Source organism: Xyrauchen texanus, chromosome 13, assembly GCF_025860055.1.
Source record: "Xyrauchen texanus isolate HMW12.3.18 chromosome 13, RBS_HiC_50CHRs, whole genome shotgun sequence".
NCBI lineage: Eukaryota > Metazoa > Chordata > Actinopteri > Cypriniformes > Catostomidae > Xyrauchen > Xyrauchen texanus.
Genome location: NC_068288.1, coordinates 38,769,598 through 38,913,776, shown reverse-complemented (window position 1 = coordinate 38,913,776; position 144,179 = coordinate 38,769,598). Strand labels below are relative to the sequence as shown.

At 37.8% G+C, this 144,179-nt stretch overlaps 5 protein-coding genes and 1 pseudogene across 8 annotated transcripts; 3 read left to right on the top strand and 3 right to left on the bottom strand.

Annotated features, from left to right (window-relative positions):
* Positions 1–26,962: 26,962 nt before the first annotated feature.
* On the top strand, positions 26,963–36,913 carry LOC127654217 (prostacyclin synthase-like). Its single transcript, XM_052141311.1, has 10 exons — positions 26,963–27,074; positions 27,381–27,504; positions 27,813–27,988; positions 28,409–28,549; positions 29,045–29,169; positions 30,851–31,032; positions 33,177–33,315; positions 33,630–33,811; positions 35,318–35,469; positions 35,746–36,913. The coding sequence occupies exons 1-10, from the start codon at positions 27,001–27,003 to the stop codon at positions 35,897–35,899; spliced, it is 1,449 nt and encodes a 482-aa protein (XP_051997271.1). The 5' UTR covers positions 26,963–27,000; the 3' UTR covers positions 35,900–36,913.
* Positions 36,914–39,679: 2,766 nt separating this feature from the next.
* Positions 39,680–77,152, top strand: LOC127654117 (potassium voltage-gated channel subfamily B member 1-like). Its single transcript, XM_052141126.1, has 5 exons — positions 39,680–39,778; positions 40,409–40,458; positions 40,704–40,822; positions 41,884–42,555; positions 72,778–77,152. The coding sequence occupies exons 4-5, from the start codon at positions 41,980–41,982 to the stop codon at positions 74,704–74,706; spliced, it is 2,505 nt and encodes an 834-aa protein (XP_051997086.1). The 5' UTR covers positions 39,680–39,778; positions 40,409–40,458; positions 40,704–40,822; positions 41,884–41,979; the 3' UTR covers positions 74,707–77,152.
* A 2,990-nt stretch (positions 77,153–80,142) lies between these two features.
* On the bottom strand, positions 80,143–88,357 carry LOC127654455 (somatomedin-B and thrombospondin type-1 domain-containing protein-like). The gene is made up of 5 exons (XM_052141661.1): positions 88,075–88,357; positions 85,037–85,228; positions 84,219–84,297; positions 83,741–83,923; positions 80,143–80,361 (listed from the first exon to the last, which is right to left on the bottom strand). Exons 1-5 carry the CDS (start codon positions 88,355–88,357, stop codon positions 80,244–80,246), a joined length of 855 nt encoding a protein of 284 aa, XP_051997621.1. The 3' UTR covers positions 80,143–80,243.
* A 2,530-nt stretch (positions 88,358–90,887) lies between these two features.
* On the top strand, positions 90,888–93,137 carry LOC127653777 (retinol dehydrogenase 10-like; annotated as a pseudogene).
* Positions 93,138–95,800: 2,663 nt separating this feature from the next.
* LOC127654266 (double-stranded RNA-binding protein Staufen homolog 1-like) lies at positions 95,801–110,895 on the bottom strand. 2 transcript variants are annotated; one of them, XM_052141383.1, is made up of 15 exons: positions 110,719–110,895; positions 108,376–108,722; positions 108,136–108,257; positions 107,905–108,061; positions 107,568–107,718; positions 104,876–105,047; positions 104,615–104,710; positions 104,161–104,373; positions 101,239–101,382; positions 100,855–101,001; positions 100,334–100,409; positions 99,891–100,213; positions 97,529–97,651; positions 96,651–96,730; positions 95,801–96,498 (listed from the first exon to the last, which is right to left on the bottom strand). In XM_052141383.1, exons 2-15 carry the CDS (start codon positions 108,563–108,565, stop codon positions 96,411–96,413), a joined length of 2,082 nt encoding a protein of 693 aa, XP_051997343.1. In that variant the 5' UTR covers positions 108,566–108,722; positions 110,719–110,895; the 3' UTR covers positions 95,801–96,410. The 2 variants fall into 2 exon arrangements, with proteins under 2 accessions (XP_051997343.1, XP_051997342.1); XM_052141382.1 differs by having other exon boundaries at positions 95,804–96,498; positions 107,881–108,061.
* A 277-nt stretch (positions 110,896–111,172) lies between these two features.
* On the bottom strand, positions 111,173–141,637 carry LOC127654358 (protein polybromo-1-like). 3 transcript variants are annotated; one of them, XM_052141495.1, is made up of 30 exons: positions 141,509–141,637; positions 140,663–140,859; positions 139,076–139,173; positions 138,782–138,929; positions 138,548–138,700; positions 138,321–138,437; positions 138,081–138,149; positions 132,660–132,758; positions 131,782–131,867; positions 131,499–131,590; positions 130,904–131,111; positions 130,194–130,335; positions 126,436–126,515; positions 126,038–126,317; positions 125,398–125,503; positions 124,648–125,311; positions 123,926–124,137; positions 123,580–123,750; positions 123,316–123,473; positions 122,885–123,133; positions 122,640–122,785; positions 122,393–122,550; positions 121,254–121,437; positions 120,540–120,741; positions 120,052–120,250; positions 118,406–118,486; positions 117,377–117,538; positions 112,470–112,537; positions 112,179–112,386; positions 111,173–112,035 (listed from the first exon to the last, which is right to left on the bottom strand). In XM_052141495.1, the coding sequence occupies exons 2-30, from the start codon at positions 140,846–140,848 to the stop codon at positions 111,872–111,874; spliced, it is 4,890 nt and encodes a 1,629-aa protein (XP_051997455.1). In that variant the 5' UTR covers positions 140,849–140,859; positions 141,509–141,637; the 3' UTR covers positions 111,173–111,871. The 3 variants fall into 3 exon arrangements, with proteins under 3 accessions (XP_051997455.1, XP_051997456.1, XP_051997457.1); XM_052141496.1 differs by having other exon boundaries at positions 140,717–140,859; XM_052141497.1 differs by lacking the exon at positions 117,377–117,538.
* Positions 141,638–144,179: the final 2,542 nt, after the last annotated feature.

The window sequence follows — 144,179 nt, the reverse complement described above, 5'->3', positions numbered from 1 at the left end:
GTCTCTTGTGTGAGAAGATGACCCATTGATCTGGGAATCTGTCTATATCTTCCATGCTTCTTTGTGTAATTCATTTGAATGAGATTGCATCACTTTAACATCCTTTTCAAAACGTAGCACATGGAATTGGAAAACTAGATAAATTAAGCCAGAAAATATGCATCACTCAAAATGAATCCCATTCAATTTCTATAAAGATGGTATTTTAGATGCATTTTATTTATCTGGTTGGTTAATGAACAACTAAGAGGCGAAGTCACGAGAAGTGTACTAAGTGCATATTTCACTCAGTACAAGTCAACTTAGTTGACTTACTTCACATATGCCTGAACATCTGTTGCAGATTTTACGGAGTTTAACCCTACTGGGGGGTTGATTTTGATGACAATAAAACTGAAATCTGTTAGGTGGTGGTTTTCTCATGAAAGATGATAGAGAGTTGTTTTTATCTATCTAGGGAAGAATGAGTATAACATTTGGCAGAGTTTGCTTACTCGTTGTCAAACTTATGAAATCTGAATCTTATTGTTTTAGGTTTCGCAAACAAAACAATTATGATTTCAAAACAACTTTATTTGAATATTTTCAAAAAAAATGTTTTAAGTATTAGTGGTGCTTGTAGTTTTAGACAAACATCACTATTACTATTGCTGCTAACATACTTAGGGATAGGGTTTTGAACAAATCCCTAACCCAAAGTATTAAACTTTAGCATAATTTGTCACGTACCATTTGCACACAGATCTAATGCATCGAGAAAGCTTGAGAAAAACTCAAGATAACTTGATTTTTCGAGATAGCTTTAGTTAACATTGTGATCTCTAGAAAGCAAATAATATAGAATGTCCATTGTGGTCTGGTGGGACAATACCAAGAAGGGTAGGAGGGATTCCATAGACGTATGCCGAGTTCACACTACATGATTTTAGGGCCGATATTCACTCGCTGATATTTTTCTGGAGATCGCCGACAAAAGCCCAAAATCATAGGCAAATCGGAGCTCACTCCCATGTGCGACAAACGCAATGTATGAATTATCAAAAACGTGATCTGAGAAAAGCGCCGGCGCACCACTGATGTAAGCGAGATATCTAGAATGTTAAATATCTGGACATGTCTGCGATTCCAAATCACGCATTGTGAAATATGTTTTTACTGAATTCAACTGCAGCGTTGACCTACTGCCAATGAAAGAGCAAGAAATGGAGCATGGGAAGTTTCAGTGGGAGGAGTCCTCTAAGAACATATGATCATGCATTTGTTTTTGTATCTTGTATAACTTCTCGCATGTACTCTGTTTTGAAACGTCATTTGGAATCCAGGCAGAGTCGTCGGGGATTCGTCAATTGTGAAATGTTTTCTAATGTGTTTACCCCTTTCGCCGATTCCTTGTGTAATTTCAAGTCAATGTCAAGACAGACAGTTGTGTAACATGAAAGGTACCACAATCCGACATCTTTGAAAGTTATGTAGTGTGTAGGAGGCATAACACTGAACGAGGGACCCAAAACAAATGTAGTTACCAGTATATCATAGGTGGTATTGACACTTAGTCACTTTGTGCATTTTTATTGCTAAAAGATAGCTTTACAATCATGAAAAGACCAAATGTAAATGCCCTCTAAGACAGATTTGAGACAAAGTGACTTGAAATCACATAAGAAATCACATATTTTAAGTTGCTGCCCGGTATTAGCATAATCACGGAAGTAACCTTTGTATTTATTTCCATATAGCATGAGAATTGAAATCGGAGACACATATATGTGGCTTTTTGGAACGTGCATATTCAGTCCGATCTGATCAGAAAAAAGCATGAAGTGACCAGGTGTAAATACCCACACAGAGACGTTGAGGGGTGTGCTCTTTTGACTTATGCTGGTCTGGTTTGATGGTTTTAGAGGGGATTTGAGCTCTTGCCTAGACATTTGGAGACCCTAGGCAAAATGTATTTTGGAGGGACCCCCGCCATGCCCTCCTCCCCTCCACCTTTCAGAATTCACGAGTTCACACTTACATCAAATTAAATAGAGTAAAGATTATGCGTATTTGGCTGTCCAGGGGAGGGCTCCAGGCTCTGAATTTTGGCCAGATTTACACCGTATTACATTGGATTGCATTGTATTTTGGATTGTGTTGTTTACATCCAATAAGAGATTATTAAAAATCAAAGTGAGGAGATGGGGGCAGTGGAGGGATGCTGATAAACTGTCAATGAACAGAGGTAAGTCTGCAGTATATATACCTCTTATCTCGTTGATTATCTGAATGTGCTCCTCCCGAACTTTGTTAATAAAACATCATTTAATAAAAAAGACTTGAAAACAAATATGATTCCTAACCATTTTATTTATACAAAACCTGTTATCAGTATTTTTATATTTTTACTTAAATGTGCATATTAATGTAGCTTTAATTAAGGTAAACAAAAAAAAAAAAATCATCTGAAAAGTCATCTTTTTTTTTTTAGAAGTCAGGAAGTTTTTTGCAGTAATTTGTTCAGTAATTTATTTATGGTAACACACTAACCCACTATTTGGGATAATGAACAGTTTTGTTTTTGATAGACTAAATATAGTCATATTAGGTATGTATTGTAGAGAAATACCTTATGATACACAAATCAGCTGCTAGTGGAAGTGAAAAGACAAGTTAATTTCGTCAACTGTAATTGTGTGCTCATTATGCTTAAGATTGCATACTTATTTTCAATAAATATTGCAACAGTATTTATGATTGGGAAACGAAAAAAATGAAGTCTATTATGGTCTATAGTCTATTATGATAGACTAGAGCAGTTAATGTAGGCTAAAAATCTGCGTTTTAGAAGATACAGACTGTTTTAAAACATAATAAACAATGCTTTAGTATAGCGCGTTTGCTCTTTGACTGACAAACTTTACTTTTTCTGTAGTATTTGCGTGTCAGCTCCTGACTAGGGCTGGAAACGGTTCATTTAGAACGTATTTCTTTTTTCTAACAAAAGTCTGCATTACATACGCTCGGATTCAAAGTGTCAGAAGCGAATTCAGTCCATCAACGGTGCTCGCGCTCTTTTGAACTGGAAATAACCGTCAAATGATCTATCTCAAAATGACGCTGATCGTTAGAATCAGTTTATTTTTTACAATAAATTACAATCACTCAAAAATAGATGATACCTGAATCACGAGCTGCACTTTCTTTGCGTGCCTGCTTAGCCTTACGCTTACGCTTACGCTTACAGCCCCTGAAGGATGAGTTCGTTTCGGCGCCATCAGATACATTTGAAGAAAAGTTGGATTTTATTCATCTACAATCTCTTCATTCATAAATTCAGAGGTTGGGAGTGACTCGCATGTAAACGGTGATATTAATTGGTTTAACTACAGGTGAATGACAATTGTTATATCCAATGGACAAACAGCATAGTATTTTGCTGCTCTTGATTGGTGGATAAGCATGTGAATGTTTTGGAGGCCCCGCCTCCAAGGCCGAGGCCCTAGGCAACAGCCTAGTTCGCCTATAGGTAGCGCCGGCCCTGTACTGCCGCAATACATTTTGAAAAGATCAGAGCTGGAAATTCACAGTAGAATCGTTTTGAGTTAATGGGTTATCAATGATGCTGTGACGAGGCAGACAAAGAATGAGGATCCAAGTGCAGCTTTAATGAAACAAAAGATAAACAAGGTAACTCAGAATATAATAAAATGCAGGAAACCAGACACAGAACATGACAACACATGTGAGAAGGGCTTAAATATACAAGGGAACAAACAAGGGAACGAGGAAAACCTGTGGAAACAATCAGGAGAAAACAATCACAAAAAATTTTCCATTTGCAAATCAGTAAACAACACAGGTTATTAATTCTGTCAGGAAAGTGAAAATAAAACTCATAGAAAAAAATATTGTAACTGTTGTAAGTTTTGATTGGGGACTTGCTATTGGCTGTTTTTGTGTTTGCATAATTAATTAGGTAGTTTTGTGTAGGTTTTGGTGACTATTTGGGGATGTAATTAATTAACATTTAAATGTAATTGGGGGTTATAGTTATGTTTCAAGTTCCATTTAATGTTAATAGTCATTTTTATTTTCGTGATTTTTGTTTTGTTACCATGTGTGAGAATTGTGTTCCCATGAACTAGTTGTGATCCTGTGCAAAGTAGTATAATTTATGAGATAACTTAATTTAGTGCTTGCATATTAAATGCTCTATTAAAATTTGGGAAAGGTGACATCACTTATTTTCTTTTAGGTCTGATATCTAGTACATCTAGGAAAGTATTGCAGATACAAATTTCAATATCTTTTATATATTTAATATTTATGAAATCTTTGGTTAAAATTAGTAACTTAAATTATTACTTAATTTTGTATATATATTTATAGGCCTAAGCATAAAATAATTAAGCTGCTTTGTTTACCTTATAAAACAACAAAATGAACAATAGATATAATTATATGGCTACCATTACTAAAACCCTAAGTTACAATATGGATACAACAGTACTGCTATTAAAAAAAAAAAAAAACCATGGTTAATTGTATCAAAACTTTGGTTACTGCCAATAATAATAATAATAACTAAAAGAAAGAAAAAAAACATGGTTACTACAGTTGTGGTTATTATTCATGATTAACGTGCGCTGTGACTGAAAGGGTGAGCGCTGTCTGCTGGTGTATTTTAGCAATTCTGTGTGTCAAGATAAGCGGAAGAAAAAATAGTTCTGGTGCTATGCAACAATTCACTCATATAATTATTATTTTCTACTTCGAAGCTTATGAGATTCATTAATATTAATGTTATATAAATAATAAGATCACTAGTTAAAAAAAAAAAATCATTATTCTTGATACCACATCAGTATCTGAAGTATCAGTACTTTAGTATCAATCCGCCAATCCCTAATACAAGGTTGCAGTAATGTACAGGCTTAACTGTTTAGAATCTTCAAAGGAATATATCACCCAAAAAGGAAAGTTTGCTCAAAAGGAAATTTTACTCACCCTCAGGCCATCCAAGATGTATATAACATTTCTTCATCAGAACAGGATTTAAGATTTTTAGGAAAGTATTCCAGGTTTATAGCCCAAAAAGCACATTAGTCAGCATCAAAGTAATCCACACGACTCCTGCCAATCAAGTAATGCCTTGTGAAGTGAATCGATACATTTGTGTAAAAAACTAATCGCTAATTAAAAATATTATCATTTTAAAAATCGCTTCCTGTAAACACTGAATGCCTCATTTAGCTGTCGTGTGACGTCATCATGTCATTTACCACAGAGGAATGTGCTTCATGCGAGAGTTAGGTCAATTCAAACAGTTACAGATAGCTGGCAGAAGCGCTGATATAAAATTTTAAACTTTTTAATTACCTTTTTTTTTTTTACATAAACCTATTTCTTAACTTCAGAAGACATTACTTCCACTGGAGTTGTGTGGATTACTTTGATGCTGCCTAAATATGCTTTTTGGACCATATAAAATTGGTGTCCATTCACCTGCATTGGATGAAGCTAAAAACCTTTCCTAAAAATCTTAAATCCTGTTCTGATGAAGAAAGGTCATATACATCCTGGATGGCCTGAGGGTGAGTAAATTAACAGCAAATTTCATTTTTGGAAGAACTATTCCTTTAAACACCTGACTATGGAGGGTCCATCTGCAACTTTATTCACTACTAAAAATTTGTGAGAGAGTGTGCGGGTACTCACGTACACAAGGAATTATTTGTATTTGTTTTGTATTTTTTGGGTGATAGGAGAAACAAGCAAGTGCACACATAACATTACAGTGAGACACATAATATAAAACAAGGTAAGAGTATAAATAGATATAAAAAAAAATAGGACATGTATCATAGAATGGCATATGTACATGTGCAAGTTTTTAAATGTGATTTAAAAATTAGTGAATTTACATAAGTACATGGTATATTTATACATCATTGCACTATGGGTGTTACGCATGCAGATGAAGGCAGATGTGGAGACAGGATCTAATCGCAGTGTAACTTTATTTGGAACGGAGGAAATAAACAGACAAAACTAGAACAAAGGAAATACCCGCAATGGGGAAAATAAACCAAAAACACGGAAGACAAACGAGGAGTTTAGCAGGCAGGATAAACATACAAAGACCACGGAAACAGGCATCCACAAACATCAACAATAGACAAGGGAATGGAGAACAAACAGGGTTTATATACAAAGACACACTAATGACTAAACGACATACAGGTGAGAACAATGAAGTGCAGTGATGAAGGCAGGGAACTATGGGAAATGTAGTGTATGACAATAGACAAGTGAAACATGGGGCGGACAACAAGGAAAACGTGACATGGAATGTGATCAGTGAAACAGAAAACACGGGACAGACAACAAGGGATCGTGACATAACCCCCCCTCAAAAGGACCGGATTCCAGACGGTCCTAAGAAACAAAAAAATAGCAAAAATAAACAAATGTTCAAGGAGAGAGGGGCTAGAAAAGGGGAAAACAGACAGACCAAAGGGGCCACAAGGGACACAGAGACAGACCAAGGAGGCAAAAGGGACACAGAGACAGACCAAGGAGGCACAAGGAGCAATTAGGCAGTCCATGGGAGCACAAGGAGCAATTAGGCAGTCCACGGGGGCACAAGGAGCGGACAGGGAGGCCGAGAGGGCCGACAGGCAGTCCATGGGGGTATGAGTCGGGGAATGGGTCAGGTGGCCTAGGGGCGTCCATCGGGTAGGGATAGGTTTAGGAGGCCAGGGAGGTGTCGACCGGGCAGGGACAGGTTTAGGTGGTCTGGGAGGCGTTGACCGGGCAGGGACAGGTTTAGGAGGCCAGGGAGGTGTCGACCTTCAGGGACAGGTTTAGGGAGCCTGGGAGGAGGAGTGGCCACTGGGGGAGCTGGAGGAGCCACGTGAGGCAGAGCCAAGGAGGACTTCTGAGGCGGAGCAGTCGAAGACTTGGGCGGCGGCGCCGAAGGAGGCGCAGGCAGGGCCGCAGGAGACCCTGGGGGCGGAGCAGAGGCAGGCAGAGCCGTGGGGTACACTGTGGGTGGAGCCGTAGAAGGCTTGGGAGGCGGCGCCATGGAAGGCGTAGGTGGAGCCGAGGGAGGCGGAGCAGGCTCAGAAGGCGGAGCTGAGGGAGCCACTGGAGGTGGAGCCGAGAGAGGCTCAGGAGGCGGAGCCGAGGGAGCCGATGGCGTAGAAGGCTCAGAAGGCAGAGCTGAGGGAGCCATTGGAGGAGGAGCCGAGGAAGGCTCAGGAAGTGGAGATGAAGGAGGCTCTGGAGGCGGAGCTGAGGGAGGCTCAGGAGGCGGAGCCGAGGAAGGCGGAGCTGGGGAAGGCTCGGGAGGCTCAGGAGGCGGAGCCGTGGGAGGTTCAGGAGGCAGAGCAGAGGGAGGCTCGGGAGGCGGAGCCGTAGGAGGCTCAGGAGGCAGAGCTGAGGGAGGCTCGGGAGGCGGAGCCGTAGGAGGCTCGGGGGGCAGAGCCCTGGAAAGCTCAGGAGGCAGAGCCCTGGGTGGCTCGAGAGACTTGAGAGGCGGAGCCCTGGGTGGCTCGAGAGGCTCGAGAGGTGGAGCCCTGAGTGGCTCGAGAGGCGGAGCCCTGGAAGGCTCTGGGTGGCTCGAGAGGCGGAGCCCTGGAAGGCTAGGGAGGCAGAGCCCTGGGAGGCTCGGGAGGCGGAGCCCAGGGAGGCTCGGGAGGCGGAGCCCTGGGAGGCCCGAGAGACTTGGGAGGCGGAGCCCTGGGAGGCTCGGGAGGAGGAACCCTGGAAGACATGAGAGACTTGAGAGGCGGAGCCCTGGGAGGCCCGAGAGGAGCCCTGGGAGGCTCGAGGGGCGGAGCCCTAGAAGGCTCGGGAGGCTCGAGAGGAGGAGCCCTGGGAGGCTCGAGAGACTTGAGAGCCCTGGGAGGCTTGAGAGACTTGAGAGGCGGAGCCCTGGGAGGCTCGAGAGACTTGAGAGGCGGAGCCCTGGGAGGCTCGGGAGGAGGAGCCCTGGAAGGCTCGAGGGGCGCTGGCTCTTGGACGGTCATGGCTACTGGCGCTGGCTCTTGGACGGTCCTGGCTACTGGCGCTGGCTCAGGGACGGTCGAGGCTACTGGCGCTGGCTCAGGGACGGTCGAGGCTACTGGCGCTGGCTCAGGGACGGTCGAGGCTACTGGCGCTGGCTCAGGGACGGTCGAGGCTACTGGCGCTGGCTCAGGGACGGTCGAGGCTACAGGCGCTGGCTCAGGGACGGTCGAGGCTACAGGCGCTGGCTCAGGGACGGTCGAGGCTACAGGTGCTGGCTCATTGACCTTTGAGGCTTCAGGCTCTGGCTGGTTAGCCGTGGTATGCGGGAGCTTGGGTCCGCTGGACACTGAGGGCCGAGCCGCGGGGGGTTCCGGGGACGGAGCTGCGGGAGGCGGAGGCCGGATGGCTGGCTCGCAGGCCCTGGCTCGCAGGCCGGGGCTGGCGTGGGCTCTGGCTCGCTGGCCGTGGCAGGCGTGGGCTCTGGCTCGCTGGCCGGGGCAGGCGTGGGCTCTGGCTCGCTGGCCGGGACAGGCGTGGGCTCTGGCTCGCTGGCCGGGGCAGGCGCGGCTCTGGCTCGCTGGCCGGGGCAGGCGTGGGATGGGAGGCGGAAGCCCGTCTTCTCTTCCTCCTCCGGGCGGACGAAGTTGACCGCACTGGCTCAAGGGAATTGACTGGCGTGGGGGTGAGCTCGCTGACAGATGGGGCTGGCGTGACAGGAAGTACCATGGGCGACTGGAGAGTCACCACTGAGGAAGGAGAGGTAGGGTCCTCCTCAGCGACGCCGACGGTGAACGGTGAGCCACAGACCAGTAAAGTTGCCTCCAAGAAGTCGCGGAGCTTCCAGTGGCGTGTTGCTGGTGGCAACTGCTCCTTTAGCCAGTCACACAGGTTGCCCCTAAAGAAGACCACAATGGAGGAGTCAGGGAATTCCGAAATGCTCGCCAGAACGAGGAAGTCGCGGATGTTGTCTTCTACTGGTCGGGTCCCTTGTTTCAGGCAGAGCAGTTGGTAATTGGCGTGTTGCACCGCTAGATCCATTGTTTTGGTCTATCGTTCTGTTACGCATGCAGATGAAGGCAGACGTGGAGACAGGATCTAATCACAGTGTAACTTTATTTGGAACGGAGGAAATAAACAGACAAAACTAGAACAAAGGAAATAAATAAACCAAAAACACGGAAGACAAACGAGGAGTTTAGCAGGCAGGATAAACATACAAAGACCACGGAAACAGGCATCCACAAACATCAACGATAGACAAGGGAATGGAGAACAAACAGGGTTTATATACACAGACACACTAATGACTAAACGACATACAGGTGAGAACCATGAAGTGCATGGGCAGTGATGAAGGCAGGGAACTATGGGAAATGTAGTGTATGACAATAGACAAGTGAAACATTGGGCGGACAACAAGGAAAACGTGACATGGAACGTGATCAGTGAAACAGAAAACACGGGACAGACAACAAGGGATCGTGACAATGGGAGTCCTGAAGGCAGTTTAATTGTTCATATGGAAAATGGTTTGAGGGCAAAAACTATTTTTGTGCCTGGATGTCCTGGCGCTGGGTGCTACCAGACAACCAGCTGTTCAACCTCTCGTCTGTATGCAGACTCATCAAAAAAACGTGCCAAACAAACAAAAGTAACAAAAATGCAAGAGAGCTCTACACTGAAGCAGCCATCTGCGGCGCCATCTTAACTTGAATAACATTACCCGCGGTCCGACACCTCTAGTTTAGGGACAAACATTGTGGATTAGAGTGAACTACAGTCAAGTGTAATAGCAGTGTTTGCTCACTTTGGCCAGGGTCAAGCAGACTTCTGTGTAATTGGGATAAATTATATGCAGTGGCTGGGAGCTCATCCATCATCCTCACTGTGCTACTTATACTGAAAGGATTTCAATATCAGGCCCCGTCTAAATCGTGCCACAGGGACGAAGTGGATTTAATCTCCAGAACTACAGCCTCAAGGTTTCTCATTGAAGGACAGAGAGAAGATGTGACAGAGCCACCCACACTAGCTGCATGTTTTTTAAATGTATTTACACTGTATCTTCTTTGACTTAAAATAAAATAATTATATAATGTCATAAATGATGTATAATCCAGGGTCAGAAATTAAAGTGGACTCTGGGGATATATGCGGCCAACAATTACAAAAATGCTCGCAAAATTCAAAATGATGTGACAAAAAGTTCCCTCGTGGCTGAATTCTTCAGGGTTTTTTGTTTTATTATTGTTAATATTATTTGTAACAGTAGACGTAGTTCTTAATATTCTAGTGAAGTCCTAATTATACATATTATAGCATAAAATATGAGCTGATGTTGATTATTATTCATGGTAAGAGTTAATAATATTCTTAAACTTTCTTGAAAAACACAGTTTATTTAAAATTGTTAGAAGAACAAATGCCCTCTTAAAGGTAAAAATGCCACTTAAAATCAAATACATTGTAAAATATTGTCCCCTTAATAAATAATAATAATAATTTTTACACTGATCTCATAAGGTGTTTGTAAAAATTGTTCAACTTAAAAAATCAATGCAACATGATTGCTGCATGTTAACTGCATTATTTGCCTCTGCTCTGAGGAGAGGTATGGTTTGCAAGGCAAGGAAGTATGTAAAATTATTTGACATATAGACACACAATAGACCTCAATCTTGAACACACAAGCCTAAATACAACAAACAAACCTTGTTAATTTAAAAGATGAGCTCCGAACATCACCACACAACAATTGACTAACAGTGGCAGAAAATAAATAAATAAATGAAAAACAAAATAAAAAAAAATAACATAAAATCAGCAAACAGCAAAAATTAAGCCTTTAACAATAGTCATATAGTTTATTCGTGCTGCAGTTCAAGCTGGGAACCCACAAATCAGTATCATTGTTTAATACTAAATTGTTCAGATGAATTTAGTTAGTTCTGGTTGAGCCAACATTTGGGGCAATATTGTTGGCCTAACATTTGTTTTTAGGTAGATGCAAAGTTATTTACATTTTCTTATATCTCAAACCCCATAAGCAGGATAAGATGCAATACATTTTTTTAAAGTGAGATGATGTTTTGGATTTGCTTCTGATTATTTTGTTTTTTGTTCCAAACACATAAGACTCACTTTCCTTTGTGGTGCAATGAAAGTGAATGGTTACTGAAAGTCAAACGAGTTTGGAACAACATGAGGGTGAGTAAATTATATCTGAATTTTAATTTTGGGTGAACTTAAGAACTAAAGATGTTTTCAGTAAAACTATATTCCCACCTCAGAAATTTGGATTATGAATTATACATTCAAAACAGATTGTGAAAGTGACTGAAGATCTGATTTTAAACTAATGCAGGAGCAGCCACCAAATTTATTCAAAGCTCTATTATTCAATGGAATATAACTATCCAGTTTTGAAATACAAGTTGCTGTAGTATAGACTCACTTCCTGACACTTCATTAGAGTAAATAACCATGCACTTTCAGTTTTAGAACCAAGTTTTACTGTCAGAGGTTTCTTTACAGTGCTGTAAGTACATTGATCTTCAAAAAAGTTGGTGGTGGTGATCAAAAAAAGGTTTAGCCATCAATAAGTGGCACCATTCAAAACAGTGTCTGGTGCATTAAGCTGTTTGCTTTGCTTTTTGTTTACATGTTTACATATTAGGCTTTTTATTATTATTATTTTTTTCACATACAGTAAATCAATGGCATTCTCTGCTGGACAATTACTTTTCCACTGCTGAGAATGACTCACACTTTTTTAGTATTCAGATCATATCTTGGGCCAGGAATACACAGTGACCTGGCACAAAACACCACTACACAACCTCTCCCTTATGCATAGGTGTTATTTGTTATTGTGTGACATCAGGAAGCTTAATAAAATCCTTTTTTTTAAAACATTGTAATAAATCATCTCAAGTCTTATCCTAAGGGAGCATAAGGGTTTGTATGCAATTGAATGGCTTTGACACCTCATTAATTAGCCTATGTATAAATGGGGGTGGGTGGTGGGTGGTGGGGTGGAGGTCATTGGATAATGATCTCCATGGGAGTAAAACCAATCAAGGGAATCTGCCTTTTGCAGAAATACTCCAGGTTAACCCCTGTTTAGAATGCAAAACACCTTGGATGAGCCTCTGAGCAGCCAATAACACAGATATTACAATCTACACCATACCTATGCCCACATCAATGAAAAACAATCTCCACTGGTACTTTACACCATGAGGCTTTTATTTGCAGGAAATTAAAAAGAAATGAGAGAGTGTTAAACAATGTGAATCATTCATGTCTCCTTTCCCCCCTTTCCATCATCAATTCATAATTCCACAAGACAAACAATAGAAGACATGCATAATGTTGTTGTCAATAGGAGAATTGGTTGTAATATGCCTGTGTTTGTGCGCACGTGTGTGTGTTTCCTTTTTTTTTTTTTCTTTAGTTTACGTTGTGTCTGTGCCTGGAAGAGCTCAAGCATGTCAGATCTGCACATATACAGTATTTAAAATACTGGGAACTGTTGCATTTTTATCTAAAATCTCTCTTGCCTGGCCTTTAAACCATAATTTAAACCAGTGGTTCAATGGTTTAAACCAGCTGGTGGGCTACAACCCAAAACTGAGTAGCAGGTCTGTTCTGATAGGGTCACATACTAAAGGGAAATACGACACTAAATTAAAAATATACATTGCTTCAAGTAATGCTCACCTCAAATAAGCATGAAAAGTATGTCAACCGGTTATGGTGTGAGTGTATATGTCAACAGTTGAATCTTTTAATGGCAAAGAAACATTTGTTTGTATCATTATGGTCTGGCCAAGCCAACCTTACGTTTTTTTTTCCCTGTTTCATAATTGTTTTGGAGGCCATGCAAGAATCTAGTTAAGAAAAAATACATCTTTATTGAATTATGCCATTTCAAATTCTGTTCAATCCAATCCAGTGCAAACATTTCTCGCTGTTCCACTTATCAATCTAAGATTTTGGAAAAATTGTTCCTTGAATTGTTCCTTCGACAGTCTTTCTTCTGAGATGCATTTGTCTCGCTGGTTTCTGAAGGCAGAATAGATGTATCCCTTTCTGCTTTTATAAGTGTAATAGGGCCCTATTTTAAAAGCGCAGCACTAAATGCCATAAATCATAATCGCAAAGTCAATAGGCATGGGTCTGTCTGCATCCTATTATATAGTCTATTCTCTCAAGCACACACAATAAAAACAAATACAGCACATTCAGAAGAAGTTGGTAGTGTAAATGGACTGTATCCAATGAATTAGAAGAATAGAAATATGGACATGCTCCTTTTATATGCTGAAAATGTTTTATTCTCATCAAGATTTGGATGAACGCTGTTAAACAATAGGGAATTTAAGTATTATTAATAATTTTTATCTACAGACACACAAATTATGGCTATATCAGGGGCAGACTAGGAAGAAAAATATCCCGTTTCACAGCCACCCCACCGGGAAAAGTCCCGGTTCTCCTCGTGGCCAGTCCGCCCCTGGCTAGTATGAATGGTGATCGTATTGGCACACACTTCACTTCTAACAGGTGATTTTGAACAATTAAATTAGTTTATTGAAACACGAAAAAAATGTAACCAAAAATATTTCTAAATTCAACTAACATTTCAAATTAAACAAAAAAATAAACAAAATAATGAAATGGTCACAGTAAATCATATACCAAATCCAAACATTATGCCCAATTTCTTACACTGGTATCTTTAGCAGTGACTTAAAATTCACTCGGCTCATACACCCACAGTTAGAGCAAACACTCTCACCCACGACCACTTGCGCTCTCACGAAAATTGGATAAGTCATAAGGCCTTGTGACAGGGCGGAGGGCGGGGCCGGGTCGTGATTATACACACCCGGTCCCTTATCAGGATAATTAAGGGGTCTTCAACCATTTTCAACCATTTTCAGGTCAAGGACCCCTTTGTGGGTACAGAGATGGAGCCGGGACACCCGTTACATATTGTAGAAACTTGAGTAGTGCATTTTATGCCTATAAAAACATGGATGGTAGGCTACCATATCATTGTACTGTAGGTACATACTTCTTATGTTTACATTGCAAAGCCATTGAAATAATCATTAAATGCTGCCCTGCTGAAAAGACTGGTTTTAGCTGGTCATGCTGATCTTAGCTTGTCAGGGTGGTCTTAGTTGGTCAGGCTGGTCTTAGCTGGTCAGGATGGTCTTAGCTGGTCTCCCAACCTGACCAACTAAAAAGTGTCCAAACCCCTTCTGAAACCTGCTAACTGACCAGCCTGGCTCGGCTGGGTGATCAGCTAAAGCCAGCCAACCAGCTTAAGCTGGTTTTAGCAGGTCTTTTCAGCAGGGATGTACAGCAGGGGTCTGCAACATTTTTAACATGAAGTGACATTTTTAAATATGCCTGTAAATCCCTGTGCAAAACCTCCTCTAAAAAGAAAGAAAAAGACAGACAGATAGATAGACAGACAGAAAAAACAAAGAGACCCTGTCCATGCAGAATAAAACCACTTTTATAAGGTTACTATAATGGAGAATTCATCTTGTGTGAGTGATCAACTTTATACATATATTTAAATATTGAATTATGTTGATTTGAGTCACCATCTTGTGTGTTTGGAACATTAAGAACCATGTATGCTAGCTTGATAATCTCAGCAGTAATTATTTATTTACACCAGGCAAGTACACCATTGTTCTAAAAGCAGGCTGTTCTCTGCTCAACCGCACAGCGTGACCAACACAAAGCAGATGAGTTTACTCATGCGACCCTGCACTGCAGAGTTGCTGAACCTAATGTGTGCAGAGTTGCTGAACCTGCGCTCTTCTGCTGACTAGAGCTGTTTAGTCACACTTCAAGATTTGGTATGCAGCTGTCAATAATTCATACTCCTGTCTCTCGATGTCGCTCACGTGCGATTGAGTGATTATTATACAATAATTTGCGGACCCCCTGCAGTACCACCACGACCCCCTGGTGTTCATGGACCTCCTGTTTAAGACCTTTGGAGTAAAGTTTACATATGTGGCTTGAACAATCAAATGCATTTACACATGGCCAAGGACACATATTCAAAAATAACTTGTGTTCAACAAGGCTGAATGGCTGATATTGACATCTGTGTTTGTAAGCACTTTACTGAGAAGGGTTAATGGGAATGCTACTCTGCATTCAGGTCTCAAGCAATAGATTAACAATACACAGCATATTTTACTAAAATCATCTATAATCAGAAACATAAGGCAATTGGATGTGCATTGTTGTAAAATGATGTTTGAATGAAAACAGTTATCTGATATGGTTCCAGTTGTTTCCATATTTGTTATGTTCTCATTTAGGGAAATAATTGTGCCATTTGTCCCTGCATCGATGAGTGCAACTATCTACTATATGCTGCAATTATCATGTAACAAGTGAGCTCTTGAGCACTCTGTGAGACAAACAGATACACTTTCAGATGGTAGGCAATCAGCAGTGTTTGTTCAATTGATTTGCTTTTGTTTTGGACAGATTGTTGCATTTTCACTTATTGTCTGTGGAATGTCTGTGGAATCACAACAACACGAACTTATTCTTATTAGTGTATTTTCTGGCTCTCGAAAATCTTTCAAGATTTACATTCTGTACTACTGTTTTATACATAGATAGTCAAGATTTTGTTCTTTTTGTATATAAATAAAAGGTACATTTCTTGTTTAAACATTATTTGTACTACAGACCTTTGTTGTTTTGGACAAGAAATGTTATCCATATACTGTACCATGTGACCCACATTTGTATTTTTTTTTACTTAAATATAACAACTTAAAAATGTGTTAAATTGAACAACTTGCTGATGGAGCCACATGGAGAGCTGCATATATCTGGGATTTAACCATATAGGGCCTTGTTAAGAATCTTAAAATATATTACTTCTGGAGCAGGCTGCACTCCAACTTCATATAAACAACAACAAAAAAAATGACACTGCCACTTTTCTAAGGTTATTGTTTTGACCTAAAGTTTTGCCCCTGGTTTAATTGACATGGAATGACCCAATAGTATTCCATCGTTTTCACAGATGAGTTACTCAGCAAGTGGAACATTCAGTGGAATTCAGAAGAAAATAACCATCCCATGACTATAAGCTTAACTTCCAGATGCCTACTCAGATCTAACCTTTAAATGAGATCGCTTTGATTTGAGGTTTTCACAAGGAACATGCTTAAAATAAGACTTTATCATTACAAAGCCTTATAATTATGCCGAGGAGGTCAGTTAGGGGTATTTGATAAGCTAAAAAGTGTGTAATTGTGTAAAAGTGTGTCCAGTCCTATCCCAGCTAATTATACAGAGAATATAAGTAACTATATCTATAATACAGAATGTTGTGCAGTATGGAATCAGTGCATGGTACAGTAGTCTCTCAGTTCAACTAAAGCTCGACTGGTTAGACTGTTACATATGTATTCAAAAATTGTGGGTCAAACGCTTGAGTCAAGTTTTCAAGATGCGTATATTGAAAGAATGCTGTCTCTGGCAGTCAGAATTACGTCTGTTTCTTAGAAAGAAATTCTGATGTAAAGTGAAATCAAATCAAAGGTAATTGCTGAAAATTTTAAGCAGCAACACTGGCTAAAAACTAATGGTGTCAGTTTGCGGAGGGACTATTCTTTTGTCCAACCAATAAGGGGAGTGTTCTGGAAATCTGTTTGAAAATAATAGTCATTTTTGTAGTTCCGTTTGTGGATGATAGTGGTGCAACAAATATGCACTTCAGCTTTAGGGGTAAGATTGGTGCATTTCCAACAACATGTTAGAAAACTAAAAATGTCCTTTTTTGTTATTAGTTTGTGAGATGTGCCAAAACATCACTGCAGTTTAGAATGAACGATAAGCTTAAATATGTCTGAACAAATACCCTAAAGACAAATAGATTGTGTGTATACATATACATCCCTCCATGTTTTCATTTGTGTTTTTCTGTGTATAAATGTGTAAATTTGCATGCAAGTGTGTGCTTCTGTGATTACTTAAACACACAAACTAAACCATCCAGTTTCCTTCTTCAAAGCCATGGGACTAGTTTATCATCATTCTCCCCAGGCATGACAACACAGGACAAAGGGGACTCTGCGACAACAAGACAAACAAATAAATGATTCTGCAACCCAATTGAATTCCCAGTCTGGCGTGGGAAAGCATAATGATCATCTGCATTTGATAACATAAAGATAATTATGACCACAAAATTGTGTAGGGGTCAAGGGCAGTGCATCCTATTAGTTTAAATCTCTATCCATTTGCCATTTGCTTTCAAGCATCCATACAAAATGCAACTGACATTGTGAATTATATATGATCCATGATTCACAATTTAAATGTGTGGCAACATTTGACCTCTGTTAATCAATTTACATTAGCACCAGGCAGGGCTGGACTGGGAAGAGAAATCGGCCCAGGATTTTACATAGCAACTGGCACAATAGGGGGGATGTCGCTGTCATTTTCTGCTTATTGCGGCACCGTTTTGTGGTCCTTTACGCATAACGTGGTGGCTCATTTTAGCTTATTGCGTCCCATTCGGCCCATTTCGCAGCCGACCCACCAGCCCGCTCGGTTCTCCCAATGGCCAGTCCATTCCTGATTGGCCCCAAAGTACGTCGGTCCACCGGAAAAATGCCCGGTATGGCAGATTACCAGTCCAGCCCTGGCACCAGGGATTTTTTCCCATGAAACCAAATTAGTTCCAGGATTTCCAGTCTGATCTCACAGAAACACATTAATCATTTTACATGCCTCTTTCTATAAATAGTGACTCTTTCCTGGTAAAATAAAAACTAAAGGCACTAAAACAACAATTATATTTATTCCATGACCAGGATATGAGTCCTGACCAGCACATAAATTAACACATGAGGTGAAAGATTTGAAATACCACAACAACAAAAAACAAACAAAACAAATAATGTGGTTGATTCAGCAGAAGCGTTTTTTATGTCACATTTGCTGATCAGTTAGGTTTAGGTTTAAGGTTTGGGATTAAGGGTAGGGAGTTTGGTTTTGTTGATTTGAAACCTGATCATTTACCCACCCTCATGCCATCCCAGGTGTGTATGAATTTCTTTTGCAGAACACAAATGTAGATTTTATGAAGAATATCTCAGCTATGTAGGTCCATATAATGCAAGTGAATGGTGTCCAGAACTTTTAAGCTTCAAAAAAATCATATAAAGGCAGCATAAAAGTAATCCATATGGTTAGGACTCCAGTGATGAAAGTCATGTCTTTAGAAAAAATTTGATCAATATGTAAGTCCTTTTTACTTACCAGCCCCAACCAGTAGGTGGTGATATGCATGAAGAATGCAAATAGCCAAAAAACAAAAGAAGAATATGAAAGTGAAAGTGAAGATTTATAGCAAAAAGAACTTAAATATTTCACACCAGCACCTATCGTATTTCTTCAGAAGACATGGATTAAACCACTGTTGAATGGATTGCCTTTATGCTGCCTTTATATACTTTTTGGATCTTAAAAGTTCTAGACAATTTCACATGCATCGTTTGGACCTACAGATTTGAGAATTTATTTTTTTTTGTTCTGCAGAAGAAGAAAGTCATTCACAGCTGCGATGGACTGAGGGTGAGTAAATGATGAGAGAATCTTCATTTTTGGGTGAATTATTCCTTTAAAAACGCATGTGTGCAACATTAAAATCTGTCTGGGAGAACATTTAACTCGCTTTTAGTGCCATTACAGTTTACCTGTAATGCCTCCTAAACACTACACGACTTTCAAAGACGTTGGATTGTGGTACCGTTCATATTACACAACTGTCTGTCTTGCAATGAAGTCGTAGAGTTTCAAATTACACAAGGAATCTCCAACAGGGGTGAACACATTACAAAACATTTCATTATTGATGAATCCCCGACGACTCTGCCTTGACTCCAAATTATGTTTCACACGTTACACGTGAGAAGTTTTCTTACCTGACCGTCAAAGAGAATTGGCAATTTCTCTCCAACTCTTTCTCCACCCGGTTGTGGTACAGTTCAGAGGAAACATCAAATAGACACTGGTGCTCCTAATTTTTCCTCCAATTCTTCGGTCCAATGTGACTTTCTTGATTCCGCAGCCATGCTAGCTGATGCTCTGTTGCAGGTACATCAGGACACCTCCCACTGAAACTTCCCGTGCCCCGTTTCTTGCTCTCTCATTGGCTGTAGGTCAACGCTGCAGTTGTATTCACTCAAAACATATTTCACATTGCACGATTTGGAATCGCAGACCAATCGCATTGGACCATATATTTAACTTCTCTCAGATCATGTCTTTGATAATTCATACATTGTGTTCATCACTCACGGGAGCAAGCTCCGGTTTGCCTTTGATTTCGGGCTTTTGTCTGCGATCTCCACAAAACTGTCAGCGAGTGAGAGTCGGGCCTAATTTCGTGTAGTGTAAACTCGGCATAAAGAACCATGCAATATTATTTTGCAAAAATGACGCCACAGTCAAGTAATTTTTCAGAGCCAAGTCTCAGGATTATATAGGCCATTTTATGCTCAAGTACAATAAAATAATCACTATGTAAAATCTATAGTGTACATTTGAATTAGAGAAGAAACTCTGAGCATTCTCAACATTACTCAATGGCATAATTCAGCCAAAAATGAAAATTCTGTTAATGTTTACTCACCTTCAATATTTTTCTAAAATTGTATGACTTCATTTCTTCAGTGGAACACAAAATGAGATGTTAGGCAGAATGACAGCCCCACTCACCATTTACTTTCATTGTATGGAAAAAGATGCAATAAAAGTAAAAAAAATTACTGAGACTAAAATACTCGCTTATATTTCCTTTTGTGTTCCAACAGCTGACATTTCTAACGTCTCTATTTAGACTCATTTTATATCGGGTTGCCAAAAATGAAGAAATGTTTTTTGGATTCAAAATGCAATATTTTCAAAATGATAACTGGACAACACTCGCTGACTTAAACATGCAATATGATGAGGTCAGTTGACAACAAAGTGCTGTTTGAAATGTTTATAGTAGCATAATGCATTCTTTTTCACATTCTGTTTTTAAAGAATAGTATGCACAAAACAATTTATACTGCACAGTATTCATTAAGTACAGTAGTTAGGTAGTATTTCATTTCCAAAATATTCCTTGTGTTTTAGCAGATTCAAATATTTTTGTTGTTTGTTTTTGCCCTTAGCAGTCCATTAATAAAACTGAGTTGATCCCAATGTGTGTTGATCTACTTCTAAGGAAAAATCTTTCTGTTTTCTATTTGAAGTCATTAACCTACCTGACCTGAGAAGATAAAAGTAGCATACAAGAGTGTGAGAGATAGAGATAAATAAAGAGAGGAGAGAAGTTACTTTTGGGAAAATAAATATGAATGAAGAGATGGTGATTATTGATGACAGGTCAGTAGAATATTAAATTAAATGTTGTAACATCCTCACAAAAATGGCACCTGCTCATTAAGATGACTGTGAAGTAGAAATGTTCATGTACCATCCTGTCTTGAAAATGTCATGGGGTTTGTCCTAACACCCTTAACAAGGGCCAGGTGGAATCTGCATATTTCTACACTGACTTTGGGGGAAAATCTGTGGAATGCATTTAAATGTGGTAAAATGTGTTCAACAAATCTAAGAGTATACCACACTCTCATTGAGGCTGAAAGCATTATCAGATTAGCCACAAGGATTTAGCGTGCATTGGGAATTGGGCAAGCGAAATTGGGGAGAAAAGGGGAGAAAAAAGTTATAGAAATCTGTTTCTCACCCACACTTCTGAAGATATAGATATAACCACTGGTGTGTTATGGATTACATTTATGCTGACTGATTGGTGCTTTTTGGAGCTTAAAAATGTTGGTACCATTCACTTGAATTGTGAGGACCTACAGCATTGAAACAGTCTTCTAAAATGTGTTCTGTAGAATATCATGCATTTCTGGGATGGCAAGAGGGTGATTAAATGATGAGAGTTTTCTTCTTTTTTTGGGGGGTGAACTATTCCTTTAAATTTCAGGGGGGTTTCTGAGACCTCAGATAGTAAATATGAAATGAATAAATGCTATTAATTTTCACATACTAAGATTTTCTGATTGTTATGTATACTATAGCAATATACAATACACACATATATATATATATAATTATTTTTATTTATTTTTTCTTCCCAGATACAGTATTAGGGTCTCTGGGAAAAATGTCTGTCTACAGGATATTTGTTGAAGGGATTAACTGTTTGCCTATTCCCAGTTTTTGCCCGTTCATCTGCATCTTTTGGCACTGAGGTCAGCTATCTCCAGCCCTCAAGGGGCCATCCGGTCCACTTGCAGAACATGTCAGATCAGACTTTCTGCCCCATTTCTTTTGTCCACTGATTCAATTAGCAGGATTACAAGACCAGCTATCCCTATTCTTTTATCCTCAGGGAAGCTTCACGTAGCTGCACCTAATGAGGAAATGTTATTTCATTTCCATTGTAGTCTAGGTGTTCAAGTGTGAATATGTTGTGTGTGATGTGCTCTTATAATGTGTTTGTCTTGTATGCACATCATTGGTTTTATAAGTAAATAATTGTGTGATTGCAGTCTTGTCTGTGTGCTGATTTCAGTTAGAAATGTGATGAAACTAATGAGGCGATGGCTAATTTTTTCTTAATCAGGCTTAATTATAATAGCGCATGAGCTGCTAAAGCCAAATAAACTGTCTGACAGTAAGACACCCAAAATGAGTTGTTGTGGTAGTTACCGGGGTTGGGAATCAAGAACTGGTTCCTTATTAAGAAAAAAAGATAAATATATAAAAATATACTGGAACCAAACGATTTACATTATATGTGGCTCTGTTAAAGGTTTGATGCAGTTGGTACACCATGCTACAATACATGGCAAAACCATTTTAAAGGACCAATTTAGGTCCTTTTTTTACTATAAATGTCAATTTTTTACAGCCCTCCAAAGCACATTCTTTGTGCATATCCCCACCAACTGGGCAGGAAGGATAATTCTTTGTAAAAAAAAAAATAAAAAAAAAAATAAAAGGTTGTAAATATTGATCTGTTTCTCACCACACCTATCATATCATTTCTGAAGACATGGATTTAACCACTGGAGTCATATGATTAAATTTTATGCTGTCTGTATGTGCTTTTTGGAGCTTCAAAATTCTGTCCACTATTCACTAACATTGAATAGAACAACAGATCTGATATATTCTTATAAAATCTTAATTTGTGTTCAGCAGAAGACAAAAAGTCATGCCCATTTGGGATGGCATGAGGGTGAGTAAATAATTAGAGAATTCTTTTTGGGTGTAAAGTGGCAGGAAGGACACTGATGAACTACTTCACACTTTCTACAGCCTTTGCTCTAGAAAAAGTTTTGCGAACAGAATGACCTTTAAATTATGCGTTTATGTTTTGTTTTAATCAAATAAATGTTTTAAATCAAATTAAAAAAGTATTCATATAAAACTAAATATTACAAATAAATTAAATATATATATTAAATAACATTTGTTGTTTTATTCTTCAGGATAAATGCACTTTTATTTATTACATATACTGTATATGAGGCAAATTTAATAAATAGGGACAGACTTTACTGAACACAAGTGTTTATTGTACGGTGTATTTACCTAAGTAATTTCTGAATAATACTAATGAACTGCATGTACTTACTGTGTAATTGTTTTACAATGCTGCTTGTACATGCATATTGTAATCAGTAATGTAATTGCTATAGTAATCAATAATAGTAGCATATTATATACGTAATATGGACACTGTAAAAGTAAGTGTCACCCCAAAGTGTTATCTCCATAAATATTTTCATGGAATAATATATATATATATATATATATGTACATGCCATGTCACAGCAATGCCTCAGCAGGCTCTATGCCATTTCAAAGCAACGCCTGAGCCTGTCTCAATAGCGCCTCAGTCTTATTCACAACATGTCACAGCCGAACCTAAGTCTGCTCCAAATCAACGTAACATGTCAAGTCGCCACGGCCGCCACCACCAGCTCCCTCACAGTGAACTTTGTGTTTATGTTTTGGGGTGTCAGGAGCCGCCCCTAGTGGGGGTGTGGGGGAATACATATCACGTCTAGATGCGTTTTTGTTCATGTTTTGTGTTAATGTCTTTTAATTTGAAAAGTGTTTACATGTCATGTTATTTCCTGTTTTCCTTTCATGTCATGTGATTCCCTGTTTCCATGTCAAGTCATGTGATTATCCTGTTTCCCTCATGTTCACGTGTCCTGTTCCCATTGCTTATAGTCTTGTTATTAGTTCTGTTATGTCATTGGTTCGTGGTCATTGCTCTGTTATCTTGTTTATTAGTTCAGTTTTGTGATCGGTTGTCTTTTTTACTTGTTACCCATGTCTGTGTATTTAAGCCCTCGTGTTTGCCATTGTCTCTGGTCAGATATTGTGTTAATGTAACATTGTTGGGTTTTGTCATGTCATGTCAAATCATATTAAGTCAAATCAAATCAAGTCAAGCCAAGTTTAGTCAAGTCAAGTTCATGTTATGTATTCTTCACGTTTGAATTTACGGTTTTTGGATTTCACGTTTGTAATAAACTGCACTTGGGTTCTTGACATCATCTTGTTTTCGTCTGCCTGTCATTGCCAGCCCATCCTTACACTGTGAACCAGACATGTTAGCTGTAGACAATAACAGATTATTTGATATTCTTATCAGTGATGTACTGTTTGACTGTTTCTGGGCCTGGAAATTAATAATGTATTTACCTATCTGTTTTTTGGATCTGAACACCTTAGCTTTTAAAGTTGCCGTCATGACAGATATAAATGAACATCCTGTCTGTGAGATTAATGTCTGGTAATTATCTTATTTGTTGCTTTTTTGCAGTAGCCTTACTGCTTATTGAGGCAGTGGATATTTTAGAGTGTATAAGGACACTTGAATGACTGAAAAACTGGAATTTCCTGTGTACGCAGCATACAAAGTCTATCATCATTTTAATGGGAGAATGTTTGCAGAGGATATGTTTGACTTTTGATTTAAAGGCATTGGTGTTAGGTTCAATTTGTCAGTAGCCTATTTGAATTCCCTACCACAGCTGGGCATCAATACAAATTCCTCATCCAAAGTGGCCCAAGGTCTATTAAAATACCTTGGCAGTTCTGTCAAACTCTTGAAACCTGTCTCATAATTCAGAAAAGGACCTGCTGTGACAAGTGTACCAAATGGCACATCTGAGAGCAATACTAATTACTGATGTTGTTTAGTTTGTTTAATGATTTAGACAGAAAAAGTGGCCCCAAAAAGAAAAAAATCTGAACACCAATACTATAAAATTTTATGATTTTCATAGATTTCCAAAAATCAAATCAACTAACATCAGCAAACAAATGATGCCAGAGCTTTGCAGAATTACCTTCAATATTCCAGCCATTTATAACTGCTTTTTAATAACTGCTCCCAACGTCATTTTAGTGTACATTTAGTATACAAGTCAGTTCCCAAAATGTTTACATACGTGCCCTAACAAAGTAACTATAGGTGTAGTTCATCACATCAACAATAGAGATGTTTTTCAAGTTTGACAACCAGAAAGTATTCAAAATGTTTAGTCTTAATTTCGAACAGCCACCACTGAGATGGTTAATATTATGAGTGGTGCCGTGATTTCAGCTCTCTTCTGCTTATTCAAAGTGAAATATTAGTTTTTTGTTTTAAGAGAGAGCAAGGCAGTTCAACGATGCCTTTGTCACATCGATGTGCACCACCATGCATAATGCCTCGTTAGCTTGGATAGCCTTTGAACTGCTGAGGCCAGGAGATATCGTAACCCATTGTTGCATGGGGTGGTCTTAATCATTTAGAGCAACTCAAAGTTATGAAGCTTATCAGAACATTTTGGTTGGCATGTTGAGAAAAGGCATAGAATCAAGTGTGAAATATTGAGCAATACTCAGTCAACACCCCTCCATTGGTGGAAATCCATTTTATAAGCGTACATTTGCAATTAAAGTAGTATTGTAAATGTGAATGAAGATTTATTTGTTATGTTACCTACTTTGTTTTCAGGGCTAGGAATTTTGAATATTTTTAATAACAAATGATGTGGCTTTTAAAAAAACCTGCCAACATAAACAGAGGTAATACAAGTTGAGGAATGGCCACACATTTCTTTTATTTTTTCTTTATGCTACATAACAATTTGATACCAATAGACTCAAATTTGCATAGGGAAAGTACACCTTTTTAAACATTACAAAATAAAACTGCACAGCAATTTAAATACATTGCATTTAAATAAAAAATTCACAAATGTACAATTTTTTTTAAACAATGTTTATTTTTAGAAATAAATAAGCAGCAACATTTGCATATGTAATGTGAGAAGCTCAATATCAGTGTGACTATGTCTCCACCTTGTGGACTGTTTCATGCCTTTGAACAGGTCATCAACTAACTCTAGTCAGCCTTTCCACTGTTTTGAGGCATAGAAAACCAACCTTCATGCATTTCAGTGCACAGCTAGCTTGCATACAAATGTATTTCTTCAGCTGTCTTTTCTGACATTGAGTTTTGCCAGAAATAGGATACTCCTGGCAAAGAATTCAGTCTGTTGCTTGATCCAAAATATAATATACACATGTAGGCTAGACAATCATGGTAAAGGCAGTTTTTTTCTTATGTCATAATTAGAACTGTAGGTTTGATTTTTTTTATTATACATTTTTTGTTACATTGATTTAAGTTATATTAATAACACTTTATTGTGATTGTTCATAGGCTATGTAAATTACCTTTAAGCCTATATACAAAGCATTTTATATGCTGATCATCTGAATGTGATTGGCTTTAATCAGAAGTAACAATTTGCTATCAGGGGATTCAAATGTTTATCAAATATTAACTGAAAAAAAGCTTCAGTGAATGTATCTTAATAGGCCTACATAGTCATAATGCAACAATGATTTGCCTTCTCTCACATACTGTAGGCCAGTGATGATTAGTTGCATCAGAAAAATGCCCCATCTGTTATTTAGTAAACACATCTGAAATGACTTACACATTGTCACCAGAAATGTATAACAAGAACATGACACTGCACACAAACAAAAACACACACCCTAATCTCCTAAAATGCCAGAGCAATTCAAGAGACAACATGATTCATGCCAAAGAGATTTTACAGGGATACAATAACACATTTAAGAAAATATTTGTAAGCAGTGTTCGAGTCAGTGTACTTTTTGAGTAAGAAAAATTAAGAGGAAGTATGTCTGTTTGTGGGTAGCACTAGGCTATATGTGGGGGTGTTCAAATGATTCATTTGCTAAAGATGTTGTTAGAAACGTTGCGAGATATGCATTACTTCTGCATTTTACACCCTATAATAGTTTGCATTTCTTTCTTCAAATATTTGTATTACTATGTATCTTGTAGCTGCATGCCTACAACGAACAAGCAAATGTTAATAACTAATGTAATACTTAAATTCACATGTTATTACGTTATTCACACTGCAGTTCAATTTCAGAAATAAGTAACCATGGTAGCCATAGTTCCACAGTTATTGTTAGGCTACTACAATAAAACTGAGGTAGCTTGATATTTGGTGTCTGCTGTCATCATAAATAAATAAATATATAGAGGCAAAAACTACTTAAAATAATAAAGATACTTATACCGTCTTCAACTGTTTAAATTACATTTATTGTGGTTTTACAATTGTAGTTACTATGAAATATTGGCAGTAAAAAACATTATGATATGTCATTATGACTAACTCTCAGGTTGTTTCTATAACTGAACACCGAAACAGTCAAGCTGGATGTCATTACCTGAATATGACTTAACCTATGACACGCCCACCCATGTTGTAGCCGCGAATTTCGTAATCAGCTCTGACGTATGTTACTTTTCAATGGGGCATTTAACTGCTCGAAACCAGAGTATTTGATCACACAGCGATCATCATGATATCTACTGCTGTTCTTCTTCTTCTTCTTCTTGGACTCGCCGTTTTATTTGTGTACACAAGGCGTGCGAGGTAAGTCTATGGCTTGTCTGACAGACGGCACTAATATTTACTGTAAATTAAACTGTATGCGTACAGTATTCACTAAGCGGCCGTTCAGATGGAACGCGTTCTTGCGCTAAAATAAAGTCAGATTTTTTTAACGGACCCAAACAATTCTTACACTTCCGAATGAATTTGTATTGATTTAAAACGACTTTATTATTTATTTATTCATTCATTTAAATTAAATATAATTTGTACTATATTTATTTATTTTTATATATGTAATTATTATTTATTTTATTTTATTATTTATATATTTATTTATTTATTCAGACGAAGAAATGAACCTCCTCTTGATAATGGAATAATCCCGTGGCTTGGTCATGCACTTGAGTTTGGAAAAGACAGTGCTAAATTTTTAACACGGATGAAGCAGAAACATGGAGACATTTTTACAGTAAGTTCTTTTCGGGTCATAATAATAATAACAACAGCACTATATTGATATTATGTCATTATGGGAATGCTAATTGGACTACTTGACATATCAAATATACGTTTTTTTCAACATTAAGATTATTTTTATATAAATGTATAAGAGAGGTGTAGGCCTATAGCATGTAACTGGTCACCAATTCACAATCGTATGATGAAAGAACAGCTTCTCAGTGTCTAAGAATAATACCTTTGTGCTGATAGCCTCCAATGACATTTATCTGGAAACATTTGATTATTTTGAGCACTAACTCCACCAATGTAAACCAGGTGTGTGCGGCCGGACGCTATATCACTGTTCTTCTGGACTCAAACTGCTATGATGCTGTCCTGTCAGATACAATCTCCCTTGACATGACTGCTTACAGTCAGCTTCTCATGAAGAGAATCTTCAACCTGCATCTGCCCAATCACAACCCAGCATCAGAGAGGAGGAGAGCAGAAATGTAGGTGTTTCAGATGTGGCCTTATAAAAACAGTAACATCTTAAACCAGCATAAGATGGTTTGCTGGTCTAAATAGCTGATTATGCGTGCCTTATTGTTATCCTAGCTTGACCTCACTGGTCTTCAGCTAGTTTAGCTGTGCCCAAAACTGCTCTAAAACCAGCAAACAGGCCAGCGAATAACAGTAAAACGGCTAAAACTGGTTTAAGATTTTAAGCCTCATTGTGAATAGTTTCATTAATTGCCATTGTTGAATTATGGCTTTGCTTAATAGTAAATTTGAATTTGAATCACCATCATTTTAAGAATTTGCTATTACATCAGAACATACTGAACAAGTATAAAACAAAGACACAAGCTAAATATAGATCCTTTGATAATAACAAGGCTGAAATATGATGTCTGTGTGTGTTTGACTAGGCATTTCCAGGGAACTGGTCTGATCCAGCTCTGCAGCTCAATGCAAAACAACTTTCACTTGCTCATGACCTCTTCAGAAATAGGCCTGAATGAATGGAAAAAAGAAGGACTCTTCCATTTTTGTTACAGCTTGCTTTTCAAGTATGACAACCTCTGAACTCTATGTACTACTAACCCCATTTAAATGCATGAAGATTACTTATTGATTACAGCATTCCACCTGTAACCATCTAGAAAAGCCTGTCCCACCCAAAAGCTGGCACAATAATTATAATTCAGCCACACACACGCACACACACACACACTATTGTCCATATAAGAATAGTTGTTGTGCCTCCATTAGGTGCAGCCAGGTGTTCTCATGTGTACTCTCTGATCATGCAGGAAAATATGTTTTTGATATTGCCCTGCAATTAATTAAACTTAAAAAATCTAGTACAGATTGTAACAGTCAGGAAAAACCTGAATAAGTGATTAAGGCCAACTGAAAGGAAGTTAGATAAAATCAAAGCCAACTGACAAATTTAGTAATTTTCCAGGCTCGTATAGTTATACTCATGCTGTTGTAATGTATCATACATTATCATACTCATACTCATACTTATCACTCTTGTCTATCTCTCTCTGTCTCTGCAGGGCTGGCTATCTCACTTTGTTTGGAACAGAGAAGTACGACAGTGCAGAGTTAACAAACATTTACAAGGAGTTTCGCCGGTTTGACAAGCTTTTGCCTAAACTGGCGAGATGTAGCACAAACAAAGGTAATGCTGGTTCATTAGAAACCTGACAGCTAAGTCAAAAATTAGGTTAATTGTTGTTTTGTATATGTGAATGTCATTGTCCTGGATTGTAATAGTTATTTATTCAGTGGCAACAACATAAAACAACTTATGAATTTAAGAATGAATAAAAAAAGAAGAATTTAAATGTATTATAAACCAAATATCAAACTAAGCAGCCATATCACCCTGCAGCTCGTGCCTGGTTGTCCACTAAAGGTAAGCAGGGTTGATCCTGGCCAGTACCTGGATGGGAGACCTCTTGTTGGGACGTTTCTGCTGGAAGTGGTATTAGGGAGGCCAGCAGGGGGTGCATCTTGCAGTCTGTGTGGGTCCTAATGTTCCAGTATATTTACAGGGACACTATACTGTAAAAAAGAACTGTCTTTTGGATGAGATGTTAAACCAAGGTCTTGACCCTCTGTGGTCAATAAAAATCCCAGGGCACTTCTCTTAAAGTGTAGGAGTATAACCCTGATATCCTGGCAAAATTCCCACCATAGACCTTTATCTATCATGGCCTCCTAATAATCCCCATCCCTGAATTGGCTCTCTACCAATAGCTAGTGTGTGGTGGGCGTATTGGTCAATTGTGGCTGCCGTCACATCATCCAGTTGGATGCTGCACACTGGTGGTATTCCCCATATACTCTGTAAAGCACTTTGAGTGCCTAGAAAAGCGCTATTTAAATGTAAGGAATTCTTTTTCTTATCCATTTTTGCAATTACTTTTAATCAAATGACCCCAAGGCCATTCATTTTTAGTGGATGTAGAAAGTCAGTTCCACTCAATTTGAACCACATGTGTAGTTCATTACATTAACTATGGACAACAAGTATGACAACCATAAATTTGCCTGGTACTTTGTCTTCATTTTGAACATTATACAGTATTTAGGTGTTTCTTCAATTTTGGTCATTTTCTAGGGGCTGATTTTATTAAAACTAACAGATTTAAACATTTTTCTTTTTGTCATGTGAAGATAACATTAAAACTGTCTCATAAATTATATTTTTGGTACGTTTCAGATGCCATTTGTGTATATATTTTATCATTTTAGCCTTGTCCCAAACCCAGATTTCAATAATAGACCATAACAATCCATTATAAAAATAAAAAATGATAATAAAAATAGTGAAATAAACATAAACCATTTCAATATTTATTGTGTGGAAATAATTTTTCCATCAATGTTTTTAAAAATTATGCAAAAAGTGTGAAAATATTATTTAAATATGTGAATTAAGGATATATAAAAATGTTATGTGGTGGTGGCGTAGTGGCTAAAGCACGGGGCTGTTAATCAGATGGTCACAGGTTCTAACCCCACAGCCACCACCATTGTGTCCTTGAGCAAGGCACTTAACTCCAGGTTGCTCTGGGGGGGTTGTCCCTGTAATAATTGCACTGTAAGTTGCTTTGGATAAAAGCGTCTGCCAAATGTAAATATAATGGATATTGTTAGTAGACAAATTAAATAAACCAGTTTGAATTTTTTTTAAGGAGACTCTCTGGAGTTGAAGAAACAACCTTCTATTAGTTTTATCATTTAACTCCTAACAAACCTCTTTTAATGAAATGTTCAGTTTGCAAAGAGTTCAAATGATTTAATGGGACCTCTGTATAACTAATCTTTGTGTCTGTTTTGCATGCATTCATTAGAGGAGAACAAAGTTGCAAATTCAGCGCGTGAAAAGCTGTGGGAACTGTTAACTCCGTCATGTTTGGACAGAGAGGATAAACAACAGTCATGGTTGCAGAGTTTCATACAGCACCTTCAGGAGGAAGGCCTAGATGCTGAGACTCAGAGAAGAGCAATGCTACTCCAACTATGGGTCACACAGGTAAGTGCTATGGACAATTTTCATGATACTTCTATGATGCTTTTGTGCCCTTTTTGGAGCTTGACACAATAAATCCCCATTCACTTTCGTTCGATGGAAAAGAACATCTCCTGTTGTGTTTCATGGAAGAAACACAATAAAACAGGGCTGGAACAGCATGAGGGTGAACTGTTGCTTTAAGAATTACTTTCTTCGGATGTCATATATTTAATCACTCTTTAAAGATCTAGTGCTTGATGTTCGGGTGACACATTAATGCCTTGAGGTTGCCATAGGGATAGGCTGTTTATACTTATTGTGATACTGAAAACAAAAGAGCCTGTCAGCTCTGCAATGCACGAGAATGTGATTCGCTTGAGTACCTGCCACTTACAGATTGCATGAACAAAAGAAGCTGACAAGCTGCCCAAAGCAGAATGTACAGAATGATTTCCTCCATAATTATAAGTAATATGCAGGAGGTGTCAATAGAATTTGAAATTAATTCTAAAGAATGAACTATTGTGCACATATTAGAGGTAATACAATCAAGCTCTTCAACACAATAACATCTGAAACATGCAAACAAACATGTATAATGTCTTCCTTTTCCATTTTCAGTTTAGATTTACATTTCCATAACCAATACGCAACAGTCCTCCAATTTACCACATGAGAGCAGTATAACTAAGAACAAATGAGAGAGCTCTCACTTTTTTTTCTTTGTTCGCTTTTTGAACAGACCCTTAAGCCAGAGTATTACACTTTGGCACATAGCTCGTCCTGCACCATTTATGCTACAGACATGATTGATACATAAATCCTGCAGCTTATTGAGGAGAGGTGTGCTGTTTCTTTTTGAAGCCTCACGGATGATAAAACAGCAAACAGACAAAAAAGTCCATAATCTTACATCAAAGGAAGGGCATATAGGGACCAGAATAACATACAGTAGAGATTTGGGCGTCTGCATTTTTGGCTTGGGCCAGTAAACCCATCCAGAACACCCTAGCAACCGCATTGCCTACTGCAGCAATCCACTGGCAACTACCAAGATCACACGAGAAACCTCATATATTGACTTTCTGGCAACCACCCAAAACAGCCTAGCATTGTGACAGAGAGTTTTGCATGGGCAAGCACCACTCTAGTTCCTTCATACATCTCAACCAATAGAATTGTCATGATAAATCCCCTTAAACTAAAACTAATAACTTAAAGGAAAAGCTAAACAAGGGATAATGTGGAATAGACCATTACACACATATATATATATATATATATATATATATATATATATATATATATATATACAATATATTTTGTCATAGCTTGCCATACAATCAAAGTGTAATGCAATTTCAAAATGTGATGCCATATGGGATAGTCATGAAACTACATTGTTGCAATTGCTAAAGCAACCATTCAATTTTTGGTTTGTCTATGACACTTTTGGCTCACGTGTCAACTCACGTGCATCGGAAGTGCAACGCTATATCAGTTCACCTACTACAGCACGCAGTTTGGTCACGTTCAAACAAGCTTGTAAATGTAGCTGGTTTATGTAATGCAAACGTTAATATGTATCATCTTACAAGTCATGTACTAAAAGTGTTTTGATGTCATAAGAAAGCTTTGTACGAGGAACAGGGCAGAAAGTAAGTGTTTATGAATTGATCATCTGAAACGTTACTCTGCGACATACAACAAGCCATGTAATCATTTTGCAAGAATGAAGGATGTAACATGATTCTGTGAGACAGGTTTTTGTAACAGGTAGTTTTCAAGATACTGACATAATGAGTACATGGTGATTTCCTTTTGTAGGAAAAAATTCTAGATGCTTTGTCATAGTGTCAGCAGGTTTGTCTCAGTCTTCACCTCTCAATGGCCCCCTCTCTCAGTGAGGATTCACCCTTGAATCCGTAGTAATTGCTGTATGACTGGTTGAACCGTTTCACACTGACTGCATTGTAACTATGTAAAAATGCTTGTTTCTTATACACTGAGAAACAATATGTTGTAGATTAGATACTGTATGTTTAGTTTAAATGTCATAAACCTTGTGAAATGTCATTGTGACTTTGAATCTCTCACAGCTGACTGGTCACTCTGTCAGTACTTTGCTTTCCAGGAAATGAAATATCATTTTCATATGTTCTCAGGGAAATGCTGGCCCAGCGGCATTCTGGGTACTTGGCTTCATACTCACCCATCCAGAAGCTCTGAGTTCAGTAAGAAAGGAAATCAGAGATGTACAGCACCTCCCCCTGGAAGAGAGAGAGAAACACACACCAGTCTTTGGTAGGTCGCATTAGTGAGATTATTCAATGCTGAAGTGTGTAATTGTTTCCATGTCCTATAAGTACAGTAAGCTATTTGTAGGTTGATTTCAACATAAAGTGTAACATCAAAGATCTTTACATGTTTTAGGCAACAGGAACAAGCATGATCTTCAAACAAATTACTTATAGATACTCTACATATGTCCACTATTAAATTATTTCTGCCATTGATTACAGAAGTTTTATTGAGCTCATTACTGAATTTACATTTATGTGACCATTTTTATATTCAATATCACTTGAAAAACTCAAACAATTGACCCGTTTTTGCAGATAGTGTTCTTAGTGAGACACTGCGTCTTACTGCAGCTGCTCTCATGACTAGAGAAGTGGTGCAAGACACAAAGTTTCGTTTAAGCAATGGGCAAGAATACCAGCTCAGAAGAGGCGACCGATTGTGTGTATTCCCCTTCCTCAGCCCTCAAATGGACCCACAGATCCACCAACAGCCAGAGGTACAATTTCAGATTCTAGTGCCTTCTTGAGGCCAGAAACATACTTTCCACAAATATGCATATGCAAATGCGAGCGCTTGGCCAACACATTGCCAATGTGAAGTCCGTAGGACATGCTTAATAGGCTTCTTGCATTTCTGTGGATTCAACAAATCTCAGTACTCAAGGGGATGATAGAGTTGCTTTCAAAAGTCTTTGTCATTAAACTTGATATGTTATTATTCAGGTTAGTTGCTATAAATATTGACTTTAACTTACTTAGTCTCCAATAGTCTTCTCAAACTGTTTCTCCACCATGACAGTAGTTGGCTTGCAAGGGAGTACTCAACGTAATGGAAAATTCACTCTAATGACTGCTATTGCACCTTTGTGGCAACACATACTTGCTTGTTGTTATTTCTTTGGAACAATATACTAGCTAAAACCGCCTCCGTTCACGTGCATGAGTAGAGTTGGTTTTGGCCTTAAGAGGACAGATATGCTTGGAGGAGAAATCATTTAATAACCTTAAGAATTTATAATGTATGTGGATTTTAAATGTTCATTGATTTTCAGTTTATCCTAAATAGGTGAAATTCAATGGAATAGACTCAAACAATTAAACTGCAATAAATAATGATGTGAAATTCTTGGTTAACGTAATTTAAGGGAATTTGGATGTTGTTTGTTCTTTTGCTCTGCTTAACTTTTTCAAATTACTGATAGCAGACTAATCAAGTGGTGTTTTACAAATCAAGCATGTTTTGTGTTTCCTTTAGGACGTATAGTGCAGTGACATTGAGTTCGAGTTTTTAAACTTAGTTTGACATGTAACTAAATCTTATGCAAATAAGAAATTAATTCAAGCAATTTTTATAGTAACAGTGACAGTTGCCACAATGTGCTTCTTATCAAGCAACACACTTAGATAGTTTTTCATATTAGCAGATAATGCATTGCTAAGTACATTTATTTATAATACAGCTCACGTATAAATACTAAGCAAAAGTGTTATCTAAACCTCCTCTTGAATTTCATTGGCGTCAACCATTGTTATCCACCTTGGATTAAACTCTGTATGGGTCAAAGGGCTAATCTAGTGCGAAATCTGGGATTAGCCATTCAACTGCTGTCTGTACTGTAAATGGGGGAGGGGGCAGAGTTTCTCACCACTGGCACTTTCACTGTCTGCAAAAATGCTGACATTGCATGCCATAGTACTTTATAATGGCAGTTTGAACTAAACTAACAACCTGAGCTTCCAAATCAAGTGCACTGATTAATAGATGATTGATTAACAGCAAGCAAATATTAGATATGTCTCATCAACATATCACATGAACATATCATTTTTCAGTTTGTCAGCAGACTGTGCATTTAAAGATGACAATCAGATGTTGTCATCAGATACTGTAAATATAATTTGGATGCATTAACTTTTTACTCAATGGCATGATAATCTAAATAAAAAATGGAAGCCATGTGAATGTTATGACTAATCCTGTTTGTCTTCTTTTGATGTTTTAGAAGTTCAAGTTTGACCGCTTCCTCAATGCAGATGGGACAGAGAAGAAAGATTTCATAAAGGAAGGAGAGAGGGTGAAGTATCCCACCATGCCCTGGGGGACAAAAGGCAACATATGTCCAGGACGCCATTTTGCACTTAGTGCAATTAAAGAGTTAGTATACCACCATCCTGTCAGCACTAATGATGCATTCATATTACATAGTGTATAAATTCTTAAAATCCTGATCCTATTACTTCCAGATTTACCAATGGCAATTTATGCTTCTGTGTCTCTGGTAATAATGAATATAGTGCTACTGTAGTTAAATAAGAGTCATTAACTTAAATATGAGACACTGGCATGCTGTGTTTGCAAGGGAAGAATTTGGGGCCAAAATGAGCTACAATATATATTTTTCATTTGTTTATAAATGTTTTGTCCCTATAGGTTTGTATTCATGGTCTTGACTCGATTTGACCTGGAACTGTGTGACAAGAACTTGACCGTGCCATTGGTAGACACCAGCCGATACGGCTTTGGCATGTTACAACCAAGGGAAGATCTAGAGATCCGTTATAGAAGAAAGACTTTACAGCAATAACATGCCAATTCTGATTAGAACTGTACAGATAACAATAACTAATTTTTGTTTTCAACAAATTTCTTATGTATATATTGTTTTTCCCCGCGACCCGACTTCGGATAAGCGGTTGAAGATGGATGGATGGATGGATATATTGTTTTTAAAAATGCTAATTGTCTTGGATATTTATTGCAATGTAAATATAGATTTTTTTTTTTAATGTTTTGTAGTTTATAGTCTCTCACAATCTAATAGTAGTTTAGGTTTGCTTTTCTGATAGTATGCAAAAGAGAAATTAAAAGAGAAATAGCACAGTTTTCATTACTTCTTGGTTTGAGGTCTAAGTGACCCAAAGGCCCCTTTAATATGTAAAAAAAAAAACGAAATGACTTTCCCTAATCTAATGAGAATAGATTGTCAACAGAATTCCAACTTGATACATGCTTCATATGTTTCCCAGAAAAACAAAAATACATTATTTGTTTGGCGTCTCAGTGATGCCAGGTTTAAAAGATGAATAAATGCAATGAATTTTAACATGCTAACAATCTAACATGCTAAAGGCTCTAGAACTAGAACTTCTAGAACACTCTAGTAGTACACTCCTGTCAACTGTCTATTTAGATTTTTTTGCTAGATTTTTCTACAATGTTTTGTTGCCAAACAGAAGCAATGCCACTGTATTGATTCATAGTCACCTTTCAGAAAAGTGCATACATATTTTGTAATAATAGAGGGTTAAAGATTTGATGATACAGTATCTGTCTACTTGGTTTTGATTAGCTCATAAAACAGTAAAATAGTACAAAGGGAATATAAGAGATTCATTCTGAAGTTACCATTCTTATTTTTACACATGCATCATTGGGTCTCTATAGGACCCCAAACATATACTGTAGAGAGTAAAGTCAATCTAAAAAAATGACACAAGGTTTAATCTGATACCTCCTCTTTTCCCCCACTATAAATCCTAAAATATTTAGTTGTTGTAAAAATTAAATCATACATATTAGTTCAAATAAATTAACCTTGAAGAGTATTTAGAACTTTCTATTTCTTTTGAGTTCACAAAACTTACACCTTTTAATTAACCTGAATTGTTTAATGTTTTGATTTTAATTAACTTGTCTCTAAATTTACAGGAACTTAAATTTAACTGAAACTGGGAAGGGTTTTTTTATTTCCCAGCATGCTTTCCATGACACTCGACAGGGAGAGTACATGTTAAAATTAAGTGTTATATAGTGTCTTAGTGCAAGATGAATATAAAGAGAGATACTTGTTAGTGTTTAATGTTTTGTTGTGTTTTTTAGAAGAGTTTCTGGTATGTAAAAAAAAAAAATGTTGTCTTTTTTTAACATTGTGGTAAATATTGGAACTTGAGCTTGACGACAGGTACAATATTACAATATTCTGTAGTATATTGATACTTGTTGAGCAATTTCAATGCTAATCAAAGCATGCTTTATTCAATTAGCATGCATTCAGCATGATAACATTCATGTATGCTGACATACAGTTGATGTCAGAAGTTTACATACACAAATTGCTACATTTAAACTCTTTTAAATTAAATTAAATATTCCTGACATTTAATAGTAGTAAACATTCCCTGTCTTAGGTCAGTTAGGATCACTTCTTTATTTTAAGAATGTGAAATGTCAGAATAATAGTAGAGAGAATGATTTATTTCAGATTTTATTACTTTCATCACATTCCCAGTGGGTCAGAAGTCTACATAAATTTTGTTAGTATTTGGTAGCATTGCCTTTATATTGTTTAACTTTGGCCAAACATTTTGGGTAGCCTTCCACAAGCTTCTCACAATATGTTGCTGGAATTTTGACCCATTCCTCCAGACATAACTGGTGTTACTGTGTCAGGTTTGTAGGCCTCCTTGCTCGCACAAGCTTTTTCAGTTCTGCATGCAAATTTTCTATTGGATTGAGGTCAGGGCTTTTTGATGGCCACTCCAATACCTTGACTTTGTTGTCCTAAAGCCATTTTGCCAAATCTTTGGAGGCATGCTTGGGGTCATTGTCCATTTGGAAGACCCATTTGCGACCAAGCTTTAACTTAATGGCTGATGTCTTCAGATGTTGCTTCATTATATCCAAAAGATTTTCTTCCTCATGATGCCATCTATTTTGTGAAGTGCACCAGTCCTTCCAGCAGCAAAGCACCCCATACAACATGATTCTGCCACCCCCATGCTTCCCAGTTGGGATGGTATTCTTCAGCTTGCAAGCCTCATCCTTTTTCATCAGACCAGAGGACATTTCGCCAAAAAACATCTTTATCCCCATGTGTACTTTCAAAGTGTAGTCTGTGTATTTATTGCAGTTTTGGAGAAGTGGCTTCTTTCTTTCTGAGCAGCATTTCATGTTATGTCGATATAGAACTTGCTTTACTGTGGATATAGATACTTCTCTACCTGTTTCCTCCAGCATCTTCACAAGGTCCTTTTCTGTTGTTCTTGGTTTGATTTGCACTTTTTGCACCCAACATCACTCATTTCTAGGAAACAGAATGCATCTCCTTCCTGAGTAGTATGATGGCTTCATGGCCACATGGTGTTTATACTTTCATACTATTGTTTGTACAGATGAACATAGTATTTTCAGGCATTTGGAAATTGCTCTCAAGGATGAGCCAGACTTGTGGAGGTCCACAATTTCTTTTTCTGAGGTCTTGGCTGATTTCTTTAGATTTTCCCATGATGTGAAGCAAAGCGGCACTGAGTTTGAAAGTAGCCATAAACTACATCCACAGGTACACCTCCAATTCAGTACACCTCATATCAGAAGTTAATTGGCTAATTGTCTAAAGGCTTGACATCATTTTCTGGAATTTTCCAAGCTGCTAAAAGTCACAGTTAACTAAGTGTATTTAAACATCTGTCCACTGAACTTGTGATAAAGACAATTAAAAGTGACAGAAACAATCTGTCTGTAAACAATTGTTGGAAAAATTACTTGTGTCATGCACAAAATAGATGTACTAAATGACTTGCCAAAACTATAGTTTGCTAATATTAAATCTGTGGATTGGTTAATAAAATTAGTTTTAATGACTTCAGCATAGGTAAACTTCTGACTACGACTGTATTTAAGTTGAGCCTACATGGTGATTTTATGTTCAGCCAAAAAGTTACATTTAAAGTTAAGTACCATTAATATGCATGAGTTAGCTCACTCAATATTTTAAGTTAAGAATCAGTACAAAATCAAAATCGGACAGTTCTGCTTACTTAAACTTGTTATTTATTAACTTAACATTTGATGTAACTGATTTATCAAATGTTTTAGTTTTTCTTATTTACAGTAATAATTAGGAAGCCAATCTATTTGAACCAACAGCTGAAATTCAATATGAGACCTTCTGAAATGTGGTCACTGGAGACCAAGATATGTGAGCAGCTTTGCACAGCTGCTATGCTTCATCTTGGTAGAATATTAAATTTAAATATTCAAGCAGGGACTGGTGTCTTCACTCCTCCGACAAGCTGACATCTCAACGTCTAGTTTTCTCCACTGCCCACTCTAAAGGCGCCATTTTCACAGATGTTACTGGTGAAGCGACACAGAAAGAGCGGCTCCAAGAGCATCTTGGTTTCGGATGGCAAGGGTTAAACGCGCCGCCTCTCTGCCATTGCGTGTTAAGACTATGGTAGCCATCTGCAAGGCAAGCGGATGTCGCGTTCGTCTTCACGTTAGAAATCAGTGTGGATTCACCACAAGACTTGTTGATCTTTTTCCATGAAAGGAAAACCGGGCCATATATGTGTCCAATGTCTGGAGACGAGGAAAAAGCTCCTGTATACTGGCTTCATTCATTTTCCCGCATTTAAATACTTAATTTCACACTGTTGTCAGCAATGATTTGTCAAACATTCAGGTATGTATATGTTGCAGCTTTGTTTATCGACCCAATATTTTTATGATTGCCAGATGTTTATGGTGATTACTGATCTTTATTGAACAATTCAGCCTATAACCTGACTGGAAAAGTGTTATATGTTTTGCTGGTACTAAGCTGTTTTTGAATAATATTACATATGTGCATTTTACTTTCATAAAGGAATTGTTTTGCAATAGGGTTATTGTTTATGGTGTGATTTCATAATTGTTTTAATGCATGATGGAGGGGTCTATACACCGATGCCACTCCTACAGTGTTTAAATATGATTTAATGTCCTTGTGATAGCACATTAAGGTGTTTTATGTCGTTTTCAAATGGTTACAAACAATTTGCGGTGCGTATTTACAGTCACTTGTTTACATCAAGTGTAGAAGATTTCTATCAATGAAATCGTGGCATAAGCAGCTGCATTGACACGTTTATGTCAATAATGACTGTCTGATGCAGTTAATTCCATTTTATCCTTGGAAAGACGTGCGGTGCTTATTAAAATCCCATTTTAATTAGCCTCGCATTATAATATTGGCTAAATCTAAATGTGTAACTCTCGTGTCATCATATTTTCCTGCTGTTTGTTCATGGAACACGCTGGCGTGTTGTTGCAGCTGTACGGGCGGGCTCCAGACGACGTTACACTTAACTCTTTAGTTACGAGGTATGGAAATTCAATATCTAACCTTTTAGACTCTTAGAGAATAGTTGATGGACTCTTTTAATCTACTGCTCATAACAACAGGGATATGGGGAGCTTTTGAACATCTTGGCTGCCGAGAAAATGATGTTGACAACAATTGTCTGCCTATTTCGTACTCAGAATTAGTATTACAGGTGGATGTCATACGCTCTAATACATTTGACTTCAAATGTTTTTTGTTTGTTTTTTCTTTTTTCTTTTGAGAGATAATAGAGGCGAATCGGGGTTTAACTGGCGAGCAGCAGAGGATTCAGCACCCCCTGAGTGGACAGCGACTTTCCGAGCTCTTAGCAGCCTGACTTGCAATATGCCTGTGCGAGTAGCTGTAAGTGGCTTTTATTTACTTGTCTTAAATAAGACCTAATTGAGCACTTAACAGAGCAAAGCTCGTTTTTGGTGTTTTTTGTTGTCCAGGGATCGATTTTTAAATATGAAGATCACATTAAAACTGACATAGTATTTATTTATTTATATTATATATTATTATGCCTTCTTCATTTATATTTGGCACAATTTTTCAAATGTCTTTTACGTATATATTTGATTGTTCTAGCCTTGTCTCAGATCCAGACTTTCAATACTAAACTTTGAAAATCTATTTTAAAAATATGAATGATTACATGTATAAAGCTATGATAATCTGAACAAAGAGTGAAATAAACATAAACCATTTCAATATCCATTATCTGAAAATGATTTCTATCAATTGTTCAAAGATTACAACTGTCGCATAGTGTGGTGTCATTTCCACCATGCCAAAAAAATTAAAAATTAAAATTTCCACCATGCAGACTGAATATAGTTAAAGTGGGACTATTTTGGAAATATTACTTTTCCTAGCACTTTTAATTGTCATCCAAATTCCATATAACCTACATTATTCCTTTATAGATATTTTATGAAGTCTCTAACCTCAAAAGCAATAATTAAGAAATACTAAATTATGTGTGGAAGAACCTTTGAAGACCCTCTTTTGCCAAATCACTGATTTGTTCAGGCAATACTGGTAAAGTGGGACACTTCATCCCCTCCCATAAACCTCCCATATTTTTATTGGGTGTAATTTTCAATCAAGATGTAATTTTGCCAAATGATGCAAAAAGTGTGAAAATTCAATTGTGGATTGAGGATACATAAAATGTTAGTTATGAAATTAACCTTAGAAAGACAAAGGATATGGTAATTTTGATTGTCATTTTTCACCACATAATTCAATGAAACACAATGCAGAATTTGAGATGTGCTGGATATGACACTGTGGTGGGAATTTTCAATGTCTCTTTTAAATAAACTAGCGAGAGAGTAAAAATGTTTTAATGAGACTTTATTTCCAAGATATTCTCAGTGCTGAAGAAACATCCTTTTAATTTCCCTTATCTTCGACAGCTCAAATAGAATGAAACATTTCAGAAAACAACTGGAAACCACCAATCCCATGGACAAATTCATAGGATAGTCTATGCATGATTTCAATTAAACAAAATGGATAAACCATCTGCAGGAATGAGTAAAGTTGGCTCCCGGTCAACAACCTCTCTTCCCCCGGAGCCTGCGGATATAATCCGGAGTATGTCGTGCTACAGGCGTGTTAAACTGAATGTTGGGGGTCTACCGCATGAGGTCCTGTGGAGAACCTTGGACCGACTTCCACGCACTCGACTGGGGAAGTTACGAGACTGCAAAACCCACGAAGCCCTCATGGATGTATGCGATGACTACAACCTGGACGACAACGAGTACTTTTTTGACCGACATCCTGGGGCGTTCACATCCATACTGAACTTCTATCGCACGGGGAAGTTGCACATGATGGAGGAAATGTGTGCTCTGTCCTTCAGCCAGGAACTGGACTACTGGGGGGTGGATGAGATCTACTTGGAATCGTGTTGCCAGGCACGGTACCATCAAAAGAAAGAGCAAATGAATGAGGAGCTCAAACGGGAAGCCGATACGCTGAAGGACTGTGAGGGCGAAGAGTTCGACAATACGTGTTGTTCAGAGAAACGGAAGAAACTCTGGGACCTACTCGAGAAGCCGGGCTCGTCCGTAGCAGCCAAGGTATACCTCACTTCATATGATGATAGCATACTAGACTGACAAATAGGCTAACATACAGACAGATAGATAGTGAGGCAATCTGGCAAGCTGACACACACCACACATACACACACTTTGAGGCCTAGAAAAGTGCTCTGAAGGCAGACAAAACAGCATGAATTAGTTAGAAAGAAAATGAGACTCATCCTTTTCAGTCATTATAATTTATCTAGATCTCTGATGGTCATGTACAACATCATCATTTTCAGCAGCATTAAACATTGTGTTTCAAACATCTTCATCCGCCAAGAAAAAACGCATCCTCTGCATAACTGTTCAAAAGCATATATCAACACTCAATTAGCTTAAAAGGGTAATGTAAAACGTGCAGTTCAAGCCTCTGGACTCTAACCAAATTGCTGCATTTGTGTAATCCATCACAACAGAGTGAGTCTCTATTGCTTCTCACATAATTCAAAATGTTATGTTTCCTTATATACGTTCAGAGCATGCATGGGTCCGTCAGTAGGTCAATAATTGGTGTAGTTCTGAGATTTAGGTCCTTCAGGGGATATCTGATTTGTTTTCAATTGTTTCAACAAAGTTTCATGTAGTCAGATCAGATTTTTTTTCCTGTTCAGACTGAAGTCACTTTTTCTAGCACATCTACATTGGTTGTCACAATAGGGACGCAAACTTGCATGGGTTCACCATGTGTTATACTTTAGCAATGAATGATTAGCCATTGATTACAGTATGTTTATCATGAGGGCAGTATCCAAATCTGAACAAGTGTTTTTCTTTGTTGACCCACATTTCCGGTCATTGCATCCATGTTTTAACAAAGTCTTCTTGACACAACACCTGACATAACAACCTGTCACACAATGAATGAAACCTATCAAGTAAATGTCCTGGTCCTATTTTGCTCCAAACTCAAGAAGAAAAGAAATTGTATTTACAGGTTTAATGAGAATCACCCATATATATATATATATATATATATATATATATATATATATATATATATATATATATATATATATATATATATACTGTATACAACCTACAAAGATGTATATATATATATATATATATATATATATATATATATATATATATATATATATATATATATATATAGTGTTGGGAGTGTTACTTTTGAAATGTATTCCACTACAGATTACAGAATGCATGTTGTAAAATGTAATTTGTAATGTAATCCATTAGATTAATCAAGATGAGTAGCATATTCTAAATACTTTGGATTACTTCTTCGGCACTGGTTGATTTTTTTTTCACTTGTTTTGACTATAAAAACTCAGTACAGTAAGACAAAAATATACATGTTAAAAATACATTCTCTGAAAAAACAAGATAAATCAAACTGATCATGTTTTAAAGATTTTTAGATATTTTTACAGGAAAACAATACAAAAATTGTTAACAAAAATATGATTTTTGCCCTAATATTAAAGGTCTTACTAGAAAAAATAAATTATAATCTAACGTGGATTTTCTTGATAAAGAAATATGATCATGCCTTATAACATGCATGTAAAATGGCTGGAAATAGCATTTTAGCTTAGCGTAAAGCTAAGCTAAATGTTCACATGACAAATTAAACAAGGTTTATTTCTATTTCTTCTGCTCCAAACTTACTTCAAACTTACTTCTCTGTCTGCTTGTATGAATGTAACACATCATAAGAAATTGTTTCACCGCTGTTCAAATGCACTTTGCATCGCATCATTTATATGTATAAATGTTTTCCATCTGAAAGGACTAAATATTAAATGAAACAAATGAAAATAAAATGCAAAGTAATCTCTTCAGTAATCAAAATACTTTTTGAATTTAACTGTATTCCAAATACCAATTTAAATTGTGACTGTAGTGGAATACAATTACTTATATTTTGTATTTTAAATATGTATTCCCGTTACATGAATTTTATTACACCCCAACCCTGTATATAGATATATATACATACATACATACAGTACATACATACATACATTCATACATACATACTGTATATACATATATACACATTTGAAGGTAGTTTGCAATATGTCCAATGATAGACGTATTATTTATTGATGTTGTATTGGACACATTTGCTACACAATACAGCATCTTGTATTGCGGTTAAATTGTAGATGTTAGAGTTGATCAGAAGATCAAGGCTTATCTGCAAACTGTTCCCTAAGTTTTGGTTCTCCTTCTGAGCTGGCTGTCTATTTTACTTGTTCTAATTTAATACTTGTGTACCTGTGAGCTGGTTGGTCACATGGGACAGGGAGGGACAGTTCAGTGCAAGACTGTTACCAGGGAACAGTGTGATGACTTTATAGCTTTAAAAGGAAGGGCTTCGCAAAAGGACAAAGTTACTTTTTGTGAGTGGTTAGAATGTGCTTGAGTGGTTCATGGCTGAATTGGACACACATTTGTGTGTATTGTACTTTTTATGCGTATGTATTATAATAAGTTCTGTGTTTAGCTTAAGATAGAACTGAACAAGGAGTCAAGCTTGGTTTTTGGCTCTGTTACGTTGTTCTTCTTCCTTCTCCATACTTCTCTCTCTTTCTTTAGACTCTTTTACTGCACCTCTGGCTAAATGTCAGGGAAATGTCACATTAATTATCCTCCCTGAGACTCTGTGTCCCATTCTGTTCTCAACCCCTCCTCAGTCCCCCCATTCTCACTCGAACCAAGCTCTGCCTAAATCTGTCTCAAATCAGATTTCGCCGTATGGCCCTACCGCACATTAATATTATGCCAGTCTAACTTCATTTCATTGCAAATTACCGTCTGGTCATATTTCAAATATAGACTTCAACTTTTCTGCATTCACAAATACCTTGCTATTTACTGAATAATTTTGATAGAATTTACAAGATGGAAGGGGGCAATTTGCTTTGAATTAAGTACTTTGCATTTAATTGACACCGTAAGCCTCATGGTCAAAGCATTGTAAAGTAGTGGTGGCTCAATTGTTCATTAGCAAAGTGCATGAATGCAGAGGCAGTAAGTGTGATTTTTATGGGAATATAATTAAATCACACAATGAATGCATATTTTACAAAATTTTCTTCTTTATGTAGTAGGCTCTAGTTTGATTCAGTGCCATTTAGGGTGAATTAGGTTACTCTCGAATTCTGCAGTTTATTGTGAATGACACTCCAATACTTGAGACCAACAAATAAGACTTAAGGCCTGTTCACACCAACAATGATAACTATAATGATAACTGTAATAATAACCAAACATCCACACCGATGGTCAATAACGTTCTGCTTATTCCAAGTGCGTGCTGCAGTTATGGTCACAGTCAAGAAAATGGATGTAGATGACCTGCTACTGCTTTATGTTTCGCAAAGGAGGCAATACTATGTTGTTGATATTAGTGCTGGATACCTGAGGTAAACTTATGCCTTAATGACTTTTATTAATCTCCGTTAATACTTAAGAAAAATGCAGAAAAACATTGCTGGTTCTTGAGCAGGATATTCCATTTCATTCATGTGTGTAATAATAAATGGTGGTCTGGTACTGGAATGTGTTATTTTGAAGATGAGTGCACATTATGGCTCCAGCGCTTTAAAGTTGGATGGATTTTGACTGGCTGTCAATGTTTTTATCATTCATTACCTGAAAAAAACAATGACTCTGAAAGTGATCCCAATGATATCGTTCCTCAGACTCCACTATTCTCTTACTTTTAGAATGATTTTTAAAAATGTTCTGTTGTAGATATCATTATAGTTATCGTTTTTGGTGTGAACGGGCCTTTAATCCCATGACAGCCCAGCTAGAATATGGAAATATTAATGTAGACTTATGGAGTACCTATGTCATATATATTAAGCCATTATCAGCAGTGTTAAGGTTAAGTTACTCCAAAAAGTAAACAACTACCAATTGCTGATTACTTGTCTAAATTAGTAATTGGATTACTGATTTATTCCTGGACGATGTAATCACATTACTAATGAATACATTTAAGTTACTCTCTAAAACCTTTCACAGAAAACATTGTTTTTCCATTCAATTAATTCAAAATAATATCTGCATTTCTTCCTTGTTCATTGTTGCAGGCAAATTACAGATGTACACTTTAATACTTAAACACTTATTTGTGCTTTAAATTAATTATTCTGCACAAATGAATCTATTTAGAAATAGGTGTAACCCAATAATGTACTTAAAAGTAACTTAAATGAATGTCACTAACTACAATCTGATTACAAGAATTTAAAATGTAATGCTTTACACTATTTTCTGACTTTGATTACAGTGACTAATTAATTTATGATTAGATTACACCCAATACTTATTATCAGTGTGGACCAACTAAACTATTTAAACAGTTTAAATCTGGGTTGTGCTTTCACAATCTAAGTAGGCCTATTTATCTTCAATTTCATGGTGAGTTGTATCGGTAAATATACAACTGAATATTACAGTATATTATCGAATATTTTGCACCTGGAGGAGATGCAGAACTGCTGGTTTAAGAATACTTGTCAGATGCAAGGAATGACAATTCACCCAAGCTTAATTCCAATTACAGTGGTGCTGTGAGGTCAGCCTATAAGCATGAACAGATCAAGGCAGAGTAATTAGCAAATGTTCTTTTCAAAGAATCTAATTTCTGAGCCCATCAAGTTTATTGAAGACCCATGGTACATTCTGTGACGTGGATATCTCCTGATTTTAAGAGATGTCACAAACCACAAGTCTTATTTACTCTTTTCATTTGGTATAAAGGGAAGTAATCACTTACAGGATGTGGTTGTTTACAGCCAATGCCCTTCCAGAAGCCCTTGTAGCTCTGATGCTTATGGTTTGTAAAGCTTTTTGCGATACTTGACTTAATACTTTGCCAAAATTTCCTGTTTCAAGTAAATGCCATATGACTATTATCATGACTCTGAAATCTCAAAAAGTAAAAACAACACATATGGTATGTAAAAAACAGCTGAATGTGACCCTTTTTTGTAAACTTTATCTTGTTCTAGTTGGCGTAATTGTCATTTGTAAAGGGATTAAAGGAAAAGGAGGAGGCGAGAACCGGCTTGATGATTTAAATAATAGTTTAATAAAAATGTAAACAAAAAGATAAACACACAAAGGTGTCAGATAGCTGTCCGTAAACCTCTCTTTGTCCCACTGCAGTCTCCAGTTGGCCTTTATCCCTCTATGAGGCTTGATTAGCCTGATTAGGGGCCGGGTGTGTGGAATCACGACCCGGTCCCGCCCTCCACCCTGCCACATTCCTCTCTTGTTCTCTCTGGCCGGGGAGCCCCTGGCATGACATACACCCCCCCCCCCCCACCCCCTTTCCCTGGGGAGGGGTGTGCCATCTGACCCATCTGCTGGCAGGTCAAAGGGAAGAAAACTAAAAAAAATGTGGCACCTACACACCGTAACGGCGATCGTGCCAAATTAAGGAAACATTAAAAAAAAGAGAGGTAAAGGCCAACACAGAGCGGCAGTGGGAGAGTGAGGAGAGAGAGAGAGAGAACAAAAAACGCTTACTTGCCGGTTCTCCGATACATCGCAGCTTGGTCCTCCGCCACTCCTCCCCCTCTAATGTGTGACAGCCACACCTCCAAGAGCAGATCGGAGGCAGTCCTCCGGCCCCTGGCGGAAGGAACGCCCCGCTGCGTTTTTGGTGGACGATAGGTTCTCCCCCGCCTCTGGTAGTGTTCTCTGTCCTTTTCTGCATATCGCGGCATCTTTTTGTAGTCCGTTAAGCATAATGCGGCGGCTCATTTTAGCTTATTGCGGCCCATTCGGCACATTTCGCGGCCGACCCACTGGCGGCCCACCGGGAAAATGACCGGTATGCCAGATTACCAGTCCAGCCCTGCTGCGGAAGCAACATGAAGGAGACGAAATAATGGAATATAAATAAAAGTATATGATATAAGGAATAATTTCAATCTTGAATGCTGACTTATTCATTTTCTTTACTGCCATACACAATGTTTTCAGTACAGTATATTAAACCTGAAATTATTAAGAAACTTTTAAATTGTAATGAATGAAAATTAATAAAATCTCAATAGTCATGACATTTCTATAGTGAACAATTTTCTCATTTTTCTCTGTTCTGGTGATTTTAATTTGGCTTAATATTGCTCTTAAGATTGCATGGAGCAAAAATTGCTCACGAGTCATCATGATTTATAATTTGTCAGTTGAAACGGTTTATAAATTGTTCTAAATTATATATTGGCAAATCGGTCTGAATCAAAATTATTTTTAAATATATGTATCCAGTAATCATAATGTTACGGATAAGTCATGAAAATTCTAAAAGTGTGGGAACCCTCTAAATAAAAAGTTAAGTATCAAATAATATTAAACATTATCCTTAATCTAATATTAAATGTGTTTAAAGATCACAGGATTAAATGTGTTTAAAGAGCGCAGGTGATATAACCATATCCCCTGTGTAAAAAAGGGAAATGCCACTTCCACATTAGATGCAATAATTGTAATCAAATGCTTCCTAAAATTCAACATTAGCCTTTTATATTACCTAGATGGAGATGTAACACAGTCCTCTTTAAAGAACTGCTTTAATTCAGAAACACTGGCAGGTGATCAAACATGAACTGCTCATTTTAGGCCCTGCCACATCATATGTACTGCCTGCCATTCTAGACCTTGATGTTACAATTCAAAACGTTGATTTAGCTTCTTTTCAGCCATTCTGATTTGAACTTGCTATTGCGTATTAGGGAACACTTTACATTAAGGTTCCATCTGTTAACATTAGTGAACAACATTAGTTAACATGAACTAATGATGAACAACTATTTTACAGCATTTGTTAATCTTAGTTAATGTTAATTTCAACATTTATTAATACATATAAAAATCGAAAGTTGCATATGATAACAGTAGTTAATGCATTATGAACTAACATGAACTAACAATGAACATTGTATTTTTATTAATTAACATTAACAAAGTTTAATAAATGCTGTAAAATGTGTATTGTTAATTTTTTGTTCATGATACTTAATGTATTAACTAATGTTAACAAATGGAACATTATCATAAAGTCTTACCGCATTTTGCTTACTGTCTTTCTTCATGACCCAATTACAGTTAACTTGAGGAATTAATTCTCCTAAAACGTTCTATGGAACAGAATGTTCTGTTGCTCAGCCCATTTCTGATTAAACAGTTACAGATATTGACCTTACAGAAGGCTTGAAAAGACTAGAAAGAAAGTTTGATTTGAAAGTTTTCAGATTCTCTGTGATGTTTTCCTGGGAACAATCACATGTCCAGTTGTTCTTCCCTTTTTTTTTTAACCATAGTTCTCTGTTGTTTATACTAAAAAAGTTAGAGATGCTTTTTTTAACCATTATCAGACCAAAACAGTCTCCATAGCTGCATACTCTAGAAAACAAAGATGTTAGAAAACTTTCAATCTTAAGCGGATTAGTGTGGACGTGGCTTTATTAGCACCTTACAGAATTCCATTTTACATTACAGTGTCCATGTTAGATTATTCAATTATTTTGCAGAACAGCTTCTAATTATGATTTTAGTGTTATTGCAATTTTAAATAATTATTGTGATGTGTAACATGAACACTCTGTATTCGAAGTTACCCTGCAGTTATAATGCTTCTAGATGCCATGTGGCTTGTTTTAGTGCAATCGACCTTAATCATCAGACTGCTGCAACTCATTTACATAATTTGTAAAAGTGGGTCTGTGAAGTGTCTCCCATTGTATTATTCAGTAAAGCCCACTATACACTGTAGGATTTTTACTACCTTTAAGATTGCTACTTGTCAGAATGTACGATATGAACGCATTGAGTATATGTATAAAAGTTTTCCATCTGAAAGGACTAAATATTAACTGAAGCAAAAGACAATAAAATGCAAAGTATTTGAATGTAACTGTATTCTAATTACCAAGAGGAAAGAGCTTGAGTGGAGTGATAACTGGGCATAAATGTTGCTATAGTGCAGATATAGTGCAGGTTTCTTCCTAAAGAGCTCAGTGGGCTTTCTCCCAAAACAGTGAATTGGGGCGTGAGAAAGGAGCGGTCTATCTCATCTGGCCGTCGTAATAGCCAACACAATATACGAATGCGATGTAAATTTCTGACACCACCAGAACTTCGTCGGAGGATAATGATCATTGCAAAGGATTTTAATCGGCCGTCGTGCGCATGTCAAACTAAACGTCATAAGATTGCCAATTTTGCCCTACGATGACAGAAATCTTTTAGAATTCCCGAAATTTGTCTCAGATGGCAGAATCGTGGCCAAAATCGTACAGTGTGCACCGGCCTTTAGATATTATTGAATTGGCCACTTTTGGGGAAGATAAAATAGAAATACATGTTTAATTGGAGACAATTCAATTTAACAGGTATAGTTCACCCCCCAAAATGACTTTTTTCTGTAAAACACAAAAGGAAGTGAAAGGTAGTATGTTAGTCTCAGTCACCATTCACTTTCATTAGATCATTTTGGATCTTTTTCCTGTACAATGAAAGTGAATGGTGACTGAGGCTTATAGGGATAACTCACCCAAAAATGAAAATGCTTTCATCATTTATTCAACCTCTTGCCATCCCATATGTGTATGACGTTCTTTCTTTTGCAGATCACAAATTAAGATTTTAGAAAAATGCCTCTGTTGGTCCATTCAGTGCAAGTAAATGGTTTCCAGAACTTGGAATCTCCAAAAAGCATATAAAGGCAGCATAAAAGTAATCCATAAGACTCCAGTGGTTAAATCCATGTCTGCAGAAGTGAAATGATACATGTGGGTGAGAAACAGTTAAATATCTAAGTCCTTTTTTCTCTTCTAAGAGTTCTTCTTTTGTTTTTCTTCATGCAAATTGCCACCTACAGGGCAGAGAGGAGAATTTATAGTAAAAATGACTTAAATATGAACCTGTTTCTCACCCACACCTATCATATTGCTTCTGAAGACATGCTGTCTTTTCGTGCATTTTGGAGCTTCAAATTCTGGCCACCATTCTCTTGCATTGAATGGACCATCAGAGCAGAGATATTCTTCTAAAAATATTAGTTTGTGTTCAGCAGAAGAAAAAAGTCATACACATGTGGATTGGCATGAGGGTGAGTAAATGATGAGAGAACGTTCCTTTTTGGGTAAACTATTCCTTTGACATCTCAATGAAAGAAAGAAAGTCATACGGGTTTGGAAAGACATGAGGGTGTGTAAATGATGACAGAATTTATTTTTTAGTGAACTATCCCTTTAGACATAGCTAAGCAATGTTTAAAGATTAAAGATGTTAATAAAAAAACATAACTGTATATATATATATATATATATATATATATATATATATATATATATATATATATATATATATATATATATTATAAATAAACCCCATCAGAAATTTACCACCATCCACCAATAGCCTTGAAGAGTAAAATAGTTACTGTATTAAACAGCCAAGCATAAAAACAGCCTTCTATCTCATCTCGCTCTCACACTGTCACACACACAAATACACACTTTGTTCACAAAAACATGCCACAAGTCAGAAATGCAAGAGGCTAATGCAGGGGCGGACTGGGAAGAGAGAAATTGGCCCTGGATTTGAAATTAAAACTGGCCCAAAAGTTGTCGAGTGGAGGAGGGGGTGTGGTTGTTGGGGAGTTCGGCCCAGACCTCCCTATAGCCAGTCCACTCCTGGGCTTACGTCAGTGTCTCAACATCAAAAGAAGTGACTTTTCTAGAGCACCATGTCTGGCTTTGGCATTCAAGAACAGGTTTGAGCTCCAGTTAGAGGAAAAGTTCACCTATAAATTAAAAATCTGTCATCATGTTCTCTCCCTTATCATTTCTAACCCATATGACTTTCTTTCTTCTGGAGAACACAAAAGGACACGTTAGTTTGGTTAAAATTTGCACAGCATCTCCTTTTTAGGGTGAGTAAATAATGACAGAATTTGTACAGTATTTTTGCATGACCTTTCCCTTTAATTGGCCAAAGACACTGGTATAAGTGAAAGCAGTGCAATAAGGTGAAAGCTAGGAATTCATTTAATATATGCATGGCCGACTTGAAGTATATGTGCGTTTTTATGCTTAAGTAATTGTAAGGAGGTTCAAGCAGGAAGGACACAGGAGGCAGTTCAATGTCTACGTGAGTCAATCTTAAATGTAAGTGTCTTTTTCAGCTTCTCCGCTTCACCATAACACATCAGCTTCACAATATCAATTACCCAGGTAGTGACTCTAGACTCTCCCTCCATCTTGCTGCTGGAGTGGTCCTGTTTATTTTTCTCTCCCCAAGCTTACTGCAATTGGAAACAGGTGTTAGTCATTATTTGGCTCAGGTGTATGCTCCCTTAATGCTTTCTCTTTCTCCGGACGGACGCTCGACCACGGCCACGCTGCCACATATCCACACCACCTGACTCAGACCAGGGAGACATCTGGCCTGTCTACCGCAAATTCTTCCTGCAACTTGGCCACCTCTGTGACTTGATACGGTGAGAGGTGGTGTCCACAAATGACCAGGGCGATATGATTGGGTTTTGTGATTTATTTGACTTTCACCCCCCTCTATCGGTTCGTTTCACCTCATAATCGAGATCCCCCACTCGTCGTGTGACCTCAAATGGTCCTTGCCACTTGGTGACTAATTTGAAGCTCGATGTGGGTAGTAATACAGGCACTTTTTCTCCCGGTTGCAGGAAGGCCATTAGTCACGTTTTTCTCTTCCCTCACCGATCCGCCTGGAATAACATTTCCAGATGGCTCTGCGGTATTAACAGCTTTGTTGTATTTGCATTTGTTTGAGCACCCTGCATCACACGATACCACCGCTTTTTATTATGCCAAAATATGGATATACGACGTTTGGCTGGAGACGCTGACAGTCAATGACTTTCACTTGGTCAAGGGCATGCCTAAGGGTTTCGTCTCTCGTCCGCTCTAGAGGGAAATCCCTTTCAGGAAACCCCTTAATGGTGGTAGGGCCAAAGCCTCCCCCTCCCTCAAGTTATCCTGGCGTGGAGCTGATGAAGATGGCTCGGGCTCCGTCCCCCTGGGTGGTGGGGGGGGGGTTTGGGGGGGATTAGGGAAAACACAGGGGGAGGTGAGAGAGTGTGGGAGGGCTCTTCCGCCCTCTTGTATGCTGTCAGATAGTCCTCCGCCAGTTTGACAACGTCCTCCAGCGAAGCGGGTGGTGGCACTGGACCCACTATGCCTTGCCATTCCGTAGCCGACAGATCAGCTGATCCAGCACCACCTGGTCGATAACTCCCTCAACGTCACGGTCCTTCACCTGCAGCCACTACTGGCAGGCATCTCGGAGCCATTGGGTGAAGGCAAATGGGCGGCTGGTCCCCTCCAACTTTATCGAACGGAAGAGCTGACAGTATTGCTCTGGACTGCAGCCTACCCGCTGAAGGATGGTCTTCTTCAGGACATTGTATTCCAGGAGACTAGCCTCCAGCAGTTGTTGAGCTGCAAATTGGGCTTCCCCAGACAACAAGGGAATGAGCCTGGGCACATGGCCAACCCCAGATCTCAGCTGTTCGCGCGAAGAGATCCAGGAAGACTTCTGGATCATCTTCCACCCCATCTTCATGAGCGTGGTGGGGGCATGAGGACTGCTGTGTCCAGGGTCACGGCTGGGGCATTCTCTTGATTGTGAAGGTTCCGTTTCACAAGCTCTGGTTGAGCTTGAAGGATCTCCTGAAAGCGGCAATCTTGGTCTTGTCGAAGCTCAAGCAGGGCCTGATGGTGGGTGTGTTGTAGGCCGGCGAGGGACTTGATGACTTCTGCCAACTGCGAGGACTCCATGAGGCGTACTTCCTCCAACCTTCCTGGGTTTCGGCACCAGTGTACGGAGGTTCAAGAAGGAAGGACACTGGAGGCTACATGAGTCGACCTTTAATGTAAGTGTCTTCAGTTCTCAACAAAATATCTGCTTTCAGCTTTACATTAACACATCATCTTTTCAGCTTCTCACCCTCACAATAACACATCAGGTTCACAACATCAAGCACCCAGGTAGCAACTCCAGACACTCTCTCTGTCTTGCTGCTGGTGTGGTTCCATTTATACCGGTATCCCCAAGCATACTGCAATTGGAAACAGGTGTTAGTCATTATCTGGCTCAGGTGTATGCACCATTACTGCTTTTTCTCTCTCAGGATGGACGTACGACCATGCCCCCGCTGCCACAATAATGTGTTTGGTAGCCTTTTAGAGGCATGAATTCAAATAGCACAATCAAATATTTTGAGTTACTTTCTTATTTGCATAAGTACTAAAAAAATCTTTCATTTTCTGATAAATTATTTAACTTTCAAACAATTTAAGTTTGAATCCATCCTTAATCACAGCCTTCACTTTCACCTACACAATTGGCAGCAGAGCCTCTGTTGCCATGGCAAACTCCATCGTTTTCCGGGGCAATGGCTTGTGTCTCTGTGTTTAAGTAAGCGTATGTAGTGTGCAGTGCGTACACAATGAAGATAACATTGATTCTTAAAAACTTGCTAGTTTGATTAGCATGCTTTGGCTACTCAGAAATATCATATCAGAGACTAAGAACCCTGTGTCAAATATTATTTGTGACCCTTAAAGCAATATTCTGGGTTCACCACAAGTTAAGCTCAATAGACAGTATTTAGGGCATTATGTTGATTAATAATTTTGAGTCTACGCTCTTTTTCTTAAAAATAAAATAGAGGTTACAAGGAGGCACTTACAATGTATGATTTTTAAGGTTTTAAAGGGATAGTTCACCAAAAATGAAATGTTGTCATTATCACTTAATGCCAATATCATTTATTTATTTACCTCATGTTGTTCCAAACCTGTATGAATTTCTTTCTTTCATGGAGGTGTAAGGAATAGTTGACCTAAAAATGAAAATTCATGCACAATGAGCCATGTGATAAAATGCGTGGATTGACAGTCTCAGAAGCTGAGGCAACTGAGACTTGTCCTCTGCCACCCAAATTGAGGTGAGTAACCATGCCACCATGAGGACCTACTAAGTAGTGTGAATTGGGCATTCCAAATTGGGAGAAAATGGGATAAAATAATAATAAAAAAGAATGTTTCAGCTATGTAGGTACTCACAATGCAGTTGAATGATGACCAGAATTTAGAAGGTCCAAAAAGCTCATAAAGACAGCATAAAAGTAATCTATATGACTCCAGTGGTTAAATCCATGCCTTCTGAAGCAATATAAAATGAATGAAAGAGTTCTTTCTTCCTTTGACCAGTTGAAGAATTAAATGGAATGGAATATCCACACACTGAATGACTGCAAAAACCTCTTTAAACAACATACCTTGGTGACATCTTAAATCTTTATTATGAGACCATCAAGCAACTGCAGGTTGGCTCTGAATGTAAACCGCTAGAAATGTTCAACTATCGCAGTAATGCAAAATCCAACCGCATGGCAGGGAATGTACATTCCAAAACATTACTAAATTCTAATCAAAATATTATTTTCATAATTCTTTATAATTTTGCATTATTTTTGCATTTCTCTTAACCTTTGCTATCTTGTCTATCTCGCACGTGCAGGCCAGCACAAAAAGCGCACACAGGTAGAGAGAGATTGGAGATGCCTTCTTTACTGTTGCTAGTGCTGTCAAGCTTTGCTTTTGGCATCTGTTTTGCCAAAAAGCACAGGGGAGAAATGACTGAGTAATTTAACTCAGAAATTATTAATTAAAACATTTGTTAACCATTGTAGATATATTTAAGCAATATCACACAAGCAAGAGTGCGATATTGCCCTACATCAGAACTGCTGTGATTCAGCCGCACTGCTTATATACAACATTTCAACGAACAAGTACATTTAAAAAAAAAAAACTGAGTACGGTCATAAAAGCGCATTTGTGCTTGGAACTACTTTATTACACGACCGATCAGAATCTGCTGTTGCTGGTTCAAAACAAATGATGCGTCCAAGCCTCTGTTAGTAATTCAAAAAGTTCACTTCAGAAATAGTATCACGGCTTGTGCTGTTTCTAACAAGTTATTGGATAAACAAGGATAAACGGATGGATGTGAATGTGTGTTTGCCTGTGTGTGTGTGTGTGAGAGCGAGAGATTGGCTGTTGCCACACCAACCAGAGATGCTGTCTGCTTTCTGAAGGTCAGCTTTCTCAGTGGAAAATAGATGTCCAAGCAGGGGTATTCTTCTCTATTTTGTGGTAGCCGGTGCACAAGAGTCATTCACTATTAAAACAGCAATGTCCTCCGCCATTTTAAACAGTATATATCCAATGTGGAAACTCCGATAAAAGGTACTTCAAGTTCTGTAATAAATCAGTCTGTTGTGTCTCTCAGCAGTGATGAGCCTTAATCCTGAAGTTGTCCATTTAAAGCTTTTTTTTAGCTATTTCCTAGCTTTGGTAATGTATTAGTAATACGAGCGATCACGGAGCGCTGTTCTATGTAAACAATGACTAACGGATTCACTTTACGCCACCAACTGGCTCATATTACACACAAAAATGATCTTTTGCCACCACCTGCTGGCTAACATATGTAATTTCAAAAATAAAGACAGTAACTCCTAACAGATATGCACTGCTCTTACACTTTATTTTAGAACAGCACGAACACAAGCGGAGTGATACACACACACAGTGAAGTGTCCGAGTGCTCATAGAACGTCTCTCGTTCAATCAGATTTGAGGACCGGAACTAACTGTTGTATATAATATAATATAATATAATACTACAGAAATACTCAAACCAGCCCACCTGGCACCAACAATCATGCCACGGTCCAAATCACTGAGATCACATTTTCCCCCCATTCTGATGGTTGATGTGAATATTAACTGAAGCTCCTGACCCATATCTGCATGATTTTATGCACTGCACTAAAATCTGCATTGTGGGTGCCAGACAGGCTGGTTTGAGTATTTCTGTAACTGCTGATATCCTGGGATTTTCACACACAACAGTCTCTAGAATTTACTCTGAATGGTGCCAAAAACAAAAACATCCAGTGAGCGGCAGTTCTGCGGATGGAAACACCTTATTGATGAGAGATCTCAACATAGAACGACCAGATTAGTTCGAAAAGACAAAGTCTAAGGTAACTCATAACCGCTCTGTACAATTGTTGTGAGTAGAATAGCATCTCAAAATGCTATTCTGAGATGCGAGTTAGTGTTGTTTTGGCAGCATGAGGGGGACATACACAATATTAGGCAGATGATATCAGGGGGGCCTTCAAGGAAAAAAGGTTGGGAAACATGGGGTTGGATGGTGTTCGCTGTCCTTTTCTGCATATCGCGGCACCACTTTGTGGTCCGTTCTGCATAATGCAGTGGCACATTGTTGCTTATCGCGGCCCATTCGGCACGTTTCACAGTCGAACCACCAGCCTGCTCGGTTCTCCCGATGACCATTCCACCCCTGATCGGCCCAAAAGTGCGTCGGCCCACCCGGAAAATGCCCAGTAAGCCAGATTACCAGTCCAGCCCTGCTTTACACTGAAAATGTTAGTAAACGATTTGATCACACTAAAATCATGTTAACATGCATATTTTTTTAGGTCTTTTGGCTATACCTATAGTATATTGGATAAGAATATTGTAGATAATTCATGATTCATTGCCCACTGTAACCAATGTTACAATACAGGCATAAATCCTATTTACTGTCATTAATGCATCTGTTCCCAGGTTATGATTAATATATAAAGTATATCACATATAGGCATCGACCCATCCTACCTGGTCACTAAACTTTTTGTGTAATGATTTATCTGGTCTCTTCAGTGTCATCATGTAGAGTGTATTGATATGCTTAGGTATAGTGTTGTTTTAACAATATGAAACAAAATAGGATAGTTATGTATCATTATTTACCTCAGCATAAGCGTTATATTATTTAATCCCTGTCACAAAATGTTTGGAATTCATATACCTATAATCTGACTAGATAGTAAATATGGTTGTAAAGCTTAGGTTCGATGTGACTTGTAATTGATTGATAATTATATAATTTTTTCAAAACACATGTTATGCCAACACTTGTTACATTACAAATGTTTTGGGGTTGAAGATCAGTGTAAAAATCTAATGTCTAATACCATCTCTGGCTATCATTGCACCTCACCAGAGTATTTTGTCAGAATTCTTGTGCAATAAACAATAATCTTTTCGTTCAAACATTACAAAGCTTTTTTTTTTCCATAACAGAGTTGAACTATGGAGCTTGACAAGGCCATTATACAGTAAGTGTAAACAAAATTATAATAATGTTTGAAACTTTATTTTTCACAATGTATATACATGTACATAATAATACAATTTTTTGTATTAAAAACGTTTTTTTTGTACACCATTTGTACATCCAGTCACTTCAGCATACTCATTCAAGTCTTTGGATAGTATAGGGCACTGATACAGATCTATAGATATATTACAATGTAACATGTACATGAAACAAATTAAGAAAGACTGAATTGGCAGAGGTTCATGTTCACAGTCAGCCCTGGCTGGCCTGTACTCAGTGTCCCCTGTGACAAAATGTCAATACCCTGCTGTCTCAATACTGTAGTATCTCAGGCTCAGTTTCTTTTTTAGCATCTGCATTGTCCAAGGACGACACGACCTGGCCAATGATGCTAGAACTTTTCTCACATTGAAATTTGGCTGAGATTGTTCATTGCAACAGGGTTGAGTTAGTATAACAAAGATACAGTGTACTGTGTTGGTCATTTGTTCAGAGCTGTTAGCAAGTGCAAGTTAGCTTGATGCATCAACTAAAGTTTAACACTCAGCAAAGCCTAACTAACGTAGACAATTTTTTTCAGATTTATAATACTGGCTATTTAATTGTTGCAAATTAAAAAGTATTTGAATCCTCCCTAAATGTTTTTCTTTCAGATTAAAGGTGCTGTAAAGATTAGCTGTTTTGCTAACTTCTGCCATTTTGCTGACATTCTAACCACACACCCTTTCTCCAAAACACTGCCCTCTAAAAAAATAACAGCAAAACCGATGTCAACAAACCTAAATGTGCAAAATGATTGATAGACAGAGAACATTTATGAGTGGCTAGTTTTTTGATTGGCAAAAAAAAAAAAGAAAAAACATTTTCATGTTTAGTTTATTACTGTAGCATACTTAACGGTCATATAACACACACACACATACACACAGATTTATATATTTGGGCTGTGCAATTAATTAAAATAAAATTGCGGTATGGCACTGTGCGATTATTTGACTGCAAAGGGCTACAACGATTTAACTAAATTAATAGATAAATCAAGCTGTTCACTTCAAAGTCTATGCACGCTGCTCTGTCCTGTCTGTATTGTGTATAAGCATTATTACAGTGTATTCTGAGTGGTTCTGTGCTCCACAACTCCATTTCAGAGTAACAGATGTGCTCCATTTGGTTCCATCTTGTGTGCTGAGTGTGTAATTTTTAAAGCGCTCCAAATTCACTATAATTTCACTTTTGCATACTTCCTAGTATGTTTGACCACTACATGTTAATATACAAATATATATAATTCACTCCATGGCATTTATGTACAGCGGATGAGATGCTAAAATGAGGAGCACATTATAGTGAGGACTATATTGCTTTATTTATATACTTGTTTTCTCAGGGTGAAGATGGAAAACAAGGAAAATAATTTACAAAATTCATGGTTATGACCATTTTTAAATGCTAAGTTATATTAAGCAAATGTCTCAGTGTAATTCTTTAATACTAAGTAATAATGTACTCAGTGTAATGCATAAAAACCAAATCATCCACTACGTCACCAAAATCCACTACACAGAGGATTAGATCCACTACCTCATCATGCTACAGTCTGCAGCGAGAACCCTCTCAATCTATCTGCCACTCCAGAAATGTGAGCACTTCTATAATGCATATTGGAGCTTTATTCATAATGTGTAATCCATCATTGAAAATAAACAGAACCATCCTATCTGATAACAATGCTTAGGCCTACTTTTAATTAACTTAATCTGACAAACCACTTTTTTGTGCCCTCGAAAAATACTTTATTGCTGCCAAGAGCAATAGGTTGGAGTGAGAGGAGACCCACAGTAGAATAAAACGAATATAGAGGGCTTTCTTGTTGTTAAAGATTCTTAACCTTTTCAGATGACACCAGCCCCAAACCCTATATGATGTTGGTACATTAAGTACATCTTTGTCTGCCTTTAATGGTCTTCCTGCCCAGAGGTATTATTACTGTATGGTAGGCAGCATAGTCAGATCAATATGTATGTTTGCATGTTATATATTTAGCTGCAGCTCTGAAGTACTGACAACATGATCTTAGACTAAATGCAAAAACTCTGTTCCGAATCCAAGTGAACTGGTTTTCTATCAACATTAGCAGCTACCTTTAAAGGCAGTACACTAACCTTACGAAAAAATCTAAACTAGCCACAAACATACAAATTTACAGCTAGCTATATTCACATGCAAATGAGCTTGTGATTTGCTGCAAATGTATGCCAGATGTTTGCAGCTCTTCAATGGTAGAGGTGAACTTCCAGCAAACCTTTGGCAACAATAGACAATATGCCGCAAGTTTGCCGCCAAGCATATTTGCATGTAAAAAATGATCTGTGGCGAATTTGGAGCAAGTTTGCGACAAATTTTCCAGCGAACTCTCAATTTTCGTAAGGAACTTGAAACCTCATAAGTGACTGATTTAAGACACTTCATTTGCAGCAACTCTGTTAATACTCTGGAAAGCCAAATAATGCAATTCACGAGAAGTACATGAAAGACTAATGCTAACCATTGATTCTAATAGACTGAAGTTAGCATGTTGCAAAGCTAACAACATTATTCTCTAATAAGCACAAACATACACCATTTTTTTGGTAAAATAGTGCACTTTTAATTAGATGGAACAATTTTATATTATCTTTTCCTATTCAACATATCCATCGTGTCTTATCTTGGTTATTTTTTAATTTATTTTTTAACTGGGCTCATTACAATGAAGTGCTAACATATTGTTAACTTGATATCAGCCACAACAAAATCTTTTGTAAGGCAGCCTAATTTCACTGCATATAGTTTGGAACAGCTTTCACATTTAGAGCATACCTATTATTTTCACATGTAAATGAGCTTGTGATTCGACACAAATAATTGCCAGAGGTTTGTAGCTCTTTACCGGTAGTGGTGACTGGTGAACCTGCAGCAAACCTTTGGCGACAATGAAGAGTTTGCCGCAAAGCTCATTTGCATGTGAAAATGATTGAGTGGCAATGTTTGCATAGGGTGACCATATGTCCTCTTTTTCCTGGACATATCCTCTTTTTCAGCCTTAAAAAGTGTCTGGCTGGGATTTCTAAATTTGCAAAAATGTCCTTGATTCAAGCCGAATAGTTACATTATGATGCGCATCTAGTCTAATACGTCATTGTGTGTATGCGCATATTTGCATTGCTTTAACCCCTTCTCGCACACTAATCAGTCGGTTATCAGAGGATTGCAGCAACTATTGGCCAAATTGCTGCCTGAAAATCTCTCCACGAATGCACAAAGCACTGTTGTGTTCGGCATCAAACAGTTGCTTGACAGTAGCAGCAAATGACAGCTGAGTGGAAACAATGCCCAAACAAAAGTGCAAATTTACAGAAGTTTTACACAAACAATTCCCATGCTTTTGTCCACATCAAGATCCGTGGGAAGCAGAATTTATGACATATAAAGCTGGCACTTCTGTGTCAGTTGCTATTAAAGGTGCAAGTGATTTAGAAGCACACATTAGCTCTGTGTTATGTTATGCTAATAGAGTGTCTGTTTCACTGTATTAAACTTTGCATTCATAGTAACACTCTATTGAACCTTATAACCCCCCCCACCACCACCTCCCTTTTTGGAAAACCAGAATATGGTCATCCTTACAAGTTTGCAGCATGTTTGCAACACCTTTTGTAAGGTTGGTTTTGGAACAGATCTTTAGACTCACTACGAGCTGTAGATGGTGAAACTTGTTCATTTAATTTCTTTGATGGGTGAACGCTAAATGCTGTTTCTTTTAATATGAGCTCTAGCTAAATTGGCAGACAGATCTTGTATGAAAGCAATTAGGAAACAATGAGAAAGTTCCGGCATACAAGGGAAGGCTAATCTAGAGAGAGATAATCAAAGACAGTTTCAGTCAGCATATCACAGAGGAATATGATGTCTCATTTTCTATTGAAGTCTTTCCCTTGTTAACACTCCATCGGAATTTGAGCTTGATGGATACAGGAACAGGGATTTTTGGGGATTTAATTTGGGATTTAATATGGGATTTTAGCAGATGAGCTTTGTTTGTAATGTTTAGACCTGTTCCATTTTGTCTCCTTTCAATCTCATTGCTGTCTTGGAGAAACAAATGAGATTACAGTTGTCAAGATAACAAGATTAGTTTTTACAAGTTGTACTGTAGATCAATCAAATCAGTCATAGGTTCACGTGAAATGTAAATAAAACAAACAAAATACTGTAATTTTGATCATGCTTATTCAGTGGTAAGTCATCAGCCACAATTAAATCTTTGAATAATTTTCATTTGGGAGCTTTTATCTGCATACATTTTATATGTGATTACTTGCGGTTAATTTGATTAAGGACTGTAATCAGCATTCATTAAAAAATTTAATTGATTGATAGTCCTAATTGAGATATTAATGAGATCTCATTTGTGATTTTTCATTGCTATGTGACATGAAATGGATAACCCTGAAAATCCATCCATGTCTCCAACCATTGCATAGCTATTCCATTCAAATGCGCATCAGGCTAGTAAATTAAAGCAATGGCACATATAAAGGAAACAGGGCAGTACAGTTTCCCGTGTTGTCATTTTATTCTGTCCACGCCACTTGCCTTGTCATGTTTATAGTGACAGTTAGCTCTCACCATACTGTGTTATAGTCACCTCAATCAATAGAATTGGCCGTAAAACACACTACACAAGGCCTGCTGAAGCACAGAGGGCATTTTTAGTGCAAACCCTTTTCTGGGTGTCAGAGATTGGATTGCTGCTGGAATGGATATGACAAGGAAGCAAAGGCCATCGGTACGAAATAAATGGCACGCAAGGATGGGAATGGTTTATCAAATCCAGTGTGTGATTCTGAGGCAGGCACTTGGGAAAGCGACTGACTCTCAAAGTCTTTCAACTAAAACCAGATTGAAATGGAAAGCAATGGCCTCCGTACGTTTCTACTGTTCAACATCAGTTTATGGGTCATGTAAAAAAAAAAAAAAAATTGCCATTTATGCCAGAAAGGTTTTTTTATATGAAAAGGTTACAGCTAAACTTTCAAGAAATCATGATTTCCAATATAATATTATATTTATACATGTATAGAATTATTATGTAATTATCATTAATATATTCAATTCAGAAAACATGTAAAAAATATTAATAAAATATTATCATTCATGTATTATCATAATAATAATATATTACATGTTATATATATAAATATATAATAATAAAATATTTGTATAAAAATGTATTATTAATATTTTTATATTTACATATGAATTTTTATATATATATATATATATATATATATATATAATACAATTACATATTAATTACCTATGACATTTTTTTCAGAACTCATTTTGTGCCAAACCTGTTACATTCTAAATGTTTTGGGGTTGAATGTTACATAGTGTAAGATCAGAGCAACATGTTTAATCATGGCCATCAAATATCATTGCACTACAACACATTATTTACAGTCAGTATTCAGTGCCAAGAATGTGTTTTCTTGTTTTTCTGTATAAAATGTATCTTTTCCCTTCTAACAGAGTGCAGTTATTAAGCTTGGCATGGCTAATATAAGTGTAAACATGATGGATGGATGGATGGATGGATGGATGGATGGATGGATGGATGGATGGATGGATAAATAAAAGTTATATTGAATTACATGATAAACTCATGTAAAGAGTCAAAACTATCAAATTATGTGACCAAGCTCAGTATATCAGTAGCAAGTCATTGGGACATACTTAGCACACGAATGACACCATTTCCTGAGAATGACCCTTATAACTGCTACAGCAGGTTTCATGTGGCAAATTAATGAGAATATCAATTTGAAAAAATATGAATTACATAAATTTAAAAATAATGCGATTGCCCTGGTACACCTCTCTTAATTACCTCTTCCTTGAATTAACTACAATCCTGAACACTATCTGTTTTCTGCATGGTGTTGCTGCTTTTAAACTTTAAACATTCAGGTCAAGAGTCAGATTACATGGTCAATTCTTCTGCCAGCTGTCCTTTAGGGTCCTAATTAGGGTGTGTACGCTGTGCTACATTACATGTATTGTAAGTCTTGTTCAGGGTTCTTGTCCTCTCTACAAAGGATGTGTTGTTGCTCTTTACATTGCAGCTTTCGTCTTGTTGTCGTAAATGCCTTTGCCACTGTCTCCTTTTCCATAGACGCACACTTACGCACACACATGCATTCTTTTCCGTGTCGTCACTGTCACTATGGCAACTGTGTCTTGTGGGACGCTTGAACGCACAGCTGTCTCTGCCAGGATAAGCAGTGGTGTGTGTATGTGTGTGTTTACTTTGTGTGCTAGTGTTTTTTTGGTTGGTGTTTGATCCATTGTTCTATGTCTTTAATGATTTATGTGCATTGGATTAACAAGTATTTGTGTGTGCATTGTTATCATCTCAAATAGAGTGTAAATTGTGTGGCATTGGTGCATTATTGCTTGTTTGTTGCAGAAAAATGTTTGATCTTTAATTGTAGGTTGTTCTTGAATAACACAAATATAAGTTATCCTATCCATTAAGCTATCTATGTTATAAAGCCTTTTTACAATATCTTTAATTACTCTTCAATTTACTGACACTGGAAGTACGTTTCCTGATATCTGAAATTAGCATTGTCACAAGTGATAACAAAATTACAGATTTTTAAGTGTTGATATCAGGAATGATACACTATTACACTAGTAAAAATGTAAATATTGATTTGAAAAATGACTGTTTTTACTACTACAAAAGAAGTACAGTGCAGTATAGTAAGACATGTATTTGTATATATTGTAACTGCATTTTGAACAGAAGTGAATGAAAGTTAATTGTGAAATTCTGCCAGTGAAAATGCAGTTACAGTTTTCTGCTTAAAATTCCATTTTTGAAATTAAGTATGAGTGTTTCTGTAAGTAGTGTTGTCATTTTTATATCAATTCTATACATTTTTATGTAAAACGGCCTCATCCAAGATGACGATGAGTCTGCATACAGAAGGGAAGTTGAACAGCTGGCCATCTGGTGCAGTCAAAACTAGCTGGAGCTGAGCATTCTCAAAACAGTGGACTTTAGGAGGAACACCCCAACATTAACCCCGCTCACCATTCTGAAAAGTGCACTGTGGCAAACTGTGTCAGATTCATTAAAACAGACATCAATGAAACAATGTTTATTAATGATACCAACATTTTTTATAATGTGCAAAACGTCTTTTCTTTACTCATTGACAATTTACATTGGACGCAAGTAAAATTATTCACATGCACATGTACATAACCAGTCAACGTGATCCTCAGTTGATCCATTACAACGGCATGCGCACCAGAATGGCTTGTTTACACAAGCAATGTGTTCATTGTCAGTATTTTTGTAGAATGTGTGAAAGTGAATGAGATTTAAGAACAGGCCAGTCTTCTGTGCCCCCCTTACAATGCCCAAACCCACCCCCACCCCCCCCCTTCGGGGTGCGCCACACTCTTTGATAACCACTGCCCTAAACCGACACCTAAACCTCAGTGGGATACAAATGTGTGATAGGAAATGCCGCTTCTCAGTGATTTGTAATGATGTGGCCAATCATGGGATACTGGAACTCTCAGAAACAACATGCAGACTTATTGTGTAATCATGTTGATACCTCAAATGATGCGACTAAATGAGGAGTGCTTTTTCATGTCTAAGCGATCAAACTGGCAATATTCACCCGATGGATGAAGAAAAAATCCCATAGATCTACATTGAAGGAGGGAGTCGAGACATATCTAGGGACCAGAATATCAAAGAGATTAGGGGTGGACTCTTTTAACTTGGCAACCAACTGGCAACCACCCAGAACACCTAGAAACCACAGAACACTTCCTGGCAACCACCCACAACATTGCAGCATTGCAACACTGACTTTTGCACAGCAAGCACCACTCACATTTTCTCAAGAAAATGTAAAAGTCTTGTTTGTTTGTTTGTTTTTTAATTTAATTGTTAACCATAAAATGCAATATTAATAAAAGCATACAAAGTAGGGCATTAAATATCCGAGCATGCTGTCTACTGGATCATCTAAGGTGTGCATGTGTTTGTGTGTGTTCCAAGACAGCATTCCAGTAGAATCCCGAAGCTGCCTGCCTGCTGCTATTAATAACGGTGTCAGGGGCTGGGCAGGTTTATATATAGACTCTGCCACTGGATTTTCCCTCTCATTGCAGACAAATGAATAATGAACGAAAAAATAGGGCTCTGCCAAGGACCAGTCGATCAGGTCAGCTAGTGTGTGTGTGTGTGTGTGTGGGGGGTGTGTGTCTGAGGACACAGCTGTTGTCTTTGCATCTCAAGGACTACACAGATAAATCTGAACCACCCCTTCTAGCCAGACCGGAGATGTTTTGAGCGACGAATAAAAGATGAGGACAAAGAAGAGTGTTACTAACAACTCTTGAGGGACAGTATTTGAAGGGATATTTCATGCAAAAATTTAAATCTGTCATTTTTTACTCATCTTCACATTTTTTTTTTATCATTTCCCCCATGAAACAAAAACATTCTCAAAAAAATTGAGAATGTTAGTCTCAGTCACATTCACTTTCATTGTATGAAAAAAAAAGATGACGAATGTAAATGGCGACATTCATGTGACATTCAGCCTAACATCTCCTAACATGTTCCACGGATGAAAGGAAGTCATACGGGTTTGGAACAAAATGACGATAAGTAAATGATGACAGAATTGACATTTTTGGACATAATATACCTTTAAGAGTGGACGATTTACAAAGGAATGATTCACTTCTATAGATATTCATAGAATGCGTGTTTGCATTTGATTGCTTTGTCATGCCATCATTTGGTGGAAAATGTGGAAGACATGGTCTCTTCTGGTAACCATGGCGACAGTGTCACTTTTAGGGGGACGTGAAGGCGGGTTCGGCAACACTATCAGAATCCCATCTCTCTCCTCTTCCTTTCTGTCTGCCCACTAAAATGACCAGTCTTGTTTTGTCTAGTTTTTGTCAGTTTTAAAGGATCATTGCCCCAAAAAATTCACATTGAAGATCGTGTAAGATCTTTTGAAAATGTAAAGGATTATGAGGGGATCTAAGTGGTTAATCGCATGTTCCTATGCAATTAATAGGGTGTTTTTGGTTGTTGCTAGGTGGAAAGAAAACTTCAATTATTGTTGTTGGAGTTGTGGCTTAACAGTTAGTAGACATGACCTTGTTGAGTTGTGGAGCTCATGTGGGCGTTTTGAGTTAGAATGGCTTGTGACTTTTCTGGCAAAAAGCATATTGTTATGCTACCAGGCAAATGCATAAACTTAAAATTCTCTCATGAATAAAAAATAAAACAATTAGGCTGTGGTGACATTTTAGCTCAATTATATAACATGGGTCTTTGCACGTATCGTGCTAAAAGCAAGTAAAATATTCTTCTAAACAGAAGAGGTTTTTAAAGTCAATGCTCTATTGAGCTTTAAATCAACAAAACCTACCTGTTTATCTGCCTTCTTTCTAGTGATTGTGTTAAAGGCAGAAAACTGCATGTTAAAAGTATTTTTAATCTTGCAGAATAGATTGGAACAGGACTGGCAACTTTTTTGTATCTGACATCTGTATGTTTGTATGTAGCGGTAAGCCAGGCATGGTGTTGATGTTGATGATAAGAAGAACAAAGACTTTGACACTTATCAAACAATCCTCTTCATGTGAATGCCTCCTACCAAGTTTGAAGTAAGTTGCCATGACAATGCTGCAGTAACGGTTGAATGTCAGTGGTCAAGGTCAAAGCAGGAGTTCTCACTGAAGAGTCAAAGAAACATCTACACAAAGAGCAGGATATGTGTGTTTATTGTTACTTATAATGACATACTATTATCCTTTTTCCTATACATAATTTATTTCTCAACATGGTCTTTATAACACTTAATTTAATTAATTGCTCAGAGGGAAATTTTATTGCTCAAAGGCTGCTCTTAGCTTTATTTTGCTTTCTTTTAAAGGTAAAGTGTGTAATTTACAGTGGCAATAGCAACAGGATTCAATAGAAATAACCCTGTTTTTAAACAGGTATCCAGGATATTTCCCTGTCGCAATTGGTCGGACAAACCGATAGTCCCGCCCCAAACTTACTCTATTGGTTGAGTCAGTGGTGCAGTGACAGGCTGGTCGGTATTCTCAAACAAACACCAATTTGATAGCGCCACAGAGCTACAGTGTTAGAGCGCCACAGAGCTACAACAAAGGCTTGTTTTGACTGTAGAAACACATGTTTGGCACTATTACTCAGACACTGTTATGAAATCAGAACACTTTTACAGTAAAACATAATTTGAAAAACAACACATTTTAAAGATTGTATTACAGACCAACCTACATTTTCACACTTATTCCAAAGTGATCATCGGTAGCTAACCTCATTGTTGTCCAAGTGTGTTGGACATTGGACTCTGGAGTATGTGGTACGAGACCAGCCGAGCAAGCAAGCTGAGATTTGAGACGAGAGTGTCATAGAGGCGACACGAGATAATGATTCAGAAAATTAGCTTTTCCTTTCTCATTTTATTTTTTGGTAATTGGATGTTAAGTTGAGGCATTGGTTAAGGGTAAGGATGTCTGTTTTGTGTCTACCTCTCATTGGATTTTAGATGACTATTGTTTAGGTTAAAATTTTAAGTTAGTTTACTCAATAAAACCTCCACCTAAATTAAAACCCTTGTCTGATTACGACACCATTTCACTCACTTTTGGTGCCCCTCGCTGGACATTTCACTGGGAAACTGCAGCCAAACAGGCACATCATTTCATTTTGCAAAAACATTTGCCATGGTCAAGTAATGTTCATGAGACCAGGCCGGTGATTACAGTTTTAATAAGGTTCCATTTATTAACGTTAGTTAACAACATTAGTTAACATGAACGAACAATGAACAATAATTAAGCATTTATTAATCTTAGTAAATGTTCATATTTGTTCAATCAAAATTTGTATTTGTTGACATTAGATAATGCACTATGAACTAATATGAACTAACAATGGTCAATTGTAATTTTCTTAAATTAAAAAAGATAAAACAATGCTGTAAAAAAACATAATGTTAAGAGTATCCTTACAGAATACCGAATGCATTATCTAATGTTAACGAATAGAACCTTATTGTAAAGTGTTACCAAAATATATTTTGATTGCAGGCTTTGGTATCTTGCCAGATCTGAGCAAAGAACTTTTCTGAGACTGTAGAGGAGACACATGTAATCACTAGGCTATTGTATGAAATTTTAAAACATAGGAATCTTATGTATAAATCTGAGATATTAAGGAGATCTCATTAGTGATTTTTCTTTCCAATGGGATGCATTGAGTTTGTGTGCCTTTATGGGATATCCCGCTGTGCACAGCAGCTTTTTGAGTGTGTATTTTACTGTGGGTGTGTATGTGTTTGTGTGCAATTGAGTTGCGTGTATCTCATGAGAGAATCATTTGTATGTGCTTATACGAGCAACCCACTGGATGTGATAATGAGCCACTCATCTGAGATTATGTGAAAATGCTGGGATTTCCCCCAGGACATCCTTCTCCCTAGCCATCTCTATACAGGGAGTTGACCCTGTTATGCCTTCCTCAGCTTGAATGTGCCCAGATATTATTTGCAAATGATCACTTGGTCAATGACTCAATTGATTGCACACTTAGAATTTGTGCTGAACCCTTTTAAAATGAATTCCCCAACGTCTGAGCATCTACATCAAGCATTTTTCCGATGTCCATTGTCACTTTAGTGGACTGTCCTTTTTTACCTGCACTATTCACTTTTTGTTTTAAGAATATTTTGCAATGCACAGACTTTACACACATGCTTGGCCTTAAAGTCCAAGTAAATTACCTAGAAAGGAGTCTTTCTTACCTCTAGGGTTCAAAATCACTCTGTCCACCCTACTCATAGTAGTTCCATTTTTGTTACTCAGAAGTTGGTCTTTCATAGCTCATAAGACTTCATGGAGTTTCAGTAGATTCTTTTAAGCATAAACGTTGTCTCAGATGTTTCTCCTAAAATACCTTGGGAGAAATAAGAATATACAGATGAGAATTTTTTTAAAGAGTATGGATCTATATCAAATGACTGTGGATAGTGCAGTTCAGATAATTTGACCTTGGAAGTAGGTGAGAAATATTTTAGTTCACATCAAATTATCTGAATTTTGATTGCAGACTTTAGTATCTTGTCAAAACAGAGCACAAATTAAGTTCTCAAATTGACAGCCAACTTGATCAATAAAGACTTACACATATTTAGCAGAAATAGAAAGTATACCAATGACATTTCAAACAGCTAGACATTTCAGTCTTGTATCAGACAGTAGATGATAAAATGGGAGGGAGTTGGGAGCTCTGGTGTTGCTTAGTAGAAATTGTGGTTGCTGACATTGTTGTGGAAAAAATTCTGCTGAAGCTTTGGTATGCTTATAAATAAAAGGCTAATCTTTGCTGATTATAGGTTATAGGCTGTATATAATCGTATTAAAGTTTCTAAACTTTTCCCTCATGTCTCACATGACTGGAGCCACCTCTTCTTAAACACATTAATACACACAGGCAGACACCTGCAAGTGCAATGAGTCACAAATGATTTCCCATAGCATTCATATGGAGGCAAATCATTTGATAATACTGGCAAAAATAGATTAGCTGGCTAAAATTGGAGATGATAGTGGAAGAGGTTCATAAATCTGTTATGCCATGGCATCATGGCAGTGCTGTAGGTGACCATGAGTATGGGATAGCATAATTCATCACAGAATGTACCTTGATTAACCTTCAAATTTGACCCTGTTTTTCTCTCAAAAAGGACTCACATTTGTAATTTTTAAAAGTTAAAGGTTAACCTCTTACTCACTCAAACATGTTTTTCGGTAATCACAATCTGCACATCCATGGTCCACCCACTGTACATTCAGTCTGATGAATATTGAAAAGAAAAAATAGAAAGAGAAACAGACTGTGTTCCCAATTTAGGATGTGAATACTTATCTAATTTCTAATCTTTGAAATAACATTTCGAAGACGTAATACTTTAATCTTTTTCATTCTTGTTTCATTTTTTTTAGGAAAATTACTGTTTTACACAAACTTAATGCATTTAAATAAAAACATAATGAGCATTATATGAGGCTTAACAGATGCTTACATGTCGATTTTGAGGAAACTATGTTTTAAAAGAGTTATTGCATGCTTTCTACAACTCATGTCAGATCCTCTTGCACACAATAACATAGAAAAATCATTGAACTATATATTACCACTTTCTCAAGCCCATCCTCTCTCTCTCTCTCTCTCTCTCTCTCTCTCTCTCTCTCTCTCTATTTAATTGCCTTTACATGTATATAGAGCTTAAAGTGAGATAGTTCACCCAAAAATTTAACTTGTGTCATCATTTCCTTATACGATTTTTATATAGTAAGATCATTTCCTTATATTCCCATAAGACTTATATGGACTTTAAGTACAGCTATATTAGTCAACGCGTCAATGTTGGATTTCTCCTGTGGTTCTTAGATGAAAGTTTCATACATTAGAGCTGAGCTTTACAGTGAATATTTACACTATTTTAATCCAATATGTTTTTACCAGTATTTAAGGTTTTCATTAAACAAGTTTCTTCTTGTTTTTTTATTTATTTATGGAATAACTTATCCAAATCATAATTTGCTCTCCCTCATTTTGTTCCAAAGCTATATGACTTGGACACAAAAGGAGGAGATGTTAGGCAGAATATTAGGGATTGAAAGCCTCAGTCACCATTTCCTTTCATTTTATGTAAACAAAATGCAATAAAAGAGAATGGTGACTTAGGCTGAACATTCTGCCTTATGTCTCCTTTTGTGTTAAACTATCCCTTTAATAATGGATTTTTGTCTTCAATGGATTCTTTTTTTGTCTTACAGATTTTGGCCATCATCTCTATACTATTCATTGTGCTCTCTACTATCGCTTTGTCCCTTAACACCCTCCCGGAACTGCAAGACACAGATGAGTTTGGTCAGACTGTCGATAATCCCCAGCTGGCTCATGTGGAGGCTATATGCATTGCTTGGTTCACCATGGAGTACCTTCTTCGCTTTCTATCCTCACCAAGCAAATGGAAATTTTTCAAAGGTCCCCTGAATGTCATCGACCTGCTGGCCATCCTACCATATTACGTCACAATATTCTTGACAGAGTCCAACAAGAGTGTCTTGCAGTTTCAAAATGTACGGCGGGTGGTACAAATCTTTAGAATCATGCGAATTTTGCGCATTCTCAAACTGGCACGTCACTCTACAGGGTTGCAATCACTGGGGTTTACACTGCGACGAAGTTACAATGAGCTGGGCCTGCTTATACTCTTCTTAGCCATGGGCATCATGATCTTTTCCAGCCTAGTTTTTTTTGCAGAGAAGGATGAGGATGATACCAAGTTCAAGAGTATCCCTGCCTCCTTCTGGTGGGCCACTATTACCATGACCACTGTGGGATATGGGGACATTTACCCCAAGACACTTCTGGGGAAGATTGTTGGTGGCCTCTGCTGCATAGCAGGAGTGTTAGTCATTGCCCTTCCCATTCCCATCATCGTCAACAATTTCTCAGAATTCTACAAGGAACAAAAAAGACAAGAGAAGGCCATCAAGAGGCGTGAGGCTCTTGAGCGAGCCAAACGCAATGGCAGTATAGTGTCCATGAATGTTAGAGAAGCATTTTCACGTGGTGCAGAGCTTTTGGATGTGGTGGTCATGGATAAAGGTGAAAGAACCCAGGACAACAATCTCTCACCCAGTCGGTGGAAGTGGTCATCTAAGCGGGGAGCATCTGAGACCAGTTCAAATCGTTCCTTTAATCCAGACCAAGGTTCCCCGAGCAAGGCAAGGGCCTCTAGTCCACAGAGGCTTAATGCACAGAAACTGGAAGAAATGTACAACCAGATGGCTAAGACTCAGTCTCAGCCCAACCTGAACACTAAAGACAGAAGCTCATCTAAAGCAGGACATAGAAGGGATGAGATTGAGCTAGGAGCCTTGCCAGGTCAAGATGGTGACCCACTAAATGGGGGTCGCGAAGGAGTGGTGGACATGAAAAGTCTGTCCAGCTTCGACAGTTATATCAGCTGTGCAACAGATTTTCAAGAGAACCCACGATTCCCCTACAATCTCGCAGGGGGCTTGTCCCTCCCAGAGAGCTCTAGGTTCTCTCACAGCCCTGGTTCAGGCCTCTCTAGTCGGGTCAGCGTGAACCCAAGCCTGCAGACCACCATGGAGCATGAGACCATGCTTACACCACCTTGTTCTGGTGCTAAACCTCTCAACACTGATGGTTCACGAAAACCAGGTCTGCTTGGAAGCTCTCAGAAAGGGCATTTGGTTAAGGCGAATCATCGCAGTTTTGGTGAGACCTGCCCATTGGGTGGTCCTCTATCTGACAACTCTCTTCTCTCTGATTGCTCCATCCTAAGTCCAGAGGTGTCTGTCTACACAACAGCCAGCAGCAGGACTCCACCTAAGACACCTGAAAGGAAGGCATTCACCCCTGCGGTCTTCACTTTCTATGATGCATCTATTAGTAAGTACATTGATGCCGACACGGATGACGAGGAGCACTTGCGTGAGGGTGGCCAGTCAGAGCGTCTGCTGGGTGGCCTGAGCTCCAAGCCTCGTCTTGGTGGTTACCAAGGGGGCAACAACCATTTTGAAGCTGCCCAGAGGCTGCTAGGTCAGAACTGCCTATTCCCATTGGGAAGTAGCCCAAGTGTTGGTCACGAGAACCACGTGGCTTCAGAAAACTTGCGGAGGCCCAAAGGGGACAGGGGAAATTCCAATACTTTTGATAAGGGCCTCTGAGGCCCTAGAGTTGTGAATTGGACTCTGAAAGGAGTCCAAGAAGGAATAGAAGGCCAAGGAGAAAGCAGAGACTAAAGTACAATGGAGAATCATTATACGGGGGGCATACCCTGGTGACTTTATTCGGGTGATTTCACTGGAAAACAGCGGTCATGTTACATAATTATGGAACAGGATCTAGAGGATGTACCACTGCCCACATCTCTTGCCTTTTGGTCCTGCATTGGTCCGTCGTAGGGGTAAGATACAGCCAGAACAAATCAGGCCTATGGTTGTTTGAGACAAGAACAGGATTAAACCTTAACTAACTTGAGGCTGTAAACTTACCATTCAAGTGCAGGTAAATTAAAGTGGACAGTCCGTCACTGCCCACAATAACTAGTCACTGTCTAGAGCCCACCTTAAACATTAAAATAAGAGACAAAGTACATGTAAAACCCTGTTTACTAGTGCACCCCTTCCCTGTCCCCTAATAAACTGGCCTTACCTAACTGCAGTTATGGGTCTGCATACAGTAAGCGTGCTTGTGTGCAAGCATATATGATTATAGGGAGGGCTGATGGTATGATAATGTGCACGTACTTTATATGATAACTATGACATTCCTACACACATACTCACTCTCCAGAATATATTCACATACTGTGTGAAACTTGATTTATTTATTTTTATATATAGACATGAAGATTATTATCTGTAGAATTGTTACATATTTCTTGTCACTTTTATCGATAAATGAATAAATTGTTTATTGTTCCATCAGAAGAGACCAAAATCTGTTCATATTTTCCTCCCCTCGTGTTCATTTATTAACATTTTATCCCTTATTTATTTGTTTTTTTCTGGAATTACTAAATTCAAAAAAAAAAAAAAATACAAAATATTAGTTTGTTAATAGGTAGTTTATGAGTGTTTAAGAAAGTAATGGAACAAGATACACCTCATGTCCAATGTTTTCTTGCAAAACACCCATGCTTATGATTGAATATCACAAAGAAATTAATTAAAAACTAGCACATGCACATTGGCAACCCACACAGATGCAACAATGAGAACTATATTGAATGGACCACAAAGTTATTGGTATTAGGCTGGAATAAATCTGACCAAGTGATAAACTCTTCAGGTCAATTCAACACTTCAGTTCAATTTAACAATTTCATAGCAGAGTATTTGGTTTCAGACACAAATCTTTCTGAATAAATGAATAAATATAAATATATATTTCTAAGGTATTTTTTAAATGATCATATAAAGTAAGGTAGATGGTCTAATAATTTGGCTTTGCCAGTGAGAATGTTTATTTTGAAATATTTGATTTAGTATAACGTTTTAAGGGACCTTTTGTGTCTTCACTAATTATTCTCTCAAAGTCACAGCTTGACCAAGATGATGACTGGTTTGTCCAATTCTACTTTTGAATGATGGATGATTTCAAACTTATCACTTTTGATAGAGAACTCTGTAAAACAGAATGTAATGCATGGCCACGTTTTCCTCCAAATGTGACATACACTGCACAAACTTCCTTATCCTTAAATTATTATATCCTTTTCGTCCTCACTATTCTATAACCACACAAACACAGTCCAGCATGTAATCACAGGTATGTAGAAGCTGTCCTGAAGATGACTATATCCAGTTTCCATGGTGATCACAAGCCCTTCCTCGAAGCACTCACATTCAGTTTGAAAACCAGGATAGAGAGGGCTAAATTAGATCAAAAACATTCACTCAATTGTATCCATGTCAACAAATACCATCACTGAAAAAGTCACATTGTTAGAATGTACTTCTCTCCCAGACAATGTTTGTGTGTGTGACTATGTGTTATCTAGGGAGCGAGAAGATGATCAGGAAAACTCTGCCTCTAGTGAGTCTTGGGAGTGTGTATGCTTCCATCCCTGTCTCAGCAATTTAGCTGAGTTGAACTGAAGTGTGAACGGAATACCAATTTCTGCAAGAGCAAGGGAGAAAGGCGTGTATGGGAGGCAGACAGAAAAAAATAGAAGAGAGAGGGCTCTTCCTTCTCTCTGCTCAATACGGAATAATTTATGACTGCCATAGGTGTACCGCTTACATTAATAGAGCAAGATGAAACTGCTTTCAGAGAGTTAAGGTCCCTTGCTGTGGTTGTGGTCTTGTAAGGGGATTTTATAATGTCCATGAACTTTCGGTTGTGTGATTCACATTTAATTCTCTATTCATTGCTTAGATTTATATGGTGAGGACATAATTTTTGCATAAGGAAAACAAAACCTATATTAGGACCTTTAAGAAATGTTGTCTTATGGCATAATTTTCATGACAATTAAGCACATTGACTTGACTTCCTTAAATTACCTTTATGTTTTACTCATTATTCTCAATGATGATTAATTTTAGATTCTCTTTGCGGCAATACAGTCATGAAAATCATCCTATATGTAATGACATTCATACATCTATCCGGTATATACATACATACATATAGTATATATATATATATATATATATATATATATATATATATATATATATATATATATATATATATGTGTGTGTGTTTCTTATTTTAATGAGAATGTTCATGTAATGAGAAAAGGGGTGAACAAACGGTGCAAAATAGGTTTATTTTATTTAGCATTTTTAAATTATTTTATTTATTTTTATTAACAGTACACATATTCCCTGAGAATCCCATGATGATAGTGTTGCTAGTACAAGTTGAGCTAATGTAACAATGGGGAAAAATCTTAATATTTTTAAACTTAAAATTATAATTTTTATGTTTTTTTTTCTTTTTTTTTGGGGTGGGGTGAAATTAAACATGTTCTTGGCAGGTTTATGTGAAATGTTCCCTCATATATTCCACTTTAATTGCCCAATCAGTCATGTCAGAATTAGAATATGTTGTCTTATTGCTGTTATGTTCTGAAGATATCATTCTATATAATGTCCCACAAAGTGCAGTGTTCTTAGAGCATTTACAAAGACAAGAATGAAATATATATGGGTGACTATTTGGGGAATATATATTTTTAGACACTATAGTCAACAAACAGTGATGACAATCAGTCAGTTGAGTCCAATGTCAGTGTCTTATTGGATGGTCTGATGGCATTAAAGGTGTTTTGTATAAAATGCCCACCCACATGTTAGCATTTGAAATCCTTCAAATTAAATGGTATTCAAATTTGCTAAAAAACGTGTCAAACTGATGATGCTTCCAGCATCAACATGGGCACTGTTTGAAAATGAATGGATTTTTTGATGTTTACGTTTATTTTTGGTTTACACTCACAGTCAATGTATTAGATTATTGGGGCTTTGAATTTTAATTGAGTTTATTATGAGAGGATTTGTGATGATTAAGGGTTTGTTTGCTTCTCATTTAAACTGGATAGCACAAGTGACTTCTTTCATTTATTAGATTTTTCTGTTGTCTTCTTATAAAATTGTACAGTAACAGTGGTAACTAGAGGTATGAAATTTAAGCAAGTATTTCATAAAAATAAATTAACGTAAACATTCATACTGTAGAGTATCCAGGGAATTAAAAAAACAGAGAGCACTGTTTACAATCCCTCCCTCGCCCCCTAAATCTTCTACAATGTTGTTTGTAGGTCTTTGTTTTGTATACTTTCTACCTGTTGACTTTCTATGCCGTTATTTCTGTACGTGTGTTATGTTGTTCAATGCATGTCGTACCTCTGAATCTGTAACTTGTTTTGTATGTGACAAAAGCCAATTCCTTCTTGTCTTGTATAGGAAAAAGAGCCAAAAATGTGTCAAAATATCTTTTGATTTCTTTTCAGTATGAAGAAGAGATTTCCCCCTACCCCCTTGGTTGGCTGGAATATCTAATAAATTATACAGATTATTCATTTTACCTTGAATGTATTATTCCGGTGTTGTCTACATTAGCTTTTGAAAGAAGTAATTATTTGCTGTTCACACGAAAATGAAAATTCTGTCGTCATTTACTCACGCTTATGTCATTCTAAACCTGCATGATTTTCTCTCTTCTGTGGAACACAAAAAAAGGTGTTTTGGAAAAACAATGGTGATTTTGAATTTCCAAATGATATGGGTCTGGAATGATGACAGTGAAGATGATGATACATCATGATATTAAATGATGACAGATTTATAATGTTTGTGCTAAAAGGATGATAATTGGCAGTAATAAGGTGTCATTTATTAAACAAAAAAATAATTGTGAACTAATATAGAATCTTTTCTTGCTAATGAATTATAATTCAAATCAACTATATATTATTTGGCATTCAAGTGTGGAGCAGGTGGGAGCGTTTCCACATATTATAGGTGTAGATTTAGGTAGGGATGATAGGGACATGTCCCTACAAACTTTCATACATTTGCAAATATGCCGACCAACAAAGGTCCTAAGTAGCTATAATTATTCATGTGTAAATTATTGTCATACCTCTTCTGAAGCAGTGTAGCGATGGTGTTGTCACGTGGCACCTGTTACTTTTCTCAGCGATGTTCAGGATAGACCAGATCAGAGTCATTTTTACGATTTAATTATTTTTTTTTCTGGAGATAATACGGGCGTATTTCAATTGGTATCTTAACATCCAATCCTTGACATTAATAGATTTAAACAAGCATACTATCTAAGTAAAAAATTAGTTTTGCATGCAGCACAATGGAGGATTCTTCTTATTTGGCCGGTAAGCGCCCTCTTGAGGAAGACACCTTAAAATTTGAACGTTTGTGTCAGAGGTGCAGGATTTCAAGATGTCAGTATAAATCTCAATAAATGTTTTTTTTGCACATTGAACATCAGGATAATTGGTAAATAATGTTTTGTCAAAAAATAAGGCATTTGCGATCAAAATGTTATTAGTTGTAGGCTGAACCTAAAGCCTACTTTGTTCAGGAGGCCTACTTTTTCCAGATTAAAAATGTAAGTACATATAAATAAGCAATATGAGAAAAGATGTGGGAGTCAGGGGAGTTGAAAAGGAGAAAGTGGGGAATGTATAAATGTATATGCTCCATTTTATCTTACCATAATTCACAAGTGTCTCCCCATAATTCATGTCATTTTGTAAATTGTTAATTTACACTACGCTTTGTTTTGATCTCCGTTTGTTTAATGCTGGATAAAACATTTTACAGAAATGTACTTTATGTCCCTTGGATATCATTTTCTCGAGGAAAATCTTCTTGAACAACATAACAATTGATTTTGACCCATTTATCTTAGGTTTATCACATAGCATATTGCTGTCACATTATCCAAGTTAATCGCATATCACATATTTCCTCCTAACTGTGCAGCCCTAGTGGTCATTTCTTTAATTTATCCTTTAGAGAGAGAAAAAAAGTCATATTTATTATGGTGATGCAGAGAAATAAGAAATTAGATTTGTGAGGTAATAATGTTATTTTGCCTATATTACTAGACTATCTTTGTTGCATTTACTTAATACCAACATTTTGAATATGATCCTTGCAATATGTCACTACCAACTTTCAAACAAAATCTACACACTTGCCACATATTGTTCTATCAAATGTGTGAGTTAAATGAAGATAAAACTGTGTACAGTAGGACAGGAACAGGAATCTCGGCGACGGACCCGTCTCCACACCCCTCTGCACTGAGAATTCCCCACGGCCTGCCACTGCAGAGATAAGCTCCTAAGAGCGAGAGAGCGAGAATGGGATGGTGAGATTGAAAGTGATGGGGAGAGATATAGAAGGTGCAGTGAAGATAGAGTGGTGCATCGGTTCATCCGGCTGTTGTCCTTGAAAATAGCAAGATAGAAAGGTTTCAATTCTACTTTAATAATAATAATTGTTTTTTATAACAGCATTTTGGCTTATATAAAAATTTGTAATTACTGTACAAATATAGATAGATAGATAGATAGATAGATAGATAGATAGATAGATAGATAGATAGATAGATAGATAGATAGATAGATAGATAGATAGATTTTTTTATTTGTATAATCTATCAAAAAATTGGCAATGTACAAACACCCCAATGTCATTAGGCTTTTATATTTAACCTTGATAAACAAGCAATATGTAAATCTCTTAAAAAAATAAAATAAAAACATTGTAAGACTCTGGAGTGTTCTAAATGAGTGCACAGGCCTGTTAGAAGGGCCTTTATCAAGTACAAGAGGTTTTATAAACAAGCTATTGTATAATTAGAGATGGCTTATGGTTCCCTCTAGTGGCCGGAGTGGAAGATTGCAGCAAGATCTGTGTCACATGAGAAACCTGGCCTTGCTCATTTAAGGAAACTCAACGTTGATTATTCTGGAAAACTTTGCGTTGTCGTGATAAAGATTATACAGTTTGGGGATTATAATACATATAGACATAAAATTAAAGGAATATTCTGGGTTAAATAAAAATTAAAGGGTCAAGTCATGTTTTTTTTCTTTCATTTTATTATTTTCCTTGAGGTTTTTATTTTAGTTTGAGTATTTTTTATGGCTGCCAAAGCTGAGCGTTTACTGGTGTAATTTAAAAAGTCTAAGATCATTACGTTTCTCTGGACAGTCTTGTGTTATCTCTATCTAGTGGTTATTTTCATGTTTAAAGTAATGTGGATTGTAAATGTTGCAAATTTTATAATATAGTGAGAATATGGACAAAGTAACAAAATACATTTAAGAATGATCCGCATTGTATCCATATGCATTTCATCAAATTATTATAAATCATTACTAAATTAATCTTTGGGGAGTATGCATTTAAAGGGATAGTTCACCCAAAAAAATGTAAGTTCTCTAATCATTTACCCAACCTCATGCCATCCCAGATGTGGATGACTTACGTGGCTGAACAAAATTGAAGATTTTTAGAAGAACATCTCAGTTCTGTAGGACCTTAAAATGCAAGTCAATAGGGGCCAAAACTTTGAAGCTCCAAAAAGCACATACAGGCAGCATAAAAGTTATGTATACGATTCCAGTGTTTAAATTCTAAAAATGACTTTAGAAGTGATATGATAGATAAGTGAGAAATAGATACATATTTGAGTCCTTTTTTACTGTAAATTTTGACATCAGCAGTCTCCTTGGCAATCATGATTTCAAGCTCGATTATATTTCCCAGCACCATCTAGCATTCTGCATTGTACTAGTAAGTGTAATCCAGCTTGAAATCATAATTTTTCCTGTAGACTGCAAATGCAAGATGTACAGAAAAAAAGTAGTTACATTTTGGTCTGTTAGAAGACATGGATTAAACCACTGGAGTCTTAAGAATGACTTTTATGCTGCCTTTATGTGCTTTTTAGAGCTTCACATATTAGACCCCATTCACTTGACAACATTGCTGAAATATTCTTCAAAAATGAGGGTGAGTAAATGATAAGAGGTTTTAAATTTTTCGGCCAGCTATCCCTTTTTCTTTTTGAGGTTTAAAATTGATGATTTTAATTTGGGATGTGTAGCTGAACTCAATTCATGACCACTGGTGGGTTTAAGAAATGGTAAAGAAAATGGCAGAAATTTGAAGTAAATCTAGTTAAGCTTATAAACAAGTAAAAGTTAATGTTATGATGTGAAAGTGTAGAAGAAAATATAGAAATGTATTTCATATATATACAGCTCTACTGAATTGCTCTAAATTTCTCTACTGTTTATAGGTATGTGTTTGAGTAAAACTATTTCTTTATTTATTTTATTCTATGAAGTACTGACAAAATTTCTCCCAAATTCCAAATAAAAAATTGTCATTTAGAGCATTTATTTGCAGAAAATGACAACTGGTCAAAATAACAAAAAATATGTGTTTTCAGACCTCGAATAATGCATCAAACCCAAGTTCGTATTAATTTTTAAACAACAAAATACTAATGTTTTAACTTAGGTAGAGTTCAGAAATCTTTGGTGGAGAACCCCTGATTTTCATTAATATTTTTAATGCGTCTTGGCATGCTCAGAAACTTCATTTAAATGAATATAAGTCACTCATTCCTAACTTTGGGATCCTTCAGAAGGATATGCAGAGATGCACTTTTTCCACAACCAGGAACACAACAATGTCTGGGGACCTTACTTGACATCTTAATATTTATGTTTGTTAAAAGCAAACTACAGTAACAATAGTACCATTTTCAGTGCTGAAGTACCTCAGCTGCATTCTCTTTCGCTGCAAGATGATTTCATTTTATGTAATGTATGCTATGAAGGTGGGGCTATTCAAATGAACACCACATGCTGATGTCAGGATGTGGCCGATTTCAAAACGAGTCGTTTTTGCAGAGTGGAAACAATAAATTCTTGTTTTGGACTGGAGAGGATGTTTTGAGTTCTGAAACTTGTAGTATATTTTTATAGTTCTACGATATTCAGGGTAGCAAAAAAAAAAACAAAAACAGGGTCACTATGTTTGATTGACATATCTTAAAAATGTATAAAGGAGTTTGCAAGATTTTTGGAATATTTCTATGACTTTTTGTAAAGTAAATTACATCACTGTGACATCATCGGGAAAGTAAATAAATAAGTAAATCGTTTAGCTAACTTTTCAATGGCAGCAAACTTCTCTTTTGCCATGTGGCCCCGTTTTGTTTTTGGGCCAAACAATTTACTTATTTATTTGTTTGTTGTAAGTTGTTGCTCATGATGACATCACAGTGATGGCATTTTAATACAAACGATGTTATGTTTCTTCAGATACTGAGCAATCAAACAGTGACCCCGTTTTATTTTGGGGACCAGACTACTATATATTGTTTATATATATATATATATATATATATATATATATATATATATATATATATATATATATATATATTATAGTAATGTGACTGATTTCCCGTGGATGGAGTTTTCTCAGAGAAAATCTTTTTTTTTTTTTTAACTAGTCCCAAGTCAACGTATAATTTTGTGGATATATTTTCAAACAAGTGTGTATTTTAACATTTATTTCAGTGCCTTGCCGCACAGATACTCATTGCGAGTGCATTGCTTGCTGTTGGCGAGGTGACTTAAAGTAGTTAAAGCAGTCCATTTAAAACGTTTATTCAGAAAGGCTTCTCTGCTGTTACCTTTCCTGCGTTGTGCTTCCCCCATCCCCTGAACAGTAGCGTTGGCCCTGGGCAAGAGCTGGTGGCTGACACTCCACACACACCTCATGCCCTTCCTTCAGGTACCGCATCCAGTGAGTATGAGGAGTGATACTGCGCTGACAGCCCACCGTCAGAGAGGTGAGTTCAAACTCCACACAGTAACTGATATGTACACATACACACATAAAATATACAATAAAATATTCACATTCAAATTTAAATAATTAAAAACTTTAAAACAAAAAACTCATTGTGATATTTAGTCACAAAGAAAATTGACAATTACAAACAGCTTGTAACCTGCTAAGAATGTACTGTGGTAATACCATGCTACTGACTGATTACAAGGCTACAATCATGTGCCATGCTACTCCATGGTACAACCATGTTACATCATTTTTTGATGGCAGTTGTCTTTTGTATTATTTTTTTTATTGGATGGGTTGTAAGATCTGACCCTGTGATATTGTTTGTGTCTGAAATCTCTCTCTTTTTCCAGGCATTTCCATAGCCACCAGTGGTGATGAGGGCTGGGACTATAAAAAATAGAAGACAGAGAATTCAAAGTCAAAGTCTATAGAAGAGAGATTTTACAGTAATGCATGTGTGCCCACACACTTCACTGCAAGTCTCTCATTCACTTGTTCAATGTAAATTACTGCATACTTAATGTACTTAGAAGAGGAAGTCGTATTACAGTTTAGAGCATATAGAGTCATATACATTATTCAACATGATTACAATGCTTCATTTGATTACCTAGTTGATAATGTGATTGTGAGATAAAGATAAATGTTTGATAAGATAAATGTTAGTCTTTAAAAAAAGTCTTAGATCTTAGAAAAAGAGATGTAATGTATGCCGTGGAATCAATCCAAGATTAACAAATCAATAGAATTATATATATATATATGTGTGTGTGTGTGTGTGTGTGTGTGTGTGTGTGTGTGTGTGTGTGTCATTCCCATTGATCCCATTGATCATCCCGTTAATTTTACAATAATGACCAGCTGACTGATTTATGCCTTACTTAGTACATATCTCATTTTAAAAGGTGTGGTATTACTTTTCTAAGTGATTGGACTTGATTTTTGTGTGGTAAATATATAAAATACATACACTACAACATCCTAGCATTGTGACGTTTTGTAAGAAAATATACAAATCTAGTCCATTCTTGATCAAGCAATGTGACATTGAAGGGTTATAACATTATATAAACTCGGCTTAGGTAGTTAAACAGTTTAAAGAGCCATCACAGTGTCTGAGGCTTACCAAGTGACTGCAGGCAGGGTCCCTGCTCATCATGGTACTCAACACAGCCTGCAGTCTGCTGTAGAGATGGACAGGATTTACCACCATTACGTGCCTTTTGAATCACCTGCCTCTGTCTGGTGCGCAGTGTGGGCTTACATGACTCCAGACAGCCAGACCAAACATTCCATTCACTCACCACACAGGAAACAGCTGGGATACAAACAGACACACATAGCAATATTAAAACTCGAAACAGAAATGAAAAATTTATTAAGAAAAACAGGCAAAGACTGCTCATTATATTGTCTTGTCATTCATATTTTTCCTGGGGCTTAAAGTTATAAAAGTCAAGTTGTGTGACTGTCAGGGGAAAATAACTAAATAAAATAATAATAATAATAATTAGGTTGTGTTCATACACTCTTGTATTCAAGGTGCAAGGATATTATTTTGATTCCTTTTACTTGATGGTTACACCACATTAAATTATTTTGAGTCATTAAACTGATGTTTAAATTTAAAGTGTAAATTAAATAAGTTTACATTTCTACAAACAAGACATGTGTGTGTTTAAACTAATATATATATATATATATATATATATACACACACACACACACACACACACACACACACACACACACACACACACACACACACACACTGGCAGCCACAAGTTAGGAATAATATACATATTTTGCTCTTATGGAAAGAAATTGGTACTTTTATTCACCAAAGTGACATTCAACTGATCACAATATATAGTCAGGACTTGAATAACGTGAAAAAGTACTATTACAATTAGATTTTTTTCTTCAGAACTTCTTAAAGTGTTCTCATCAAAAATAATCATCCATGTACTGCAATGACAGCTTTGCAGATCCTGGGCATTCTAGCTGTCAGTTTGTCCAGATACTCAGGTGACATTTCACCCCACGCTTCCTGTAGCACTTGCCATAGATGTGGCTGTCTTGTCGGGCACTTCTCACGCACCTTACAGACTAGCTGATCCCACAAAAGCTCAAAGGGCGTCTATTTCTCAAACTAGAGACTCTGATGTACTTATCCTCTTGTTTAGTTGTACATCTGGCCTTCCACATCTCTTTCTGTCCTTGTTAGAGCCAGTTGTCCTTTATCTTTGAAGACTGTAGTGTACACATTTGTATGAAATCTTCAGGTGCTGGCCTGCCATTGGGAGCATGTGGGCTGGGAATTGAACCACCAACCCTGCGATTGGTGGACAACCAACTCTACCAGCTGAGCCACAGCCGCCCAGCAGCCTGCCATACTGCCCATACAGTGGTAACTCAAAAACAAACTCAAAGACAATGTTAAGCTTAATTTAACAAACCAAACAGCTTTCATCTGTTTGATATAATGGAAAGTGATTTTTTAAACTAAAATAGCAATTTAGCATGATTACTCAACTATAAGGTGCTGGAGTGATGGTTGTTGGAAATGGGGCTTGTCTAGAGTTTGATAAGAAAATGACTTTTGTCAAATAGAGATGGTGCTGTTTTTTTACATCAGAAATGTCCTAACTATACTTTGTGATCGATTCATGGATCCCCTCCTATTATTGCATTTTATTGAACAAGTAAAAGATTATCAGACTTGAGCCAAAACTTAAAAGTACAGAATTTACAGAATGAAGTAAGAATTGCAAGATCATGTAGATTTACATTCTATAATATCAGGAAGATAAGACCCTTCCTCTCTGAACATGCCACACAACTGCTTGTTCAGTCACTTGTCATAACTAGACTGGACTACTGTAATTCTCTCATTGCAGGCCTCCCTGCATGTGCAATTAGACCTCTGCAAATGATCCAGAATGCAGCAGCACATCTGGTCTTTAATGAACCAAAGAATGCACATGTTACACCACTATTTATCTCTCTCCACTGGCTGCCTGTTGATGCTTGTATTAAATTCAATGCTCTGATGCTGGCATAAGGCACAGTCACTGGATCTGCTCCAGCATACCTAAAATCATTTCTGCAGAACTACACGCCCACCAGAAGCCTGCGGTCGGCTAAGGAACGTCACCTTGTCGTACCAACACAAAGAGGCAGCAAAACACTTTCCCGGACATACCACGTTGGTGGAAATGACCATTCCAACTCCATCCATGAAGCAGACTCACTCTATGTCTTCAAAAAATGTCCATGAGCACTTAAACAGTCAATAAAAAAAAAAACTTTAGTTGCTCTTTAATCTGTTTTTAATGCTATTGAAATCTGATGCTAGTGAATCGTTGTAATATGACACTTTTCGTACCACTGTCTCCTTAAGATGATTTGCTTGTGTTTTCCTCTTTTGTAAGTCACTTTGGATAAAAGAGTCAGCCAAATTAATAAATGTAAATGTAAAAACAAATTAATTTGTATTTTGTATGCACGCAAACAAGCACTGTATGTCCTAATATTAATTGTCAGAATCCATTAAATTTGAATTTTCAGGCAAATGTTACGTTCATTAACAAATTCACTCTTAAGTTCCAGTTCTTTGAAAACTTTTTCCACTCCTTTAGATTTTTAAATAATAAAAAGAAGCAATGTTTTGTAAAAAGTAGGCTGCGAAACATACGTTTCTGAATCCCCTATAAACTATGTTTTGAATGGAAGTATGCTGTAATCCATTATTCATTATAGTTGTTACAAATGTACATGAAAAACTAATAACAACTCAAATATATTTTCATTAAACATGCATATGAATTTCAACCTAAAATATGTTATCTATCACCACCTATGTACCTTATATATTTTAAACTTGCTTATTTTGCAGTAACATGTCTATACCTTTTATCTGTAGCTATGTAGTAGCTATACAGAATGAGTGCTATTACAAATGAATCAATTTATGTTTTTGCAACTAGAGTTTGTATTTTCTTAAGAAAATCTGCAGCACTGTATAAATAAAGTGTGGATAATTGGAGAAATTATTATATACAGTCATATAACTTCTATAAAGGCATGGCCTATTCTAGAATGTATTGGAATCTATTTTACAATTTTAATAAAAGCTGTCTGAAAATATGAAATTTCAGAAACCTGGACAGGCAAGGTCATAGTCGTGGCAACAGTCCAATGTTGTCTTGCATGCCTGATCGCAGTAACATTCCCCATATGAGTGATCTTGCCTCCAGCCCTCAGTAATACATGACCTGTTTTGTCCAAAGCAACACAGTCCTGCATCCAGACAACCTCCCTCGCACTGGGACACCAGTGTTACCAGTAGAGCAAGGTGGAAAACCATCCATGAGAGACTGGAGCTGCACGCTGACATGATAATGACCAGCCTGGATATGTTGCTCCTCTCATTTGAGGAACTCATGCATGTAATACTTCTATGTCCCAACTCCCAACACATCAGAGATGAAACATGCCATCTGACGGGCCTGTTTAATATGACATGCTTCACTCAATCATATGTTTTCTAGAGGGTTTCCATAGGAAAGAAAAATCACAAATGTTAATTTACAGAAACTCATTTTCAGTAATGATATAATTTACAGTTGTATAATTTACAGTTATACAGTTATAAATGTATATCTGTGGTTTTAACACTTTACGCATACAGTCAGAACAGCTCTGGGTTTTGTTATTATAGAAGAGGACCCTTTTCAGTGTTTCTTTAGATGGTCAGTATTGCCCATTGGTGATGAACCATGTGGAAAGAGAGGATTAAATTAATTCCTATAGCTGGAGGCTATTCATGCAGAAAGAACAATACCATAGGCACTGGTGCAATGTTGAACCTCACTCATATACAAATTCCCATGTCTCAGACCCAAATAGAGAGAGGGGGGAATATAAAAGATATGTGAGGTAACTAGGTACATGCAAGCACATATGATGTGTGTATAAACTATAAACTATACTATATAAACTAAATTGACTTAGTTTGTTGCATTTTTATCTCAAATTACAGTGCATTACAGTTATTTAAAGTTCTTTGCACTCTCATTGAAATTAATTCAAAAAAACTTTTGAAACTGACTTTTGCATTTGACACAAATAGAAACATCTTCAAATAAAGAATTTTTCCTCTACAGTCTTTATCTGTGTGTGGCAGTGGCTACAACTCATTATAGTGATTGAAACATACAAAATACTGAAAACCAACGTGTTTAGAAAACTTGTACTAATTCATACTAAGTTTGAAAAATAAGGTTAAGATGACTTATTGAAAACATGCAATACCTGGTGGTGACCTTTTATCCATCCGAGATGACTAGTGCTTTGTCCACCACTGAATAAGACTAACACGGTTCGAAGCGTGAAAGGATATTACTCTGCCTCTCAAAGGGGTCAAGAATTAGAAGTTTCACCCACAACCACCCAATTAATGCTATATACACACACAATCTCCTTATTGCATGAAACATTTCCATAGTTCCACATCACACCACACTTCATATGAAATGAGAAAATTTAGTCCTTCCTTGGACTTATACTGTATATTATTTTCATTGTCAAATTTTCCATACTGTCTGGATTGCTTTTGCAATTAAGACAATTGGTGGGGCTTCTTCAGGGTAATGAAATGTATGACATCACCAAATATTAATATTATCTCAGAGAAACAAATTGCATATCACTAGTATTTTTAAACAACACTTTAAAGGTAAGTGTATGGACATAATAAAATTATTACTAATTGCTACCGTTGAAGGTGGACTACTCCATTTCTGGAGCATTTTATTTTTTTGTATTTTCAATAAAATATATAATTCAGTCCTCGAACAATGTATTTTTTTTTTTTTCCAGTGACTAATTTTCAAACTTTTACATTTGTCCCATGCCCCCCCATTATTTAGAATTATGAGTAAATTATCCCAATGTATTATGGTAATAAGAATTTGAGGAGATGTGTTTAATTATCAAAATGTTATTATGGTCCCTCCTGGTCTTGCATTGTGCCACTAATTTAATTACATTTAATTTTTTTTTTATTTATTTAAATCAGCATAAATTACAGTATTTACTAACAAGATGTATAATTACTTTTCATATTTTAATGATATATTACATATTTTTTGTTGTTTATTATTTTTATTTTTTGCATTACAGTTATGAAAATCTAATAATAATCTTTATTGAGAATAATGAGAATTACAAACTCAAAAGTAAATGATCAGGATGCATTGTGGTGATGATAATTTGGAGATTTATGTGTTTAATTGTTGAAAACTTATGGAACTAAATAGTATTGTATTGTTCTATTATTTTTATGACAATTAAGAGGTGGTCATTCTCATTCCTGAATGAATGATTGTTGGTGTATTACAGTAAAAAATACTGTTAAAAATCTAAAACTGTTATAACTTTTTATTATTATTATTATTTTAACTGCATGCATACAGTAATTTAAAGGTAGTCCAACAACAGCATTACAGTACAGCATTACAGTACAGAGAATGAGATTTATTTTTCTTTTTGTTTTTTTGCATTACAGTAATGAGAATCCAATTACAATTATTGATAATAATGATAATTACAAACATAATATCTTATTACTGAATTACAGAATCAAAGACTCTTTCTTAGCTGAAAATTATGTAAATAAAATACTGTAAAACATTGTACTACATTAACATGTGTCATTCATGCAGATTCATGTTTGTCAAATGATGTTAAACAAGGATGCTTTGCTCAGCACCTCGGTTGTTTTGAGAGAGCTGGGGCAAATTCAGCAGATGATGTCTTAACTGTTGAGAGCTTGAGATGCATGATGAGATGCATGAGAACCCATACTGTGGCAGTTTACACAGCTTTATTTATCCCTTTAGCCTTATTTGTAACCCTTCTCTGATGTAAACATTATGTTCCAATGGAAGTCTCACTCTGATCCTCTTAATGCAATGAACTGTGACCATGTAAGTGGATTAATGCTAACACTGAGCAGTCTTGTAGCAGCCTACAATAATGTATGACATTATTAGGGTACTTTACATTGACATTTATTCATTTGGCATACACTTTATGGTGCATTGACGATATACATTTTATCAGTAGGTGTGTTCTCTAGAAATCAAAACACACGACTGGTGATGAAAGAGCCATGTTATAGGAACTACCATGGTACTGAATGATACCATATTTATCTACCTGGATATTTACATGGTCCTCCAAGGTATTTGACATGGGAAATTGTATGAATGAGAACTACAAAGAGCATTTTTCAAAATCACCCTGTCACCTTTAAGAAAAGCAGTGATGAGTCAAAATTCATTTTTGAGATAATCAACATTATGCCACAAATGCTGTCGAGATGAATGTGTACTAAACCCAGAATATTGCTTTATCATATGAAAACCAGGGTTCAATCTAGGCTACATTTTTAAGCATGCACAATGGAAGTGAATTAGGCCAATATTTGGAGGGTTTAAAGGCAGAAATGTGAAGCTTATAATTTTATAAAAGCACTTACATTAATTTGCAGTTCAAACTCATGTACTATTTGAGCTGTAAAGTTGTTTATATAGTAGTTTTTATGGTAGTTTTAGGGTTTAATGGTTTATGCCAATATGTCGTCATGGCAACAAAGTTGTAAAATGGGTATAACTTTCCACAGAAAAGGTCATTAAGCGATTTTATCACACATATAAAATTATTTCAACACACATATTAGCTATACTTTTGAAACAGAGAGTATTTTAACGTTTACAGATTGCCAAATTCGCTTCAATAAATGCATCAGTGTAACCCAGAATTTTTTAAAGAAAAGGATGGACAAGTAGAAATTAATTTATGAGGTAACTCATATTTTGTAACAAATGCAAAGTTGAACTTGTATTAAACCCTGAATATTCCTAAAAAAGTGTTGATGTCTGTGTTTGTGGGAGTGTTAGTATTACTGTGCCAGTAAGTTTGCTGCAGTGGGCTTCCACGAGTCTCTGGCACATGAGCTGCTGACAGAGGAAGATGTGGATGGAGTGAAGACTACTCTTGTTTGTCCTTATATTGTGGACACTGGCATGTTTGAAGGCTGTAGAATTAGGTATTTTTTTCTTTGTTTTATATGACAAACTACATACATTTTACTATATCCCTTATAGTATTAATACAGACAAAACAGTATACCTTACCTTTTTTTAAATGTATATCAAGTCAGTACCATTTATATTAAGATTACTCTTTGAAAGGCAAATCACTACAAACTGAATGAACTGTAAATTGGAGCAAATAGCCCTTGACTGTTTTATGTTGTCACCCCCTACAGGGAGGAGGTTGAACTGATACTCCCTCCACTGGAGCACCTGTACTGTGTTCAGCAGGCAATGAATACATTCTCATTGACCAGCCACTAGTATGCATTCCCAGACTAACCTATCTGCCCTTCTTGGCCAGAGCGTAAGTACAGACCAATACAAACATAAGTAACTTTCAGTATATATATTATTTATTTTTTTATTTTATAAAATAATTCTAGCTCATACAGCACATAGACTTTATTCATGCTATGCATCTTCAATGGCATAAATGGTATAAAGCTGTATAAAGCGCCTAGATCACATCTGATTTTCCACAACTCATGTTGTCTGGAGTTCTTTGTACACTGAATGTTCTTATCTTGGACAAATATTTTATCAATGTTTTATCTGCAGAATGATCCAAAAACACTTTAAACTGCAGCACAGCCCACTAAAGAGACTGCAAGTCTAGCTACTCTAGATACTACACATTTAGATAAATGTAATCTAGGTATTACTCACACATGAAGGTAAATGAAAGAGAATTTAAACTTTTGAGTGAACTATCCCTTTAAAATCTGAAAATTGATTCAATCCAATCTCTTAAGATTTGCAGACTGTTTTCATGGGAATCCAATGTGGTGACATCGCTTCATGGGTTCAGATATGTGCATGAATCCATTCATCGAGACAATGAGGAAGAAGAGAGCAGCCAATGGCAGGATAAAAGCTGCGTAAACATCTGCAATTAAGGGGCAGTTCATAAAGCATTTACATTTACAAAACCCTGGTTGGAAAGACTACAGATTTGGGCTTTTTGGACAGCCGCAGCTCAATTAATACGTGAAAAACTCTGTTTTGTATATTATGCAGTTTGCATTATGGACATGGCAAGTAACTACTTGAGATGAAATTGGTATAGAAATAACCTTTACTCCTCTTGATCCAATCCAGCAGTGATGTGTTTTTCAGGCTGGTTAATTACCTATGTGTGAGCCGTTCACCAACCACTGAAATGGTTTATGGTCTGAAATGCAGATTTTATGAGGTTGGATTGGAACTGGATAGAGCAAAACAATAGGCATGTTATCTGTTTAAATAATAAAATCTATAAAACAATTTTCATGTATCCAATTACTGTCTTTCCTTCTTATGATTGATGAAGACCATTCTACATACACTACCAGTCAAAAGTTTTGAAACACTCATTCTTTATTATATATATTTTATTTTTATATTTTTTTCACATTTTAGAATAATAGTAAAGTCAACAAAACTATAGAATAACATAAATGGAACTATGGGAATTATGTTGTGACTAAACAAAATCCAAAATAAATAAAAACTGTGTTATATTTTTGCATCGTCAAAGTAGTCACCCTTTGCCTAGAATTTGCAGATACACTCTTGATGTACTCTTGACGTTTTCTCAACCAATTTCTTGAGGTTTCACCCTGGGATGCTTTTTAAACAGTATTGAAGGAGTTCCCATCTATGTTAGGCACATATTGGCTGCTTTTCTTTATTATTTGGTCCAAGTTATCAATTTCAAAACCTTTTTTATTATTATTATATTTTAATTTTATAATGAAATAAATTAATATGGTGGCACAATTATATTTTTGTCTAAAAATCTCATTTCAAACATTTAAGCATATCCCCTCAGATCAAAAGATTTTTAAGACCATGAGAAACATTTCAGTCAAGTGTTTCAAAACTTTGGACTGGTAGCGTAAATTGAATCCTACTTAAATTCAGGGGGAAATTATTTATGCATATTGAAAGTAGCTTCCCATTACATGCACAGTTCGTTGTACTAGGCCATATGTCCACAACATACCCAAAGTTTGACATTCTTTTCAAACACACTGTGCCCCATTTACATTTAGCCTATATGTTTATTAAAGTGCTTGCAAGCCAGCACTATATTGATATTTCTTAAACATTTTGGGCCAGGATTATTCCCGGCTAACTTTAAACTTGGCTCCCTTTCAAGGAAACAATAACGTTGCGTAATGACGCAATTGGTACCATGTCAGTGGAAATGAGCAGTTTGTGTGCATATTCAACCACATTGTTAAACAGGCATGATGGTGCTTCATGGAGGCTCTGTCAAACCATGCAGTCTTTGAAAAAATCCATATGAGCCTTGAGGCTCTGGCTCTTGTTATAAGAAGGATTGAGGAAGGGCACCAGACTTTTCCATGTGTTTCTCCCTCCAGGAGACACGCCTGTCTCCAACTCGAGTTCTGTCATTCCACCAGTGTCTAGTGATGTTCAAAGTGGGACACGTTCTCCCTTCCTGTTTTTCACAGGCTTTGATTGCAGCATCAGCTGTCATTCCCCTAGTAATGTTGCATGTGAGACTTTTTCAGTGTTGGAGGAATTCTGTGAAGGGACTTCAACCACTGGTGCATGCGTTTATCCCATCAGAGTGACGCGTAGGTGCTACAAAGCTCTATTACCATAGAAATGGAACCGCTTTCTGCAGATGGGTGTTCTGTTGGGACAGGAGTGTTGCCACAAGGTGATAATGACAGATGCCTCCTCTATGGGTTGGGGCCCTGTGTACAAGAGCTGTCTTGTTCAAGGGGTATGGACAGGTCAGAGGCTGAATTGGCACATAAACAGTCTGGAGATGCTAGCGGTGCTAGAGGTTTTTCCTTCCAGAAATTCGGGGCAGTCATGTCCTCATCCGATCGGACAACAGGTCGTTGGTGGCTACATCAACCGTCAGGGAGGTGCGTGCTCATCGCATTCTTCTATGGGCACAACAGTGCATGTTCTGGGCCGGTTGAAGTTGGGGGTAGATCTCCTGTCAAATCAGGTTCTGATGCCTGGAGAATGGACATTACACCTGCAGATTGTACAACAAATCTGGATGAGGTTCGGCATAGCAGAAGTGGACCTGTTTGTGTCAAGCAAGATGTCACCCTGTCCCCTCTGGTTCTCTCTCTCGTACCCTGCACCGCTGGGCATCGATGTGCTGGTGAATCAGTGGCTGACAGCGCATCTTTACGCATCTCCATTGATCAACCTGCTGCACTCGGTTCTGCAGAGGGTTCGGGTGGATCGTGTTTGGCTTCTGTTAGAGGCAACGTATTGGCCAACTCAAGTATGGTTTTCGACTCTGGCCTATCTCCTGGAGAGAATGCCTTGGGAGATTTCAGTCAGAATGGACATTGTATCAGGCGCGGGGCAGCATTTGGCACCCCCCAGCCCGAGTTATGGAAATTGTGGGTTTTTCAACGGGGCCCTCTTTTAAATGATGGATTGTTCAAGTGATCCCCCGCTGTGGGATCTTAAATGCTAGAACTCCATCATTGAGAAGTTTATATATGTTTAAATTGCGTATTTCTGCCTCATGATTTGCAGCGTGGAGTGAGGATCCAGTCCACTGCCCGTTTGGTTAAGTGCTAGATATTTGCAAGAGCGTTATGGGGCTGGGGTTACCCCAGCAATGCTTAAAGTGTATGTGGTCGCTATAGCGGGTGAGCATGCTCTGGTGAACGGAGTTTCTATTGAAAGACATTCTCTTGTCTCTTGCTGACTTGCCACCACACACTCTAGACATAAGTCACAAAAACATATTCCCAAGCCTACATGAATATGTAGATGAATTTTAATGTTTTGTTTCACGTTACGTTGTCATTGTAACTTCAAATTACTGGAGAAAAACCCCCAATGCAGAGGCATGTTTGAAAACTTCATCATATCCTTCAATGGGGTTTAAAGAACTGCGCTTCACAACAGCACTACCACAACAACCAATTCACTGGGTTTCTATAATACAACATAAAAAATAAAAAAAATTGAGCAAGAAAATAAAAGAACAAATCATGACAATGAAAACATGACTTCCTCCACTTGGAACAACAACAAAAAAGTCTCTACTCAATTTGAATGTCACGAGTATCGTTTTACGATTCAAAAATAAAAACAAAACCACCATTTCACTGGATATGATGAGACAACTTTTTCAAAGCCTTCGTGATTAAAATAAATCGATTACTGCATGTGCAGAATTCAACAACTTTCAAGGAGTGAGTCAAATCTCTCAACCTTGTTTAACTGAGTTTAGAATAGTTTAGAATACTGTATCTCTAAGGCCTACGTGAGCAGCCAATTACACTCTGCTTCAGAATTGTCTCTAGTGTGTTGTAGATAAAATTATCAATTAAATAGGAAATTCTATGCTGTGCTGTCCAGAGCAATCCCGATGGTGCTTGAGTTAGCCGGTTTTAGTAATGCGTCGCCATCTAGGTCTTGTTTGCTGCACCTATAGGAGGGGGTAGGTGAGATATAAAATTTACAATGCTGTTTTATGAAAAATATGTACACAATTGTTGACTTTTCAGCATAGTTTCAATGTCGCAATGTCATTGAATACCGTAAGACAAGTGTTATGGCCCTTAAACATAAGAGACTCACCTCAACATGGGTCCATTAGCTGTACGCTCACTGGACTGTTGGTCAAGTTCTGACAGGAGCTTAAGGATGTTCAGAGCAGCCTGACCAGAGATACAGGGGCATTTTAGTTAACAAAATAAAGTACCATGGTTATTCCTTAAATGGGTCATGACATGCCTTATTATTTTATGTTCCTTGAGGTTCACTTATAAGATTAGTAAGATTAGCCATATATTTGTAAAACACGATCATGTTCCACCCTTATTCTGACCCTGTCACAAATGCTGTTTTGGTGCAGTATCTCTTCAAGACTTGACAGAAATGTTATGAATGGATCTTGACTGACATGCTCTCTCATTGACATCTCTCTGCCTACCGCCATTGGGCGTGGCTACGGAAGAGATAAGGTAAAGTAGGCGTTGATGTGTTGTTGTGGAGGCGGTCAGATGCAAATGTCTACCACAGTGTGACATCATAAAGTGGAAGTAGTAGAGAACGAGCCATTTTGGCAGCTTGGTTTAAAAAAAAAAGAAATAAATTTTTTTCACTGAGGAGGAAGTTTTGAGTTCTGAAACTTAAGGTATGTTTTTATTGTACAATGAACTCATAGGTTAAAAGATCAAGGAGAATTTGATTCATCATGTAATGACCCTTTTAAAGTATCTTGTAAATAGGTAATACCTCGTACTGTCAGCCTATATTCTTTATATGCTTCATATTTTAAATATTTATGGTTAATCGTCTACGTCCCTAGCTCATACCATCACTGTACCATGGTAAAATCTCTATATTTTCTTTCAAGGGCTATCACAGTGGACAATGATATTCTCATCTGTTTAAACAAGCTATGATCTGTTTGTGTAGAAAAACACATGGACACAGGTTTGAGGAATGCTTACCATATCATGGCAGGATACCACGTCTTTGCCGATGCCATGGCTGATGAGGGGAGGCTGAGAGGAGCAGTTTATCAGAGACACAAATTCATTCTTGTTGTTTTTAGGAAAGTCTTTATATTCAACCTGTAATTAAAAGATACACATTGGTTGAGCTTTATAAGAGGCAGAATTAATGTTTTTTATTTGGCACACTCCATGAATATGTTAAACTTTAGTGTGTTTTGTGTTCTATGTGATTTTTTTTTAAAAAGAATTAGAAGCACAAATAAAAACATTTGAATTTTTAGAAGCATAAAATTAACCTAGTATAAAAAGAAGTTTGTTTTCAACATATAAACATGTTTATATGTCACCCCCTTTAAAATGGTAATTTTAACCTCTCCCACCTCAGAGGTCTTCATCCACACAACATTCATTCATAAATTAATTCATACATCAGCCATAAACTTTTGAAATGATATCCAATTCATTGTTTTAAAGCAGGGGTTTTCAAATTCTTGGTCAGTAAGCCCCCTCTCTGAGAAAATGTAAAAGACATTTATTAAAATACCGGTTTGCCTTATGACAGTGGGATTACTTTTTAGTTTTTAGCCTGTATCTGTGATAAACTCGCAGCATTTCCATCTCTATGTGAAACTGCACTTGTCACAAACACATGACGACACATCAACCCGATATCATGTTGAACTCTTAATAATGAACGTGATTTTGTTTCCGCATATTTTCTGATTTTCTGCACCCTAGATAAACTTGTACAGATGTTTTCCACTGAAGTGACAAGTCAGTCGCAACAGATGTTTAATTTATGTTTTTATTTGCTCATGTCACTTCCATCATCAGCGAGCATCAGAATATCATTCTTACATCACAAATCTAACCATGCTGCATTTAAAATAAATAAATAAATAAATAAGTTACAAGTAAGGCAAAATGGCAGGTTGAATACTTAAACTCCAGAATTGTTTTTCCCTTAATATATAACACGTCTGCAGAAGCAGAATATGAATGAACAGAGGCAGAGCTGTGTGGCTTTATAATAGATTTTCAAATGGATTTTGAGCACATACCCTCCCTGAGCAGCGTAGTTTAAATGAGAGCGAAAGTCCAGTTTTGAGTGAGAGTCAAGGACGTCCGCGTGCAAGTGGAGAGATTTGCGCTGCCGCAACTGGTACATGGATGCTGTCTCGCATGCTATGCATGTTGTGCTCTAGACATTAACAGCATTATAACGCCATAGAGCTACGGTCTATTTAGCTGGACTATGGTCCTTTATGCCAATAATTTAAATTTCTCTTCATAATAAATTTGAGTAATTATGTATCTTTTGAGCCCTGCGATGGACTGGCGACCTGTCCAGGGTGTCCCCCGCCTTTCGCCCAATGTTAGCTGGGATAGGCTCCAGCCCCCCGCGACCCTGTACACAGGATAAGCGGTTGACGATGGATGGATGGATGGATGGATGGATGGATGTATCTTTTGATTTTACTTGGTGATATGATCATCAACCTCCGCGCCTCCCCTGACATGCTCTGGCGCACCCCAGTTTGAAAACCCCGGTATTAAAGGAATATTCCGGTTTCAATACAAGATGGTTAATCGACATAATTTGTGGCATAATATTGATTAACAAGAATGTTTTTGAAAAATTTAATTTTTCTTAAATAAAAAATAAAAAAAATCTAATAATAAAAAACAGCGAGGCACTTACAATGGAAGTGAATCCCACATCAATTAAACGTTAAAATATTCAGTTTTTTTTATTAAGTATAGCCACAAGACGTAAACAATATGCGTGTCAACATGATTTTAGTGAGATCACTTACTAACATTTTCAGTGTAAATTTATTAAGTTGTATTGTCAAAAAACCATAAAAATTGCTAAAAATGTTGATTTAACCAACTTAACAGCTCAAATGCTTTTCTAAAATTTTAAGCTCCACATTTCTGCCTTTAAACCCTCAAAAAATTGGCCTCATTCACTTTCATGATTTTTGCTTCTTTTTTTGTTTAAGAAAAAGACAGTCTAAATACATTTTTGTGGTAATCAGCATTATGCCACAAAAGTTTATGATTGAACTTAACTTGTATTGAACCCAGAATATTCCTTTAAAAATGTGCTAGAAAATTATAAAACCACAGAAAGTTTTTTAACAAGATTATTGAAGACATGCCCCAACATTTTGGTAACAGTTGCAAATCAATAAAATGAAAACCTCACAGAAAATACCATAAAAGTAAAAGCTCATTTGATATTTAGTTTGAGCTTGATAATCAACATTTCCTGCATGTTAATCACCTCCTTTCCTGACTATTTGTTGACAAATCTTCTTTTCATTGAAAGTATTGATGTTATATTTAGCACCTGTAAGCCCTGTACAGTAGCCAGGTAGCTGAGCTGGTCGGACGGTCTGGTAAGGGTTCCGTTGGGTCTGTGTGCCAGGCTGTTGTTGCTCTTCAGTATACCCTCTGCGGTTGGGGATGTACCAGCGTACAGCAGCTCATTGGCAATAATGGCTGTGACAGTGGCCTTAGCCGGGTTGGGGGCAGCTAGGCGACTGAAGTCTTTGGCATGAGGTCCCTGGTTGGCACCCACTGCCTGTGCCACCTCAGGCACCATGGGTAAAATGCCAGCAGGGAGCTGTTGATGGCTGGGGTAGGGGAGTCGGAAGTCTTCCTCCTTATTGACTGCATAGATGGAAAATGTAAAACAGTCAATCAATAGACTTAATGGAAACATGAAAAGTCTTTGTGAATTGAACAGTGATACGTTCGATAAGATACATGATAGAGGTTAAAAACACCCACCAAGAACAGCTTTCTCCACAGAGCCTGGCTCAAAAAAGGTTACTTTTCGTCCATCTCCAAGTTTTTTAGCAGGTGGCTTTACAAAGTGAAAAACAAATAAAAAATCAGTTTATTTATACACAGTGAGGAAACAAATAGCTTGCCAGTCAAATGCTAGATGACAGTTTGTCAGGGGAGTAGGTGCTTGTTCACTTTTGTCAGGGATGCATCAGGACGTATATACAATACAAATGTGATGTGGTCACGTGTTTCGGACTACATCAGAACGTGATTTCATTGATCATCTCACAAATCATTTTGGATCCTGTTTACAGCTGTATTTAACACTGTCCACTTGTGAATGCTCAGAGACAGATGTTAATACCAGGTGTAAACAGGGTCAGTAAAACAGTACCTGGCATTTATATGACAAACAAACAACAACAGAACTATCCCCACATTTTAAAAACACAAACTATCTTCACTCATCTGTTTACAAATTAAAAGTAAACAGTCTAAAAAATGCATTAGCAAATGTTCACCTTCTCATCAGTTTTCAACGCCGGTTTAGGTGGTTGTGGCTGAGGCACTTTAAAGCCCAGAATCTCCAACATCTTCTCGGCTGCATTTCGCTTGGCCACTTTTTTACTAGGGCCCATTCCCTCAGCGCTTTGCCCCACAACAGACACCTGAGAACAACAGAGCGAGAGAGAGAAAGAGAAAAAAAGTGGATGTGAGAGTGTGTGAGATGTGGAAATATTATCTTTCAAGCAGCATTGCAAATTATTATACAGACACCAAAAAAAAAAAAAAATCAATTTTGCAAAGTGCAAAAAAATTATGGCAAGAACAACACGCCCTCATCACAAAATATTCTCCAAGCCATTATGAAAACGCTGTGCCAGTATTCTTCTCAGATAGAGTACCTGCATGACAAACTCTCTGCGTCTTGGCAGTCCTCTCTCTGTCACTAAAGTGTACTCTGGCTCTTTCTCCTTCTTCGCCTGCTGGATCTGAGCCAGTCTGCTGATGGGGTTCATGCCCTGCCCATACTCTGGACTGGTCTGTAGCTAAGAAGCAATAGAAAGGACATTATACATAGGGATACACTGATATATACATTTTGGCAGATACCTAAAGCTGGTAAAACAAAAATTGGTTTGGCAAATAACCGATATGATGACCATCAGTATAAATCTATACTGCTTAAAATTAACTTTAAATTAAATTATAAGTTATGGCATCAAAGCATCATGCTGTACAGGAAACATGGATAACTATACATTACTCCTGTATCCTGGACAGATGATAATAATTGAACACTTTAATGCAGACCTCGGGTCTTCAGTGAACTGGGAACTCATTCCACCCCAATACCTCATCTATTATTTGGAGTTATGCCCACACCTCTTTAGTATTCCTCAACCTTTCTCTTCTGAAGTGTAAAAAATAAATAAAGAAGAAAAAAAAGGGGCAAAATTGCTAAAAAATATGTTTTTATAACTGCTTATTTACCAAAAGTGGATAGGGTCATTAAAGACCCGAGATATGAGAGTGTCGCTTTTTTTTTTGCGCTTCCATAAATCTTATTTTGAAGTGTATTTCATATCTACACTCACTGAGCACTTTATTAGGTACACCTGCTTATTCATGCGATTATCTAATCAGCCAATCGTGTGGCAGCAGTGCAATGCATAAAATCATAGATACTGGTCAGGAGCTTCAGCTAATTTTCACATACACCATTAGAAGGAAAAATGTGATCTCAGTGATTTCGATCGTGCCATGATTGTTGGTGCCAGATGGGCTGGTTTGAGTAATTCTGTAACTGCTGATCTCCTGGGATTTTCAAACACAACAGTTTGATGTATCTCGATTTCTGCTGAGGCACACAGATGTTAGGATCAGAATTTGCTGCCAACAGCATGAATCCATGGACCCAACCTGCCTTGTGTCAACAGTCCTGGCTGGTGGCGGTGTTTTAATTATGTGGGGAATGTTTTTTTGGCACACTTTGGGCCCATTAATACCAATCAATCATTGCTTGAATAACACAGCCTATTATTGTTGCTGACCATGTGCATCCCTTCATGGCCACAATTTACCCATCTTCTCATGTCTACTTCCAGCATGATAATACACCATTTTACATAACAAAATTAATCTCAAAATGGTTTCATGTACATGACAATGAGTTCGCTGTTCTTCAGTGGCCTTCCCAATCACTGGATCTGAATCCAATAGAACACCTTTATGATATGGTAGAATGGGAGATTCGCAGCATGAGTGTGCAGCCGACAAATCTGCAAAAATTGCATGATGCAAACATGTCCACCACAATCTCAAAGAAATGTTTCCAACATCTTATGGATCCTTGCCAAGAAGAATTGTTCTGCCCACAAATTTTTTATCAGATTGAGGTCAGGGCTTTGTGATGGTCACTCCAATACATTGACTTTGTTGTCCTAAAGCCATTTTGCCACAACTTTGGTGGTATGCTTTGGGTCATTGTTCATTTGGAAGACACATTTGCGACCAAGCTTTAACTTCCTGGCTAATGTATTGAGATTTTGCTTCAATATATCCACGTAATTTTCCTTCCTCATGATGCCAACTATTTTGTGAAGTGCACAAGTCCCTCCTGCACAAAGCACCCCCAAAACATGATGCTGCCACTCCCATGCTTCATGGTTGGGATGGTGTTCTTCGGCTTGCAAGCCTCACCCTTTTTCCTCCAAACACAACATTGGTCATTATGGCCAAAAAGTTAAATATTTGTTTCATCAGACCAGAGGAAATTTCTCCAAAAAGTAAGATATTTTTCCCTTGTGCACATACAAACTGTAGTCTGGCTTTTTTTTATGGCATTTTGGAGCACTGGCTTCTTCCTTGCTGAGCAGCCTTTCAGGTTATGTCGATATAGATACTTGAAAATCTGTTTCCTTCAGCATCTTCACAAGGTCCTTTGCTGTTGTTCTGGATTGATTTGCACCATCTCTTGGAGACAGAATGCATCTCATTCCCGTTGGCTGCATGGTCCCATGGTGTTTATACTTGCGTACTATTGTTTGTACAAATGAATGTGGTACCTTAATGCCTTTGGAAATTGCTCCCAAGGATAAACCAGACTTGTGGAGGTCCATCATTTTTTTATGAGGTCTTGGCTGATTTCTTTTGATTGTTCCATTATGTCAATCAAAGAGGCACTGAGTTTGAAGATAGGCCTTTAAAATACATCCAAAAGGTACACCTCCAATTGACTCGAATTATCCTATCAGAAGCTAATTGTCTAACTGCCTAAAGGCTTGACATAATTTTCTAGAATTTCCCAACAAGGCAGTTAACTTAGTAAACGTATACTTCTGACCCACTGAAATTGTGATATATTCAATTAAAAGTGAAACAATCTGTCTGTAAACAATTATTGGAAAAACTTACCAAAACTATAGTTTGTTAATATGAAATGTGTGGAGTGGTTAACAAATGAGTTTTAATTACTTCAACCGAAGTGTATATAAACTTCTGTCTTCAACTGTAAGTGACGGGTTGCTAAAGTATGTTATAACGTTTGAGAAACACCTGTGCATTTAAGGGTTAATATTGGCAGACTGATATGGTCATGATATATCATGCATTCCTACTTAACACAATACACAGTTTTTGAAGCGCCTGCTAACGAGTTAAGACTTTGAAAAAGCTGTTCAATGGATCAATAAACTTAACCACTGAAAATTCAAAGGCAGATTACAGATGAACATCCAATGGATAAAGACCTGATATAAATGAAAATGTATGAAGGAAGAGCAGAATCTCACAAAGTATTCCAGAAATTCGAATTCATCTTCTACCTTAATAATGGACTTGCTTTTCTTTTTAATGCGTAACGGCATCTTGTCAGCTACAGGTAGTTGTGGTAGTTTCCGAAGCTCCTCCAGCACAGCGATGGCAGCTAGCTTCTTGGCGATCTTCTTACTTTTGCCCTCACCCTCCCCTAAAAACTCACCCACAGTTACTCTCACCACAAAGCTCTTCATGTGAGGAGGCCCCGCCTCTTTTTGCACCTGAGAGATGACATTGGAGAGTTATGAGATGGGAACAAATTGCGCTTCTTGATTTAATTGATGGCCCAAAATATATTTTTGAATATCTTTAGATGTTCTATATGTGTGATCATAGGATTTACCATATAGGCCAGTTCTGCAGTTTGCAAATTATAAAGTGCACAAAAGCTCTTCAGAAGAGCCTGAACATCTTGAAATATTTTAATTTGCAGTCTGCCGATAGGATGGGGTCATGACATACCTCGAAATTCACAGGCATGCTGCGCTTCAGTGAAATCTCGAAAACTTGGCTGATCTCTGATTTGTTGAGATTTTCTTCGACTGGCTCTTCTTTCACCTACAAAGACAGAGAATGCTAATTATAACATTGTACTTTTTGTAAATTCACATCACTGGTAGGCACTACATAACAAACCTATAGGATCACTTTCATTTGACGAATCATTATAATAATGCATTTGAATCAACACAGTAATTGTGTAACAATAATGTGACCTCAAACCTTGGCCAGTTGCTGCAGTATTGGCTCTTCCTGTAGATATTTGATAGCTTTAGCGGCAGCGGCGTGTTTGGCTGCTTGACGCGTGCGGCCCTTGCCATGGAACTGTTGTCCGCCGATAGAAAGTTCCATATTATACAGTACAGGCCCCACTGGGGGAAATGGGTAGTAATAACTGATCAAGAGGAAACAAAGGATCAAAGCGTCAGTATGCATGTTCAACAGAAATGTTAATTATAATCTTGGATGGATAGTATATTTATTTACAGTACAAGTTTGTGCAAAATTATCCTTATAGATACAGGCAAATGTTAGCATATTAAGAACTATTGGCATCTGTCTGATCAGGCTGATATTAGAAGCAGGAAAAATCAGAGCCAATTTTTTTGTTTTTCTTTTACCATGAACATCATTAACTTTTTCTGTACCAAGTTTCAAAAGCACAACAAACAAAATTGTCCATATTTTCTACTGTAAAATAATATGTTTTGATGCTTGACTGATGAAAAAGTCTAATTCTAGTAATGTGAACTAGCAGGGTATCTGTAGGTTCGAAGGAATTACATTTAAGACTTTTTAAGGCCAAATAAAAGAACAATTTAAGACCACTTTCGCAATAATAATAAAAAAAAGAAAAAACATTAATTCATTAGCTGGTAAATACAAAACCACTGAGGCTACTTGAATGTCTCTGGACAAAGTATGTAGCCTATATTGTGACCCTTCTCTTTAGTCACTTGCTTTCTAGCAAGACATGACACATTAGACCAATGCTTTGGCAACGTCACCGCTTATGACAAACACGGAAGTTTTGTGCAAATACCATGCACAAAAAATACACTTTTATTGGATTACTTTGTTGAAAAATTATTCAGAGACTAATTGACTGTGGTGGCTTCAAGATCATCAAAAGAGCTGACTGGACTGAGATCATTTCAACTCACAACTTCGCAGCATAAATTTATATTCTATATTTTGTCATGCTTTTGTTTAATCCTCTAATCTGTCAAATCTAACACAACAGTCAGCAGGCATTCTGCCACCACTTACTGTACATGTGCTGACATTTTTGTAAATAAGAAGATTGGTCTATAGATCTTATTTACAGAAGCCCCATGTTTGATTTTTTAATGGGAATGAAAACGAGGCTGTGAGGGATAGACTTACCATTTCTTCAATGGCATGCATGGTGTAAATCTGTAAAAAGCTCAAATATCCCATTTGATTTTACACAACTCATGTTGTGTTTTTGTTCCAAAAACACATGAATCCGCAGTACATCTCATCGAAGAGACTGTATGTCTATACCGCACAGCCTTGTTATCATTGTCATTAAAAATAAAATATACTGCTGCTGTGAATAAGGTTTATATTATCATGTGCTGAATAACATTTATATATTTTGTCTTGGCAGATACATTTAAAAGGTAGTTAAAGGGCAGTTCGTTTAAAAATTACATTTCTGTCATCACTGCTCACCCTTAAGTCTGAATTAATTTTTCTCTGCCATGAAACAAAAAGGAGATGCTAAGCAAAACGTTTAGTCTCAATTCACTGTCACTGCATCTTGTTTTTCATTCAATGTAAGTGAATGTGACTGTAACTCCCTAATATCTCATTTTAATATACACTGAAATAAAGTCATACAGGTTTGCAACAGCATGATGGTCAGTAATTGATGACAATTTTCTTTTTGAGTGAAATATCTCAAATAAAAACCTTAAAAATGGCTGTTTAAAGTTGACTAGACGTATTTAAAATGTTAACAGATTACATTTTGAAAGAGAAGGAGTGGGAGATACACTGTGCTGCTGCTTTCCCCGATTGGCCTGAATAACTCGTTTCATCAGGCAGGCTGCTCTGTCTTGTCTGTCCATGCACTGTCAGTGTCCTCTTTGCACCACGACGTTTTTACTGCGTGAGAACAGGGACGCGTGGCGTGAAAGCGTGAGAACAGTGTCAATGGCGTTGGCACCCTAGATCTAGAGAGATGGAGATGATCGATATAACAGGTGTAACTCTGCAGCTGAGTAGTTCTGTTAGCTTTACAATTATTGTCAAATGTAGTGTAAAATAAGGAAGCGCAACGATTTGAAAGGCGTCAAAAGACCGCTCCAACCTCGCGCGCTTGCAAATTGTAACGTTGCCCGCTTTGTCGATTATAAGCAGGAGCGACAGTGTAAGTGAAGCAAAATAATGCCATTTGCATTTCGGATTAATGGCTTTTTGAAGATTTATACTTGTGAAACATTGTAAGTTCAGTAAAAATGCGCTTCCCTTCACGCACTCCACACTAAACGCAGGTGTCAGCTGCTAAATGACGGACGCACGAGAGAGAGAGAGAGAGAGAGAGAGAGAGAGAGAGAGAGAGAGAGAGAGAGAGAGATGATTTTGACCGTCTCCTCTATTCACGCCCCAAAATTTCATACCTCAACAAACGAAATGTAAGACTTCTAGTAATGTATTTAAGATATTGAAGACTTTTTATGGCCTTCAATTTTAAAAAGTACATTTAAGACATTTTAAGACCCCATGGATACCCTGACTAGGTAAAACAGCAGAGATATTTAATATTGTAAATCACATCAGTACTTATTGGCTATCCGTATTTACCAACATTTCTAAAATGATGCATCTCTAAAATATATAATTAGAAAAAACAAAGAAGGAATATGCAGAAACAGGGAGTGCATACTGATGCATGGAACGTGTATAAGGGCCTGGTGCTCTGATGTTGTAGTTGAATGCCGGTCTCATCCCCTGGTGGGCATTTATAGGTTTATAGATGGGCTTCTTGCCCAACTTCATACAAAGTGCATTAAGCTCCACAGTGTGGGTTATGCTATCTGCATGAAAGAGAGGAATATTCTGTTAAATATTTTCTTTTCTATTCCACGGAAAAAGATAAATAACTTCACTGGTTTCAAAGGACATAATGAAAGTACACGATGAGGGAACTTTAAATATTCAATTAAAGCAGACAAGGAACAATATGCATTAGGACGTACACTCTGAGCCATTGTAGATCCCACCTGGGTTCTTCCCAGGGTGGCGGGGGCTTCTGTGACTGGGTTTGGGCAGAGTTGTTTGGATGAGAGCACACGATGCTGCCGTGTGTTGGGCTTTTTTAATACTGGTCCCCTCTGCATCCCAGTGTTGCTCCCCCAGAGTTAAGCGCACTGAGAAAATCTTTGACCAAGCCAGACCATTAGATTCCAGGAAGAGTTTGTGTATATATTTCAGAGTTAATAGTTGATTGTTACCTTGGAGTGGGCTGGTCCTTGTTCACTAAGTAGCTTGTATTCAGGTTGGATCTTATTATAACGGGCTAACTCATTCACCAAACACATCGGGGTCTTCTCTTTAGGGTTTGCCATGTTAGATTCTTGAACACAACATTAAAAGACTACATCAATAAGAAACATTTAAAAACTCTACAATTAGGGCCCAGATGGATTATGCAAACATATTTTTTTGTACTGATTTTGCTGTATTTCACACACCTGTAGGGTTGCAGAAGGGCGTGGCAGAGGCAGAAGGTAGGGCGGAGCTTCGTAGCGGGTGACTGGCACTCTCTGAGGGTAAGGAAGCGGAGGCACAAGGAATACTGAACCTGGGTTGGGGCGTGGCCAACTGTAAAGGGACAATATTGGGTGCAGAGTTGCCAGGCATCTGGAACTGAAGCTGTGACATTCTGATTGGCTGAGAGGAAGATGGGTTGATTGAGTGATCTGGTAGCTTTGCAGTCAGGTGGGAAAATATAGTTATAAGAAGAGTTGTGTATGTGTGAAAGGGAAACAAAAAGCGACCGCTTGGGTTTGCGGAATTAAGGACGACTGCAATACTCAACCTGCAGGAAGAAAAAAGTAGAAAAAACAACATAAAAAAAAAAAAAAGTATGATTTGCCTAGTTAAAGGGATAGTTTACCCCACAATTTAAATTCTCCCATCATTTACTCACCCTCATGCCATCCCAGATATGTATGACATTCTTTCTTCAGTAGAACACAGATAAAGATTTTTAGAAGAATATCTCAGCTCTGTAGGTCCATACAGTGCAAGTGAATGGTGATCAGACATTTGTAGCTCCAAGAATCACATGAAGGTAACATAAAATGAATCCATAAGACTCCAGTGGTTAAATCTATATTTTCAGAAGCATTATAATAGGTGTGGGTGAGAAATATTCAAGAAATTTCTTTACTCTAAATCTCAATTTTCACTTTGAAAAGTCACATGTGGTGCCTGTTTAGTTTCACTTTCACATCTGAAAGTTAAATTGGAGATTGAGTAAATAAACAGATAAAAAAATACATTTAGGACTTAAATATTGTTCTGTTCCTCACCCACACCTATTATATTGCTTCTAAAGATATGGATTTAACCACTGGAGTCTTATGGATTACTTGCATGTTTGCTTTATGTGATTTTTGGAGCCACAAAGCTCTGATCACCATTCATTTGCATTGTAACAACCTGCAGACATATTTTTCTATGATTCTTCTGTATTCTGCAGAAGTAAGTAAGTCTGGGACGGCATGCACTAGTAAATGATGATGATGATTGAATTTTCATTTTTGGGTGAACTATCCCTTTCAGCAACAAACAGAGCAAACTAGATTTGCATTTTCAGGAGGAAATAACAGTGCTTGCAGGACAGCAATACAAGAAAGTTGAAGATTTAGGTCAGCTTCAGCACACAGTGTAAAGGCAGCTATAAAAAAATTTAAGTATTGATGAACATGATATTTAAAAAAGGATCATGTGGATTATTGATTTGCTTCTACTATGAAAACATTATATTCATGAGATTACACAGAGTGATTTAAAACCCAATTTCACCTATTTTCAGACAGCCCCTTTACTATTTTTTAGTCTATTCAATTTAATAAAACAAAGAAAACCAAGAATACTGTCTTTGATGTATGGATTCAGAATATCGCCATGATAGCCATTTATTTATTTGATATATGTCATTTGTATTTACGAGCCTGCTACTTATCCATTCTGTTTATAAGATGGTTTGTAATGTGAAATCTCTATAAAAAGCTAAAGAAATCAAGATAAATAGATGTAAAAGACCAATGACAAATCAGTGCGCAAAAACATAATAAATAAACAAATCCAAGAAAGAAGACCAATCATAAATGTAGCATATTCTAACACTCAAACACTGTAAATGAATGGGCGATTTCCACTTTTCTTATTAAAAAAAAGGGGAAAGCACAAATAATACTTATATTACAACATATACAAACCACTGTTTAAATGGAGTCTGAAGTGTTATGATCTTAAGAAAGTGAATAATAAAAATTTATATCTGTAAGACTTGATAGAAACGATATTCGACAAACAAGCTTTAATTAGCCGTTTATTCCAGGAGAAAACGACATCGGCCGTTCAAACTCTTGGGCATGATATATGGCAGAAAATGGCAACGTCGATTAGATTACACTAATAATCCCTAAACTACACCAACATTAGCGCGCGCCAGCTAGTCTCAAGACAAGAGGGTCTGAAAGCTAATCACAATTAGGCTGTAAAATAACCCATGGTTTATTAAACTTAACTATACAGGGTCTATTCCTAAATCAAAATGATTTTGAGCATAACGGATTATGTTATCCAATCCTTGCAAAGCGAAGTCTCTAAACCAGCCATTCAATCATGCATTCACTATAAACATAAAACAAGCATGTCACATACAAATAAGCCTTGCAAATTTAATATATTACATAATCATTTAGAGGGAAAAGGCCGTTATCAAAGAGTGTTATAAGATCCATTGAGATACGAATGGCTCACACTGACACACTAGCAGCTTGAGCATCTCCGCCTGAACAAACCTCGCCTCGGTGTATTTCGCCCCGGTTGTGATTTACTCCATGAGGTGCGACGTGAAAGCGTAGTGTCTGCTCGGGTATTTTTCCCTATTTTAGAAAGGTTTCTGGACTGGTTTAGTGTGAAAATATGAAGGAGAGGTAGACAGGGCAAACACTAAAGAGAATAGCCCGATATGTTCCGCCTTTGCCAGGAAATGACATCACGCCACTAATTTGAGGGGTTAATTTAATGAAATTAGTGCTGCAAATAAATCATTCGTATATTAAATAACCGTTCAGCTTTTATTTTACTATTCAACTGATCGTATTTGTAAATTTTTAATATCTCCTAGGTCAAATTTGTGGTGTGGTTGCAAGGGCCTTGTGTTAGTGGATGGAAAGGGATAGTAACCCAATCCTCTCATAAACATGTTTTTGAACATTGAAGAACACTATCTTTTTGAAATGTTGTTTATTGGTGAAACTGACAAGAATTTGTTCTTTTTTTAATGCAATTGTTCAAATAAGTATTGTGGGACTGCATTCCGCACAGGCTTTATAGCTGTTCAAACTGGGAAATTACAAAATAACATCAATAAAATAAACTCAGCTTATTTTGATTTTATATATATAAAAAAAGAAAAATCAATTGTAAAATGCTACCGCATCCCAATACAACTTTGCTCATTTTAAGTCTTATAAAAGCTAATTCGCACTGATATACGTGGCCATAGCCAGATAACTTTATGGGGGTATACAAACATTGGTGATACCAGTGTCTGAGTTGCTTCTTTAGCAAGTTTGAACGGTTAAAAGCGTACAATATAAAAACATATGTGGTTCAACATCATAAACAAACTTAATTCATCTAGAGAAAAATGAATGCAACTTTCAAATGTCAAAACGGCATAAAACATATCCATATCAGTGGTTAAAAATCTGCTGATGCATTAGTGACTTCAATCCAGTGCGTCATGTGTACCTAAACACGTGACTAAAAGATTTATTTCACTCACACACAATGGAATATAATTATTTCTGAAGCATTTCTGACAGAGTACATAATACTTAATCAGATCTTTAGTCATCATAGGAAAGATTTGGTAGGAGAATAGTCTTGCATAAATTAAGAGTCCTGAGAGTTAGGGGGGGTGGTGGTTGTAGGTAAGTTGAAGGTTTAAAGGTTGTAGGCCTGTCGGATGTTAAGAGTGTCCCTCATCATCAAGTCTCTGAGCCTCCACAATGCATCTGCCATCGTGGTGTGAGCCCCTTTGCTCTTCAGCCAGTGAGCAGGGAGGCGGCTCTCCTGTTCCCTGGTGAGTTGACAATTTTTCCTTTGTGCTAAAGGGAAGAAAATCAGAGGATATATATATATATATATATATATATATATATTAAAAAAAAAAAATAGTACTTGCTTGGTATATAAAGTTTAATAAAGAGAATGGATAAAACAGCTCTCTAAACAGGCAAATCATTTTTACCCTTAAGGCTCTGGTCCCACTTGCTAATGGTGGAAGATTCAGCACTAAGGCCCTCTATATACTTCAGATAAGCCTCTGAATGCAGCAAACGCTGGGGTTTTGGAGGCGGGGCAACAAAAATAGGTGGTGTTGGCTGTTGCTGAGCTGGTTGACCAAGCTGACCTGGATATGGGGGCGGAGCCTGTTGACCTGACCCATAACCACCCATCTGGAAGGATAAAGAGATCATAACAAGTTAGAGTATTTTAATGATCCTGTATAATGCAACACGGCATTAATATGATTCTTGACCTGCATGCCATAAGGGTTTCCAGGAGCAGGACTTCCTGCCATTCCATTCATTCCTGGGCCCATCACACCTATAAAGGAAAGAAAAGACAACTTCTGATGTAATTTTTGACATTAATGTACACTGATCAGCCACAATATTAATACCACCTGCCTAAAATTGTGTAGGTCCTCTCGTGTCGCCAAAACGGCGCCAACCTGCAACTCAGAATAGCATTCTGAGATGCTATTCTTCTCACCAAAATGTAGTGTGGTTATCGGAGTTACCGTAGTCGAACCAGTCTGGCCATTCTCTGTTGACCTCTCTCATCAACCAGCCCATCTGGCACCAACAATCATCAATGCAATTACCTAATTTTAATCCAATTATCAGCCAATTGTGTGGCAGTAGTGCAGTGCATAAAATCATGTAGATATGGGTCAGGAACTTCAGTTAATGTTCACATCAACCATCATAATAGGGACAAAATGTGGACCGTGGCATGATTGTTGGTGCCTGATGGGCTGGTTTGAGTATTTCTGTAACTGCTGATCTCCTGGGATTTTCACACACAACAGTCTCTAGAATTTACTTAATTTAACAATAAAAAAAAATAAATCCATTGAGGGGCAGTTCTGTGGATGAAAATGCCTTGTTGATGAGTGGTCAACAGAGAATGGCCAGACTGGTTCAAACTGCCAAAGTTTGGCTACACAATTTGAGTTTAGAGACTGCTGCGTCTTTATTTTCACAGAGACGTGGCTCAGCGACAGAGTTCCGGACGATGCCATTCAGCTAAACGGGCTCGCCTTGTTTCGTGCCGACAGAAATGCAGCTCTGTGCGGTAAGACTCGCGGACCAGCTATATCAGCAAGTGCATTGATGATGTCACTTTCTCCAAGACCATCACCACACGCTCCAACCAGAAGCCGTGTATGACTGCGGAGGTGCGCGCGTTGCTGAGGACCCGAGACTCTGCCTTCAGAGCAGGCGACAAGGCAGCACTAAGATCAGCGAGGGCTAAACTGTCCCAGGCCATCAGAGAGGTAAAGCGCGCACATGCCCAGATAATCCACGCTCACTTCCAGGACAGCGGTGACACGCGGCGCATGTGGCAGGGCATCCAGGCCATCACCGACTACAGGACAACATCAGTTTCCTGTATCAAAGATGCATCCCTTCCAGATGTGCTGAACGACTTCTATACTCTGTTTGAAGTGCAGAACAACGTGGTGGCGAGGAAGACCACCCCTCCTCTCAACGACGAGGTGCTCTGTCTTACAACGGCTGATGTGAGGAAAACTCTACGTAGAGTCAACCCACGGAAGGCTGCTGGACCAGACAACATTCCTGGCAGAGTGCTCAGAGGATGTGCAGACCAGCTGACAGATGTTCTTACCGACATCTTCAACATCTCTCCGAGCAGCGCCATCGTTCCAACGTGCTTCAAGGCCACCACCATTGTCCCTATGCCAAAGAAGTCTTCAGTGTCCTGCCTCAATGACTACCGTCCCGTCGCACTCACACCCATCATCATTAAGTGCTTCGAGAGGCTCATCATGAGGCACATTAAGACCCAGCTGCCCCCCTGACTAGACCCACTGCAGTTTGCGTATCGTTCAAACCGTTCAACAGGCGATGCCATCGCCACCACCCACCTAGATAAAAAGGACTCATACGTTTGAATGCTGTTCATAGACTTCAGCTCAGCATTAAACACAATCATTCCCCAGCACCTGATTGGAAAGCTGAACCTGCTGGGCCTGGACACCTCCCTCTGCAACTGGATCCTGGACTTCCTGACTGGGAGACCTCAGTAAGTCTGGATCAGGAACAGCATCTCCACCACACTGAGCACTGGGGCCCCCCAGGGTTGTGTGCTCAGTCCACTGCTGTTCACTCTGCTGACTCACGACTGTGCAGCAATGCACAGCTCGAATCACATCAAGTTTGCAGATGAAACGACCATGGTGGGTCTCATCAGCAAGAACGACGAGTCAGCATACAAAGAGGTGGTGCAGCGGCTAACGGACTGGTGTAGAGCCAACAACCTGTCTCTGAATGTGGACAAAACAAAAGAGATGGTTGTTGACTTTAAGAGAGCACAGAGTGACCGCTCTCCGCTGAACATCGACGGCTCCTCTGTGGAGATCGTAAAGAGCACCAAATTCCTTGGTGTTCACCTGGTGGAGAACCTCACCTGGTCCCTCAACACCAGTTCTATTACCAAGAAAGCCCAGCAGCATCTCTACTTTCTTCGAAGGCTGAGGAAATCACAGCTCCCACGTCCCACCCCCCCATCCTCACTACATTCTATAGAGGGACTATTGAGAGCATCCTGAGCAGCTGCATCACTGCCTGGTTTGGGACTTGCACCGTTTCGCTATCCTGCAGAGGATAGTGAGGACAGCTGAGAATGTCATCGGGGTCTCTCTTCCCTCCATCAAAGACATTTTCAAGAAACACTGCATCCGCAAAGCAACCAGCATTGTGGACGACCCCACACACCCCTCACACAAACTCTTCACCCTCCGGCCGTCTGGCCGTAACAGCTTCTTCCCCCAAGCCATCAGACTCCTCTATACTCATGTCCTGAGTTGCACTTTAATTTCGTCACTTTAAAACTGGCTGGTACCTCAATAACTGCCATGTGCTTAGAAAATTATCTCATAGAATGTTTACATTTGGCATTTTTAGAAACTGTCATCTTTTGCACTACTGTGTACAGGTTGGCGCTGCACTGTCACTCACTGTGTCTATTGTCCTGTAATTTATTGTACTGTCCCGTACTTTTTGCACACGTTTGCAAGTGCACTTTATATAGGTATGTTATTTAGTCTGTGTAGTCTCATGTGGTTCTAGGTTTGTCCTGTGGTGTTTTATGTAGCACCATGGTCCTGGAGGAACGTTGTCTCGTTTCGCCGTGTACTGTACTAACTGTATATGGTTGAAACGACAATACAAACCACTTGACTTGAGGTCTATGGTAACTCCGATAATCACTCTGTACAATTGTGGTGAGAAGAATATAATCTCAGAATGCTATTCTGAGGTGCAGGTTGGTGCTGTTTTGCCGGCACGAGGGGGAAAAACACAATATTAAGCAGGTGGTTATAATGTTGTGTCTGATCGATATATATTTTAGCAATTCATGTGAGCTGACAGGATGTATAAATGACAACAGTTTAGTTTTTTTTTTTTTACATTTTCCCCCAAGCATATGGTGTTTGTGTAAAACAAAGATTAAGTTGAGGTGACAAATCTTGAGTCAGGAAAAAATGTGTGAGTAAAGACATTGTTGAGAAAATTCCCAGCATATAAAATAAATGCATCTAAAATTATATAATGCATGCAGATAAACAAATGAATACAGTGAATAATTGTAGGGCTGGGTGACATAGCTCAAAGATCTCTTTATATTTTTAATTGTCATTATTGTCAAGTAGATTCAAAAGGTTTAAAGAAATATAGTAAAAATCAATGTCTACCCATATTGTTTTTGTTCAATTATAATTTGAATGTATAAATTTTATTTTTATTTAAATGTCCAATATATCAATACATACTAGCATTAAACAGAAACTTTTACCTGCATACTGTATTTAAAGCAAATAAAATGCCTGGTCAGGACTTCTGTGAATTTTTTTGAGTGATAGCACATACTAAAATTTGAATCTGTGTTTTAAAACAGCATTTCCCCAAACTTTTTTTGCCACAAGTAACCCCACAGAACAATCAGTCAGGCTCAAGTACCCCTACATCGACAAAAATCCAAAAATGTGTACTAAAGGCAACACACACACGTTAGTTCAGGTCCTCGAATCTCATTGGAAGAGAGACATGAGTACGGATCACATGATAAGCACTCCGATGCTTCACTGTGTGTATCGCTCCGCTTGTGTTCGTGCCATTCTAATGACATTTTTGAATTACTAACAAAGGCTTTGACGCATCATTTGGTTTGACCTACCAACAGCAGATTCTGATCCGTCGCCGAAGAAATTAGTTCCATGCACAAATGTGTTTTTTATGACCATACTCAGATTTTCCTATTTAAAAAAAATAATTTGTTAATTGAACTGTTGTATAAGCAATATCACACTCGCAATCGTGCTATATGGCTATATGGCCATATACATTGGCCAACGAACAAATCAGCAGATATGCATGCATGCATACATACGTTAGATTACATATTTATTGTTTAATTGCATGATTTGTACTATTTAAGAGTATGTACATTGACATGTAGAACAAGTGTTAAAGTGGTACCATCTCTTTAACACAACTGGTTGAGCGCATAATAACGAGTGTGAAGTCGCAAGGTTAGAATTAAATCGATAACTGGCTGTAAAGAACAGAAAATATTTTAAGAGACATTATGAATAATGGACTGCATTGATATCACATTTGAACATATATTAAACAGAACGAGTCAAACCAAACGTTCACCCTCAACACCCAGTGTTCTTAAATCTTCTAATCCTTATTATTTTTATTTTAAGTCATATACTGTGTTTTATATGTTAAACAAAGCAAAATCCAATTATTGTCCCATACCTCCCGTTACCTGCTGAAGTACTCCCGGTTGGGAATCACTGATGAGATTAAATTAAATATCTTAATATATATAATTACACTCATGAGGCATGAAACTGGCCTACTGTTTAGGAAAATTGCTTGCCAAATAAAAAGAAATATTCACAATGTAATTTCATATAGTCAATAAATATGTGTCTACCCAGCCCAATAAGTCACCCAGGCCTAATTTAATGTATAATCAATGGGACTGGACACAATTTCTAATGAAGAAAATATTTTGAATCAGATTTTCTTTTGTATTGTTGAACAAACTGGATTGGAGCTTGTCAGATGATCTTCATCTTACATTTTTTTGTTGGGGTTTCTGATTAATCAGGGTGCTTCTTACCCGGAGGGGGCATACCAGGGTACCCGGCCATGCCTGGTGGAAGGTAGTGCTGGGGAGGCAGCTGGGGCACCCCCATGTGATGAGGTGACATGCCACCCATGCCCAACATGCCCTCAGGACACTGCATAGGCATGTAGGGCGGGCCATAATTTCCCATCATGCCTTGGGTGAGGAGATAGCAAAAAGATCCATGCATTGATGACATGCAGCTGTCTAATAAGTCATGCACTACAAAATAACAGTCATTATGGAAAGTCAGTGTGAACTTTACAAGAGTAAAGATTTAAATGGGGTTAATCCAGGCATGTGGAGCACAAAATGTGATGATAATAATAATAATAGTGCATCTAAATATTTTAAGTGATTGTTCACCCAAAAATTAACATTGTCATCATTTACTCACTTTCGTGTTGTTCCAAACCCTGACTTTATTCTGAAGAACAAAAAAGTAAATGCAAGGCAGCCTCATTCACCATTAACATGAACTGTGCGAGATGATGTATTAAAAGTAAAAGCTGACTGTGGCTAACATTCTGCCTAACATCCCCTTTTATGTTCCATGGAGAAAAAATAAATGTCATATGAGTTTGGAAGAACATGTGGGTGAGAAAATGAAGAAAAATGAAGAATTTTCCCCTTGGGGTGAACTATACCTTTAAGGGATTAATAAAAAGGCTGGTCATGCAAGTGTAAAAAGAATGTGGCAATATTCAATGACATAAGACAAGACAAAAAAATTAATTTAAGTTTGCATACAAATTAAATTCACTGAAATTGTGTAAAACAGCACAAATGGGGCACTCTTTAGGAATGGGAAAGGCTGTGACATGACTGGTGAATGTTGATGAGTAGATGTTTAGATGGTTGGAATAGGTGAGAATTGTCAGAGGGTGCCCAGACGCTGCATCTGTCTCTTTTAGCAAGGTTGGGGGGGTTTGGCATTACCTGGCACAGGTGGCATGGCCTGGTTTAGCATTCCCATAGCGCTTGGGGGATGTACCCCCCCCATCATTGCGGTGACTGGGGTACCTGCTCTTGGGGAAGCCTGCTGCTGTTGCTGCTGAAGGACTCTCTCCCGTTCTTGATGCTCCACCAGTTTCGCCGCTCGTTCTATAAATTCACAGAAAACTGTATTAGAGGTGTCAAGCAAAATTGTGTAAAAGAGAATCAATCTGCCAACTGGGCTGGATGGTATGACGGTATAATATATTGCATTATTGTAGAAAAGTTTGTACAAATGAGGGGCCGTTCAGACTGAACGCATTCTCGCATTACAGCTGGACGCAGCGCAATGAATAGGACAGAACTCGGGTGCCTGAGTTTTGTTTTAAAGTTGAAGCTCTTTTAAACTTGACATGGTGTCCTGGGCAAAATGTTGAAAAAACTGCAAGATGCAGTGCAGCAGTTAAAGATATCTGTCTAGCGCAGTACATTAAAAAACTATTGGAAAAACAGCACAGATGAAAATAACACATCTGGTGTGAATAATTCCTTGGATATATTTGCGCAGCTATTAGTGGGCAGGAATGCTTTACATATTATACATATGAGAGCAATTGACTAATATGGGGTAATGTAAAAATACAGAGAGTGACGTGCCCCAATATGAGGGAACACATGTTATCGAGGGATGTAATGCGAAAGGGAATTTAATTGTTGGCGGTTGCAGAACAACGTCGAAACTAGTTGCATTATTATAGAATTCAAATGATGTGCGGTCAGAGGTATGCTGTTTTAAATTTGGGTTTGAATGTGGCTAATCCAATCAGAATGAGTCGTCAAACATTCTGTTTTATGATATCAGTGTCATTGATTTGAGTCTTTCAATCTTAAAGGGACAGTTTATTCAAAAATTAAAATTCTCTCATCAATTACTCACCCTCATGCCATCTCAGATGTGTATAACTTTCTTCTGCAGAACACAGAAGATTTTTAGAAGAATATTTAAGCTCTGTTGTTCCATAAATGCAAGTAAATGGGTGCCAAAACTTTGACGCCCCAAAAAGCACAAAGGCATCATAAAAGTAATCCATATGATTCCAGTGTTTACCAGTCCACATTTTCAGAAATTTATGATAGGTGTGGATGAGAAACTGATCAATATTTAAGTACTTTTTTGCTTGAAATACTTCTCCTTGCCCAGTAGTGATTCTGAAGCTAGTGATTTAACAACTGGATTCTTATGGATTACTTTTATGCTGACTTGTTATTTTTTGAGCTTCAAAGTTTTGGCACCCATTCACTTGCATTGTATGAACCAAAAGAGAAATGTTAAAAATCTTCATTTGAGTTCAGCTGATGAAAAAGTCATGCACATCTGGGGTGGCATAAGGGTGAGAAAATTATGATAATTTTCCTTTTGGGGTGAACCATTCCTTTAAGTGACACAGAAGTTGTGTTTGTCAGATGCCAGATTTACTAACTTGCTATGAATAATTTGATCTTTTGGTTTGCATCTTAGAAATTTCAAATAAAAAATGCTAAGCATTACCACATGCTTAATATATACAGTTTTTAAAATGTGTTGAATGTTCAGCAAAAATAACAATATTGTGATTTATACATTATTGTGACACAAATTTATGTACAGTGATTTACAATTTTGGTCATATGGTCCATGACTAATTGCAATATTGTACCCTTGTGCAACCTCTCTGGATTGATAGAGAACTTACCTTCATATTCTGCTTTCTTAGTAGCTTCCAGGTTCCTCCATTCAGTGCCCACCAGACGGCTCAGCTCTCCAAACGAGAAATCAGGGTGACGAGCCTTTATAATGGCTCTCACTTCACTGCTGAAGAGGATGTAGCCACTCATGTTAATCTTACGCTTGGCTCCTTCCTTCTTGGACAAACCCTTTATCTTTGGTGTGGACTGTCCATAGTAAACATGGGTGTAAAGAATACAGAGTGTTATGGAGAGATAAAATTGAGCCTGATCAGCTGAAAAATACATTTAAACAAGTTCTGAATAAAGTAAATTGTGTATTGTCTTATTTTCTGATCACAATGTACGACAATATCCACAATATAAATAAACATTAAATAATGATTATTTTGTTCCGTGCATTAAACATTGCATTTTCCTAGATGCAAAAATGTTTAGTTTCCAAAAGTTCAGGGTCAATGGTCATTCTGAGCAATAACTGATCTCTTGGGAATACCTGTGGGGGTGTATAAGGCATATCCATGTCACTTGTTGTGGAAGCCTGACTCGGTGGCATTGGTGTCGCTGGTGCTTCATCGTCTTCCTCCATGTCATCCATATCTTCATCCAGGTCCTCCATGTCTGCAAACTTGGCCTCTAGTTCCTCAATCTTCTTATCCAACAGAGGCGATGGTTCCTTCTGGGGCACAATGGGTTTTCTGAAAACGAGCACAAACCAGTCAGTGGCTGAACCCAATTAATGATTTAGTATAGGTTCAAGGGCTTGGTTTGAAGTCTAGTACACCAACTACAGCATTGTTTACAACAGGAATGAAACGCAAACTAAATACACTTGAGGGACTTGCCTAAAACTCCCATATTTTCAACAAATGCATCAACAACAACATCAAGAAAATCTCTTTCCTTTAAAGTCAACATAAAATGGCATTCACATCAACCCACACTTCAGAGAGAAACCAAATCTATCGTTATTCACGATTAATGCCGTGACCTTATAATATTCTCCAGACTTTAAATTACCATATTAACTTTATAATGAAAGCATATGAAAACAAACTGATGAATTATGTACAATAAGATCTGGTACATGCTCTTTAAATAAATAGGGTCCAGATTTCATGTTGACTGTAACACAACAATATAAAGCAATCACACAAATGCCACAATACAAGTCTTAATATTTAACTGAATAAAGATAGGAAAGTGAAACCTATAGTAGTAGATCTCGTCATCAACCACTTTGGCTGAGAGGGAGAAACGTTTAGAGCATTTAAACTTCTTTATTTGCTTTTCACTCTCAATGTAGCGACTCTCAAACAGGAGCACATCTTCCTCTGCGCACTCAGTTGGTCTGCAGGACAGGAAATCCTTGAAAGATGAGACAACACATTTCCCTGTGAAAAAACAGAAAGAAAAGACTGAAAACTATGGGAATGGAATGGGGTCAAACTGGGTCCACTTTATTATCAAATACAAGTTGGGAATAGAGGACTAGAAGAATTAAAAAGAAAATGATCAAACACTTAAAAGGAATAGCTTACCCAAAAATGGAAATTCATTATATACTCACCCTCATGATATCCTAGGTGTGTATGATTTCCTTTCCTCACCAGAACACATTTGAAGAAAAATAGCTCAGTAGGTTCTTAAATTGCAAGTGAATGTGATTTCTCTTTTGAAGCTCCAAAAATCACAGACAGTTAGCATAAACGTCCTCAATACGACTCCAGAGGTTAATGACTTCTAAAGCGATACCATCTTTGTGCAAAAACAATCTACAGTATATTTAAGTACTTTTTAAATTTACTCCAATGCTTCCGGTAAGCTTCACGAGAGGGTGGAGTCCAAGCAGTCCCATGTGACATATTCGCAATGCTGATACAGAAGTAATCTCCCGTTCTCCTCTCGGTTAAGACATCCATGATAAGCACACAAATGCACTATTGGGAGTAAAGAAACCGATAAATACAGATCTAAACCAAAACCAACAAAGCTTCTGTACAACTATCCTCCTATTTAGTTGTAAACAGTGCTGCTTTTTTCATGTGTCGCATGTGCCTCAGTTCTCGCGTGTTTCAATTGCCAACGCGATTACGTCACACACACATACCGGTGCTGAACGGAAGCGATGATTTAGAGTTTAAAAAGTACTTGCATATTGATCTTTTACAAGCGACCGTGTCCCTTTAGAAGGCATACATTTAACAGCAGACCTCCAATCGATGATACTTATACTGACTATCTGTGATTTTTGGAGCTTCAAAAGTTGAATCACCATACACTTGCATTTTAATGACCTATATGTAAGTTTGGATGGATGGATAAGTTAAATCACTTAGGGCTCCATACCTGAGATACATGTCATAGAACAGGTCTCCTCAAGGCTACTGAGGAAAACTTCACGCTTGTAGAACATCTTTGTTGGCTCATGTTCAGTCTCTTCAGGGTGGATAAAGATGGGTCCGAAGAAGAATCCTGCTCCATCCTGGACCCACATCTTCTCAATCCTGTCAACCACAGCAACTCAGTCTATCACTGATGTATAACATTCATAATGAATAATATGGGTGAAGAAAAACAAACATTTTTTACCCACCTGACTACTCGTGGACGCACCTGCCCATGTGAGCGTATGTAGACACAGTCGCCCAATTTAAGCCACATGTCATTGTAGTGAAGCTGTTCATAGTACTGGCATCCTGGCTCCCCATTGGCCACCTCCACCGGAACGTCTTCTCGGTCCTGTGGACAGTAAGTGTGAGAGATTTTTTTGTGAGAGAGTTAAAGAAAATTTGAGCTAGATAAGAGGCATCCACAACAAATCAATCACATTCTTCTTACTTTCTCGATGAAACCATCATCTCTATCAGGAAGGTCAGACTTGTCTTGATCATGTTTTGCAGCACTGACAAACATGGAGGCGACTCTGACTACGGGTAACGGAATTTCCCGAGGGACAAATTTGACCGTGCTTGTCGGCATGGACCAGCTCTTAATCTTCTTGAAGGTTTTGGTTCTAACCGTGTAGCGAGATTCACAGACATAGATGTCTTCGGGTCTGAAGCCTTCTGGTTGTAATTTAAAAAAGTCCTAAAAACAACAATTCCAGATTTTAGTGACTTAATTGTAACATACTGCAAAGTTTTTGAGTGGCATCTCATAAAACAAAAATAAGATTCTAAGACTCAGTTTGAGAAACTCTAGGTCATGCTTTTATTTATTAATAGATCTAGCTAAAACATACCAAGACAACAGTGGCTTATGATTCTCACCTTTACAAACAAGACAACACATTTCCCCAAGATTTTTCTTAAAGGTACACGGTTAGAGTAGTCACTCTTGAACACCTCCTTCTCCAGGAACTTGCGTGTGGCCAGATGGAACGTTTCCCCTGGACGATAAAACCAGCCGCCATACATCCACTGTTCACCTGGTTGAATTTAAAGAAACATGCAGTTGACAGCATATGGAGGCATTCATGAAAAAGTAATTAAAAAATGGAAAGTGATGGAGTTGAAAAGCGAGGATGTGCGCACCAGCTTCATCCTTCCAGAGTTTCTCAATGCAGACAATGTGAGGTTGCAAATTGGCTTCTGCAGGCTGCACATAAACACAGTCTCCAACACTGTAGGTTTTGTTCTCAAAGCTGCAGTTCGCTGACCACTGGCTTCCCACAGTGCCCTCTACTTTGTCCTCTTCTGGAAGAGCTATCAACCATACAAGCAATGTATACATTAGAATACATCTATTACCAGAGTAACAATTTTACAATTTTATCGGCGAGGCATTATAGTGTGTTTCACACATGTTAAGAGTTTGCATTTTAAAAACAATAGAAGAAAAAGCTAAGACGAACATAACACAGAAAAGTGAAGAACAAACCTTTACTATCCTCCTCTCTTTTCAGCCGGTCTTCCTCAACTTCTTGGGGCAGTTTCTCTCGCTTCTCTTGGTCTACGTCCGCATGCAGATGTTTGGATGTGTAGCTCAATGCTGGTGTCAGCAAGATCTCACCGTTTTTGCACAGCTCGTCGCGGATCTTTACAAAGAAGTGCTGCAGCTCAACTGAATCCTCAAAGATCTCGGAATCAGTCCTAAAAACACAGTAGTATTTGTGCTCAGATTTTCATGTTTACCCTCTCTGGCTTTACTGTTAATTCAGTTTAAATTTAACATGAAATTACTTTCACCACCCATTCAACATCTTTAATCTGTCATAATTCCAAGTGAAACAGATTGATTGAAGAGGCCAGGACTTGATCAGATATTAACTGAATCATAAAAAAGGGGCAATCCATTCCAGAACTGAGACAGACTTGAATGCATTTTGCTAAAACAGACTATGCTACCAAAATGACATCAGTAGGAAAGGGAAATCGTTTGAGAAGAGGAGAAAGTTTTGATGAAAGATTATGAAGACATATTTTTTTTCTTTGGAATACAATGCACTGATGAATCATCCACAATAAGACAAGAAACATGTCCAAAGCAAAGAGGGTCAATTGTGACATTTTTGGGGGAGGACCCAGGTCGAACTCAAGCCTGGGTGCCCATGACTCAAAAGCTGCTATAGGTCCTGTGATTGCACATACTTCAGTGCTTACCTGTAGAGGCGTCTAGCTTTCTCCAACACCTCAAACACATGCTCCTGGAACACATCCAGTCTACGATAGTGCCCATGCTCCACATTATTGCGAATAATCTCTAAACTGAGGGGTGGGTCTTCTGGGTTAGCTGGGTCCACGGCTGGGACCTCCACCAAAGAGTCACTGTAGCAGCGCCCCTCGTCATCCTGGTGACCCATCATTGAAACAAAGAGATTACGGATGAGCTCACGTACAAGTGGGGCAACCGACACACCACGTAAACAACCTTCAACTCCTTCCTCTTCATCCTCTTGTCGACGACGGGCTTCCAAAAAAGCTCGATGGAGAAGCAGTGCGTCACGATATATTAGAGACTCTGGCTCGTTATAGGTGCAGGCGTTGTTGAACATAAGGATGAAATCTTCTGCTAGCGAGTCCACATCTTGGTAGCGCCCCAGTACCATGTAGCTGCGAATGCGCTCCATGTCAATGGGTCGCTTTATGGCAGCATAATAGTCAGGCAGCTCAGAACGTGATGGCAGGCGCAGGAAAACTGCACTGAGACGTCGGCCTCGGTTGTCTGTAAAGTTGCGCACGGCTTCGTAGAGATCAGTAAGCTTCTGTTGAAGTGGTGTGGTCTGGGGGCGTGCCTTTTTAGGGGAGACTGCAGCTCCGCTACGTCCTTTGGGGAGTAATTATGAAGCGTTAGTGTGATCTAAAGTGTAAAGATCTGAAAGTGTCAGTATTTTAATAAGCCAAAGAACATACGAAGCTTAAGTTTAGGAGAGCCCATGTCATCTTCCTCTGGGGCAGGGCCGAGTTCCTTCTGTTTATCCTTTACAATCTTTTCTAAGATGTTTGCATCATTGTAAACCTGCAGGAAAAAAAAACAACAAACAAATTAGGACAATTACAAAACTAGCATCATATAAAAGGTATAGTTCACCAAAAATGTATTATTGTAATTATTTTTACAGCCTCATGTTGTTCCAAAACTGACTCACTTTCTTTTGAGGAACATAAAATGTTATCCTTCATGAAGTTTCTGTTTTCAATACAATGAAAGTGAATTCTGTCGATCTCCAAAAGAAATAAGTGAAATAAAATAAAAAGCACCATAAAATTAGTCCATACAAATTGTGTCCCATTGTATGCTTTCAGAAGACTTGGGATATAGCACAAATGTCAACACTGGACAGCATTCATCCCCATTCACTTTTATCATATGGAAAGAACAGCTCAGAAATTAGGTGTTCCACAGAAGAAAGTAAGTCATAGGAGTTTGTAACAACGTTGAGGGCGAGTAAATAATGACAGATTATTTTCTGATTGAACATTTAGTTCTATATTCCTTTAACCCCTCTCAAAGTCTCACTCTTATCACAGAACGTCCTGTCAGGATGCCCACCTGAGAGCCCTCCTCATTATAGTGGCGGGCATTGCGAAACATAAGCTTCATGTCATCCATAAGTGCATCCTCATTGTTATAACGCTCAGTGCGGATATTATTCTCAATGGTACGCAGGTCCATGGGCTCTTGGATGACCTGGTAATAGTCTGGATAGTCCTTCTTAGAGGGTTTGACCATAAACAGTTCACAAAGGCGTCGTCCTGACCCTGCTTCTTGTGCTTCGGTCACTGCAGCATACAGCATCTTCATTCTGTTTTTCTTGGTGTTCTTCTTATGGCTGCAAGGACCATATGAAGAGAGCGGACAGGGAAGAATGTTGAAATGAATTATCAATATTGATAGCAATGTGATATTCATAGAAAAATGCATGTAAATAAAATTGTCATCTAAATCACCTTTTCCTTTTACCACTTCCAACGTCAGAGACTGCGGCCGAGACGTCTACATCATCATCTCGAACCTCTTTTTTCTTAAGCTAGAATATAAAATAACAAACCTAAATAACCCTCTATATCCAATTTCATCTAAATAAAAGGTGCTAGTATGTTTATGCAATCTATTTCATAACAGAAAACTACATCTCTTCCAAAACCTTTAAAGGGATAGTTCACCCAAAAAAAAAAAATTCTCTAATCATTTACTCACTCTCATGTCATCCCAGATGTGTGTGACTTTTTCTTCAGCAGAACACAATGATTTTTAAAAGAATATCTCAGCTCTGTAGGTCCTGATCAGAAAGGAAACAGAAGTTACCCATAAGCATCCAGTGGTTAAATCTACATCTTCAGAAGCAATATAATAGCTGTGGGTGAGAAACGGAACAATATTTAAGTCCTTTTTTTACTCGAACTCTCCACTTTCACATCTGAAAGTCACATGTGGTGCCTGTTTACTTTCACTTTCACATCTAAAAGTTAAAGTGGAGATTTAGAGTAACAAAGGACTTAAATATGGTTCTGTTACTCACCCACAACTACTATATTGCTTCTGAAGATATGGATTTAAACACTGGAGTCATATGGATTACTTTTATATTTGCTTTATGTGATTTTTGGAGCTACAAATTTCTGATCACCATTCACTTGCACTCTATGGACCTACAGAGCTATTTCTCAAAATCTTTCTTTGTGTTCTGCTGAAGAAAGTCATACACATCTGGGATGGCATGAGGGTGAGTCAATTATGAGAATTTTCATTTTTTGGTAAACTTTGCCTTTAACATAAAAAGCTCTGTTCAAAAACACAGCGAGTCGCATACCTAGACAGTATTTAAAGATATTATAGATGCATCTCCTGATACGAAGGCTATACCACAAGGTAGGCAGATAAAATATGCTGCCTTCTAAGATCCCTCTCATGTATCCATTGCATAGAAAGCAATCCCAGAATGCATTGTGATAAGTTTGGTGAAAATGATTCAGATGAGTCAAGAGAAATGTAGATTAATACATTTAATGTTATACTGAAAACTCAATAAAACGACTGATTTTAATTGTTTTACTAATATACAGGTGAAACTCGAAAAATTAGAATATCGTGCAAAAGTTCATTAATTTCAGTAATTCAACTTAAAAGGTGAAACTAATATATTATATAGACTCATTACAAGCAAAGTAAGATATTTCAAGCCTTTATTTGATATAATTTTTATGATTATGGCTTACAGCTTATGAAAACCCCAAATTCTGAATCTCAGAAAATTAGAATATTACATGAAATCAATAAAAAAAGGATTTTAAATACAGAAATGTCGGCCCTCTGAAAAGTATAATCATGCATATGTACTCAGTACTTGGTTTGGGCCCCTTTTGCATTAATTACTGCCTCAATGCGGCGTGGCATGGATGCTATCAGCCTGTGGCACTGCTGAGGTGTTATGGAAGACCAAGATGCTTCAATAGCGGCCTTCAGCTCTTCTGTACTGTTTGGTCTCATGTCTCTCATCTTTCTCTTGGCAATGCCCCATAGATTCTCTATGGGGTTCAGGTCAGGCGAGTTTGCTGGCCAATTAAGCACAGTAATACCATGGTCATTGAACCAGGTTTTGGTACTTTTGGCAGTGTGGGCAGGTGCCAAGTCCTGCTGGAAAATGAAGTCAGCATCTCCATAAAGCTTGTCTGCTGAAGGAAGCATGATGTGCTCAAAAATGTCCCAGTAGACGGCTGCGTTGACTCTGGACATAATAAAGCACAGTGGACCAACACCAGCCGATGACATGGCTCCCCACACCAACACAGACTGTGGAAACTTCACACTGGACTTCAAGCATCTTGGATTGTGTGCCTCTCCATTCTTCCTCCAGACTCTGGGACCTTGGTTTCCAAGGTCCCAGATGCAAAATATAAATGCAAAAAATAAGATGCAAAATTTGCTCTCATCAGAAAAGAGGACTTTGGACCACTGAGCAACAGACCAGTTCTTTTTTTCTTTAGCCCAGGGGAAGACGCTTCTGACGTTGTTTGTTGTTCAGGAGCGGCTTGACAAGAGGAATACGACATTTGAAGCCTCAGTCCACTCCTTGTGAAGCTCCCCCACACATTTGAATGGCCTTTTCCTGACAATCCTCTCCAGGCTACGGTCATCCCTGCTGCTTGTGCACCTTTTTCTTCCACACTTTTCCCTTCCACTTAACTTTCTATTAATGTGCTTTGATACAGCACTTTGAGAACATCCAACTTCTTTTGCAATTACCTTTTGAGGCTTTCCCTCCTTGTGGAGGGTGTCAATGATGGTTTTCTGCACAACTGTCAGGTCAGCAGTCTTCCCCATGATTGTGAATTCAACTGAACCAGACTGAGAGACCATTTAAAGGCTCAGGAACCCTTTGCAGGTGTTTGGATTAATTAGCTGATTAGAGTGTGACACTTTGAGCCTACAATACTGAACCTTTTCACAATATTCTAATTTTCTGAGATTCTGAATTTGGGGTTTTCATAAGCTGTAAGCCATAATCATCAAAATTATATCAAATAAAGGCTTTAAATATCTTACTTTGCTTGTAATGAGTCTATATAATATATTAGTTTCACCTTTTAAGTTGAATTACTGAAATTAATGAACTTTTGCATGATATTCTAATTTTTCAAGTTTCACCTGTATATTAGTAAAACATATACATATATATATATATATATATATTAGGGCTGTCGATTTAACGCGTTAATTCAGTGCGATTAATTTTACAAAATAATAACACGTTAAAAATTATTTACGCAATTAATCACATGCCCATGGACCATAACAAGGCAGATTCCTGAGAAATGCAAGCTTGCAGTACCACCTGTTTGCTCCAGAAGGCAGTAAGTGAAATTTCAGCTGTATGAGCAACACGCAGTTTACACAGTGAATAAAACACTTCAGTAGTCAGAACAACAAAATGCGTTACATTCTTGCGTTCAAAACACTCAGAGCGCTAATGCGATCTAAGGGATATCAAGATGTGTTTAAAGATTGATTATTAACTATATTTAACTTGACACAGTGACCTAAACATTTTTTGTTTATGACGCAACACACCAGAGACGTTAATCGGGACACCATATAATTAATTCGATTAAAAATTTTAATCGATTGACAGCCCTAATATATATATTGGCCATCTGTGTGTGTGTGTATGTATGTATGTATGCATGCATGTACACACACACAGGTGGCCAAAAGTTTGGAATAATGTACAGATTTTGCTGTTTCATAAAGGAAATTGGTTCTTTATTTCACCAAAGTGGCATTCAGCTGATCACAAAGTCAGCACATTTCTGATGTAAAAAAAAAAAACAGCACCATCACTATTAGAAAAGTGTCATTTTTTTATCAAATCTAGACAGGTCTCATATCCAGCAGCCATCACTTCAACAGATACATGGAAAAGAGTGTGATCTGTTGAATGCAACTTTGGTGAATAAAAGTACCAAATTCTTTTCATAAGAGCAAAATCTGCACATTACTCCAAACTTCTGGCCGCCAGTGTATGCATGTTTTAATGCTTAATAGAGCATAGATGAAAGTTTAGCAACAAACCAAAACAAACTCTATTGGAATCAATTTTATGTCAAGGGTTAGTTGTGTGGCATTCAGAGTTGCTGCCGGTGTATGAAGACAGCAAGGCAGATAACAAGGTTTTGGAACAAAGTCTTAGTTGTTAAAGCTGACTAACCGGCATTATCTGCTGTAGCCTTTGAGCCCGTTTGTATATGGTGGAGTTGGCCATGTTGTAGCGTTTAGCATTCTCAAACATGAGTGTGAGGTCAGCCTCAATCTGATCAACTCCATCATACTCCCCGCTCTTCATTTTATCCCTGTATGGCAAAAAGATGGAGAAAATGTGTAAGAATCTACAGTTTTCATTTATCAAGAATGAATCAAATGTAAAAACATCTGGTAGGGTCCAAAAGCCTGAAACCACACTAAAAATCTGGGATGCAAATCCAACTTAAACTGGAAAATAAACAAAGTTTGTGGATTTTGAAAAATGTAAAAACATTTTAATGAATAAATATTTGACATGTGCACTATTACTATGTAACTATAACTATGTAAGCTATTTGGGATAATGTTATTTGGATTCCATGGAGCACCAGGTATTGCATAAACTTATGGTGTCCTTGCCAGCTTGAGTGCATGCTTTCATTGAAGTAAAATAATACATTCAGAAAATAAATTCTGAAATTGTTTTCTGAAATGTATATGTATCAATTCCATTGTTACACTGATACTATAATTTTTAATACTTATAATACTTTAATTAATAATTTTTAATTTTTTTTAAATTATAGGATATTTATATTCAAATATTAAATATTAAAAATATGTCTCAGACAATGGACCCCACTGTCTATCAGAAGGCGATGTGGGGTCTCCACATACCTGATCTGTTGTAAGCAGATGGGGTTTTTGATCTGCTGGTAGTAGTCTGGGTATTCCCTGCGTGAGGGCAGTTGAAGGAACGGTTCAGCAAGAAGCTTCCCCTGAACACTTCGTGCCCCGCGCACTGCCTGGTACAGCTGGAAGATTGGGTCGTTAGAACTGAGACCACAATCAGCCTCAATCTCTCCAGAGTCATATCGCACAGAGCCTGAGAAAGTGATGGATAAACAAAGGCACAAAGAAGAATCCTTCAGAATATTCAGTTGTAGGATTTTCATGGATAAGAGGACTTGGCAGACTCTCAAATACACAGTTAGAAGGTACTCTGAGGGTGTTTAAATGCGCAATTTTACTCTGATTTGGCATATTAAGCCGACAAAGTGTTAGGTAATGTACTTGATGCTCTGTTGAGGAAAGGTCACCCAGATTTTTGCCTGTTACACCAAATTTAGCCTTAAACGTCATTGTGGGTTTACTGATTTGCGTGTCAATCCTAAAAAAAAGGTTCTACAATGAGCTTTTGATAGTTATAAGCATTTTGCTGTACATGTAAACTCTAACAATGGACATCAAATGGGGGACTGTGGATATATACCTGAAAGCAGTGAGTCTTCATCACTTTCGGACCCTGCCTGAAGGGCCATGGTGAGGGCAGACAGACGGTCCCCCTGAGCAGACCTCCGGTTTCTAACACACACATATACATATATGTGTTGTGATTATTTTCAAAGATGCCTCCTAAATGGAGCTGTTCAGGTTGTAGTCCAAAAACGCAGAAAAGAATGAGCATTTTCGAGCCAAGGATTTTATGGATTCATCTACAATCTGATGTCACAGCTTAACAGCTCTAAACAAACAAAAAAGAAAAAAGGAAGTACCTGATGCGTAGGCTGGATTTAATGGGTTCACTCTGCTCGATCTCTATCTTTCTCTGGGAAAAGACCTTCTTAATTGTTTGTGCATCCTTTAGAAAAAGAGACAATAAATTACTAAGAACATCTTCAAAAAAAGAGCTACAATTTGTGTCCCTATGAGGGAATTTAAACTTGGTCACTTTGTGTTTTTACAGATCAGATTGCTATCCGATTGAATAAGCACTAACCATTTACACTTGCCACATCAGTGTCTCCGCAAAATGGAAATAAATCCAATCACCCATTCCCGCATGATATGCAAATAAATGGAGTTCACTTCCGTGATTATTCTAATGCAGGCAGCAAATTTAGAAGATGTGATTTATTATTTTAATCCAAGTGACTTTGCCAAATGCGCATGTGACCATGTGTGTTTGTACTGGTTTGTGGTGTATTTTGTTTTAGTTAAGATATGTCCATGCGCGTCAGCTGTGCTCATTCAGCATTTAGTTTTAGTTTCGTCTGTGATCTGTGTCAATAAAATAAAGAAATAAGTACTGTCTCTCAAACAAAGTGCATCAGTTACTTTTTATTATTTATTGTTCAACACGAGCCCCTGTAAATACTTGGTATCAGCTGTTATGTTTTGAATTTTCTCTATGCTGACGTAGTGCAGTTTGGGTGGAGTAAAAGTTCAAACCACCTCCGGAGTGATTGGATTTATATACACGTCTCGAATCCTGCTTGAGGGGCGTTTACACAGTCTTTTCATAGATGGCCATCCGATAAGCAAAAACACATGAAGTCACTAAGTGTTAAAACCCATTACGATGACTTAAAATAATAATGGACATAATTTACATGGAGGATTTACAACATTGAGGAATTTAAAGTTTAGAAACCTTGAAAACCTGAGATCCTGGCTCGTTGTAGGTTTTGGCATTTTTCGCCAAAAGATCAATGTCCTTGGCCATGGCACTGATAGATTTGTAATGTCCAGCCTACAACAAACATAAATGTTGATGTTATCAAAACATACAACTTCAGTTATAAAGATGTTAACAAGAAATATAGTAATAGCATATAACATTATAGTAATTATGCAATATGCATTTTTAAAAGATTACATTTACAACCGTTTATAACAGACCAGTATTACATAAACTAATGTCAGACTTATTAAAGGGGACCTATTATGCAAAATTCACTTTTACATGGTGTTAGTACATAAATGTGAGTCGGCAGTGTGTGTACAAAACCACCCTACAAAGTTAAAAGTCCACACACTCCTCTTTCTTATATTTCTAAATGAATGGTTTTCGTTTCTGCTCTAAAGTGATATGACATTAGAGCAGGCCTTGCTCATGACTGGTGATGGACTCCACACTATTATCATAATATATCCTCCCCTGAGTGATCTATACACAATCCGCCATTTTTTTTCCGCACTGGAGCAGATACAGTGAGAAGAATAATGTCTCAGCTTCGTAAGCGTTATATGTGTTCTGTTGTTGGCTGTAAAAGTGAACATAAGTGTCTTCATGTACAGTGAGGGAAAAAAGTATTTGATCCCCTGCTGATATTGTACGTTTGCCCACTGACAAACAAATGATCAGCCTATAATTTTAATGGTAGATTAATTTGAACAGTGAGAGACAGAATAACAACAAAAAAAATCCAGAAAAACGCATGTCAAAAATTTTATCAATTGAATTGCATTTTAATGAGGGAAATAAGTATTCAACCCCTCTGCAAAACATGACTTAGTACTTGGAGGCAAAACCCTTGTTGGAAATCACTGAGGTCAGACGTTTCTTGTAGTTGGCCACCAGGTTTGCACACATCTCAGGAGGGATTTTGTCCCGGTCCTCTTTGCAGATCTTCTCCAAGTCATTATGGTTGAGGCTGACGTTCGGCAACTCGAACCTTCAGCTCCCTCCCTCTATGGGATTAAGGTCTGGAGACTGGCTAGGCCACTCCAGGACCTTAATGTGCTTCTTCTTGAGCCACTCCTTTGTTGCCTTGGCTGTGTGTTTTGGGTCATTGTCATGCTGGAATACCCATCTACGACCCATTTTCAATGCCCTGGCTGAGGGAAGGAGGTTCTCACCCAAGATTTGATGGTACATGGCCCCATCCATTGTCCCTTTGATGCGGTGATATTGTCCTGTCCCCTTAGCAGAAAAACACCCCAAAGCATAATGCTTCCACCTCCATGTTTGACGGTGGGGATGGCATTCTTGGGGTCATAGGCAGCATACCTCCTCCTCCTCCTCCTCCAAACAAGGCAAGTTGAGTTGATGCCAAAGAGCTTGATTTTGGTCACATCTGACCACAACACTTTCACCCAGTTCTCCTCTGAATCATTCAGATGTTCATTGGCAAACTTCAGACGGGCCTGTACATGTGCTTTCTTGAGCAGGGGGACCTTGCGGGCGCAGCAGGATTTCAGTCCTTCACGGTGTAGTGTGTTACCAATTGTTTTCTTGATGACTATGGTCCCAGCTGCCTTGAGATCATTGACAAGATACTCCCCTGTAGTTCTGGGCTGATTCCTCACCGTTCTCATGATCATTGCAACTCCACGTGGTGAGATCTTGCATGGAGCCCAGACCGAGGGAGATTGACAGTTCTTTTGTGTTTCTTCCATTTGCGAATAATCGCACCAACTGTTGTCACCTTCTCACAAAGCTGCTTGGCGATGGTCTTGTAGCCCATTCCAGCCTTGTGTAGATCTACAATCTTGTCCCTGACATCCTTGGACAGCTCTTTGGTCTTGGCAATGGTGGAGAGTTTGGAATCTGATTGATTGATTGCTTCTGTGAACAGGTGTCTTTTAAACAGGTAAAAAACAGATTAGGAGCACTCCCTTTAAGAGTGCACTCCTAATCTAAGCTCGTTACCTGTACAAAAGACACCTGGGAGCCAGAAATCTCTGATTAAGAGGGGGTCGAATACTTATTTTCCTCATTAAAATGCAATTCAACTTATAAACTTTTTGACATGCGTTTTTCTTGATTTTTGTTGTTGTTATTCTGTCTCTCACTGTTCAAATTAACCTACCATTAAAATGATAGACTGATAATTTCTTTGTCAGTGGGCAAACGTACAAAATCAGCAGGGGATCAAATACTTCTTTCCCTCACTGTATTCCTGGCATCAAAGCCACTGAAGACGCAGTGGACAAGTTTGGTTTTTGAAGGAAATGTGCCCCCAAAACATACAAAAAAACGGTGTATGTTTGTTCAAATCATTTTACACCGGACTGCTTTGTGAATGAGTATCAATATAAAGCAGGATTTTCAAAAACAATTGATTCTCAAAGTATGGATCAGTACCAACTGTTCATGTTCCAGCTAAAGTTACCATTGTCTCTGATTGTATTCACGGAAACCAAATGTCATTATTTTTAGCTTACTGTCTTTATAATTCATAACTGCACGTTTAGTATGCACAATACAGTAAGGCAGGGTTCCCCAATTAGTTTCCACCAAGGGCCAAATTCTGTCAACAATACAAAGTCAAGGGCCACGGTCATTGATGTAATGACAAACGGTCTGTGCTGCTGCTATTATTACTACTACTACTAATACTATTGTTGTTTATATTATTAAACTTTTTAAAATTATTTTATTAGTTATTTTTCTCAGTAACATTAGCCTGTTTTATTAATTCAAATAATTATGAACATTTTGTTTGTATATAGATACACAAAACTACACAACTTTGCCTGCTGAAAAAAAAAAAATTATTAGTTTAAATATTAGCCTATATATCAATTCTTTTTTTTGTACAGTGTTATTCTTATTGTGCAGAATTCCAAGTGTAATTTGTATCACAGTACCTTGTGTTACATGATCCAGGCATTATCAAAAATAAATAAAAAAAAAACAGGAGTTGGTGCCGGAAGTCCGTTTGGAATATACTCGTTGCAAAATACACTCACCTAAAGGATTATTCGGAACACCATACTAATACTGTGTTTGACCCCCTTTCGCCTCCAGAACTGCCTTAATTCTACGTGGCATTGATTCAACAAGGTGCTGAAAGCATTCTTTAGAAATGTTGGCCCATATTGATAGGATAGCATCTTGCAGTTGATGGGATGCACATCCAGGGCACGAAGCTCCCGTTCCACCACATCCCAAAGATGCTCTATTGGGTTGAGATCTGGTGACTGTGGGGGCCATTTTAGTACAGTGAACTCATTGTCATGTTCAAGAAACCAATTTGAAATGATTCGAGCTTTGTGACATGGTGCATTATCCTGCTGGAAGTAGCCATCAGAGGATGGGTACATGGTGGCCATAAAGGGATGGACATGGTCAGAAACAATGCTCAGGTAGACCGTGGCATTTAAACGATGCCCAATTGGCACTAAGGGGCCTAAAGTGTGCCAAGAAAACATCCCCCACTCCATTACACCACCACCACCAGCCTGCACAGTGGTAACAAGGCATGATGGATCCATGTTCTCATTCTGTTTACGCCAAATTCTGACTCTATCATCTGAATGTCTCAACAGAAATCGAGACTCATCAGACCAGGCAACATTTTTCCAGTCTTCAACTGTCCAATTTTGGTGAGCTCTTGCCAATTGTAGCCTCTTTTTCCTATTTGTAGTGGAGATGAGTGGTACCCGGTGGGGTCTTCTGCTGTTGTAGCCCATCCGCCTCATGGTTGTGAGTGTTGTGGCTTCACAAATGCTTTGCTGCATACCTCGGTTGTAACGAGTGGTTATTTCAGGCAAAGTTGCTCTTCTATCAGCTTGAATCAGTCGGCCCATTCTCCTCTGACCTCTAGCATCAACAACGCATTTTCACCCACAGGACTGCCGCATACTGGATGTTTTTCCCTTCTCACACCATTCTTTGTAAACCCTAGAAATGGTTGTGCGTGAAAATCCCAGTAACTGAGCAGACTGTGAAATACTCAGACCGGCCCGTCTGGCACCAACAACCATGCCATGCTAAAAATTGCTTAAATCACCTTTCTTTCCCATTCTGACATTCAGTTTGGAGTTCAGGAGATTGTCTTGACCAGGACCACACCCCTAATTGCATTGAAGCAACTGCCATGTGATTGGTTGATTTGATAATTACATTAATGAGAAATTGAACAGGTGTTCCTAATAATCCTTTAGGTGAGTGTACATGGGCAAATATAAATAGGACGTATACTTGTGCAACAGTGCTATTTACTCATCTCACTCATATAAAAACACAGATTATATACTCCTCAGAATGCATTAACACCATGGAAAGAACATTATGAAACAGTCATGGCAAATTAGAACAGCAACAGTGCCACCTAATGTACAGGGGTCATATAGTTTTTCTTTCCTTTTTATTTTTTAAGCATGCTGTGTATAGACCTTTCATCTGAAGTTTGTCAAGGATTTTGAGTGAACACATCTTTAGCGCAGGCCAAACATTTGTCTCTCCGCCTATTGAGGACACCTGCAGTAAGGTGATTTTGGTTTTGAAAACTATGTACATTTTCTGTGAACATAAGAGTGTTATACTAAAAGTGGAATGTTTACTTGCAAAGGCCAGCACATCTGCACAACATATCAGTACCACGAGGGATGTTTGTTGCAAGACTGACTGACCAAAGCTATGTAGTGTCAATAACCATTCAGAAACATCCTGGTTCAGTTTCACAGTTGTGACTTCTGCAGGAGTCTCTCCTTCATCAGTGTCCAACTCTGGTTCATACATATATGGCTGAACTCCGGTATTTATGCTGTCAGTCACATTGGTTCGGAGTTGTTGTTGCTGTAGTATACATATACTACTCGGCGAGCCTCTTCTTTTTATATAAACGTTTTTTGGCTTCTTCTTTGAAATTTGCTAAATAAATATTAGCTAGCAATACTATGTACATTTAAAAAAAAGAAATATCAATAACTTTTTGCCAGTTTTGTCACTTGTGAAAAATCACCATGAAGCAGATTATTTTATTTTTTTTACGCTGTTCACAAGCTGTAAAGACACAGCCCTCTTCCTGAAAGGTGGCAGGGAGCAGCAGCTCATTTGCATTAAAAGAGACATGAAATAAGAGACAAAAACCACATGTTTTTGATTCCACCTAAAAAGAGATATTTACAACATGGTATAATAAATGATCCATGGGGTATTTTGAGCTGAAACTTCACAGACACATTCTTATATTACATCTTGTAAAAGGGGAATAATAGGCCTCCTTTAAATAACAGTGTCTAATAATCCCTTCACAGCTGATTTATTAGTTTTTTTAAATCAGCTCCAAAAAATAAACATTGAGCATTGCAATTATTATTAAACAATCAAAGTCCCACACACCTGTATCTTCTGAGACACAGTACGCAGATCTATTGGTTCTTTTATTACAGCATAGTAGTCTGGATAATGCTGAGAAGGAAAGGAGTAGGAAAAGGAGAAACTAATCAGTCAAAGTAAACAACAATTAACACTTTAAATATCACTAAGGAACCCAAGCATGTTTTGCTGAAAGTAATAAACAGGTCTGAAATTATTATCTGCACTAGGGTGGGGGTAAGGTGCTGTATAATTGATATTTACCAGTTTAGAGGGAAGCTTCTGGAAGAGCTCACTAATAAGCCTCCCTGATGAATCAGTGCATGACACAATGGCCTCCAAGAGCTGCTCTAATATAGCTTTCAGATAACTTGGTGCTATCTGATTAGCAACAACAAATAGAAAATAAAATATCGGTCTAGGTAAACATTAAGAAAGATATGCAAACACTTACACAAAATGTCCAAATGAAATCTGTTGGTTTTCCTTACCTCTTCCTCCATGGAAGCACTAGGGTTCTCAATGTCTTCACCCTCCTCATCATCATCTGCCTCCTCTCCTTCCCCTTCCTGGAGCAGTTCATTCTTCATGGACAGGAAGATATTCAAAAGCCTACAGGCTGCCCTATACTCTGCACTGTCAGTCTGTTGAAAGAGATCAAAAAGGCAACTTTACAGTTTCTGAGTTTGTGAATTAGAAAGATGTAATTGTAAAAGCGAACTCACCTGATAGTACGTTTTGGCGTTGTTAATAAGCAGTTGAAAGTCTGCTGTGAATTGCTCTACATCCTGGTATTCCTCTGCCCTAAGTTTCTGTTGTATCTTCATCATATCTATGGGCTGGCTCACGACCTCATAATAGTCTGGCTGGATCCTAGACAAGAAAGAAGGGTAAAAGTGGGTTTAACGGATGTTGCATACAGCATCCTAAATACTTCATGACATTTACAACATTATAAATACATACACCATAAAAAAATAAATGTATACCAATTCAAAAGACAAATAATATATTGTTACCTCCTCTTTGGTACACGAACAAACAGCTCACAGATCTGTCTGCCCTGGTCATCCTTATAATCTCTGACAGTGTTGTACAATTCATTGCACACAGCAATCTAACAATGAAACACATAAGTCAACTAACTGAGAAAATCAGCCAGTATAAAGCACAGTAACTATACTTAATCATTAGGTATCAAGACCAGTAGTTTCAATATACTAAAGTACACATAGCAGCACTCAAAATTGCAAGGGCTGACTGAATTCTAAACCCAGAGTTATGATTGGTAAACGCAAGCAGCAAGCATGTTTATTGGCCAGTCGCTATCATGCTCAAAAACACAAAGCAGCTGTCCTGTTCAGGCAGCGTTCATACTCAAATGCGTCTTCTCGCCATGCGTCTGATCATAAACATGATAACACGGTGGCTTGTTCAGAAACAGAAGTGAATGATGACAACAGCGTCGAGTGAAAGGTTTGAAAGGTATTTACATCTACATGGTTTTACGGCATTAAGTCATCATGACAATGGAGATTAAATACCAGATAACTTTACACAGACAAGTATATTATGCCATTTTTTCACACTAGAGTCATGTTAGCTTGCATTATGCTTAAGTATTGTGGCTATACTTTTGATAAACACTGTGCATTTCATGTTTTTTTCCTCCCCAATTTGGTATGCCCATTTCCCAATGCGCTCTATGTCCTCATGATGGCGTAGTGACTCGCCTCAATCCGGGTGGCAGAGGATGCATCTCAGTTGCCTCCACGTCTGAGACAGTCAATCCGGCATCTTATCACGTGACTTGTTAAGTGCATTACTGCTGAGACTTAGCGTGTGTCGGCTCACGCCATTCACTCACAACTCACCTCACCAAGAAGGTTAACCCAACATAACTTTACTCACCCTAGCAATCGGGCCAATTGGTTGCTTAAGAAGCCTGACTGGAGTCACTCAGCATGCCCAGGATTCGAACTTGTGACTCCAGGTATGGTAGACAGCATCTTTACTTGCTGAGCTACCCAGGCCCCAATGTGCATTTCATGTTGCATTAATTGGACCCAGTTACGTTGTGTCTTACTGAGTGCATTTCTTTTTTCTTTAGATAAAGAGGGATGAGTCTCAAATAATTGATGTGGTAATCATCAGTATGCCACAAACACTGTCAATAGAATTTAACTTGTGTTAAACCTGAAACACTCATTGTAAGAATAAATATATATGAATTAATGTTAAGTCTCAATGTTGAACTGTTTAATCAACTTCACACTTTTGTCCATTGTCATATATACAGCAATGTACCCCCAAACGTTTGTTTTCATCTCCACCCATAATATGATGTTCATCTCTGCTGTGAGTGTGTTATGGAAGTAGCTCTTAGCTATCAATAATGTAATTAAAATTATAAAAAACAAATGAGATAAAATATACACTCTCACATACTATAGCATGTGAAGTCATCTATATGAATACTAATATATATATATATATAAAATATGTGTGTGTGTGTGAAGATGCACCTTCCCAGTTTGCTTAATATCTTTTAGTTGCATTACGCTTACATATCATCAAAAGTCTGGCGAGTAAAAACTAAAAATTACAAGCCAATGGCGATTCTTTCTCCAACGTGTCCGTAGAGGATTGTGCAGGCCTACTTGATCAACAGAAGGGGCAGTGGAAGCTCTCCTCCTTTTCCATCCACTGACTGGGGTGGACGTGGTGGCATCATCAAAGTCTCCTCTGACACTGCTGGAGGGAGAAGTTGCCCGTCTTCTTTTGGAGCCCATTTAAACGGTACCTGTTGATGGTCCAAACACACTACATTTGATGACAAGTCAGAATAAAAGCCAAATGGTGGACTACAGCTACGGAGAGTGCCTTTAAGTCCCTCTCGGAGAAGACTGCAATTAATTTCCTCTCGGAGAAGACTGCAATTAATGTATCATTAAAGCAAAAGGATTTTGAAGAGTCTAACGTCTCCACAAACGAGCAGCTTTTCAGGGTACACAGTTGTGTCTGCCGTTAAATAGATGCTGTTTATAGGCAAGTCAAATTATGAGCTACTGATTATAAACAATCCACAACTGACCCGTTTATGACACACAAAGAAAAGTTTTGGGCACTAATTTAATATTCACCACATTAATGTTTTAATTTAGACCTTTCTTAACGGCGGGTGGAAAACCAGTTGCTGCTTTACAGTAAACAGCATACAATCTGTGATGCTCTCGATTGTAAACTACCGTTGAACGTATGAATAGCACATTAGCCGTGCTGCTAATCTTCCGGTAAACAATCCGTAGACAACCAATCCACGTGCCGTGTTTCAGTCAAACAAAAGAGCGGTTTTGCTAGGGCTCTTCACTTCTCTATAAAGCACAGATCGGTTGCTTATATTAATCTCTCTGAAATGACAAACGTATTCGGGAACAAACAAGCTCACATACCCGTATTATAAAATTGTGAATTTGTTAGAGTATTGAAGAATTATCCCTCTCAGTATCAACAGTGCAGCAACTGTTAGCCAGCAGGCAGCGTTGAATGGCTAACAAACAACGCCCCTCCTCCTCCAATCACAGGAAGTACATTAAAAGAAGCCCCTCCTCGCTTCACAAAAGTAGAACGTTTTCTCACTACTCTTGTCTATTTATGTGTGAATAGGTAAATAGTAGTTTTTTTTTATTTTTTTATTCTTACTTTTAAAAAAGATCAAATTAAATTATGTTTTGTGAGTTAAAATTGGCATTTTAACTGACATGTGCAACTGTTTTAACCCTCAGAGACCCAGCCAACGTTTGTTAGAAGCAATTTAAAGGAATAGTTCACCCAAAAGTGAAAATTCCCTCATTGTTTACTCACCCTCATGCCATCCCATATGTGTATGACTTTCTTTCTTCTGCTGAACACAAATTGTGATTTTTAGAAGAATATTTAAGCTCGGAAGTTCCTCAAAATGCATGTGAATGGGTACCAAACATTTAACGCTCCAAAAAGCACATAAAGGCATCATAAAAGTAATCCACATGACTCCAGTGTTTTAGTCTATATTTTTTCAAGTGAAATGATAGGTGTGGGTGAGAAACAGATAAATATTTAAGTATTTTTTTGTTTGTTTGAAATTCTTTTCCTTGCCCAGTAGGAAGCAGTATGCATGCAGAATGTGAATCACTCTGTCAGCAGTAACAACTTTGAGAATGAACCAGGATGTTTCCGAATGGTTATTTGATACATTTATGTATTTGTTGTAATGTTTTTTTCATCAGTTTTGCAACGATGGATGAGCAACACACAAACAAACATGTCCGTCAGCAGTGTCCGTAAACAGTTGTGGGCAGGGCCTGTACAAAGTGACGCTACTTTGTACAGAATCTGTGAACGGCTTGTTCTGAGACAGTGTTTAGGATTAATGGGGATTAAAAAAGACTGGGTGGATTTTTATAATTATAGGGTGGTCGTGTACACACACTGCCAACATTTATGTTCAAACACCATGTAAAAGTGAATTTTGGATAATAGGTCCCCTTTAAGAAAAATAAATTCAAGGAACTTGAGTCGTGAGCCCAAACCTTGACATTTCAAGAAATGCTTAATTGAGACAACTTGATTTTTTCCAGTAATGAGAGCATTAGGGCTACAGAATAAAATTGAGGCTACATAAACATACAAAAATACAAATAAAAAAAGCATAAATATAACATATACCAATTTGCAAATACAATAAAAATTATTTTTTTAATATTGACATATGAAACATATGTATGAAATTAAATGTATAATGCATTGATTTTCAATATATTTATTTAGATAAGTCCTGTCATGTGGAGATTGTGGCCCACTGTGCGTTTTTAAACTCACCTTCTTATAAAAATAAGTAGCCTATATAATATCCAGTGTTTTGATACAGAATGATACGGATAGTAGCCTGGCACATGGTTTCTCTTACCACTGCTACGGCGATGACATGCAGTTCTACTTGTCTTTCCACCCCAACGACACCACAGTGACTGCTCGAATCTCTGCCTGCCTGGCAGACATCTCAGCCTGGATGAAGGAACACCACCTGCAACTCAACCCAGCCAAGACCGAACTCCTTGTCTTTCCACCCAACCCTGCTTTTGAACATTACATAACTGTACAGCTGGGTGCAACAACAGTAACACCTTCCAAAATGGTCAGAAATCTAGGGGTAACCATCAAAAACAAACAAAATTTCACAGACCACATTTCAAAGACCGTAATATTGTGTAGATTTACACTCTTATTTGTGTAAATCAGGAAGATAAGACCCTTCCTCTCTGAACATGCCACACAACTTCTTGTACAGTCACTTGTCATAACTAGACTGGACTACTGTAATTCTCTCATTGCAGGCCTCCCTGCATGTGCAGACCCCTGAAGATGACCAGAATGTAGCAGCACATCTGGTCCTTAATGAACAAAAGAGAGTGCATGTTACACCACTCCTTGTCTCTCTTCACTGGCTGCCAGTTGATGCATGTATCAAATTCAAGGCTCTGATGCTGGCATACAGAACAGTCACTGGGTCTGCTCCAGCATACCTCAAATCATTTCTGCAGAGCTACACGCCCACCAGAAGCCTACGGTCGGCTAAGGAACGTCGCCATGTTGTACGAACACAAAGAGGCATCAAAACACTTTCCAGGACTTTTGGCTTCATCATACCACGTTGGTGGAATGACCTTCCCAACTCCAATCATGAAGCTGACTCACTTTCTGTCTTCAAAATAACTGTTAAAACACATGATTTCCATGAGCACTTAACCAGTCAATAAAATTAGATTTTTTTTTATTTGATTAAAAAAGTAAAACAAAAATGTCTTGTTGCACTTTAATCTGTTTTGAATGCAACTGAAATCTTATGCTAGTGAAACTTTGTAATATGGCACTTTTCGTACCACTGTCTTCTTAAGATGATTCACTTATGTTACATCTTTTGTAAGTCACTTTGGATAAAAGAGTCTGCCAAACCAGTAAATATAAAATGTAGCTAATTAGGATTGTATCATTATGTTTTGAGTTTATGGTCACATTTAATTTAGTTAAATGAAAGTCGTGTCATATTTATTTGTATAGCGCTTTTTACAACACGCATAACTT

Bases quoted from the DNA above. Each gene is read 5' to 3' on its own strand.
- LOC127654266 (XM_052141382.1), bottom strand. From the start codon at position 108,565: ATGTCACAGCTTCAGTTCCAGATGCCTGGCAACTCTGCACCCAATATT. The intron at 108,258-108,375 runs GTGTGTGAAATA...GTTGTGTTCAAG, and splicing joins GCCCTTCTGCAACCCTACAG to AATCTAACATGGCAAACCCT. The intron at 108,062-108,135 runs GTAACAATCAAC...GCTTGGTCAAAG, and splicing joins AAGGACCAGCCCACTCCAAG to ATTTTCTCAGTGCGCTTAAC.
- LOC127654117 (XM_052141126.1), top strand. From the start codon at position 41,980: ATGGATAAACCATCTGCAGGAATGAGTAAAGTTGGCTCCCGGTCAACA. The intron at 42,556-72,777 runs GTATACCTCACT...TTTGTCTTACAG, and splicing joins GCTCGTCCGTAGCAGCCAAG to ATTTTGGCCATCATCTCTAT.
- LOC127654455 (XM_052141661.1), bottom strand. From the start codon at position 88,357: ATGAGTTCCTCAAATGAGAGGAGCAACATATCCAGGCTGGTCATTATC. The intron at 85,229-88,074 runs GTTTCTGAAATT...TTTGTATCCCAG, and splicing joins CTATGACCTTGCCTGTCCAG to CTGTTTCCTGTGTGGTGAGT. The intron at 83,924-84,218 runs GTCAGATCTTAC...TGTACATATCAG, and splicing joins GACACAAACAATATCACAGG to TTACTGTGTGGAGTTTGAAC.
- LOC127654217 (XM_052141311.1), top strand. From the start codon at position 27,001: ATGATATCTACTGCTGTTCTTCTTCTTCTTCTTCTTGGACTCGCCGTT. The intron at 27,989-28,408 runs GTAGGTGTTTCA...GTGTTTGACTAG, and splicing joins GAGAGGAGGAGAGCAGAAAT to GCATTTCCAGGGAACTGGTC. The intron at 31,033-33,176 runs GTAAGTGCTATG...ATATGTTCTCAG, and splicing joins TCCAACTATGGGTCACACAG to GGAAATGCTGGCCCAGCGGC.
- LOC127654358 (XM_052141495.1), bottom strand. From the start codon at position 140,848: ATGGGCTCCAAAAGAAGACGGGCAACTTCTCCCTCCAGCAGTGTCAGA. The intron at 138,438-138,547 runs GTAAGGAAAACC...GTTGCTAATCAG, and splicing joins GTGCTTCCATGGAGGAAGAG to ATAGCACCAAGTTATCTGAA. The intron at 124,138-124,647 runs GTAAGCACTGAA...CTGTGTTTTTAG, and splicing joins AAAGCTAGACGCCTCTACAG to GACTGATTCCGAGATCTTTG.